This window comes from Rosa chinensis, chromosome 1 (assembly GCF_002994745.2).
Source record: "Rosa chinensis cultivar Old Blush chromosome 1, RchiOBHm-V2, whole genome shotgun sequence".
In the NCBI taxonomy this organism is placed as follows: domain Eukaryota; kingdom Viridiplantae; phylum Streptophyta; class Magnoliopsida; order Rosales; family Rosaceae; genus Rosa; species Rosa chinensis.
Window position 1 is genome coordinate 38,110,920 of NC_037088.1, and position 102,447 is coordinate 38,213,366.

General features: G+C 38.5%; 6 protein-coding genes and 4 pseudogenes across 6 annotated transcripts; 6 read left to right on the top strand and 4 right to left on the bottom strand.

The window, feature by feature from the left end:
• Window positions 1-6,601: 6,601 nt before the first annotated feature.
• Window positions 6,602-8,075, top strand: LOC112197482 (annotated as a pseudogene).
• Window positions 8,076-9,057: 982 nt separating this feature from the next.
• On the top strand, window positions 9,058-10,271 carry LOC112166336 (DNA-directed RNA polymerases II and IV subunit 5A). The gene is made up of 4 exons (XM_024303161.1): window positions 9,058-9,204; window positions 9,281-9,379; window positions 9,884-9,969; window positions 10,118-10,271. Exons 1-4 carry the CDS (start codon window positions 9,058-9,060, stop codon window positions 10,269-10,271), a joined length of 486 nt encoding a protein of 161 aa, XP_024158929.1.
• An 11,123-nt stretch (window positions 10,272-21,394) lies between these two features.
• On the top strand, window positions 21,395-24,921 carry LOC112197563 (putative disease resistance protein At1g50180). The gene is made up of 3 exons (XM_040506496.1): window positions 21,395-22,454; window positions 22,892-24,751; window positions 24,872-24,921. Exons 1-3 carry the CDS (start codon window positions 21,395-21,397, stop codon window positions 24,919-24,921), a joined length of 2,970 nt encoding a protein of 989 aa, XP_040362430.1.
• On the top strand, window positions 24,810-32,536 carry LOC112197571 (annotated as a pseudogene).
• Window positions 32,537-42,164: 9,628 nt separating this feature from the next.
• Window positions 42,165-42,704, top strand: LOC112166343. Its single transcript, XM_024303169.1, has one exon. It carries the CDS (start codon window positions 42,165-42,167, stop codon window positions 42,702-42,704), a length of 540 nt encoding a protein of 179 aa, XP_024158937.1.
• A 2,089-nt stretch (window positions 42,705-44,793) lies between these two features.
• On the bottom strand, window positions 44,794-45,052 carry LOC112166352 (annotated as a pseudogene).
• A 2,788-nt stretch (window positions 45,053-47,840) lies between these two features.
• Window positions 47,841-49,377, bottom strand: LOC112181612 (cyclin-U4-1). Its single transcript, XM_024319987.2, has 2 exons — window positions 48,978-49,377; window positions 47,841-48,309 (listed from the first exon to the last, which is right to left on the bottom strand). Exons 1-2 carry the CDS (start codon window positions 49,310-49,312, stop codon window positions 48,033-48,035), a joined length of 612 nt encoding a protein of 203 aa, XP_024175755.1. The 5' UTR covers window positions 49,313-49,377; the 3' UTR covers window positions 47,841-48,032.
• An 11,906-nt stretch (window positions 49,378-61,283) lies between these two features.
• LOC112197598 (pentatricopeptide repeat-containing protein At1g02150) lies at window positions 61,284-64,642 on the bottom strand. Its single transcript, XM_024338335.2, has 2 exons — window positions 64,156-64,642; window positions 61,284-62,912 (listed from the first exon to the last, which is right to left on the bottom strand). Exons 1-2 carry the CDS (start codon window positions 64,522-64,524, stop codon window positions 61,653-61,655), a joined length of 1,629 nt encoding a protein of 542 aa, XP_024194103.1. The 5' UTR covers window positions 64,525-64,642; the 3' UTR covers window positions 61,284-61,652.
• A 1,261-nt stretch (window positions 64,643-65,903) lies between these two features.
• On the bottom strand, window positions 65,904-66,497 carry LOC112166361 (PRA1 family protein F2). Its single transcript, XM_024303191.1, has one exon. The coding sequence runs from the start codon at window positions 66,495-66,497 to the stop codon at window positions 65,904-65,906; it is 594 nt and encodes a 197-aa protein (XP_024158959.1).
• Window positions 66,498-85,904: 19,407 nt separating this feature from the next.
• Window positions 85,905-86,486, top strand: LOC121049389 (annotated as a pseudogene).
• The last annotated feature ends 15,961 nt before the right edge of the window (window positions 86,487-102,447 follow it).

Sequence of the window (102,447 nt, forward strand, 5' to 3'; positions counted from 1 at the left end):
TCTGGTTAATTAGCTTGACCCTTCATATTGGAATTTTGCACCGATAATAATAGAATTATGAGGATCTATCATCCTCATCTCAAATTTGTTATCCTTTTAACTTTAAAAAATCAGAAAAGTATAGTACAGAGGACCAAGTATTTTATTTTTTTTCTTTTCTTTTTTCTTTTACGTGTTGTAGTCAATCATGTAGAGAAGCAACTTTTGGTATTGATATGTGGATTTTGCTGTCATGTTTGCAACAATTTTTGTTCTTGTAATCCCAAAGAACCTCACTAACTAATGAAAATATGGGTTTTAGAATCTTTCAGCTAAGGGATGGATTTAACTGAAGATTGAAGAAATTACGAGGCTTTAAAGAGCTCGAAAAACAGTGATGCAAATGTCGAAAGATCGGGACTACGTAATTTCATATTGTGATATAAACATTACATTGCCACAATTGAAGAACAAATATGGAGAGAACATTAAAAGAGTAGATGGGCCACATGTATTAAATTTAAATGTTGAAACTATAATAACTTAAAACTAGGGCTGGGCTCGGGTCGGGCTGGGCCCGAAAATTGGTGAGACCGAGACCGAACCCGAAACTATCGGTTCGGGCCGGTTCGGGCTTTTTGTAAACTGAAAACCGACAGAAACCGAAACCATTCGGGCCGGTTCGGTTTTCGGGCTTTTTCGGGCCCAAAATGACAGTTTTGCTAGTTTTGGTACCTGGAAGACTGGAATGCATATCAAATTATAATGCTGTGAAATAAACTCATTAACATAACTATAATCAATTTGCAATAATCAAGTTTAGCCACAGTTTACAACACAAACTCAAGAGTCCAGAATACATTGTCCAACAGAAATTAAACAATCCAAATTGTCCAACAGAAACATAAACACAATTTGCAGTTTTGCACAAATGGTCAAACTGTCCAACTAAGAAATAACTGAAGCTGCACTGCTCTAGGCCTTTAGGCTATAGTTGCTCGGCCTGCTGCCTTGCAAACCATTTGTATTACCGAATAGTTCTAGGGTCTAATAGTAGCGACCCCCACCATATGATTGATGGCGCCCATAATAAGATGAATGTGGACCATAATGAGACTGCAAAATGAGATTAAATAATAAATCATCATCATGATAACATACGATGAAAATCAGCAACACATAGGCATTAACTACTTACTTCAAGAGTTCAGGACCATAATATTCATGAGGGTAGAGACTGCTACCAGCTCCATAAGTATCTAAAAGATGAAGCCACTTAAGTGAGTAACTAGCAAAAACAGTGAATATGAACACAGAATATTAGTGAATATGAACACAGAATATTAGTGAATATGAATACAAACAAAGAAAAACACAAGCGAAATAGACATTCACTGATAAGAACTCCTAGATACATGAGACAACACAGCAAACAAAGAGGAAAGAAACACCAAGCATAACAACAACAACAACAACAATAAACTGCAACATTCCAGTCTAACTGAATAGCGAAAAAAAAAAAAGCTATTTCTCAAAACCGAAGTAATTGAAGCAGACTCTTCCCCACAAGATATCAACCTCATCCCCACTCACATTCTCTTTTGTTCATCATTTCCAAATGCCCCAAAACACTTCCACTGTAGCTCGATCATCTCCCCAAAATCAACCCCTTCTTTATCTCTCTCTCGAAAAAGAAAAGAAAAACTATATCTTTCAGACAACAAAGTCACACAATTGTTAGTGACTAATAAAACCAATGTGCAGTTCAAGAAATGGAATCTGATTCCATCAAAAAGGTTATAACTTTATGATCTAATTGGATGTTGCTGCTTCAGTAAGCTAAGTATTCACAAATTTAAAGCACGTTACTTTACCAACCATGGATAAAGCTTTAAAATTGATACTAACAGAAACATGAGAAGCCAATCACTCTTTTTTTTCAGCTTGTAGTGAATATGAACACAGAATATCTCAAAACAAAAAACCCATTTCACATGTAAAAAACAGTATCTATATCTGAAACTACTGAACTAAAACAGGGGTGAGTAGAAAGAAAGAGCTTCCATATTCAAGAAACTCATATTAAAAAAAGAAAAAGATCCCAACTTTGGTAAGACTATTCTACCAAATGAACTGCAGAACACAGAAACAAAACACTCCAAATGAATCAGTAAAATGGATAACATAGAAGAAACATACTTGGGTATTGCAGAGAAGAAGAGGCTTTGATCACAGAGAGAGAGAGAGAGAGACGTTGAGAAAAAGTAACGGTCAAGCCTTGACCTTCAGTTTTGATTCCGTGACGGAGAGAGAGGAGGAGGATTTCGATATTCGGAGATCGAGACCGGAGCAGGAGCTGGTAATGGAAGGAGAGAGAGATAGACAACTCAGATTTCTGGTGAGGGAGGGACTGAGAGAGCGAGAGGGAGATTTCATCAGATCTGAAATTTGGGGCTGAGGTCGATACAAGCAAAGTCGCAAAGAGAGGGAGGCTGAGGTTGAGTTAGTGGATTGGAGGACACCGAGGCCTTAAGCGCTGTGTATTTTTTTTTTTTTAATATTTAACTTATTATTATAACACCCAATCATGGACTGACATGTGGCATGTGCTACAGTATTCGGGTCGGTTCGGGCTTTCGGGCCCTGAAAAAATGAAACCCGAGACCAAACCGATTACATGAATTCGGGTCGGGCTTTAGACCGAACCTAAAATTTCTATTCTAAAACTGAACCGATTCGGTTTTTTTTCCTCGGTTCGGGTCGGGTCCTCGGTCTTTCGGGTCCGAAGGCCCACCCCTACTTAAAACTGTGCATTTATCTTCGGCCGTCAGATACACTCTTACACTCATTTCTTTAAGTGAGCAACTCTGTAAAAATATTATTACAGCCAGTAGGTCCGGATGATGACGTGGCAATGGGTCCTGGATGCTGACGTGGCAGTGGGTCCCTGTGCTGACATGGCATTGGGCCATGTCAGTGGGCCTATGGGCCTCTGGGCTTGGGCTGCCTTATTATTATTTTTTTTCTTCTTTCTTCTGCCGGTTTTTTTGCAGGTCGGTTCAGCAACTTTTAGACCGGTTTTTAGAGTTATGTTTCCGGTTCCTGGATCCTGGAATCGAGACGTTGCTAGTGGCAAAATTTGATAGCAATCGGAGGTCTGGAAGGTGGTGAACCGGTGTAGGGATCCCTTTTTTCTTCTTGGAGGGTTGGTTCGATACTTCCGGTGGCCGGTTCGATGGTTTTCCATCCGGTTCTGGTGGCTCTGTTGCCGGTTTTGGAATCCTAGGAGTGAGGGCTTCAATATATGTGGCGGTGGTGGCTAGGGTTTGAAGGCAACGAATATAGGGTTTCAGGGTTAGGGCTTCATGCTGATAACATGTTTTAGAGAAACGGGAATTGAGAGAAAATTGTTGTGTATTCTCATTGATAATAGGGGCCTCTTTATATAGAGGATTACAATGCATAGAATCTGAATCGTATAAGGAAAGATAATCATACATTGAATGGATATCTCTAAGATTCTCCAAGATTATCTCTAGTTAATAACTCTATAACCACTAGGTCAAGTAACCTAGAGTTAATTTGGGTCAGACACAATTTGACCATCTTCTTCTTTTCTATTTTCTTTTGTTGCCACTTCCTTTCCTTTCCTCTCCCCTTGTTGCTTCATCAGAATCTTACAAAACTGGTTGACTGGTTCAGTAGAGCCTACACGGATAGAATCAAGGGATGATTGGTGAAGTGATCTTCCCATAAAAGAATAAAAAAGAAAATGACCGGTGAAGCAAGTATTTGGTGACATTCCGCCAGGCCGTGGCCTGAGGGGTGGCGTTTGGCAAGACAATGACAACGATCACATTGCAGGAAAAGCAATTTACACATCTTACAAGACGCAGTTATGTGTTCTTGATATTGAACACCTTGGCTCTTTCGAGTTCAATCTTCATAATCATATTGCTTACTCATAATAGTAATTAAAGATCCTCAAATTTCTAGAACAGGCCTTTAGGTGTTGTGTTTAGCTGTTACCTGCTAGGACACACGAGATTCTACCCAATAATGTAATAAAGAACTTCTAACCATTTGGTTTTTGTCTCTTTGATTCTTTTATGGATATGCTCAATTGTCTTTTTCTTCATTACTTCATGTTTCCTATGGTGGTTCTCTAATATAGTTGTGATCCGCAATTTGGACACTCGTGTTATAAATCTGGAAGGAGGTTTTGTGTCTTTGTTTGAAACATTGTCATCGTTTTCCAAGCTACTTTGTTTGGTTGATTTGCTGTGGTGTCTCTCTTACGGCTGCAATCATGTCAAGGGGATGCAAGTGATGGCGTTTAGAGCTGCGTTTTCAATTTGCTACATTGATTCTTACGCACAAGATATTATTTATGTTCAAAATTATTTGTTTAGATTGTCAAGATCTTTAGTAGGTTCATCTTGCAACTTCAGAGCAAATCTTTTGTTGAATAGATTGACACTATCTCGTTGAAATGTTGGAAAAAACAAAAAAAATTAAATGCTATCACTCTTTCACATAGAAATCATTGTGAGTTATGTTCCACATAGAAATGAATGTGAGTTCGGATTTAGGGCTTCCGCACAGAAATCAGTCTGAGTTATAATTTTCTACTCACACGGATTGAACTAAAATTAATTACGGATAAACAGTGTGGTCCATGACAAAGATTCACACTAACTTCTGAAAATCATGTGAGATGAGCATTAGCCCCCATTCGGGAGAGCACGGAAAAGCAATCCGTGTGTATCAAAGCCTCATTAGTAAACGCTTTCACACATTGAAAATCGTGTGAGAATGAAGACTCTGAACCAACAATAGTTGTACACGAAGTTTTGTTGGTATGGAAACATAACATTTGTTTATATATGACTTCTCTTTAGTATGCATTGACATTTTATGAAACAGTAGTTATTCTGAATCTGTTCTTAGTTAACTATATTGGTTCAGGAGGCAGAATTGTTGGTTCAAGAGCATAAGAATCTTAAAAATGAGAAAAAAGAAGACATTGTTGGAGAGGTAAACTGTGGAAGAAACACTGTTAGTCCTGAACAATGCTAAGATATTTAAATACTACCCATGTTGGCCTCAAGTTAGATGTATATATGCGCCCTATAACAATGTCCTACTCGCCTATTTACTTCATTTATCAAATTGTTTCAGGGGTGAACAGACAATCTCTGCTAAAAAAGTTTCAACAAGCTTGATTAGAGCACTCAAAATGTCACGACTATTCAACCACTATGAGGAGGCCTATTACTTCTTATCAAACTCAAGCGAGTGACTCTAATGATGAAATGAACTAAGAGTTTATACAAGTTGGACTAATAACATTATACATGCAAGAATTATTGCACTTATATTTTGGATTCAAGTGTGTTGATTTCTATATATACTAATGTATAAAGGCTCACTTACTAGCAATTGTTCCCATTACTTTTAACAGAACTCCCCCTATTATATCATAAACCGGCACACATTAATACAACACCAATATTATTTTATCTAAATTCAGAACAATGCTTGTCGTCCCTTCTTCAAATTCCACTAATTTACCTGCTATTATTACATTAAGACCATAAATATGAGCAATGCCATCTCTCACTTGAAGTACAAATACTGATATTTGAAATCTTTACCTCTCAGTTATATTGTTCAATATGTTTGCGAATAATATTACTAATTTCATCCTTTGCTGTGGTTAACCTGCACCAACTTAGGGCAACTAGGGTCTGTCAATCCTGCCAACTATTACAAACTGGACCGAGTTCAAACCGAACTAATGAGGTCGGTGTCGACAAAGCCTGTAATTGCAATAATTTCTTTATATCTTCAACCACCATTCTCTCCTCCGCCCAACAATGATCGATCTACCCTAGCAGCATCAGCAATGCTAAAAATTGTTGGTGTGTTCCATGCTAAAAATTTCGTTTCTACCACCCCAATTCTCCGAACATCCATAACAAATAGCCTAAGCGCTGAACACTCTTCCTTCCACAGGTATTAACAAACCCCAAATTGTTATCAACACACATTTTTGCATTTTCTAATTTATTTTTATTATATAAATTATCCATAACACCTTCAAATTCATTAAAGCGTAAACAGTTTTACATTTGCTCTCATCAAATTTGGGCTCATGGAAAGAGTCTCTTGGATTTTCACCTAGTATCCCAGTTACATTCTTTGGGCTTTTGTAGCCAGCCCATCTCACACCCCCTTTAAATTCTTCATCCGCACGGACAAATTTCTTCCGCGGCAGCTGCTGTGACTTGACTACTTGAGAGAAGAGCTCTCTTCTCCTGTCCGACTTCCCTCACCTCTTCCCGCTCAGCCAGGTTCTTCTCTTTTACGTTTTGGTTTAGAGGGTGTTATGTTTACATTGTAATTTGTGGTTAGTTGACTTTTCATACTGGAATTGAAAGTTTTCGGACTTTTTCTCACTCTAGAAAAGAAGGAAAACATGCATATTGTCGTTGATCATGTAAAATGGTTTTCATTGTTATGGAGAAGCAACTTTTAGTGTCAACATGCTTGCGACAATTTTTGTTCCTTTGTAATTCCGAAGAAATCTCACTAAGGTGCGGTTTGTAAATTATCAACAAAGATGGTTTTGACGGAAGAAGAAATTACGAGGCTCTATAGAGTTCAAAAGACAGTGATGCAAATGCTGATAGATCGGGACTATCTAATTGTGGATCACGATCTCAACATGACAATGTCGCAGTTTAAAAACAAACATGGAGAGAACATGAAAAGGGAGGACCTTACTATCAATAGAAGGAAGGGAGGTGACGAGTCTGATCAGGTATTTTATGGTATTTAGTGTTCTTGAAGTAGTATTGTTTGGGGTTCTAACCGATGGTTGTTGTGTACCAGATTTATGTGTTTTTCCCTGACGAACCAAAGGTTGGGGTCAAGACAATGAAGAGTTACATATCACATGCATGAATCAGGAGAATGTGATTAGAGCAATCTTAGTTGCTCAACAAAATCTGACTCCTTTTGCAAAGACCTCCATTAGTGAGATGGGTTCAAAGTACCACTTCGAGATTTCCAGGTGAAGTTTAATTGTTTAAATTTTTTGTTAGAATGAAGTTTTGTTCTTGAAATATTGTGATTGTCATGATAGTCTATTCACTTACATATTGGAAACTTAAGGTACCAGAAACTTAGTATCAGAAATATGAAAACCTATAGATAGGTCTATGCTGAATAATTAGTGTTAATTCCCAACCATTTATGTGTGGAAAGCTTAGTTTATCTCTATTCTAATGCAGTTTTTGATTCACAAGTAATGTGATCGAATGCGCTTAATAGTTTGTCATTCTGACACTTACATGACAATTTGGATGCATAGGGTTATTTGATAACACTAGTTGATAGAGATGCCCAACTAACAAAAGCACTGTGTGGTTTTTTATTTTGTTGGCAGAACATCTTCTACTAATGCTGGCGCAATCACATTATTTTTGTTATATATTAATTTTACCTTAATAGGTATTGGCTTTTCTGTGTGCTGTTCACCAAATTAGAAGATTTTGCACAAAACATGTTTTCTGAGCCAAGTCTATTTTGTTCAGGAGGCAGAATAGTTGGTGAATATTAAAGAGCATGTTCTAGTTCCTGAGCATCGGGTTCTTACAAATGAGGAAAAGAAGACTTTGCTGGAGAGGTACATTGTGAAAGAAACAAAGGTCAGTCCTGAACAATGCTATATTTGAATAATAACAAATGCCTGAAGTTAGATGAATTACACAGTAGTAAATTCTTTTTATTGTTTTGGGGTGGCATATTTTGTTGGTAGTGGTGCTTAATCTATCTTTGCACCCTCCAAATAATTTTAACAAACTGTTGATCTTTTTCTAGATTGGAATATTTAAGACGCATATTTGTTTTCTTTTCCGTGGTTATCAAACTGATATGGATACCTAATTCATTTTCATGGTGTTCAGCTTCCTATTCAGCTGATTGATCCAATTGCAAGATATTACAGACCTAAGAGTGGATAAGTTGTTAAGATAATCAGGCCGAGTTAGATTGCAGGACGATATGTCACCTACTGTTACGTTATCTAAGTACTTTTATTGTAAGCTGAAACCTGGATTGCATTTATCTTATTTATAATTGTCGTAATGGAAGGTTGGCTCAGAAGTGAACATTGCACTTGGGATTTTGCGAAGACCTCCATTACTGAAATGGGTTCAAAATACCACTTGGAGATTTGAAGGAGCGGAGGGTGGAGAAAGAAGCCATGTGTAGTCTTCAGGGATTGCGCATTGAATGGTGCGAACAATTGCGGGCAGTTCCAGGTGGGATTCAGGAGATTACTACCCTCGAGGAATTAACAATCAACTTGATGCCCAGTAGATTCTGCAGTAGGGTTGGGGAAGGAGGAGAGGATTTCTACAAAATCAAACATGTGCCTTCTCTTGTAATCACAAATATCGATTAGACGATTGAGCCAGAACTTTTTCCAGGTGCGTCTCAAGTAGTTGCGGTTCCAGCTGGTGACTTATCACGAATCGACTGTGGACAGTATGTGACAAATTGACTAATCAACTGTGCGTCTTATTTTACCTCTGACTTTGATTTTTTTGGTATTAATTAGTACTTCAGGTTTTGTTTTACGATTAGTTATGCTTACATTGTAATTTCTGGTTAGCTTGACTCTTCATATATACTAAAATTTTGTATTGATAATAGAACTATGATAACTTTTATTTATCCATCATCCTCATCTCACAAAAGTTGTAGGGTTGTTTGTTGTCCTTTTAACTGTTGACAAGAAGAATACAGTACAGAGGACCAAGTATATGATAACTTTTCTATACATATTGTTGTTGATCATGTAGATCTCTAATGATATGGAGAAGCAACTTTAGGTACCCACATGTGTAAATATGAATTTTTCGCAGTCATGTTTAATTTGTGACAATTTTTGTTCTTGTAATTCCAAAGAACCTCACTAACAAAAAGATAGGTTTTATAACCTTTCAGCTAAATGATGGATTGAACTGAAGAAGAATTATGAGGCTTTATAGAGCTCGAAAAACAGTGATGCAAATGTTGAAAGATCGGGACTACATAATTTCAGATTGGGATATCAACATTACATTGCCACAGTTTAAGAACAAATATGGAGAGAAAATGAAAAGGGAAGACCTTACTATGAATAGAAAGAAGCGAGGTCACGATTCTGATCAGGTATTTGCTGATGCTATTTAATGTGGTAGAAGTAGTATTGTTCAGCTTCTAACTGTTGTTTGTACTTGTGTACCAGATGTATGTGTTTTTCCCTGACGAACCAAAAGTTGGGGTCAAGACAATCAAGAATTACATCAAACGGTTGGTTCAGGAGGATACGGACAAAGGCATCGTGGTTATTCAACAAAATCTTACTCCTTTTGCAAAACTCGTCATGAGATCAAAGTGCTAGTTGAAGGTTTTCCAGATGAAGTTTAAAATTGCATAAATTATTGTTTGAATCGACTGTTCTTGATATCCCGTGAATGTCATTATAGTGATTATACTCTGTTAACTCTACGTACGGGCACATAAAATACCAGAAACATGCGGACTGGACGTAGTCTATGGTAAATGGCTTGCGTAGTTTATTTGTATTCCAACGCCTCTTGAGGTTGACAATGGCGATCAATTGCTTAATAGTATTGTTGTTCTGATGAAAAGGACTCACCCTGTATTAAGAGTTACAAATTGGATGTATAGATTCTATATAGAGTTGCCCAACCAACAATGATTGTATTCGAACTTGTGCTGGTGCCAAAACATCATGTTTGTTTGTATATGACCTCTATTTAGTATGCATCAACACTAATTGAAACATTAGTTATTCTGAAAAGTGTTCTTAACTGTATTGGTTCAGGAGGCAGAATTGTTGGTTCAAAAGCATGCTCGGGTTGCAGAGTATCGGGAGGTTAAAAATGAGGTAAAGAAGACTATGCTGGAGAGGTAAACCGTGGAAGAAACACAGGTCAGTCCTGAACAATGCTAAAATACTTGAATACTTCCCAACACATGCCATGGTCTCAAATTAGATGTATGCATACACTAGCAATGTCATACTTGTCTATTTACTTCATTTATCTAATTGTTTTAGGGGTGAGCATAAGACTGTCTTTGCTAGAAAAGTTTCAACAAGCTTGACTGAAATGCTCAAAATGTCACGAAGTTTGAGGCTTACTAAGATTAGTACAACACATGTCATAACTGCCATTTTACCTAAAACTCCAACAGAAATGAGTAATGTTTAATTTGTTATCTTGATATCTTGATGGCATTTTCTGATCCAATATAAAAGCTCTGGCTGCTAATGAAATTGAGTGCAGCCCTTACATTTGAAGTCAAATGGAGGGTAATCAAATGGGATCTTGGAAGAAGTCGCAGTATTTGTGCCATATCATACAAGTTATACTCATTCTTTAATGTACAAATGGAATCCCAAGATTTTATCGGATGCTTATATATTTTTGATTTGAGTGTATTTATTTCTTATATTGATGCATTTTACGTGATAAATAATACATTTGACTAATCATTTGGCATATTGTCATAAGATTTTGTGATTCAACTTTCATGAAAGAATTATATTTTAACAGTTCACTGTAAAGAATCTCTTTTAGTTTTTTTTTTCTTTTTCATCCTCAACGATATTAAATCTCCATTACATATGTCATGGCAGCAGCTTACAATAAGGTCTCGTTTGGTTCGCGGAAAGGAAAGTAGTTCCTTTGTCTTTCCCATGAGAAGGGAAATGAACTTTCCGAAGAACTTTCCATTCCGATGTTTGGTAATGTAAGGAAAGTTATCAGGAAAGTTGTTAAAAAGTATGTAATTAATGGAATAAAATAATATGTTGTAAGTAATAAATGCAAGGAAAGAATGAGAGAAAGTGATTCCTTTGGAGTATGGAAGGAACCATTTTCCCCCCTATTTTCCTTTGCTTCAGGAAAGTATTTCCTCTCCTTTTGCATCCCAAACACAGGAAAGGAACAACTTTCCTTTCCTGATGCTTACTTTCCGCGAACCAAACGAGGCCTAAAGGTAAACATGGCTTTTCTAAAGGGAATGTTATCAGGGGCTTATTCTCAGGTGACTGAAAAAGAAAAGTGCGGTCCAATTAGAATTTGAGATTAAATACACCAGCCCATTCTCATGACAAACCAGGCCTTTGTGCTCCAAGCCCACAACCTAGAATGCCCAGTGAAATGAAATTAAAGGCAAATGGACGCGCGCAGTGATATGGTGCGTGTTGGTGATGGCAATGCATGGCTAGGTTCCGGTAGGTTTCAGGGCACGTCACCGGCATCGAATGGAGGCGGAGGGTATGTACCAATGAGGCCAACTATGCAAATATTCGAGAGGACACCGGAGAAATTTCTTTTCCAGGCTCAAAGGCCAGTTAGGATTGTACTTTTATTCCAACAAGAATAGCTTGTTATGACCTTCATAACAAGTTCTTGAGTGGAGTCAGCTATCAAGTTGAGCTTGCAAAAGTTGAACTTCACTTGATTTGGGCCTTCCTCAGAGATATCAAATCAAACTCTATTAGATTATCAGCAAAAACATGAAAAAATATGTCTGATATACTTTGATTGGAACATAACATCCATTCAAAATTCAAAATCTCAGATACACTTCAATTGAAACAAGAGCTAGTACAGAACATCAATTCAATTTCAAGAGAGGAGTTGAGAAACATATTCTTTTGCTACAATGGAGGCAAATGCCATAAAACACAAAGAAACTAATTAAGGATATGAGCCAAACTAATTGACACATCTTCTAGGCCAAGAAACTCCTACAATGTCATCAAGAAGAGTTGAAGAAACAAGAGCAGGGGCCTTATGAATAATACAAATCCCCTCTGAAACAGATTTTGAAGTAGAGATAAAATTGATGAACTTCTGAGGAAAAAAAAAAAAATCGTGCGAGTACGCCTTCTTCAAGTTTTTTGCACTTTCAGAGCCTTGTATCTGTGCTTTTCCAGCCTTGCCGCCTAGCCATTAAAACTGACGCAGTACAACATGAGCTTGGGCTTTTCACGCCTTGAGGTGCGCCTTTTAAAACATTGGTTCATAGTTGAATAGGCTTGCTTTAAATAAGTAAGCAAGACATGTTTAATGAATAGCCCTATCCTATGTACCACCGTGATTGTATCACAATTTCTTGTCTGTCTATAGATGACAGCGGAAGGATATGTAATAACTATTCTGACATGATATTTTATTAATGAAAAATCTCTATGATGATGTTTATTACAAAAAAAAAAATCTAAGATTGATGCATACAATTACGTCATATGTTAATATATTGTAAAAAAAATTTGAAAAAAAAAAAAAAAAAACAATGAGAGATTGAAATTTTTTTTTCAATGAACAGATTAAAAAGTATTCATTGATAAAAAAAGGAAAAAACAAAAAAAAGAAGAGATTAAAAAGTATAAGACAAATGGTCAAATGTTATGAAACGTACTTTAAAATAAAGAATCACACACTAGACCCCTAGCTAATAATTTTCAGTAACATATTAAGATGAATTGTTAAAACAGTATAAAAGCATGGGCTGGAGGCCGGCCGGTTCCAACGAGGAATATGACCTTTTGGCTCTTATAGTTGGAGTTAGGGCTAGGATTTGGAATCGTAAAACTGGAGGAACCTCACCGAAAGTCTCTGTTCGGTTCTACGACATTTTTGTTCGCATTTTTCTTGGTTCGGTTCCTGGGGTTGTCTATTCGGTTTAGTTCCGGTGCTTGGTTTTAAAACCTCTTTGGAACCGAAATACATATGTCAGTGTATAATTGGATAATAATGCCGAGCTTATTTCTGTAAAATAGACCCTTTCTCATGTGATCAGGTCTTCCAAATGCGATTAGAACCTTCCATCTTATATCATAATCTCCTATCCATTCGATCAAAACCCTAAAAATTATCTCTTCCCTCAAACTCTCAGTCTCTCACTCTATCAGTCTCCATCCTAGATCAGATTCAGAGACGACTCTGACTCTTTCACTCTCTCACTCTCTCAGCCTTAATTCAGCAATCCTATGATCAAAATCCAGACGAGCTAGACGAACCCAGAAACATCGCGTCTTCGATTTGTGTTGGCCATCTGCGATTTGGTTGATGCAGCCCCGTTTGGGATTTGGTTGATGATCCGTCTTTGATTTGGGCCATGGCTCAATGTAAGCTTTCAATCCTTTCATGTTTCTCACTATAGTCTCATCGCTCTGCAATTTCCCGTGAAATCTGACCACTTTTTCAGTTTTTCCTTTTCGTTTGAACCCAGTCTTGCAGTGAGTGCAGTCCAGCGACCATAGCCTGTGATTTCGAGTGAAATTGTTAAGCTCCATAGTCCATAGCCTGTGATGCCCGTGAGCACTTTGAGTGAAATTGGTAAGCTCCAGAGTCCCTTGAAAGTTGTGGTCCTTAAAGTGGGTTTATCGAATCCCTAGTGAAATTTGAGATTTGATGCCCTAGAGTTAATTCTGCTACTTTAATTTGTGTTTAGTTCTTGTTATGTGCCAATTGGGTCTCTGGTTTATATAAATATATGTTCTTGGAATTGTGATGATTATAACTGAATGTGGTTTGAACCACTGTGGTGGTTGATTTTGTTGATTGCATATTTGCATTGCTTATACTAGTATTAAACTCTTACTGCTGATGCCGAGTTTTAACTAGTTGAGTGGGCACAGTTAGGAAAATGGATACAGTTATTGTTATCCTCATTTTTGTGATTTGTGGGTTGTTGAATCTCTCACAGATCTGAGCTGAAGTACCAATCGCACATTCTCACCTATACTTGACAGTTGCGGGATGATCATGACTTGCAGATCAAGGGATAGTTTTCTTGTAGAAGCCTTCATTAATTTGGTTTCTATTCGTCCAGTAGGAGGCTCCCTTTGGTAGAGGTTATCAAAGTCAAATACCTTAATTGCCACAGAATCTGGGTTTCATCCAGTAATAATGGTGGGAATAACAAATGTATTCATTATATTGCATAAAATAGGTTCTTTTGAATAATTAATTGTCGTAGTGCTGTTGAACCACAAGTGTTGTCTAATATGATTTTACTTCTTTTGCTGTTATTCTAGCTGAGAAATAGTGATGGAATTCACTAGGAATCTATCACAGATACTTCCGTAAGATGCTCCAAGGCTTATGACCAATATTATCAAATTGGTGTTGTCTTTTGTACCAAATATTTGAGTGATTCAAGGGTATTTTGTCAGCTTCATGTCTATCTGTTTGCAGGGAGGAGATTGAAAAACAAAAGGCTCATGAGCGATACATAAGGTTGCAGGAGCAGGGAAAAACTGAACAAGCAAAGAAAGATTTAGGTAATACGCAAAATTGACAAATTATAGCTTCATTTTTAACACTTCATTGGAATTCTGTTAAGGCAGGCTATAATATGCGAACTGAATTTTTTCAATTAGCATTCAGGTCAAGTTTGATGTTTACTGTTTAGGTTGAGTCAGTTTTGTCTATAACAGAAAACTAAGTAAAGATGGTTTAATATGATTTTAAGAAGATGACTGTTGTTCCCAGTTTTGTCTATAAGAGAACTGTTTGGATTTTTCTTACAGATTGCTTCTTGCTTATTGCCTTGGAGATCTACTACCATGTCAGAAGCATCTGCTAGCTCCTATGACCCTACTGCTTCCAATTCTGAACCATCCGCTTGCAATGAAATTGTGGTTGCAAGCAGCAACCCTGAAACATCTCAACAAGCAGCCAACAACATTGTTCCAAAATTGAGTCAACCAAGGAAAGCTTCTATGGCTCGGAGCTCTGCTGCCAAGAGAAAAAGAGGAGAGAAGAAGAAAGGCAAGCAGACGTCTAATGTATGGGATCACTTCACGAAGGAGGATCATCTTTTAATTGAGACTGTTGATGGAGTAGAGAAAGTGGTTGGCCATACTAAGAGAGCTCAATGTAAGTATTGTACGACTCATTTAGCATGCAATTCATATGAAAATGGTACATCATCTCTTAGGAAACACATTGAGATAGTATGTAAGAAATACCCTGGTAGAGTTAATGTAGAGTCCGGCCAACAGGTTTTGATTGGTGATGGAAGAAGAGGTCAGAGTAGTTTGGTTAGTGTCAATTGGTCACAAGACAATTTTGTGGAAGCTGCAACTCATATGATAGTTGTCGATGAGCTACCATTTAGTTTCGTTGAAAAACCGGGGTTTAATTATTTTTGCAGTGTTGCTGTACCATTGTTTAAAGTCTCATGTAGGAAAGTCATAGTCAAAACCTTTCTAGGCATGTATGATGCTAAGAAGGAGGAGTTGAGGAGGGAATTGAAGTCTCATTGTGTTTGTTTGACAACAGACACTTGGACTTCTTGTCAGAATATAAACTACATGGTGGTTACTGCCCATTTTATTGATCGGGGATGGCAGATGCACAAAAGAGTGCTTGCTTTTTGTGTGGTTCCAAACCACCAAGGTGTAATCATAGGAAAAATCTTAGAGAAGTGTTTGATTGATTGGTCAGTAGAAAAGGTTTTAACAATTTCTGTTGACAATGCCTCTGCCAACAAGCATGCCATTGATTATCTTAGGAAGATGATGTGCAATTGGGACATAAAATCGATCTGTGGCGGTAAGTTTACGCATGTGAGATGTTTGGCTCACATTGTAAACCTAATTTTGAGGAGTGGACTGAATATGATGGAGAGGTCAGTGGCTAGCATAAGGAATGCTGTGAGATATGTTAGAAGTTCGGGTGCAAGGTTAGATGAATTTAAAAGCTGTGTAGAGCAGGAGAAACTGAACTAGGAACCGAAAAACTGAAGAACTGAACTAGGAACCGAAAACCGACCTGAACATAGTCGGTTCGGTTCTTCATCCCAAAAACAGCAAATCCGAACCGATAAGCAATAGTCGGTTTCGGTTCTGGGTTGAGTACTACAAACTGCAGAACCGACCCGAGGCCAGCCCTAATTGGAGTTACATGCCTGCATGTATATTATAATTTGTGGGCGCTACTAATCTGACTTTGTTTTTCTAATTCAAGTATTAAAATCTGCTCATCTTGTTTTCTGAAATCTTCTATCATCAAATTAATTAATGATATCGATTAGATTCTAGAACCGCTCCTAATTAATTCGAGCACCTCTTAACGACTTAACTCATATGTTCTCTCACTTAACTCTCTCTTGCAAGTCACGGGATGACGGGCACTTCTATTATTTAACACTATTAAGATAATTGGTTTTTTTTTTTAAAAAAAAAAAGAAGATAATTTCATTACTTATCCATGGCCAAAAGACACGTACATCATATGCTGTCTTACACCAAATAAAACCTAGATGGCCTAAGCTACCAAGAAAATGACACGTAACTCTCATTGTCAACAAAATGAGCACAATTTTTAGACCTAGCCATATGAACAAAAATCCAACACTACCTAAATCATTGCTAGAGCAACCCTAATCGCCTAGAGACCTCAATTGGTGTACAATTAGATAATCTAAACTTAACTAGCAAAAGACTATAATCCAAATGCTAGGTACCGAGAACTAGAAAGCTTAGAGCTTCCCTTTGACCTTATCTTTAGGGTTAACTTCCTGAACAGTAGCATCAGTAGGGTAAGTGAGACACAATGGAGCCATACCCACCTTCTTTTATAAGCAAGGATTCTTGTTCTTGCTCCCAAGTGGTCTTCCCACCATCCAAGTGCGGTGAAAGTGAGCTTTGAATGTCGTAGGATCAACTGGCTTGCAGGTCAGAGGTTTTCCAATCAGGAAGGATTGGGAGGACCTGCGAACAAGACCATCACCAATCTTCCCTAGGTCAGGAGTGCTGCCTCCTTTAGCGAGTACAAGGGAAGCAGCGAAGCTTGCGGTGACAACATCAATGGAGGCCATTGGTGTTGAGAATTGGTCAATGTGAAGTCGAAAACACAAATAAACACAGCACACCAAGAGAAACAACCACAGAGATACGAGCACAAGAACACAGATTTAAGATGGTTCAGCAAAACTTTTGCCTACGTCCACCGAGCAGAAAAATGATCTTCCACTATATTTATAATGGGTACAACTAGAAAGAATAAGAAAACAAGGACTCTCTCTTCTCTTCCTATCTCTCCCTTCTTTGGCCTCTCTCACTCTAACTCCGAGAATGGAATACACTTTGCTCTCTGTCTTTGTGATAAAAAAAACCTAGAGCAGAACCCCTCCTTATATAGCCATAAGGATATCAGCTTTCTTCACCGATTAGGAAACATATTCCTATTGGTGGTAGGCAATTATGCCTTCTCCTTCTCTGTAATCAACAAGGATTACAGGTAATCCTACATCAATAAGGATTTTCCTTCCTTATTGGAACTCCATTCATCAGTAGGAATCCAAAACCTATTGGGTAAACAATTCTCATACTCTAAGACAATTGTCTTAGGAAAGACTCATGGGCTGGAAACCCAACAATTGCGTGGAAAGAAGTCAAGAAAAGAGCGATAGAAGGAAGCTCGGGGGTGGAAGCTAGGGCGCCGTTGAGAGGCTAGGTTGAGAGAAAAACTGTCCTAGGGTTTTAATTCCATTAAGATAATTAGTTAACCAACAACCTTTCAAATATATATAGACACACACACACACATATACACGGAGCCGTTCGAGAGCGGACGTCCGCAACCCAAAAAAAGTGCTGACGTCGCTGCTCTGGGCTCGATCAAGCGGCAACAACAGGGAGGCCAGGGGTCGTGCGAAGGTGTCTGCGGTCGGGTGGAGTCGCCGGCGACGGGTTTTGCTGCGCTGCACCAGAACTTGTAGTTGCAGGTGAGGTGGCTGCCCAGAAACTGGCAAGCTCGACCTCCTCCGACCTCGTACGGTGCCCAGAACTGTCCGGGACGCCTCCGGCCTCCGTCTTGCAAGCCCCGCTCCGCCGTCGCCGCCTGGAAGCAGCCTGTTGCGTCGACATCCGACAGTGCGGACATCCGCCCTTAATCGGGCCTGTATGTGTGTGTGTGTGTGTGAAATTCATGTTTGAATCAACCAAACTTTGTTTTCTCTTTGTAGAAAATCCCTCGTTATGGTTTCTTCTTCTTCTTCAATGCTATAACGTAACTCTATGTTGGTAATTTATTTATTTTTATTACATATCAACCACTAGTACTTGAGTTGAATTAATGATTTCTCACATACAAATGGGAGACTAATGATACTACACCAAATGATACTGGTATAAGGCATATGTTGTCAAAGTTGATTGATAATGCTACTCAACTAAATAGTATTGGGCATAAGGCATATGTCGACAAAGTTGATAAGTTACTTTGTTATTACTACATAACGACTGACAATATAAAAACAACTACTCATGAGTCGTCAAATTCACGACTCCTCCCATAATTTACAGAACAGATATTGATGTCACTAGATGAAATAGTATTGCACACTGCCAAAATTTTCTTTTGATTAGTTTCTTGTATCAATGTGACCAACAATTGGACGCCACATATTAATTTTACTAGTGATGGGGTAAATTGACGAGCTGGGACTTTGGACCTGAGGAGCTGGCCCGAACCAAACTGACAACCAAAGGTTTGACACGGTTCCTCTTAGGGATGGCATTTGTACCCATTGGGTATTACCCACCCAATAAAAATTCGCGGGTAATACCCATCAAATAATTAGCGAGTGTGGGTATTTACCCACCCATTTCTAAATGGGTAAAACCCAAACCCACCCATTTACCCATTTTTAATATGGGCATTTTTTTTTTTAATACTTGCTACTATTTTTTTTTTTTGACCAATACTTATTACTACTTTATTGTTTTTCTTTAATCTTAATATTTCTAATTTTCTACCACTAAAAACATTCACCCGTTTTCAATATGGGTAATTTTTTTTATTTATTTATAATTTTTTTCTTTATACTTGCTACAAACATCTACCACTACATTATTGTTTTTTTTTTTTTATCTGAATATTTCTACTTTAGTGTTAAGTTAGTAAATAAAATTAAATTTATTTTTCAACACCGACTCAGATAATAAAAATGAATAAGTATCTTCTAAATATAACTTCAATGATTAGAAGAAAAAAAATTACAAAATGAGAATTCTAATATCTAAATCCTATATACTAAAATAAGGGTGAAGAGTGTGCTCTTCCTTTGGGTGTATCAATGTCGCCCTGCATCCTCTGAAGTAGAGTAAGATCATCATCAATATCATGGCAAGACTCCTCATCAACATCAACATCATCCTCTAATGTGCTAGGAGCATCTCGTATCTCACTCCATATCCAATCATGAGCACACATTAAAGCCTCCACTGTGTTTGAGTGAATTCGGTTCCTATGCGGGCTCACAATCCGTCCACCAGTACTAAATGCTGGCTCTGAGGCTACAGTAGATACAAGAATACCTAGAATGTCATGATTAAATGTAAAATAATAAAATTCGGATCGTAAATGAACCACCCTCATGGATCGCCTTTTGAATCGTCTTTTCACAATTATATGATGATCCAACGATCGGATTATCACCGATTGCCTTTTGGAATCGTCTTTTCACAATTATACGATGATCCAACGGCCGGATTCTCACGGATCGCCTTTTGGAATTGTCTTTTCATAATTATACTATAATCCAACGGTTGGATTCTCACGGAACGCCTTTTGGAATCGTCTTTTCACAATTATACGATGATCGAATGGTCGGATTCTCACGGATCGCTTTTTGGAATTGTCTTTTCACAATTATACGATGATCCAACGGTCGGATTCTCACGGATCGCCTTTTGAAATCGTCTTTTCACAATTATACAATGATCCAACGGTCGGATTCTCACGGATCGCCTTTTGGAATTGTCTTTTCACAATTATACGATGATCCAACGGTCGGATTCTCACGGATCGCCTTTTGGAATCGTCTTTTCACAATTATACGATGATCCAATGGTCGGATTTTCACGGATCGCCTTTTGGAATAGGCTTTTCACAATTATACGTTGATCCAATGGTCGGATTCTCACTGATCGTCCTTAAGATCATCCTCCCAAAATTATATGAAGATCCAATGGTTGGATCCTCACGGATAGCCTTTTGAATCATCTTTTCACAATTATACCATGATCCAACGGTCAGATCCTCACGGATGGCCTTTAGGATCATCCTCTCAAAATTATACGATGATCCAACAGTCGGATCCTGATAGATCGCCTTTTGAACAAACTTTTCACAATTATACGATGATCCAGCAGTTAGATTCTCATCCGAGACCACACAAAATCATCGCAACACCCCGTATAGGTTTTCTGTTTTTTATTTTTTTTTTAGAATAAGAAAATTATAAAAATGTCTCATATGTTGGTTGAAAAATAATAGTTCTCAAATAAATAAATAAAATTGGGTGTGGTCTACAATTTTATATGGGTATTTGGGTACCCACGGGTATACCTATACCCCACCCATTTTTATACGGATATTTTGTAATTATCCATACCCATAAACTATGGGTATTACCCATTAACAAATACCCAAAAGGAATAATTACCCGCGGGTACCCGTACCCGTGGGTTTTAATGCCATCCCTAGTTCCCCTTGCCAAATGTCTTGGTTCTTTGTAAAATGAAACTGAATAGAATATTTTCTGTTTAGTCTCAGTTCTACTGTCAAGGATTGCCAAAAATCCAAACCGAACCGAACCATATGCCAATTTATATGTGTCATGATATTACTAGCTGTTTTTGTTTTTTTGTTTTTGTTTTATTGATATTACTAGTTGTTTGGTAAAATAAACATGGATTTGACCACAGTTTCGTCAATTAGAAATTTAGATGAAAATTGAAAAATTTATACCAAATTCAGCGGCATTATTTAAGCACAAAATGAAAAACATATTCAGAAATATAAATTATAACTTATACAACTTGCAATTTCAGTGGACTTGCATAATGCCAGTGCATGGGCACTCCTAATCTGACTTTTTGGTCTCAAATTGAAATCTTATAATTGGTTAATAGTTAGGCTCATCTTGAGTAGTTGGTGTGCCCAATAATGTTTAACAAAAAAATGTGATACCGGACAAGGTTCTCTGGTTTTGCAAAGACTTGTCAACTGGATATAATCAAATATACTCGATGCATATGAACCCATTAATTTACCTGCGAAAAAATAAAAAACTTGATAATATCAATCATTGAGACATTGACTACAAAGCAGTAGAGCTCTAGTCTGGCGGCTCCACGTGAAGTTTCTTTGATAGTTCCTCATGGACCTTTAACCTTCATGCACATTGCTCAGTGTATAAAAACAAAGGAAAGAAAGTTTAATTCCTCCCACTGCTAAAACTAAAAAGATTAGCTGCATCAATCTTATAGAGAGAGAAAAAAAGAGAAGAAAATTTCAGAGATATGGCTGAGGCTGTTGTGTCAATTGTTATTGAAGGAATCAAGCCCCTCGGAGACTTGATCGTTCGGGAGGCAAAATTGTTGAGTGGAGTGGGCTATCAAGTTGAGCTTGCACAAGTCGAGCTACACTTGATGAGTGCCTTCCTGAAAGATGCAGATTCAAGAACTGGAGACGATGAAGTGGTACGCATTTGGGTGAAACTGATCAGAGATGTTGCTTATGATTTGGAGGATGTTATTGAATCTTTTGCATTGAAAGTGGCTTCCAGGAGGAGAGGAGGTACCATGAAGATTGCTCTGAAAAGGTTTGCCTGCGTCTTCAATGAAGGAATTGATCGTCACAAGATTGGGTCAGAAATTGAGGATATTATGACCACACTTTCTCATTTGAGGTCAAGTTTGCAAAGTTATAATATAAGACAAAGTGATCCTCCTCAACGTGTCGCTTCTTTCAAGTTTCAAAAGCAACGAGATCTGAGGCGAACCTACGCTCATGAAATTGAAAGTCATCTTGTTGGGTTAGAGGAAAGCACAGACATATTGGTGAAGGAGCTAGTGAGAGAAGGAAAGCGCCACCGTGTTGTTTCTATTTGGGGGATGGGCGGCTCTGGAAAAACAACTCTTGCAAAACAGGTCCATCTTCAAAATGAAGTTAAGCGTCATTTTGATGGTTTTGCTTGGGTGTGTATATCTCAACAATGTATCGGAAGAGATGTGTTGGAAGATATTTTAGTCAAACTCACTTCCCCACCAGAAGAGCGAAGGAAACAGATAGCAAAGATGGAAAAAGATGAAATAGCAAAGACTCTCTGTGGAATCCAAACAGAAAAGAGATGTCTAGTGATCCTTGATGATATATGGACTCACGAGGCATGGCATTCTTTAAAACCTGGATTTCCGGTCAATGAGGAAACAGAGAGCCGGATATTACTCACCACTCGCAAGAAGGAAGTTGCCTTGCTTGCATCCAGAAATGATTTTCTCCACCAACCTCGACCTCTAGATGAAAAGCAAAGCTGGGAACTGTTTCAGAAAATAGCCATAAGTGGAAGCGACAGTACAAGTAATTTTTTCACCTAACTAAACTTTTATATGTTTTGCACCCCAAACATATTTTGCATCTTGGAAATGTCACAAATCATATGCAGCATCAATGTTTTTATGTTAAAAGCACATGACATTCTATCTTCTTACAAATGAATTATATTTGAAAGAACATGAAAAAGGGCCTCATTTGCATGACATCAAACGAAGATGGTTTGGGATCTGTGAAAGTTTCTTGACTGCAGGAATCTTTACCCTGATAAATAATTTTATCACTTGTTAAACAATCAGTGATGAATAAATCTCTCCAACATACTGATTAATCTCTCCAACATACTGATTAGTATTGTCTCTGGATACTTATTTTACGCTGAATTATTTCTAATCAATCTGGAAAAAGAAGAAAAATTAATTTTGTTCTGTTTTGTTTAATGTTTTATTTTTCCGATATGCAAGTTTGTGCAAAGAAGACAGAATTAGGAAAGAAGATGTTGGTACATTGCTCAGGTCTCCCATTAGCCATCAGAATGCTCGCTGGTCTTCTAAGTAGACGAGAGACAGATGATGAGTGGGAAACAGTACTTAGAAATGTTAATGTATACATAATGAGAGGCACAAATGTCCTTGATAGACAAAATACAGGTCAAGACTATGGTGTATTGAGTGTCTTGGCATTGAGTTATGATGATTTACCATCTCACTTAAAACTCTGCTTTCTATACTTGGCACAATATCCTGAGGATCATGAGATACCGGTAAAAAGATTGACTCAATTATGGATTGCAGAAGGGTTTATTACTTCAACATCAGAAATACAAGGTTCGGTGGAAATAATGGAAGATGTATCATATGGTTGCCTAACTGAACTGGTGGAAAGATCTATGGTTCAAGTTGTAAACTATGGTTTAAGTGGGAAGGTGAAAACTTGTCGTCTCCATGATCTTATGCAGGACTTGTGCTTGCAAAAGGCAAAAGAGGAGAACTTTCTCGGTGTTGGTAACTTTTCTGTTGGTCCGGTATCTAATGCAACACTGATTGGTAAGGTTCGAAGACTTGCCCTCCATTTGGACGAAAATGTTAAATATGAGTTCAGTGGTAAGGATGGAAGAGATGGCCATATCAGATCTCTATTATACTTTGCCCCAAAATACTTCAATCGAAAGTGGAACAAAAGAATAATACGATCAATATTCAATGACTTCAAATTGCTTAGAGTCTTGAAGTTTGAAAATATAGATAGAGAGTTTGAGTTACCAAAGACGATTGGGAATCTAGTCCACTTGAGGTTTCTGAGTCTGAAGGATAGTGCATTTCGTGCCTTGCCATCATCTGTATCTAATCTGGTACTTTTGCAGACTCTAGATCTGCGTGGTTGTCTTTTATCCTATTGTTTTTTTTGGATGACCAAAATCAGATATGTGTTTTCGAATATGGAGCAACTGAGGCATTTATATTTACCTTCTCAGCACTCTGTAAGTGGTAAGAAACTGTCATTTGCAAGGCTGCGCAATTTGCAGACGTTGCTCAATGTTTCAATCGAGAAATGTGATTTGAATGATCTTGTTCAGTTAACCAATCTCAAAAAACTAGGCATAATTGCATCACAGCCTAGTCACTTGAAAAGGTTGAAGAATGTGTTGATATTAAGAAGTATAACATATGAGCATCTTCGGTCGCTAACTTTGACCGTGTATCGTGGTTGTGATGATTTACGAAGAGATATTGTATTAAGGTGTCCCCATTTATACAAGCTGCAACTGAACGGGAAAATTACAGCATTACCAGAAGAGCTCCTGGGCTATCCAAATCTCACCAAGATAAAGCTGAGAGGAACAAGACTGAAGGGTGACCAGATTGAAATACTGGAGAAGCTGCCCAATTTAAGGGTGCTTTACCTCGATGTGTTTTCTTTCGAATCAGAAACAATGGTTTTCTCCCAAGGAGGCTTTCCTCATCTGGAATTTCTTACCCTTCATTACTTGCGTGATTTGAAGGAGTGGAGGGTGGAGAAAGAAGCCATGCCTAGTCTTCAGAGATTGCGCATTAAATATTGCAAAGAATTGCTGGCAGTTCCAGATGGGCTTCAGGATATTACTACCCTCAAGGAATTAACAATTGACCGGATGCCCAGTAGATTCTGCAGTAGGTTTGGGGAAGGAGGAGAGGATTTCTACAAAATCAAACATGTGCCTTCTCTTATAATCACAAATATTCTTCATTTGGACGAGGAGCCAGAAATGGAGGAAGCAGCAGGGGCGTCCCGAGTAGTAGTTACGGGTCCAGTCAGCGACTCTCATCAGGAATTAACTGTGGATGGTATGTGTGACTAATTGACTCAATCCCGTATTAATTATTGTGTGATCAAATTAAAGATTTTATTTACCGATTAGTGATCACTCCTCTAAATTTTATTAATATATTCTTGATTATGACCAGCTTCTCCTCCTGCTCCTCCTGATGAGGAAACAGAGGACATCCCCTCCTAACCTCCACAGTTAAATCCACAAGCTGCTGTTTTATCAATATTTGGGCTAGCCCGTTCTATGTTCTTTGGGCTTTATCCTATATGGCCGGCTCATAATTCTTTTCCACCTAATTCTTCCTTCGACGCCCTTTCCCTCTCTTCCTCATTCCTTTCCTCCCCGCTTTACACAGACCAGTGGAATTTAGCTTAGACTTGGACTCTGTTGTGTGCTAGCTTTCATTGGTAGCTAAAGGTACGTCTCTTTTCTTCTTCTTCAGATTAGCTTTCAATACGTTTCTTGTTTATCCATCAAATTTGATTTTTACGGCATAATTACTACTTTAGGTTTTATTTAAGGGGGTGTATTGTATATGGAATTAGTGGAACTTTTAAATAAATCTATGGAATTTAAAAGTCTGGGTGTATTCAATATAGACTTTTAACAGAAAGTCTTGAGGTATTCAATTAGGATTTTTAAAGACTTCATGAATTCCACTAAAATCTAGTGGTATTCAATTAGGACTTTTAAAAATGAATAAAAGTACAGAGGTATTCAAAATATTATTCATACTTATGGAATTAGAAAATCATAGATAATCATGGACTTTGTAGTGTTAACTATACATACCAAACTCCAATAATTTTCCAGCCTCCAGACCAAAGATTATCAAAGTTTCCTCTTAAAAAAAAAAAACAAAAAAAACAAGGTCTATCAAAGTTCTTCTCTCTACACACGAAGAATTTTGTCCTTCATCATCTCTCTTTCTTAATTTTTTGTCTTTTCTCTAATCTTTTATGATATCAACCTTTTTTGATACCCAACATGTTCATTATAGTTGTTGAATGTGATTTTTTTTTTTTTTTTTCAATTGTGATTCTTTGAACCCTAATAGCAATAAAAATGATTTATGAAACCTAAAACTCAAATATTGTGGTCTAACCCTAAGACCTTGAACCATACTAAATTTTATTTTATTAATTAATTATTCTCATTAATTTGAATTTATATTATGGTTCAAAAAAAGGTTGAACAATTGAATTTCAATTGATTAATTATAGCCTAAAACATTGACCGATATTGCTACAATATATGTTAATCGGCGAAAACAAAATTGATTAGAATAATTAACTATAAACATCAAGTGATCTATATTGTATATTTATGTTGTTGGGAGATTAGGAATGAGAACAAACTCGCTAGACAGACTAACAATAATTTATTTGAGTCAATTTCTATTAGAAGATACTGGAGCATTGAAGAGACAACAAGTTATTATTTTGTTTTGTGTTTGGGCTACATTTGTTTTTTGTTATTTTATATTTTGTACATCATAGGAAATCTGTAGAAGTCATTCATAATAAAGTATATAGATTTTCATGAATCAATAAAAGTTTGTTGCTAAAATCAATGGTTTTAAGAAATCCATAACAGTCTATCAACTTTTTAAAGAGTCTGTGGACTTTTCAAAAAGTCTGTCATTTAAAAAAAGTCTGCACAAATCCAAATATAATACACCCCCCTAAGAGTGAGTATTTATTTCTGGTTAGCTTGACTCTTCATAGTTCATTCTGGAATTTTGTACTGAGAGTAATACAACTATGACTATCCACCATCATCATCTCACAAAAGTTCTCAAAATTGTTTTTTGTCCTTTCAAAAAAAGAAAAAACAAGAAGATTACATTATAGAGGACCAAGTAGTTGATCATCTAGAATGATCTTTAATGATATGGAGAAGCAACCTTTCGTACCCACATGTTCAAATATGGATTTTGCAGTCATGTTTGCCACAATTTTTCTTCTTGTAATTCCGAAGAACCTCACTAACAAAAAGATGGGTTTGTATAATCTTTCAGCTAAAGGATGGATATAACTGCAGAGGAAATTACGAGGCTTTATCAAGTTCAAAAAACAGTGATGCATATGCTGAAAGATCTGGACTACATAGTTCCAACATTACATTGACACGGCTTAAGAAGAAATATAGAGAGAACATGAATAGGAATGACTTTACTATCAATAGAAGGAAGTGAATTCACTACTCTGATAAGGTATTTGAAGATGGTATTTAATGTTGTAGAAGTAGTATTGTTCAGCTTCTTACTGTTGGTTCTTGTGCGCCAGATTTGTGTTTTCCCTTGACGAACCAAAATAGGGGTCAAGACGATCAAGAATTACATCAAACGTTTGGTTCAGGATGATACGGACAAAGCCATCATGCTTATTCAACAAAATCTGACTCTGTTTTTAAAGCACTTCATAAGTGAGATGAGATCAAAGTACTACTTGGAGGTTTTCCAGGTGAGAGTTTTAAATTGCATAATTTATTCTTTGAATTGACTGTTCTTGATATCTCTTGAATGTCATTATGCTCTTTTAACTTATGGGAATGTTAGGTACCAGAAACTTGGTATCAGAAACATATGTACTATACGTGGATATGTCTGTAGCCTGCCTAGTTTATTTGATTTCCAAGGCCTCTTAAGGTCAACAATCAATTAATGTGATCCATTGCATAATAGTATTGCTGTTCTGATGAAAATGTTTCACCGTAAATTAAGAAGCATGGGCACGTAAGGTACCAGAAACTAAAATGGTATCAGAAACATGCGGACTATACGTAGACAGGTCTATGTTGAATAGCCTGCTTCAAGGCCTATTAAGGTTGGCAATCAATGTGATCAATTGCTTGATGTTGTTTGAGACCAAGGTTTCTCCCTAAATTAAGAATTAAAAATTGGACGCATAGATTCTATTCATCTGAAGATGTCAATTAATAAAGAGACAAGTAGCTGAATATTCAAACTTGTGCTAGTGCGAAAGCAGGACATTTATTCATATATTACCTTGGTTAGCATGCATCGACACTAACTGAAACATTTGTTATTCTGAATGTATTCTTGGTATTGATTCAGGAGGCATAATTGTTGGTTCAAGAGTGTATTTGAGTTCCTGAGGATAGGAGCTTTAAAATGAGGGGGGAAAGACTTTCTTGTAGAGGTAGACTGTGAAAGAAGGTCCTGAACAATGCTAAGATATTTGAATACTGCCCAACACATGCCATGGCCTCAAGTGACTAACAATGTCTTACTAGATTTAACTAATTGTTTCAGGGGTGAACACACTAACTTGGAGTAGTATTAAGTGCATCTTTGGTAGAAAAGTTTCAACAAGCTTGACTGGAGCACTCAAAACCTCAGGAAGATTCAACCATTATGAGTAGACCTCTGATGATGCAGATCTAACATCAACCACTCTGAAGGCGGTGTTTATTGCGATATTGGTGATGTAAGCACATATACTTACCATGTTTATGCTTAAGTTGCCAAGGAGATAAAACGGGAGCCTAGAATTCGCAATTTCTGTTACAAGAATATATGCTGTATATACTATATTTTCTGATACACTATAGTCATTTTCTAGCAAAATCTGCCGATTTTCATCAGTCCAGAGTTGGTGTGATCCTTGCACCAATAATAACTGCATGCCCACCTTTTGTGCCAAAGTTTTCAGCATCAGGACCATTCTCTGCTGCTGGCCCCTTAAATTTGCAGCACTGATCGAATTCTTCCAAAGTCTAATGGTGCCACTTTTCTTGCCCACAGGTAGGTTAACAGTTCGAATTGTTGACTATATTTCACATGAGTAGAACTCTTCATAAGCAAGATTATGATCTTGTTTGGAACACATTTAAATTGCGCCACATGAAAAGACCTTCTCTCACCCAAGGTAGCTCACTTTATGTTTTTTGGGCTCTCTTTCTTCTTCCCCCGCAACAGCAACTCAGTCTTTCTCCCCCAGTCCCTCGCCACTTTACACGGACCAGTCACACAGGTATGTCTCTTTCTTCTAAATTATGCTTTCTTTCCTGACCTAGGCTTTCAAATTAGGTTGGAATGCGTTTCTTATTTATCCTCTAAATTTGATTTTTACGGTATAATTACTGAGTTATGTTTACACTGTAATTTCTGGTTAGCTTGACTCTCCATACTGGAACTTTCAACTGATAATAATACAACTATGACTATCCATCATCCTCATCTCAAAAAGTTTCAGGATTGTTTGTTGTCCTTTTAACTGTAGAAAATAAGAAGTGTACAGAATAGAGGACCAAGTATATGGTTTTTTTTTCTATACATATTGTCGTTGATCATGTAGAATAATCTTTAATGATATGGAGAAGCAACTTTTGGTGCCCACAGGCCACGTGCAAATATGGATTTTGCAGTCATGTTTGCAACAATTTTTGTTCTTGTAATTCCAAAGAACTTACTAACAAAACATTTTTTAAGCTAAAGGATGGATCTAACTGAAGGAGAAATTACTAGGCTCTATAGAGTTCGAAAGACACTGATGCAAATGGTGAAAGATTGGGACTATATAATTGTAGATCATGATCTCAACATGACAATGTCGCAGTTCAAAAACAAATATGGAGAGAACATGAAAAGAGATGATCTATGAATAGAAGGAAGCGAGGTCACGACTCTGATAAGTTCTTTGATAATGCAATTTAATGTGGTAGACGTAGTCTTGTTCAGCTTCTAACTGTCGGTTCTTGTGTACCAGATTTATGTGTTCTTCCCTGACAAACCAAAAATAGGGGTCAAGACGATCAAGAATTACATCAAACGCTTGGTTCAGGATGATACGGACAAAGTCATCATGCTTATTCAACAAAATCTGACTCCGTTTGCAAAGCGCTTCATAAGTGAGATGAGATCAAAGTACAACTTGGAGGTTTTCCAGGTGAAGATTAATGTTGCTTAATTTATTGTTTGAATTGACTGTTCTTGATACCTCGTGAATGCCATTATCCTCTTTTAACTTTATATATGGGCTTGTAAGGTACCAGAAACATGCAGACTATAAGATACAGGTCTATGGTGGATAGTGTGCTCAGTTTATTTGTATTCCTAGGCCTCTTAGGGTTGACAATTAATTTCATCACTTGCTTAATAGTATGGTTGTTTTGTTGAGAAGGTTTTACTAACTTAAGAATTACAAACTGGATGTGTATATTCTATAGAGTCCCAACAAACAATAGTTGTACCCGAAGTTTTGCTGGTGTAGAAATATGACATTTGTTTATATATGACTTCTCTTTAGCATGCATCAGCTCTAAATGAAACATTAATTATTCCGAATCTGTTTTTAGTTAACTGTATTGGTTCAGGAGGCAGAATTGTCGGTTCAAGTGCATGTTCTAGTTCCTGAGCATAAGGATCTTAAAAATGAGGAAAACAGGATCTTAAAAATGAGGAAAACAGGATCTTAAAAATGAGCATGTTCTTAGTTGACTGTATTCGGTACCGACAAAGTGGGTAATTGCAAAACTAGTTTACAACCAATACTCTCCTCCGCCCATCAGTGACTGCTCAAATTAACTAGCAACCTCAGCATTGTTCACCCTCATAACTGTTGGTGGTCTTCCATGCTTAAAATTTCGTTTCCATCACCCCAAACATCCACAACAAATAGCCCGAAGTGCTGAACACTCATCTATATACAAATGTGTGTTGTTTCTTCTGTTCATATTGTAGTTGATTTTTATTGGTATGGAGAAGCAACTTTTGGTGTCAACATGTTTGCAACAATTTTTGTTCTTTGTAATGCCGAAGAAATCTCACTAAGGTGGGTTTTGTAAATTATCAGGAAATATGGTTTTGACAGAAGAAGAAATTATGAGGCTCTATAGAGTTCGAAAGACAGTGATGCAAATGCTGAAAGATCGGGACTATCTAATTGTTGATCATGATCTCAACATGACAATGTTGCAGTTTAAAAACAAACATGGAGAGAACATGAAGAGGGAGGACCGTACTATCAATAGAAGGAAGAGAGATGACAAGTCTGATCAGGTATTTGATGCTATTTACTGTTGTTCTCCAAGTAGTATTGTTTTGGGTTCTAACTGATGGTTGTTGTGTACCAGATTTATGTGTTTTTCCCTGACGAACCAAAAGTTGGGGCCAAGACAATGAAGAGTTGCATCACACGCATGAATCAGGAGAATCTAATTAGAGCAATCTTAGCTGTTCAACAAAATCTGAGTCCTTTTGCAGAGACCTCCATTAGTGAGATGGGTTCAAAGTACCACTTGGAGATTTTCCAGGTGAAGTTTAATTGTTTAAATTTTTTAAAAATGAATTTTTGTTCTTGAAATTGTCATGATAGTCTATTACCTTGCATATTGGAAACTTAAGGTACCAGAAACTTTAGTATTAGAAATATGAAAATATACGCAGATAGGTCTATGCTGAAGAATTACAATGTTACTTCCCAACCATTTGTTGGAGAGCTTAGTCTATCTTTACTCTAATGCTGTATTTGATTCACAAGTAATGTTATTGAACGCGCTTAATAGTATTGTCAATATGACACTTCAAAGTGACAATTTGGATGCATAGGGTTATCTGATAACTCGAGTTAATAGAGATGCCCAACAAAAGTATCAAACTTTAACTAGGCCTGTCTTGGGTTCCAAGCGAAGCCGAGAAAGATGTTCTCATTGCTATCTAAGGCAGCATATCTGTGTGGTGTTTGCACATTGGGAGAACAAAATAACAATCGGTTTAATACGACAGTCTCCTCTGAGAGAAAAAACAAAGGGTATCTTGAGGATTAGATTGCACTGTGTGATAGTTTGTTGGCGGAACATCTTCAACTAATGCTGGCGATCACGTTACTTTTGTTATATATTCATCTCACCTTAATATGCATGTATTGGCTATTCTGTGTGGTTTCACAATGTTAAAATATTTTGTTTTCTGAGTAAGTCTATTGGTTCAGGAGACAGAATTGTTGGTGAATATTAAAGAGCATGTTCTAGTTCCTGAGCATCGGTTTCTTACAAATGAGGAGAAGAAGACTTGCTGGAGAGGTACACTGTGAAAGAAACACAGGTTAGTCCTGAACAATGCTATATTTGAATAATAACAAATGCCTGAAGTTAGATGCATTTACACACTAACAATGTGTTACAAGTCTCTTTAGTAAATTCTCTTTATTGTTTCAGTGTGGGCATATTTTGTTGGTAGTGGTGCTTAATCTATCTTTGCACCCTCCAAACAATTTTAACAAACTGTTGATCTTTTTCTAGATTGGAATGTTTAAAACACATCTTAGATTCTTAGTTTTCTTTTCCGTGGTTATCAAACTGATTTGGATACCTAATTCATTTTCGTATTGTGTGGATGGTGTTCAGCTACCTCTTATTCAGCTGATTGATCCAATTGCAAGATATTACGGGCTTAAGCGTGGACAAGTTGTGAAGATAATCCGGCCAAGTGAGACTGCAGGGCGATATGTCACCTACCGTTACGTTATCCAAGTACAGCAGCAGAAACCTGGATTGCATTAGTCTTATTTATAATTTTCGTAATGCAAGGTTAGCTCTGAAGTGAACATTGCAGTTGGGATTTTGCGCATATATGATGATGTTGTCAACTCATTCTGTGCATTCCTCCTTAGTGCCTGCAATGTGAGCTTGTGTAATGCCGAACTTCTGTGATCTATATGCTGTTGTTGTTCTTGTAGTTGTTAAATCCATCCTTTTCAGACTGAGTTATCCTGATTTGTTTATCCATTTTTGTTTTGGTGGTGGTGAGAGATGAGCCATACCAATTTTTGAGGCAGTCTATGAAGTTTGTAGATATTCGATGCCCAACCAAACAGAGAAACAAAATATATAATGCGTCAAATCTTTCTAATTTGCTATTCTCTCTTTCACTAAGCTGCAAAATGTTCCTTAAAATTTGTTCAAAATGCAGGTCATGAATAAATCTCTCTTTTTTATGCATTAACGATGAAGTATGGACTTATCCATCATTTCTCATTTCTCATTTCTGGAAGGGTCGGTAGACTAAAATTCACGTAAGTCTTTGTTTCATATGAAAGACTGAGTAAATTAATGATGAAGCCGCTCTCTGTTTCTCACTTTTAAGGCAAGTTGCTAGTCTCACTTTGGTTCATTTTTTAAGGCACGTAATGGTCAGCTATGGCAAGGTCGTCAAGAACTTTTATTCGGTTGACAAGTTTGGATAGATATATAATCACTTGAGAGCCAAAACTCATGTTCCCAAACTGTGCCACATCACTCGCATGCGCTCAACTTGGAAGAAGCCTCCACCTGGTTGGTTAAGTGTTTGCTTACATGGAGCTTTTGATCCTAACACAAGGTCAGGTGGTGTAGGGGGTAGTTAGATATTGGCATGGTAATTTTCATTCGGGGACAGCCTGTAGTATTGCTCATGTTTCTCCTCTAGCGCACATCGAAGCCATTGCTGGGCTTATAGCTTGTCCCCTTGTCCTTGATCATGGTCTCTCCCAGGGGCTTAGCCACTCACAGGGCTACTTGGGCTATAGCCCAAGGGAGAATTTCGCCCAAAATGTGTCAAGTATGGCTATAGCCCAAATAAAAAAATTAAAAAAATACTAATGCTTTGAAGAGTTGTTGGGTTGCTGTTGTCGGTCAGTCGGTCCCAAGACCAGTCTGTCCCGACTCTCAAACACCAACCCCATCTCCCCGTTCAGAACTTCAGATTGGTTCCGCTTTCCACTCTTCCAGAGTTCCAGCTTCCAGGCTCCAGCAGCCACGGAGCCACCTCCAAGGCTCCAATCTCTGCGAGCCACCTCCAATCTCCGAGTTTCAGTCCACTGAGCCACCTCTTACTCTCACTCTCCTTGTCTCCCCGTTCAGAACTTCAGATCAATTTTGATTCCACCTTCCAAAGTTCTAGGCTCCCCCCCCCCTCTTTTCAGAGTTTCAGTCCGCCTGAGATTCATTGATAATTGGGAATGGGTTGAATCAGTTGATGAGATTCATTGATATTATGTAGGTCACAAAAAAAAAATTTGGCCTTCGCCCAAAAAATTGCCACAATAAATTTAGCCCACCCCATTGTCGAATCCTAGCTACGCCCCTGGTCTCTCCCCTGTCAAGTTCGTGACATATTTACTTCAGCTGGTGCAGGCAGTCTCATCTCCGTCCTCGTCTCATTTGCAACAAAGCCCCATTTATGAAGATGTGGTTGACTTGTTTATACAATTACCAGGTTGTTCCTTCACTCACACCTTTCGTGAAGGTAATGAAGCTGCTCATAAGTTAGCTCGTTGGGCGTTAGCGACTCAACCTTGTGATATTTACTTTTCTTCCACTCCACCTCTTCTTGAGGAAGTTATCTCTGCAGTTCGATTGTAACTAATTAATTTCGTTTGTTTATCGTTTGTCTTGGAAAATAAAAAATAAAAAATATTATCATGTATTTGACCATCTTCTTCTTTTCTATTTTCTTTTGTTGCTACTTCATTTCCTTTCCTCTCCCCTTGTTGCTTCATCAGAATCTTACGAAACTGGTTGACTGGTTCAGTAGAGCCTACACGGATAGAATCAAAGGGATGATTGGCGAAGTGATCTTCCCATAAAAGAATAAAAAAGGAAATGACCGGTGAAGCAAGTATTTGGTGACATTCCGCCCGGCCGGGGCCAACTCTCAGGGTGGCGTTTGGCAAGACAATGACAACGATCACACTGCAGGAAAAGCAATTTACACATCTCACAAGACGCAGTTATGTGGTCTTGATATCGAACATCTTGGCTCTAGTTCAATCTTCATACTCGTATTGCTTACTCATGATATATAGTAACGATCCTCAAATTTTAAAAGTACGGAGGTTTTCTCTTGAACGAGCCTCTAGGTGTTGTGTTAAGCAGTTACCTGCTAGGACACACGGGATTCTACCTAGTAATGTAATAAAGAACTTCTAGCCATTTGGTTTTTGTCTCCTTGATTCTTTTATAAATATGCTCAATTTTCTTTTTCTTCATGATTTGATGTTTCCTAGGGTGGTTCTCTGATATAGCTGTGATCTGCAATTTGGGCACTCGTGTTATAAATCTAGAAGGAGGTTTTGTGGGTGCCCTTTGTTTGAAACATTGTCATCGTCTTCCAGGCTACTTTGGCTCTTTGTTTGAAACATTGTCATCGTCTTCCAGGATATTTTGTTTCATTGATTTGCTGTGGTGTCTCTCTTGCGGCTGCAATCATGTCAATTTGCGACATTGATTCTTATTCAGAAGATATTATTTATGTTGATCAAACTTATTTGTTTAAATTGTCAGTATCTTTAGTAGGTTCATCTCGCAATTTCATAGCAAATTTGTTGTTCAATAGATTGACACTATCTCATTGAAAAAAAAAAAACATTGGTTGCATGTAGATGTATTTGTTAATTAATTTGCAAAAAAAAATTTTGAATGCTATCACTCTTTCACATAGAAATGAGTGTGAGTTAGTGTTTAACAGTGGCGGAACTGTGTAAGGGTCTGGGGGGGGTCCAGACCCCTGCCAATTTAATCACTTCCTTAATTAGCTGACTCTTGCCGATTTGAATACCTTAATTATTAGAGCTATACTATATTTGAACCCCCCACCACCACTATATATATTTTTTTATTATTATTAAATGAGTGCATTCATACGAAAGATGTTACAAGCGGTATGAACGATACAATCTGGAGCCACTAATGGGTCACTTATAACAAGAGTCAAACCAAAAGGCCTGAACATAACTTCCTAATAGAGCTACCAAATCTCCAGTACACCATGAGACAAGAAAATGGTCATATCGACCAAGAAGACTCATAATCCGACAAACTGACAAATGAAGTTGGTAAGAAGACGTCGGCATTCCAACTGGGTAGCAGCTCTAAGCCCATGAAGGATTGACAAATGCTCAGTCAACTCCGCCTCCTGAGAAGTGAATACACGTGATAGTTGCAGGTGTAATAACATCATCACTCGATCAGCGGTGCATTGAATTCAGCCACAGCACTACCACAAAGGATCAAAGAAAAGTAAAACATAAAAACAAACAACAGAACAACAACAAGCAACGAAAAACGAAAAGAGATGCAGCACTTCTCCTGGGCCAACACAACCAGGCCCAAAACTGGGTAGGCCCTCGGGACAAGGCCAGGGCCCAAAACAAGACAGCCCCGCTCGACCCCAGTAACCCATCCCAATCCCCGGAGCTCTCCAGCCTCTGCTACCATCGAAACCACCTTATGTCGCCCCTCAGAACCTCCACCAACACTACCATCAGTTGTAGATCAAGGCCAACCGCCCCAGCCATCGAAGCCTCCCTTTCCAGATCCATAGCCCACCACACCTTACATCACCCAACCCCTGGAACAGCTCACTGAAAACCTGACTGAGAATCCAATCTGACATCAGATCATCAGAGACCCTCAATACAAACAGCTACGCGCCCAGACAAGTTCGATCTGAAACAAGAGGACACCAGATCGAGACACAGAACCCCCAAAACCCTCCTCAAACCCACCGCTGCATTCAGATCTCCCTTCCTTCACGGCCGACGGCGGATCTGCAACTGACACACACACACTCCTCCTAACCACACCAAACACCAACCGGAGATGGTAGACAAAGTGTGATGCCCCGGAAATTCGTATTTATTTTCTGAGGATTTTCCGGAATCTAAATTATGGTTATTGGATGGTTTCGTGGCTCGTGGATGGAGCGGAAGTGTTTCGGGCGAATAATTAATTGAAGAATATGGTTTTAAGGGGGTTGCCTAAGGTTGATTTTTTTACGTTGGGATTCTCCGAAAACTTCCTTCACGAAAGTTGTAGAGCGCGTCGATACGAGTTCGTGGACATGTGGAACGCGAGAATCGGAGTTCGTATGAAGAAGTTATGGCCATTGGAAGAAGTTTCCATTTTGGTATAAATAGGGAATTTCCGAAAATAATTTCATAATTTTCATATTTCCTTTTTCGGAAACCCTTTTCTCTCCGTTCTCTCTCCTCAGCCTCCGTGCGACCCGACCCAAACCCGGTGACCCGACCCGACTTTTCCGGCCGTTCCCGACGTCCACCGGCGACGAAACCAACGCAGACGTGATCGCCACCATCTCGCCGACCTCCCTCTGGTGCTTGACGGCGACGGAGACCATCGGAAAGTGGAGATCGGAGGAGCTACAGTAGACGTAGTCGGATCCTGTCGGATTTTCTCAGTTTCCGGCGACTCCTCGGCCGATCGTTCTCAGTTTCGGAATCTCCTCCTCCTTCTGATCATCCTCATAACCACCTTGTAGGACGATTTTGCGTGTGGAGTGGAAGATCTAGGTTTGAAATCTACGGTGCACAACGAATCTGGGTTTGATCAGACGGCTGCGATTGGCCGATCTTGCAAGCTTGATCTAGGACGATCTAGGCCGAACCAGGCTTAGCTCCAGGTATGAAAGTTGCTCTACTCATCATGATGAACATTTCTGGTTGGCTTGATTGTTGTGGTGTTGAGTTTTGGCCGGTGGTAGTTGTGGTGGTTGCACCGCCGACTGTGGCGGCATTATGGTGGCCTTCCGGCCATGTAATGGTTAGTTTCTGGTATTGTATATTATCCACTTGTCGATACGAGCGTTTTGATATATAATACGCAATTTTTGGAGATCGTATGAATATATTGTGATTTTTACGGTTTCGGACCGTTTGATGCTTCGATCCGTGAGGATCCGAGCGTCCGATCGACTTGTGGTTTGGACATATCGATCGTAGAAGTGTTCCGGAGACATTGGGTGGTCTCGGATGTGGTTTTGCCTCGATTGGCGCCACTTTGGGGGATTTTAGTTCAAAACAGGGGTTTCGGACTTAAAATTGGTTATGAATCGTTACTGATTTGAGATCATTGGTGAATAGGTGCTTCTAGAAGGTGAATTGGACGAGTTGTTGGTGATAGTGTACTAGTTCGGTTCTGTATAGAAGACGCAGCGGGATTCTGAGGTGAGTAATCTCACGAAGTTCATATCACGAACGGGTTCACCATACTGTTTTGAGAGTTATTTAGTTAACTGCAAACTATAGATGGTATTAGTGGCACTTTTGAGTAGATGATTACGTGTGTATATATGTATATTATGGGATGTATATATATACATACGTATTCATGTATTAGTAGATATATGTTTACGTGAAATATATATGTTTTGGGTGGTTTGTGGATTTATGAGAACAATATGCATGAAATGATGCTTTTTATTGTTTTGGGGTGTGGCTTTTGGAAAACAAATGATTTGTGGAAATGATTGATTTCGATTTGTTTTGAAAAGCGTTGAGATTTGAGAAAAGTGTTGAGATTTGGGTATGAAAACAATGGGCATGAATTGATGCTTTTTATTGTTTTGTGTTATGGCTTTTTCGGAAAACAATGATTATGGAAATGTTGATTTCGATTGTTTTCAAAAGCGTTGCGATTTGTGTAACATTTTGGGTCAGATGCGACTCCTTTAATGTTTTGCTCCAAGGGACATTGCGGCCCGAGGATCGAAGGTCTGAGACCTTGGGCAGAATACCAGGTGACCACGTCTTTGGCCGGACGAGTGGTTACGTTTTTCAGTTAGAGCTCTAATCTGTCTGCCATATAGGTAATTCATGGGGTAACGGGAATTGGTTATTTACAACTCATGACATTACGTATTTTTAGGGAACAAGGTGTGAGTTGCTTCCTTATTAATGGTTTTTAAGGGGACAAGGTGTGAGTTGTTTTCCTTATTAACGTTTTGATAGAAATCAAGGTGTGAGTTGCTTTCTATGGTATGCTTATGGTACAACTGATAGAATTCAAAGTGTGCGTTGTTTTCTATGTTTTATTGATAGAATTCAAGTGTGGGTTGTTTTCTATGTTTCGTTTTAAAAGGAAACAAGGTGTGAGTTGCTTTCTTTTATTTCGATTTGAAAGGAAATTAAAGTGTGAGTTATTCTCCTTTATTTCGTGTTTTAAGGAATCAAAGCGTGAGTTGTTTTCCTTATTTTTGGCGTGAGTTGTGTGTGGTTTGAGTTACTCATACGGGCTTGCAAAAGCTTACCGGGTTTGTTGTGTGACAACCCGGTACACTATTCAAACGGTGTAGGGGTTAATTCTGCAGGTTAGGATAATCAAGGTTGAGGCAGCGAGCTAGCAGCTTTACGGTACGAAACCATCTTTGTGACTTTACCGTTATTTGGACTTCCGTTGTAGTGAGCTCTGAGGAGCAATTACGTTTTATCTTGTTGTTGACAATTTAATTCGTAAGCTTGTGTAATATATAACTCTATGGAGCGAGTGTATATTAACTTTGAGGGTTCAGGGCATCAATATCTGTGTAAGTTAAAGGGAAAAAGATTCCAGGTATTTTGTATTGATGACTGGACGTTCACGCATATATAATTATGGGGTTATATATATCGATTTTCATGTGTGTAAAATCAGGGGCGTGACACAAAGGCTAGAGCCAAGCAAAAATGGCCGCCCCCCGACAAATCCTCTCCCGGCCGAGACGCAGCGGCATAAGATGCCGGCAGCGTTTGACAGGGAGAGAACCCCACACTCTCACTGTTTTTCCTTTTTTTCAAGGCGCGTGTGTAAGAAGTTGTTTAATAACCTTCCCACCACCACTATATAATCTATCCTTTCTCTATTAATACCATACCTCAATGAATGAATTCCTTGAATCTTACTTTTTATATTTGATTGATATTTAATTTTGTAAGATATATATCAAACATTGAATTTTGATCCTGCAAAAACTTCAATATGGTTATAAAAAGACATTAATTACCATTAATTATTTGTTCTTTTTCTACTTCAATTTTATGTTTAAGATGACAAAAAAAGTGCTTTTACATTTAGACTCCCCCCCCCCCCCCAAAAAAAACTCTTAATCCTGGTTCCGCCCCTGGTGTTTAAGGCTTCCGCACAGAAATCAGTCTGGGTTATAATTTTCTACTCACATGGATTGAACCAAAATTAATTATGGCTAATTTCTCAAAAAAAAAAAAAATTATGGATAAACAGTGGGGGCCATGACAAAGATTCACACTAACTTCTAAAATCATGTGAGATGAGCATTAACCCCCATATGGGAGAGCACGGAAAAACAATCCGTGTGTATAATAGGTAAAAACTTTCACGCATTGAAAACCATGTGAGAAAGACGTATTTCGTACATATTTAAATCAGTGGATAGTTGTTATTTTGCTAGTAGTGGTCTAAGGCCATCTCCAGTTGTTGGAGGCTAAAATAACTCCCGGGCTAAATTTTAGTCCCCGATAATCACTATTCATTCCAATAGTAAGGGCTATAATTTCTACCATCTCCAACTCTTAGGGTTATAAGTTTAAATGTCATGTTATTTTATTATTTTTCAAATATATAGTAATTTATACTTATGCTACTATTTCTATTCTTATATAATTATTTTTCTAGTCATATATTATTAATTTTGTCCAGTACCATCTGGTTAAATGGGAGGTTGTGAATTTAACTCACGAAAGAATAGTTGTAGCATTTGAGTTGTATATCTGATAAAAAAAATATCTTATTCATATTTTTATATGATTTTATAGTACCACGTGTCAACTATGGGAGTGAGGAGGTAGAACAAAAATATGAAAGAAGGTGAGATACGAAAATGAGGTGCTATAGTTATTTATAGGATTTTGTCTTTTTTATTAATTTTTTTAAAAACTATCATTACATTTTCAAAATGAAATAAAAAAATAAAAAGATAAAAACAGATACTTTTTCTATAACAGCTTGCTAGCTGATGTCAGCTAACTGCATATTTGCTTCAATCATAGCCATTGATCTGTTCAGCCATATTCATTTCATTTATTTGGGCCACCAATGTGGACCCCACAAAAAAATAGCCTAAGGGCTATATAAAGAGCCACTTTTAGCCCATCCTTTAGTGCTATAACCCCTCAAATAGCATTTTTGGTTTAGTTTAGCCTCCAACTGGAGATGAAAATCTTCATTTTTAGGCTATATCCACCCCTTAGTCCATGGTTGAAGATGGCCTAAGCTGCTATTTGGGTATTTTGGATGGTCTTGCCTGGTTTGAGCCCTTGTTGTCTCTAGTTAGTTTTGTTTTGTTAGTCCTTCAGTTGAGTCTTGTTGTATTGTAATGTTCTTTTCGGTTTTTCCTTTGGAGTTGCTACTCGCCTAATAGTGGATAGGACACAATGCCCTATGGTCCAAGCGGCGTGCACACACAACCATTACCCAACTCGACTATGGAAGAAAAAAGGGTAAATTACTTCTATGGTACGTATCTGAGGTATGGCCAATTGACACTTTGATACCTATTCTTCGAAAGAGGACAATCTAATACCTGAACTTAGGTTCCGCTTCATAGTTTGGGACTTCTGTTAATTCTTCAGTTAAATATAAGAATAAAATTGACATTTAGAATATAAGTATATAAAAAAAAAATATAAAACATGAGTTTTGTGGGTTGATGACCATCTCTAGGTCTTCATCATCTTTTGGGTCATTTGGGAGAAAATGAACATGAATTAATGCTTTTGTATTATGTTAAAGATGATATAATTGAATTTTATATTTAAAAAATTTAGTCGTCGTGATTTGAATACTCAAGAAACTACTTTCAGTGAGTTAGATATAGCTCAGTGAATTAGTCTCGTGCGTGGGTGTTCAAATCATGATTACAATATTTTTTAAACATAAAATTCGATTATTTCACCTTTAGTATATACTAAAGGTGAAATAATGGTGATGTATGTTCCCTATTAATAAAGGTGGAAAAAGAAAACTTTAGTTGTTAACTTGCAATAAAGATAAAGATAAATGGAAGAAAGAAAAGAAAAAAGTTGATGGGGACAACGAACAAATACTAGCTAGCTAGCTGATAGGGCCAGCTGAGATTTTCAGCTCTCTTTCTATATATATGGACTTCAGCTTTTGGTCCAAACACTCGGTAATGTAGAACAACCCTGCAAATGTAATATAGCTAACGGAAAAGACGGTAGCCAGTAACATCAATGCGTTGCATATTTCAGCCCATTGTAGGTGAGGTGTTTAGATTCCTGGAAGGTGATCCGTAGACTTGGACATATTGTTGAGCAGGTCAAAGTCCTCTCAACTCTTTTTTTTTTTTTTTTTGGAATCAGTCCACTCAACTCTTTGTTTCAGATCAAAGACCGACTAAATTATTGATCACGCTTTTGGACATCTTCTTTTCTAATCTCTTTTGGTGCTATTTCCTCTGCTCTCCCTTGTTGCTTCTTCAGAATCTCCACGAAACTGCTGGTTGACTGGGTTCAGTAGAGCCTACGCGGATAGATTGGTGAAGTTAATAAGATAAGAAAATAGAAAAACGAACGACTGGGGAAGCAACTCTTTGGTCCATATTATTTATTTAGAAACCAACTCTTCATTGCTCGATAGCTTCAAAGGAAATAGCAATGGCTAGCCCACCAGAAAAACCAGTAGAGAACCCTCCAAAAAAATCTGGGTGGAGCTGGTTCACGAGCTTTGAGTATGACAAGGAGATCGACAAACCAGGCGATGCACGTAACGTTCTGCTAGTAGTTGCAGCGCTGATCACTGCCGTGACCTTCCAAGCCGGGGTCAATCCTCCGGGAGGCGTTTGGCAAGACAATGATAATGGACACACTGCAGGAAGAGCCATTTATGCAACTCACAAGGCGCCGTTTTATGTGTTCTTGATATCGAACACCTTGGCTCTTTCGAGTTCGATCTTCATAATTGTTTTGCTTACTCACAGGTTCCCTTTCCATTTTGAGGTAATGATTGCCACGCTTTCTATGATTGTGACTTATGGCTCTGCTGTGTTTGCTGTGACCCCGAACGAGTCTGTGAAGTTTCGTTACATATTGTTCACTGCTGCTCTGCCTTATGTGCTGAGGTTCTTGTTTCAGTTGTTCAAGAAGTATAAACATTCTGTTCGTTTTAGGTGTCAAAACCCATGTTCCGATTGCTAATCTTCTCAATGTTATCAGAATTTGTGGTATGCTGGTAGGGATGGAATTGCTATAGATTTAATGTGTGTAATCTGAAATCGATAGAGTTTTAAAGAGTAAGATGAGGTAGGACGTACTAGTATGTATTATCCTCAGCTCAGTGTCTATGATTCTCAAAGTAATCTTATGTTATTCGATTTTAGATCTGTATTTTGATCAAATGAATGAGTTATCGGGTGAATGTCTGGTCTAGATTACGTTGGTTAGCATGTCAAGTTTCACTAACAAGAAAACAGTCTTAACTAGCCACATCTAAGGCTTCAGATTTATAAGACCAGGAAAAGAATTGAAATTACGTGAAGTTTGAAGTATGTCAGCTGACACCTAAAACCCACGTGTTCAGGCTAATTGTGAAACCAATTAAGAATGGATATGAATTGGCAGTTGGTATATAAGTTAATTTGTTAGCTACATACTTGGTTATATAGAAAAAACTAACTGAATGTTCATCGATGAGCAACTCATTTGCATCCTTCTTATTAAAGGGGGACAGAAGGGTTGTTGGAAAGACTGGGAAAGAAAGGGCTAGAGCCCGTGGCCCACCATTGTACCGATATTGTTCCAACTTAACCACCCGATAGGTGTTGAGTTTTAATCACAAAAGGTCTCGGTATAATTGGGTGAGATCCACCCACTTATAAGTTATATTTTATTTGTCACTTTTCCAATGTGGAATCTTTCCTCTCCAACACGCCCCCTCACGTTCACACGTGGAATTAATTGACAAACCCGATTCCACATTGGAAATCGGGTCACAAGTCCCACATTAGAGACTTGACCAATCACATAACAATCCAAGGTCCACATCAGACATTTGGCAATAATCCAATCGGAAACTTCCGATGGCCAATTTAACACCAATCAATTAATGAATGAACCCATATCCGGGTCCATGATGACGACGTATTAAAGAGCGATCCTCTCTGATATCATGTTAAACAGCGACAAGCGTGACCCGTGGCCCACCATTGTACCGATATTGTCTCAACTTAACCACCCGATAGGTGTTGGTTTTAATCACAAAAGGCCTCGGTACAATTAGGTGAGATCCACCCACTTATAAGTTATATTTTATTTGTCACTTTTCCAATGTGGGATCTTTCCTCTCCAACATTTTCATCCATACTTCTCCTCATTAATAAAATTAGCACTCACCCGTGAAAACATGTGATATTTAGAAACTTTCCGGTGAATTCCAACATCACTCCTCAAGTCATCAGTGGTGTTTTGTGATTGAAGCATAACAAAAACCGAGCACACATTGTCGTACACTAATTCTACAACAACAAAAAAACAAACACAGGGTAGCATCCAATCCCAATCCTAAAATCTAAATTAGGCCCAGATGGCCAGATCCACGCCATATTCCGTCAAAGTAATAAACAACTATTTTATTATTTAATGCAAAAGACAATTTCATTGACAACCAATACAGACCGCACATGGAAAATATGAACATAATTTTGTTCATGCATCATACTCCATGTTTACTACCCACACAAAAATTAATGTTTATCTTTTAATTTCACCGAATACAATGAAAAACAAGAGCACATATTAGTGACACAGAACATAATAACTCGAACTCCAGAAAGATTTATGATGCGTTATATTTCCGTATTAACTTCATTCTATTCATTGATCATATTGACCTCATTATTGTTATTAAATTAAGTTAAAGCCAGTTGCACTTTCAGTTACTTTTTTCTTTTTTTTTAATAACTTTGCATGTCTTAAATTGCTTTATTTACTAATGATGCTTTCAAATAGTACTGAAACCCTAAAGATGATTAATTCAAATATAAATTATTCTGAAAGAAAAAGATCGAACAAGCACTTGAACAGATCCATATAATACTATAGACAGAACATTACTCACTCAATTACGCACAAAAAAGAAAAAGATGGAACAAGCACTTAAACAGATCCATATAATACTATAGACAGAACATTACTCACTCAATTACGCACAAAAAAGAAAAATATGCAACAACAAATACGGGAGATATAATACTGATTAATGCAGTGCAAATCCCACATCTCAGTCCTGTTACTGAGCATCTACAATTTCTTCGTCTCCTGACATCCTGCGAAGATAGAGAACATGTTGCATCTGATCAAAATCTATCCAAGATTTCCAGTGAATTGTTCATCAATAAACTCTTCAGTGTTGGCTAGCTGCAAGTTCATATAGGAATCCACCGCAACAAGAAAGCCTTTGTACTCCATTCCCCATTTAAGCTTCACAAGCACAGACTTTCCAGTTAGATTGTTCAAGAAAGGTTTGGGTTAACTGGTATTGTAGCCATTGGTTCAGAATCAACATATAAGAGCTTAGAATGTAACACTCTTATATATACAGACACTCAAACCCTACTCGTTGAAGGTGACCGCCAAAGGTTCTCATATCCTGAATTTGAGCCCAAATTAATGACCTTAAAAAAGGTCCTTGACCAAAAGCCCCAAAATGAGAAAAAAATATCTCACTTACCCCAACAACTGATTTTTATTCTCTCTCTCTCTCTCTCTCTCTCTCTCTCTCTCTGATCTACTCTCTCTCACTGCCGCTATCATTTCAAATTCTGCCGCCGGTCTCACCAGGCTCGCCACGTTGCCCGAATGGTTTGGGTCGTCGCGGAGGCCAGGAGATTTCGTCGGAGCCAGTTTTGGAGATCGTCTCTGAGCACCGGTTATGGACAGAGGCGATGCTGATTATGGACATCGTCTCCAATCGCCTCCGCCGCTACTTCATCGCCTGCGACACCGTCAACTGCACCGGCTCCCGCTCCGACAATCTCAATGCCGGCCAGGGAGCCGAGGACCACAAGAAGGACCACCACCGTAAAATCATCACCAGCAACTCTTATACTGGATACGACGGTACCGACCAGACCTGATCAGGGCTTCGCCTTGTTGGAATTCGGATCTCCATGGTTGGTTCCTTATATTCGAGTCCAGTTTGGCGGGGTTTGGCACAGTCACGAGTCCTGCAATTTTGGTTTGATTTGATTATTATTAGTCTTACATGCAAACAAAGGTGAAAAGCAAACCTCGGCTTTTGGGTTTTTTATTTTTATTTTTATTTTTTTATGACAAACATCAGCTTTTGGTCGAATGCTTTGGTTGAATACTATTTTGGATGTTTTGGACTACAAAGAGAGAAAAAATGGGGGTAGAAGGTCCAAAAAGAAAAAAAAAAGATTATATTGGGGGGCATTAGACGTTTTGAATTGATGTAATCTCCTCTCTTTTTTCTTTAATCAAAGTTATATTTGTGTAATTTTAGAAAAATTAGTTCTCATTTCGGTAATCGAAACGTCTATTGGGAGGCAATAGACGTTTTAAAATTGATATCATTTCTTCATTTTTTTCTTTAATCAAAGTTTTATCTGTCTAATTTTAAAAAGATTAGTTCCTATTTCAGCTACCTAAAGTTCTATTAGGGGGCAATAGACGTCTATTGGGGGGCAATACATGGTTGATAGTTGTCGATTGGGGGCAATACATGGCTGATAGTAGACGTCTATTAGAGGGCAATAGATATCTATTGGGTGCAAAGAAACTTTCCAGTGATATTTTCAGCAAATTCTGGTGGGCGGTAGTCAGTGACTTGACTCTGATGGCCGGTGGTCGGAATCCTGCAAACGTTGACCGGAATCCAGCGAAAGTTGACAGGATTCCGGTGACCGGTGACCGGACTCTGGCGAAGTCTCTCATGGTTTCTCTCTCTCTCTTTAAGTAACAAAAGGGTAAGGGTAAAATGGTATTAAAAAAATAAAAAACAAAAAAAAAATCTTAATGGAGGTATTAGGGAAGACCTCTTTTAGAGTGTTTTGGGTAAGAGAGAATTAAAAAAACTTAATGGGGTAAAGTGAGAAAAAATTCTCTAAAAATAGGGTAAATAAACAAAAACCGTTAAAAATATTAGGCCCAAAGCATGAAGAAGCAGCCCAGTAGCTTAGGAATAACAAACCATTGTCAGTAAACAGTAGTGAAAACAATTTATAGTGGGTCATTTGGAAAACTTTCAGACCGAGAAAAAAAAAAAAAAAACAAGTTAGAATACGTATGATGTATAATTTGGACAAGTTTTCTAGATTTGATGTGGGTAATTTGAAATCAATGAAATGGGTCTTCTAGGAATATTTACAGAAGTAGGATTCACTATATATCCAGCTCAGGTTTTCTATGGAGTTACTAAATCTAAAATAGCGTCGTGCTGAACTATCTGTATAACCAGTTGGCAGAAGGGCAACACTATGCATCTCTCACTGTCTGTCCAGGCAAGAACTAAGAAACTAATTCATGCCATGTTTGTTTCATGTTATCAGTTGAAATTTCTATGCACTTTCGGCGCAAGTGCAGATCAAAATATCTAACATTGTATGACGAAACTATTTCTTGTCTAGATATTATAATATTACCATGAACCAAATGATTTATTGTTTAAATCTGTAGTAAAAATTATAGTCATTATATAACAAATTCTTACGACGAACTCAAAATTACTCTGATTACTCGAATACTATCGAATAAGTTATTAAATATACTATTCGACTACATTTTAAACATTTATTAAATCCATGTAGTTTACGAACTTACACTAGTTTGAGCAACAATGGTGTTTGAATTTAAATTTCAGAAACTGAAAGATTAAAATTGGGGCTATGTTTACTAAAGGCTTCTCTAATGTTCCAACTATTTCTGTAGTTCAAAAACTTTATTCTAAAGAGTTCTCTCTCTTTTCTCCATCTATCTGTCCAACTAAGAGTTGCCCCATGATTGCACATGTTCCTTGTTCCCTCTCTAGGTCAGTACAACTGTCTAACCAAACCAACTGTCAATACCAAATATGCCTCCAGTAAAATAGCCCTTTATTGCACTCTAGCATTCTTTTGGTTCAGTCTGACCTAGCTATCCACCCATTCCACCAAACAAGCTAGCTTTTTGCACTCACCACTCATTTTCCTTCCAGATTGTGATCTAGTATTTAAGCACATTGGCATGCCTAGCCACCAATCTATGCACTTGTGCCAACCAAAAAGTTAACAGAATCCAAACATTTATGTATAACAACAAAGTATCATTAGGGCTTTGTTTTCCAGACTGGAATTGTCAACACCCATCTTTATATACATGCCAAATAGCTCAATTACAAAACCCCAAATAGCAAAACGAACAAAGAAAAGTGCACAAAAGCCTAATTGTTCATTTTGCCAACCCAAGAATATAGGAAAAGTACAAACTCACTACATCAACTACTTTTATGGTAGAGTTCTCCCTGTAAAGCTAAACAGCAAGTTGCCGTTGCTTATGTGAGGGGTCATCTTCATCAAAGCACAAATGGAGCTTTAGTGATTTTCCCAAACTGAGAGAAGAATCTATGGAATCTAGAGGAGGTTGCAACAGAAGCATTTCCCTTTGAAGGTAGGAACAGTAGGTGGTGAAGGTTGTGGGAGTCACATTCAAGTTGAAGCTCAAACCAAATAGGAAATCCACTTCAAGAAAATTCATCTCTGCTGTGCTGATCCCTCCAACTTTTGCATAATAAGCATTATTGTAGTACCTGAATGTAAAACATCCCATGAATAAAATTAGAAATGAATGGAATTTACACAAACCTATTTTGGGGATCAACAAAAAATGATATACTTTAATTTTTGACTTCATAGAGTTGATCAAATTTTATTAAGTTTTGTCAACATGTGCATCTTGGTGGACTCTCCATAACTAGGAAAGCCAGATTAGCACATGGCTGGAGTTAGTTGGATTTTCTGATAAAACATATTGTTGGAGACTCAACAGCCACTTATTATAATCAAACATTATTTAAATAAGTACGTATTTTTGTTCTGAAATTTAAAGTAGTAAGCAAGGAATCAAATTCAACATCTGAGGCAAAGAAGGTTTCCAATATTTGAAACTATGCAAGAACCTAAAAACCCAGATCACAAAACAGAGAATAAATCCATGGAATTCATATGTTCTAATCTACACTTATGCATAAAACAACAATCTAGCTAAAACTAAACTGTATGAGCACAATGCATGTAATAAGTTCAAGTTCAGATATTTGAAACTATGCAAGAACCTAAAAACCCAGATCACAAACCAGAGAATAAATCCATGGAATTCACATGTTCCAATCTACACTTATGCATAAAAAAAAAAATCTAGCTAAAACTAAACTGTATGAACACAATGCATGTAATAAGTTCAAGTTCAGATACTTACATATCATCCATGAATTTTGCAGCCACCATGACACTAGTAATCAGCAACCGATGAACGTTGAACGAATTGATAGGCAAGGAGGGCTGCTTCTGAGTAAACCGATCGAGATAAACATATGCGACGATTAAGCAAGAAGGGCTGCAATTTGCATACTTGAAGATCCTCTCTAGGTAGCTCTGAATTGAAATCGTAGGTCTAGTTAGACCATGGAAGACTGAGACTGTCTGGATTTGGAACTGAGAATTGAGATCATTTGATTCAGCTACTCTCTGAACCAAAGAAGAGAGGAATGTGATGATCTTGTTCATCACAATTGGATTCTCTAGCTCTGCCATTGAGATGATGGCAAGTTTTGTCGTAGTGCTTCGAGGTGTATGGGTTTTTGTTGGTGCTCAAGTGTTTTGCAGGTGCTATAATTAAGGCTGGTGTTGGGTTATATATAAGGGTAGTTATCAGTAACTTTTCAAATTTTGTTTTGTTTGTTTCTATAGTTGAAGAAAATGAGAGAAGGTCAGAAATGGTAGAGGAGGTCAAACAAGAGAGAAAGGAAGAGCACACATAAAGCTAAGTAAAAACTGTTTTTAGTTTTTACTTTGTAAACCGTTTAGGTGTTTTCTCATTTAATCTTTGTCTGTCCAACATTTTTTTTCTTTTCATTTGATTTTGAACTTTTTATTCTAACTAAAATAACCAAAAACAGACACCAAAACTATAAAGGGCAGAGTTTATCTCATGTGACTTAACAGAAAAAATTGATTTTCTCCGCTTGAGTATGTAGTGCAAATAAGAAAATGTACTTGATAGTATGTACTTGATTTTCTCCTCTTGCAATTAGTTAACTTGTTTTTTCTTTTGACGAAAAAGCTTGATTGTCATTGAAGTAAAAAAGAATATGATGTCTAACCATCGGTGTCACACTTATTTTAAAAGCATAATAAAAATTATCTATAACATGTATAAGATATCATGTTGTATGGTACAATATTTGGGATATGTAACACTATTTTTTCTTTAAACACAGACCAAAAATGTACCATTGAAGAGTAGGAGTTTGGAATACCCTCCTCATCAATTAAATTATGACTTGTAGATCCCCATTTGTTTAGTGGGTTTGTGACTTTTTCTCATTTTCATGTCACATGTACTTGAATTTTGAGCTGGGCAATGATTTTGTTTATCTCTTTTTTTTCCTTTCTATTTCAAACCTCACAAAGAGGGAAGAAAGGTGGATTAATTAGTGCTGCACTAATCACCAATCAATAATGTCCTTTTCTTTGAAATGAATGTGGGGGGTTTTATGGTGATTTGCTGTGATAATGGTGATGGCATGCCATACCCATCATGTGGTTACATGTGAGAAATTGTGATTGTAAATATGTGGGGTGTCCCTTTTTCCAAAGGAGATCTTGCATCTTTGCATGTGTTGGGATTCCCATACAATTGGGTAGGCATAACATGGATATGCACTCTTGGTCTACTAGCATTCATAATCTTTCATAATGTATATGCTGCTTTTGTTCCAGGCAGTATAAAGCATTTCTACTTAAATTTTGCAAATTTAGGGGGATAGTGAGTTGGGTTTCTTAAGATTGGTTACCTTTTTTTATACAAAAAAAAAAAAAAGATTGGGTCATGTGATCCAGATCTTAAGGCAATGTTAGGTTTTTGTGGGCAAAATTAAAAAACCAGCTTTATGTGTTCAGAGAACCAGAAGTTAGATACCTCAATAAGTTGCTTGTGACTAAAAAAATTCACGAGGTTTGCGGGGATTAATGTCTGTCAATCAAGTAGCTACCATCGAACAAAATGTCAAAGTCTGTAGAGCGAGCATGATTTGGAGTTTTGGACACATTCATCCGTCCATATCGCTCAAGCAATGTGGGTGTGAATTACTTCGGGTTCAAAAAGTTTTATTTATTGTTAAAAGAAAATTGTATTCATTGTATCTAGTCATCTAGAGTATATTCCATATTAGAAAACTTAAGAAAACGGGAGTTGATTAATGTAGGAAAATTGTTGAGGTAAGTACTTTAGTACAGGGTGGAAAGATTAGAATTGGGAATCCCCGGAGGCAAGATCCATCAACTAGAAGTCTGGTGCAGTTTTGGAAAGTCTGGAGGATCGAGTATAGAGTACGCTCCAAAGTACTGATAACCGGATTAAGTTTCCAGTGTTTTTTTTTTCCTAATAAGTATATAGAGAATTAGGCAATATTATCTGTAATAGCCAATTTGAAGCATCAAGCGTCTACCTATAATTCTTAAAGAAAAAAAGTCATCACAATCACAAATCCACCGCTCGTTTCTCTATAATGTCACTATACGTAGCTTAAGGATATCTTGTGTTTATTAGTTATAGGGTTCTTCTTATCCATATAAGCTTATTCCTAAAATCCAAATACTTTCTTTTGAATCCATCATTCCAATATTCCACTTGTACCCAAAACCAAAGGGCACCCTCGACCTCTACTAACTAGCTAGCAAGCTAGATAATATCTCAAAGTGGCACTTAGGGTCAGATCAAATTCAAAAACAAGGAAATGAAGAAAAGACAACGCAGGCCATCCAGGAATCTAACCTTCTGGTAATATAGGACAAAAAAGAAGAGAGGTTTTAACAAGAGGTGCTTTTACAGTATAGATTTCATTTTTATTATCATAAAGTTTGTTATTTTCTATCTGGTTTGAGGCTAAACTACATGCCTTCTGCATATAAAATCCAAGCCAGCTACAGAAAATATTATCCGTGGGTAGACAATCTAAACTTCTCATGTTCTGGCCGGCATATTATAGGTTCATCACCATATACTCCTCTGTCCTAATTAAGTCGGTGTGATACATTTTCTCTTATCACTAATATAAAACAATATACTAAGATAATTATTGGGGAGTTCGTCTATACATCAAGTAAACTAATTCAATTTAGAAGTAAATTGGCTATGCAGGAGTAGATTAATTTGAGATTACTCTGTTTTTATATAAGACTAATCTACCTTGATATCGAACTAAATTTGGTTCATGTATTGACACACTGATGTACCATATAACTTCTCTTTGTTGAGACATCTGCAAACATTTTGTTGGTCGAATTGCTTCAAGTTGACCCCAAGGAAGGTTCCATTCTCAAATTTGTATCTCTATGTTACTCAACCAATCACGAGAATATCTTCCTATATAGTCATACTTATAATAGTTGACATGATTTGATTGGGAAATAGCTTTTGCTCTACATCAATTGGAAATCTAGGCGTGAAAGCATGAGAAACATGCATGTTTGAGTGAGAGCAACAAATCGGCATTTGAATTGTGATCAAGATTCAGAGGCTTGTCTCTGTTGCATGTGCTGTTCATGTGATCCCCCTTCATCCTCTCCCGCCTTCGACAATATAAGAAAACAAAACAAAAACCAAAACCTAAAGTACGTACCTTGTGGATTTGCATGATTTGCTACCACGAAAATGTAAGAAAGAGTTTTGCAATTCGAATATGAAAATGGGAGAAATAATGGACCACATGTTCTTCAATTTTTTGTTCATACTAGTGGGGCATCCTCCGAGTTTTAATTGAATAAGACACCCCTCCATGTTTTTTTTTCGGTCTGAACCCCTCCATGTTTTTATTGAAAATAAAATAAAAGAGAAAAATAATTGAAAATCAATTAAAACCTTCACCTTTTCTTGTTGTAAAGCCAAATGTTTTAGACATCCCAGGATTGGTTGATTAAATTATGCCAAATCGTTTCACTGAGATACCAATTATTTGAGTTAGTGACGTGGGAGTTATGTTCTTATGAATGTCTAACCTTTCTTTTCCTTCTGTTCTTTCTATTTTATTTTTATTTTTTAATACATCTATCAATCAGTATTTAGTGAAGATGAAAGAGTCATCTAAAAAAAAAATTGAAGATGAAAGAGAGCAGGGTAAACGGTTGAACTCTTTTGTTGTTTCAAATCTTTATTAATAATTAAGTCGAGGTTACTCATAATGCTCAATTTTAACTAAAACTCGAAATAGTAGATAATGTCATCAATTAAGCTTATGTGCTAATTCTGAACTCTTTTGTACTAAAGCAAGCTTTGCAAGCTTGAGAGCTACAAAACATATATAGCAAGTTCAATAGAAGGAGTCAGAGAGGAGCTGTAAATAGGAGATAATGCCATCAACTATATGACCTAACAGAGATGTATTTCCTTCGTAGTGGTTGTAAGCTTAACAACCTCATGGTCGTACATTTGGTAATTATATTGGGTTGCAATTCCAGTGGTTGAATTAAATTAAAGATTAATTGCAATAAGTATATGGACTTAATCATCAATAGATTGATGTTGTAATTCCTTGCTAATTGTGCTTCTTTTTTATGCCAAGGGGAAGGTCTTAGTCTTCGTATAGGACAATACACCTGGATAAGGAATGATTTGCTCCTCATAACAATCAATTGCATTGGGCATGCATATTAGAGTGAGTCTAGAGAAGTGAAAATAAAATATACGATTAACCATAGCTAGGTACGTACAGTGGTGGATCTAGGATTGAAACTTTGGACGGGCTGGATTTCTTAAACAAAAAAAAAATTATATATATATATATATGGAGAATCTTGACGGTGCGAGAGAATTTTATTAATTTTAAAACAAGGTATACCTAGTCAGGGGGGGACGTAGTGAGCCTTACCCCTCAAATGCATATCTATACAAAACTAAGAAAATAAAATCAACAACAAAATAAACGTCCAATGCAATACAAGAACCTAAACTAACTAAATCTAACTCTACGAGTTCCACATGCTTCAAACTCTTTGATCACCGATTCATTTTTAATAGATTCAGCATATTCCTTCTCAATGTGAAGGACCATACAATCATAATAACTAATTTAACAAAAACAGAAATTAACTTTGAATTAACTACTTTTCATAATAACTAATTTAACAAAAACAAAAAACCACAATATAAGCCATAATTTTATATACACTAATGCACAATGAAAAGAAAAGACAAAAGTGCCTCAGAAAGCAGTAGACTCAAGTTCTGCCATTCACTTAATCGGTTAATCCCTTTGTGTTCCAGACTTCCAGTTCTTAATTCCAATTCACAATTAAACAAACAAGCAGAAAGAAGCCTCCTGTTTAAAGTACAAAGTTGATTAGCCCACATCAATTAAACATTTAAACCAACATCACATTTAACCCACATCAAATCATCAATTAAACAATAAATTGCAGATTTGCAGAACAAGGAGACGGAGAGAATGCTGCATGCTGCATACCAGATTTCCAAAGCAAGATAATTTGACCAAGGTTTCATTCTTCAATCCACGAAATCTTCAATCCACTACAACCTACGAAATTGAATTTCACATCAATCCTTAACCAGTTAACCCTATAAATTTCCCCAAATTGGATTGATTCAATTAAACAAAATTGAACTTACATTGAATTCATTGCCCCAAATTGAAGAGGAAGAGTAACAGAAGTGGAGAAGGGTAGAGCTGGAGTCGGGAAGAGGAGGAGAGACCGAAGAGGCGGAGACGAACTGGAGATCGATTGATCGAATAAGGGCGTGGTCGACAAGTCGAGTGAATAAGGGTGTCGGGAGGGCTAGTGGGCTTGAATGGTGGATAATACCTTATTAAAAAAATAAAAATAAAAGGTATACATCTAATTTTTTTTTTAGGCCCAAAATTCTGGGACGGGCTGGAGCCCGCCCCAGTTACTACTTGGATCCGCCAGTGGGTACGTAGTTACAGTTTAGCTGTCTAGCTAGTTATCTATAATCCCAACTATAAAGGCCAACATATATATGATCCACCATTGCTAGTTTCTCTCTGTTTTTTGTTTGTTTTTTTCCCTAGTATCAAACAAAGCAAATAAATAAATAAAGTGTTATTGAACGATGGTTCAAATTTCCACATGCGAAGACTTTAATTTTTGGGCATGTATTAGAAAAGGAAAATCGTTCAAACAGTACCTGAATTTTTCCAGACAATTAACTTTCATACCTATGTTTTGTGAAATATGAAAATGGTACATGAAAATTTAAGCCCAACCCAATATTATTCATACCTATGAACAATAAAAATGTTAACCCCGTTAACTTTTTAGGGGTAAAACTGGTACTTCATGTATTCCGGCCGCCTCAGTTTGGTTTCAAGGACCCAACTTCTGCAAGAAAAGTGCAGAAAGCTGACTATGAAATCCAACAACCCTCTTCTCCACCTAGCCAGACCATTATACCCCTCCACAACCTTCCCAAAGGCAGCTTCACCATCAGCCAAGTCTATTGCTTTCTTATCCTTTCGAAACTGCCGCAACTTAACAATACTTGGCAACAAAAATCGCTCCCTCAACCTATCGATAGCCCAGAACAACATGGTTGAGCGAGCCTTGTCCACCCCAACACTATCGCTAAGCGTCCAAGAGAAGTCCGCATAATGGGAGCTCTACCCTTCTTCAACAATGTCGTTGCCCTCATCACTTTGAGCAGAAATACCGACACTCCCTCACTAGTCTCATGTTCCACCTCCTCTTTTTGGCGGGCAATCTCATGTTCTATGTTTTGCCGCGAAGCCATACGTGGTGGTGAAATTAGTTGAAGCAGAACTACGTCTAGCGGCTCTTCAAACCCAACACCTGCAAAAGCAGAACGATGCAACGAGTCAATAAACACCCTCTTCGGAGTATTAAGTGGCAACAAATCAGACTTTGATTCTTCACTGCTTGAGATATCAATAACGGCCGGCATCTCCAACAAACGCTCTAATCTAGAAGTTAGCAGTCAAGTTAGATCTAACCAAACCCTATTCTACCTCTATTCTCAAGAACAAAAGCACCCAGAAACCCCGAAATTCACCAAAACCCAGAACCCGGTACAGCGTTATACCCAAAATAAAGCACAAAACACCACCAAAAAAAAAAAACCGAAGTACCACATTGGATCCTCACCCTACCAACACAAAAAAGCAAGACAAATGTAGGAGAAACCAAAACAGCATAAGAAGAATTCAAGGGCTCAACACTAACCTGAAGCAAACCAAGAGTCTGATCATAGTCGCAAATGACCAAACGCCGAGGAATGAAGTTCAATTTCACACCCCTTGTCGTTTTTCTTCTCCCTGATCTTTCACTCTCAACCTTCTGCTATGATTCTCTTCCTCTGCTCTCGTTTGGCTTTCTCGTTCAAGATGGGTGAAACACTTTCAAATGGAAGCAAATAGTGAAAACCTACTCTATTTCCCTCCCTTAAATAAAGACCCCCCGACAAATCTCCGTTGTATAAGCAAAAGTAACCGCTTCCCAGATCACGCCACGTGCCCCACTACCCCATTATTACTCGACTTAACTGAGGTGATGCCTCAGTTACCTAGACAATAATGACTTCTCATTTATGAAGAAACGACAATTGCAATGAAGCGACGTACTGACGCGCGCCAACCCAATCAAAGACAACCATATGTCGCCCAACTCTGTCAAAAGATAACTTTGAATCTTTAGATTTTCAAAATTCATAACTGCTCCTCCGTATGGTTTTGTCTCCCAGCAACAAACCTTATTCTCCAATAACAAACACTGACACCCGTTAACAAGCCTAGTTCTCCGTCAACAAACTCGGTATTCCTCCAAAACACTATTTCAAATTAATGCCTACACCCCCACTAACAAGCTCCACTCCCTAGCAAACAAACCCACTTCTCTGCCAGGTAGAGCTATTCTCCACCACGAAGATCCTTTCTCCATCAATAGAGCTTCTCCACTGATAACAGACTAAGATATCTCGCCAGCAGAACTTCTCTTGCTAAGTCCCTACACATCGCAGCTCATTCCGCTAAAACCAAAACTTCGCCTTTCTCCCGTCAAGCTCATGTTTAGCGGAAAAAGGCACACCAGCAGACATTCCTTCCCATGAATAGTAACACTGACCTCCACAAGGCATTGAGTCAAGTTTTCTCCTCCAGGGAAGAGTAAGGGACAAGTTCATATAGCCCAAGGCAGCCATTGATCAGGAGTTAACTCCCGACACTGAGGCACCGAAAGAGTAAGCTCGCTATGTATTGCCTAAAGCTGTCAAGCAGCTCCTCTCACCAAACAATTATCCGACCAAAGGAGGTCTTTCTTAGCCAGGGAGTGAGGGACTCCCAAGAAGGCCTAGCAGGGGCCCACCTGAAAGGGCAAAAGTGCTCGCTCGGATGAAATCCATGGTTGACAGCACACTCGCATTGATTATGCCCAACATGTTGCCTAGGACTTCGCTTTAGCAACAGTAACTCCCCAACCAAGAAATCCCTCCTTGACTGGGGACTTGAGGGACTTGTATATGCACAATACTGCCAACCATAATCAGCACTCGCGGGAGCTTACCACCCATTATCAGAATGACCACGCAAGAGTGACCCCTATAAACACTGCAAGCCAATCTCCACCGACAAATTGAGCTTAGGCCAAAGTGCCACGCGCCGCTCAAAGTCATCTCATTAGGAATGACTAAAACTAGCAAACTGAAGCATATCAGTCCTACATCGAAAACAAGACTGAGGTTGATCCTCATTTCACCTATAAAAGGTCAACTTCTCTCTCTTCATTCATTACGCATTTAATATCTATCCACCGCTACTCTGTCAACATAAATACATTGTCTGACTTTACCATTGGAGGAGCGAATACAGCAAACCGCGGTTCCCCCCTCTTGACGCCGTTGTATTTCTCTTGATAGGTAGCGCTCCGATGCTAAAGTCAGCCAAACGCAATCTCCCCTCTTGATGCATTTGTATTTCTATTGACAAGCAGTGGCTTCTCGCAACTTTACAAACATATCAGAAGATTGGGACCCTTGTCCACGTTATCAGAAGCAGACATCAGCTGGCAGTATTTTGAGCATAACAAACTTAGTTAAAGTCTATATGGAATTAGTATATATAATCCATGTATTATGCAAAATCTTTGAAAATCCATGGGCTTGGTCCAAGTTTATTCCCCATATGTGTTTGGCTTTTCATAGTGAGGCCAAGACATGTAGAGGGGGGTTTCTGTTGGCTATTCACCATGGCTGGACAGAGAATGAGCTAGAAAGTGATTCCTCAACATACATTTGTTGCTGCCTTGAACCAACAATGTGAGAATAAACTTAGACGGTAGTCGAAATTCTTGATGACCGCAAAGGATATTTGCAAGCTTTTGATTTTATTAGAATTCAACATATCCATCGTCAAGCAAATAGTGTAGCAAATAGATTGGCATATTTTGCTAGTTTAGATCATGCTATTGATCTGTCTTTAGATGAGACTTCTGCTGTCTTACAAGATGTTCTCTATGAGAATAAGTATAATACTTCTATGAACCCTCGAGGTTTAGGTATCATGCAAGGGTGACCCTAGGAATGTATAAGTGGTGCCACCGCACAAGGCCTTCCAAAATCGAAGGCTTCCTAGTCTCTATAGTCCAGTTGGTAAGCTGAAAATCTGCTCGAGTTTTCTTCTTCTTTGTCACGGGTTCGAGTCACATAGTCTCCGTATTTTATATCCCTTTCAATTTTTTTTCCTCCCTTTCCCTTCCCTGGTTTTTTTTTTTTATCTTTCTTTTCATCTTTTTTTACCTTTTTCTTTGTCTCGTGTTTAACATTATTTGAAACTTTCTTAGTTATCTTGATTAGCAGATTGAAGATAATTTTTACATTGTTGAATGATCTTGTCATAGCATTTATTTTACCTTCCTTCATAAGAAGGAAGAGACTTACTATCTTTGGGATCTGATGCTACACCGCTACTCAATACCTTAGGGGATCAACTTTATTACATAAGTTGATTCCTAACTTTATTCACACTCTATGTTTCCTCTTTTAATAGCTTAACATCACATGTTATACAATCCACACTACAAAAAGACAAAACTTAATATACTAAAAAAGAAAACACGAAGCGTAGATTGTAAAATGGGGAGTTGAATTTCACTCTCCTTATTTTATTATATCCATTCAATTTAAAAAAAAAATTCATTATGCAATGAACATAAGGTCTCGGTCAAATTTTCACACTAAGTCTCTGAATTCTCAGGACTGGCCCTAGTATTACATCCCCCAATGCGACAAGTTAATAATATGGGCGTGAAATGAGTCTCTCAACTTGACTAGGTTCCAAACCTCATTATTCAAAATAATAATAATAAAATAAATAAAAACACTCAAACAGAATCTTAAAAAATATATATTGAATACACTCTTAAGTGATGTAATTCAAGTACGAAAAACTTAGAATTCTTTCAAAATATTCAATTATCAATAAATTAATAAATTATTTATTTATCGATAAAATAATAACCATTCTAAAATATTAATTTTCTACCGTCTCAAAAATATCAGCTCTAATCTCTTAATTTTGTTTTGTTTTTTTTTTTTAAGTATAAAACCCACCTTAACTAATCAAATTTTCCAAATAAAGGATGGTTTTGGTGTGGGGCAAGGAATTGTTATGTGCGGGGATCCGGCGGAGAATTGGATGGAGAAATGACAAGAATTTGGGAGGATAAGTGGCTGCCCTCGCCACTGACCTTCCGGGTAATTACGTCACGATTCTTGAATGGGAATACCACAGTCAATCAGCTTATGGCAAGGCCAGGTATGTGGAACATTGAATTTATTAAAGAGCACTTTCTTTCGGTGGACATTGACAAGATCCTCTCAATTCCTCTTTGTGAACGTGGGGGGGGGGGGGGGGGGGATGTGGCTATTTGGCATTATACAGAGGATGGATACTATACGGTGAAGTCGGGGTATTGGCTTGGGATGGAGTTGAAGCAGGTGGGTGTGAGAACTGAGTATAGTGGGGGAATAGTGATTTAAACTCCAAAAATATCTGGAGTATTATTTGGGGGCCAGGGGTCCCTAACAAAGTCAAGCTCTTTCTTTGGAGAGCTTGCCATTCATTCCTTCCTTGTGTTGAGAGCCTGTTTAAGCGCAAAATTTGTTCTCATGACGGTTGTGGTAGGTGTGGTAAGTCAGTTGAAACGGTGCTGCATAGTCTTTGGGAGTGTTCTAAAGCCCAAAAGGTGTGGAAATGTACGTGGTTGAGAGGTTTTGTCAAACACTGGAAGGAACTTTCTTTTATTGATCTTGTGCTTCATGTTGCTGCTGTAGGTAATCAAAGTGAGTAAGAGTTGTTTGGGTTGATTAGTTGGTGGATTTGGAAGAGTAGAAATGAGGAGCTGCATGAGAAGGTGGCATTAAAGGCTGACCAGATTGTTCAAAGAAGTGTGGAGTGGCAATCTGAGCTTGCTAGGGTGAAGGCAGGTCATAATAATTTGCAGGATGGACAACATGTAGGGGGTTCTGCTACTGTTCAGGAGGTTGGTGTTGCAAGTAGGGCAGAAACCAAGTTGTTCTTTGATGGTGCTGTTGATGTGGTTAAGGAGTGTGTTGGGATGGGTGCAGTGATTGTGAGTGATGTAGGACGGTTGATGGGTGCTTTATCTATTCCTCTGCCGGCTTCCATTAAACCTGCTGCAATTGAGGCATTAGCTTTGTGGCATGGGTTAAAGTACTGTAGAGAATTGGGATTGAGAAACGTGGCAGTTTATGGTGATGCTCTCAATGTGCTTAATGGATTGAATGTCTCTGGATGGGATCTTAGTGATATTGGAGGAGTACTAGATGCAGTTAGATTGATGATGAGAGAGTTTGACATGGTCTCTTGGAAGAATGTGAAGAAACGCTCTAACTTGGTGGCGCACAAATTGGCAAGATCTGCTTTGTCTTTGGTGCAAGCTATGTTTTGCAAAGATGAAGGACCTCCTTGGCTCCATGATTTAATTGATGCTTTGTAGTCTACTAGCTCTGTGGGGGGTTCTAAGTTAGAGAACAATTTGTCCCCATATTGATGCATTCTTTGGAGTTAATAAATTTCTCTTTGATCAAAAAAAAAAAAAACTAATCAAATTTTCGGCACCGCATCGGCAAAAAAAAATCAAATTTTCAGCAAGAAAAACCATTATTGGTGGAAAGATTGTATTTTGAGCCGTTAATTTCCATTTTTTCTGGGGTTGGTTTTCTCGTGGAGGGATGGAGCAGATAATCTTTCATTCCCCTAATCTAATGTTCTTATCTCCTTCTCTAAGCAAATACTCAGTCTTTAGGTACAGACTCAGCGATTTTTCCACCCACTAACAACCGGCAGAAATATCAAAATGATGTTCCATTCTTACTATCTAAATAACTTTGACTGCATAACAGAAAACAATGAATTGTCTAAATTTAAAAGAGTTCTAATTTTGGCATATATAAATAAAATAAGCCATTCATAGATCAGAATTCACAACAAGTTACACAAACTGGAAAGGAGAATGTTAAATTGATGAAATTATTATGCTTTTATATATGTTCCCATCACTCATGTTTCGTTCTTTTAAGTTAGGTCAACATAAACAACTGAAAATTGTGATCCTTTAAGCTAATCAAAATTACATAAAGATTTTCATACAATCCCACAAATTACCAGGATGTTACCCGGCAATGCGGAGCAAAGCAGAGCCATGAATGCCATTCTGATATCCAGCTACTAGCGCTTGGCAATATATTCAGCTACTACAGGCAGTTCGTGGATATGGCACTCATCACTACCATGCAAGGTAGGGAGCCTTCTGAAACCTGAAAGGAGCCATTTCTGCAAAAATCTTTCCCTGCACCTTGAAAAAAGTATCACAGGGTACTCTGCAATTGGTTCAAAAGCATATCAGACCCATCATCTGATTTCTCGTCACTGTCCTGGTTATCGTCGGTTCTATCTTTCTCTAATGATAGCTCATTATCACTAGAATCTTCATCAGATAAGCCAAGAAGTAGTGCATATGACTTATTTTTTAGATGTCCTGACTGCCTCAACAATCCCAAAAATACCTCTTTGCTTCTCAAATCACCTTCTTGCTCACAGAATTCAAGGAAGGTAGTCACATTAATGGGCTTTGGTCTCCAACTCTTTGATCCCTCAGCAGAAAAAGCTTCTTTCCAGCAGGGTAATGCCTCAGAAATTCTCTCCTCTTTTATATGCCCTTCAGCAAGGGCCTCCCATGTACTAGAATTAGGTTTTCCTCCTGCTTCAACCATGTTGTCAAAGAAACTCTGGGCTCTATCAAAATCCCCTTCTTCTATGTAAGAAACAATGAAAAGATTGGCAATTCTAGGGTCATAAGTTGGCTTAACAGTCAGCCATTCCTCAAACATCTTTTCTGCCCCTTCGACATCACCTACTCTGATTAGAGAAGCGATAATAGCATGGTAGCCCAAATTCGGAATACTGGGAAAACTTGATTTGTACACATTCCATACCCGATAAATTTCATCTTTGTTACCAACACTGCCATAAAGGCTTAAAAGATAATGGTAAGGAATCCGATCCCGACCTGTGATTCTACTCTCAACCTTCTTCAGGCAAGCTTCAGCCTTTTCAAACAGCCCCATCTTGATGTACATTGTAGACATTGTGCTGAATGTGGTCCAGTTGGGATTAACGGTTCTGTCCAACTTCATCTGTTCAAATACCTGTTCCATTCGTTCTGCAGATCCCTGAGATCCACGAGATGATAACCAGATATTGTACGAGTATATATCTAGCTGAATGTTTTTCTCCATCATTTCAGAAATAATGGATTCCACTTTCTCATACTCCTTGAGGTTCATATAGAGTGTCATCATGACATTAAATGGGAGCGAGTGCAATGCATGACCTTTACTTCTCATTTTATCAAGCAAAGATTCTGCCTTTTCTTGCATTTTTGCCCGCACGTAGGCATTGAGCAGAGCCCCATATATTCTCCTGTCCTTCAAAGTATCTGGCAGACTCAGGAAGTAATTTTCCGCACTAGAAACTCCCCTAACTTTAGCAACTAGATCTAATTGAATTGCAGCATCACTACTGGAAAATCTAAACCTCTCTGCTCTGTTGATCATCCAATCATACACCTGTGAAATGCATGGAAAGGTCAAATATAACACATGCTGTGATAAAGGGATGAAAGGTATGATGGATACCTGTCATACCAAAACGGAAAGATGACCTTGAAATTGAAACCCATTTAAAGAGCATTACACCAGTAGGCACATATTAAAACAAGGGAACACATAATCATGAAGCTCAGACCTTCATGGAGCCTTAGTGTTGGCTTTACAAGCGATTTTAATTTTTAGCCTTATGTAATGATGTTTGTTTCCATTCCACATAACTTCTAAATCAAACTCGCTTAAAAAGTCTACTACGCCCAACCCATGTTGAAACTGCATTGAGTTATCTACACTAGAGGTTAATCATAACATCAGCATCTATAACAGCTGACAAGCTGCATTGCCTTCTCATTGTTCCTCTAGTTCAACAATGAAAATTATGCACATCATGAAAATGTTATTTCCCTTCTACGATACTTTAAAACATATTTAGACAATCACATTTCACGGTTTTGATAATTTTTGCCAACCCTGCCAGTCAATTAATATCCATGAAGTAGGTCAACCTCATAGGATTAGAATTAGATTACAAAGCATCCAACATGGTAAGCAGGTTGCCAGGTTATAGTATCATTCTGAACTAGTAGCTTCAAATCAGGTATTAGAAAAGCTGAGGGCTTGACATGTGAAGCTAAAAATCATGGTGGAAAAAAATAATAAATACAATCACAAAAGTGTTCAGATTATGTTCACTGCTGTAAGAATCAGTCATTAATGAAAACAAATTTCATAAATTCTTACAAATTTGCAAGTTTGTACGCTAAGACAGCTGCATTCTAGTATAAGTTGATCCAAAAATTCTTAAGCAAATCTGCAGTAGGAGCACCTAAACTGAATTCATATTCTTCCCAATTCTTACTTAGGCCTTCGAATAGCAGCTCATGGTTACAGGCCAAGAGATACTGATACACTAACCTACAAAGGCATTCCAAGTGTACTAAACATACCGAACCCAAACCCGAAACCCATAATACTCTTTAGCTAACTCTGCCAAAACAACCAGAACAAGAGAAACAAAAGCTTCATACAACTCAAACACACTGTAGCAGCACATACCCATCAAACAAGGCACACTCAGAAACACAAATTAAAACCCAACGTGATCAAAGTCCCACAACACCAAAACCATTCCAACCAAAGCAATTGAAGCAAAAAACATGACACACCCACTATTCAAAACCCACAAAATACTTGATTTAATTACCTCAAGAGCTCTAGCATAGCGCTTGTACTTCCTCAACTCCTTAACAACCCGACAAAGCTCCCACTTGCTAAGCTTCTTGCCCTCCTTCTCCCACTGATTCAAAACACTCGAAGAGCTCGATTCCGGGTCGTCAGCCAGCAGCGATATCTTGCGGTATATGGCGTTCCATTTGACGATGGGCCTCCTCTCGTAGTCGACAGTGCCATAGTTGTGGGCTTGGGATATGGAGGAGGAGGAGATGGTGAGCCGGTGGTAATTTACGGAACGAGGGAGGGTCAAAGATGGAATTTTGGAGGGGAGGGGACGAGAGTAGGAGAGGGAGGAAGAGAGAGAGGCGGTGAGGTGGTGAGGTGAGGTTTGGAGAAGCATTTTTCAACGGCCGGGGAGGGGTTTAAGGGAGAGTTTAGCCTGACTTGAATGTCACAATGGAAAATGGGAAATGGCTTTACTGAAAACCCCCCGGAGAGATTGGTTGCGTTGGAGGATAAAGCTGTTGCAAAATTACATCAACAACCTTTTTTTTTTTCTTCCTATTGTGACGCTTGTGAGAAAGAAACTACAGATAGAAATACCGAATTTGAATTCATTGATACTTTTTTTTTTTTTTTTGAGTAGATAAATCTTTCTTTTATATCTAGGAGGTTGTAAGCTTACTTTATGAAAAATTAGTTATTGTTGATGTAATAAAAAGTTCATATTTTTAATAGAAGTAAAAAAAAAAAAAAAAATTTACCGAAATTCAAGCCTGAAATTTGCTGAAGAATTAATCATGAATGGGCATATGAGAAGATGTAAGTAGAATATACGTTTTGTGGTAAGATTGCTAAATAAGTGAATCTTCAGTAAGATTTTGATGTATAACAAATTTCATTGGCATCAGAAATAAGTGGGTGAGAATAAGTAATGGTGAGCATTGAAAAATTAAAAATAAAATAACAAGCTCTTAACCCTACCCTAAGAAGAAATATAAAATATAAAATAATACATAGCATTGAACCCTACATATTCACCATGGATAATGCTTTCCTTCCGAAGTTGCTTAAAAAATGACACACAGACTGAGGTACTTAATTTGATAGTGATCATCTCTATAATGTACTTTCTTAACCATGCGCACCCGTTTTCTATGATTCCAATGTGACTGTAAGAGATTATTTTGTTAGAGCATCTTTAATCAGGCCTATTCTTTAGGCAAAATGATTGTATTATCAACTAAAAAATCATATTCGTTTTTCTTAAAAAAAAAAAAAAAGGGAAATTTATTTGCTCTATTTATCTTCACTTGGTCATCAGTCATCCTCAAGAAAAATAAAAAATAAAAATAAAAAATCATTTGGGGCTTTTCAGTGTCATTATTGTTCAGGAGTTCAAAGCTCTGTCTCTTGGTAACGACCCCATGGATGGTAATCACATTCCACCGGAATGTAAAGGTGTTGCACATATTATATCTCATCATGCATTGCTCACTGGTTAAAATTGAAAGCCACCAACTTGTACTAACTAATATCCTTTTGAGATCAAACAAAAAAGAAAAAACATACAAAGGTTCCCGGTAGATCAAAGTCCTTGACATTCCAAAATTGACCGAGGTTTGTAATCATATTTTTTATTAGCTTGTAATTAAGATTGACTTCTCAAAGCAACCAAAACAAGAAAATTTCATTCAACTAGCTTTATAATTGTAAGATCGAGCAAATTATCCATCATTCACGTCTATGGAAATTGGATCTCAACCTAAAAACCGAAAATCACACGGAATCTGATAACTTGGGTTCAGTGTTTTTTATGAGTGGAACCAATTCACCAGCAGCAGAAGCCTTCTCTTCAACACAAAGATCATCTCTAACCCTGAAAACTGCATGCACCAAAATCACTGGAGTCGCACAAGCCAAAGTCACAAAGAGATGTATGGCCGCACGTGTGACTATGAGCTCAACCATGGTCGCAATTACCAGCAAAGCCAGGACCAGTCTCCTATCAATGATCTTGTATTGCAGGACAACAGAATCAGCAGGTACTAACCTCATCACCGCAAGGAACGAGCAGGTCAGAGCAGTCATTGCTATCAAGAAAAGCAACGAGAGCTTACGCTTCGGCAAGAGGGTTATGAAGAGTATGATCCATATGAAAAGTGTGTAGTACAATCTGTAGTAACTCAAGTTTCTGATGATTCGGGCCGCGGCTGCTTCTGGGGTCTTGGGGATGTTGAAGGGAAAACAGAGGCTGAATTCGAGTCTCACTCTTGGTGTTGAGTCTTTCGGTTCATGGGGATGAGTTGTTGGGAGAGTTGGGGATGTTGAGGTGGTGGTGGATGGTCTTTGCACGGTGCCATGGCTAGCCATATTGGTGTCTTGAATTGGAAGCTATGAAGGCTGAGAAGAATTTTGTTTATGTTGAAGCTCAGGCCATATGTTTGTAGAATTGTGTTGAAATTGTTTGTTCATATAACAACAAATTGGAGTTATGCTTCGAGGAAGTAGAGAAGATCAGTACCATGTATAATTTGACTTTTAGAGCAATGTGACGGCTTACATCTTGACATTTCTTTTCAGGTAATTGTGACTAGAAAAATGACCCCTAAGAAGCAAAAAAGAGTCGGTAGGCTAGACTCAAGAATAGAACTAATAATTGAAAATTTTAGAATATCACATGCTTTAAAGTAGGGGAAAAATTATCATTACATTTTTGTTCGAAATAAATGATCGTTGAATTTAGAGCGAAATAAACTGTTTACATTTCGAAAATTCATTTGGTATTTCGATCAAGAATAAAATTAAAAGTTAAAACTATAATTTATCAAGAATTTGGCTCACAAACATTTATAGTTTTAGATGACCTTTAAACTGAGTGAAAAGTCAGATTCTTTGTCCGTATCCCACGTCAGACAATACCATATGGGAGCATTTGTGGGTTGTGGCAAAGACTTCAAGTCAAGCTTCTGACCAATTCCAATTTGTAAAAATAAAGTTTGAAAGGACCTCCATGACAATTGACAGCCTTCTTGTGGTGATTTCTGGCCAATTCCATCTGGGGCCAAAAATGCAACGGTTTTTTGAGACTGAGAGAGGTTGGGGTTTTTAATCTGGGGGTTTCATGTTTGAATTTGAGATGAAGAAATGATCAATATACGATAGGTGAGTTTGTGGATTTTGATTGAGATATGAGTTCGAGTCTTTGAGACTTTTTCAGGATTTGTTTTTTTGTATAGCTATCTTGGAGCGGATAAGGCTGAGTGGAAATGACCAAAAAAAAAAAGTCTGAGGGGATGAGGCAGGGTATTGAGTGGTGTATAATCAGATCTACCTATTATAAATTTTTAGGTTTTTGTCTATGAAAAGTCTGTATATATGGGTGATACATGCCTTGATTTCCTAGTTAATATATTGGATGAACAGTTTTGGTGGCTGCAACAGCCTTTGATGCTTCCTCAGAGTATATTTTGGTTGCAGAGAAGAAGGACTCGATGCATGGAAAAGATTTGAAGAATATCAGACCCCCTCCTAAACCAAAATGGTCACTACCTCGGCCACACCACATCAAGATTAATTGTGATGCATCTTGGACCTCTTTGGATGTGGGTGTGGCGGTCGTTGCTCGTAATTATAAGGGACAAGTTGTCGGAGGTACTCACTTCTCTACGACAGCCCCTTCCCCCCTATATGCAGAAGCTTTGGCCCTTTGCTCCGGTGTTTTTCTTGCTCACAAGCTTCTTCCTCAACATTGTCTGGCGGGTTCCTTCGAGTTCGAATCCGATTCTCTTCAACTTGTTCATCTTATTAAGAATTCTTTGCCATCATCAGACTGGACAGTGGTGCCTCTGATAGAACACATTCGAGATAGAACGGTTGCTCTCCCTTCTTATAGCTGGAGTTGGTCCAGCAGGAAGGCTAACCAGGTTGCAGACTATTTGGCCTGTTTAGCACGCAGAAGGATGTGTCCAGCTGACTGGGTTTCACACCCACCTTCCTTCTTATCTATGTTACTTTGTAAGGATGCTGTTTCTGACTCACCTTAGTTTTGGTGGTCCGTTGTTTTTCTCTGTTTGCTAACACTGCTTGTACTTCTTTTGGTTGTTTAATGCATTTTCTTTGTTCAAAAAAAAAAAAAAAATATATTGGATGAAATAAAAGACATGGATTTCTTGAATTGTATAATGTCTTTCTTTTACTTGGATCACCATCCAAACCTTGCATTTCCTTGCGAGAAGAAGCAAAGCAATTCCAAGAGCTAGGCTTCCACCAGGACCAAAGCCATTTTCATTCATTGGGAATCTGTTTGAGATCGGAGACAAACACCATCTCTCCCTCACTAAGCTTTCCCAGCGCTATTGTAGAATCGCTGTAAATCTGTATGTAATTAGGATTTTATTTAATTAGAATATCCTGTAATTATGGAAAGATTGTTTCCTATTAGAGTTAGACTACTCCTTTGTATTTGTATATATATATATATCCCCATTGTGGGATGAATAGATTTATCGAATTAACCCTGAATTGAAGTATTCTTTTCTACTTGGTATCAAAGCCTAGTTCAATCCTTTGAACTTGCGCTGCATCCTTTGAATCCTGAACCCTGAATCCCGAAGAATACCACAAACCGCTGCGTACCACCACCGTTGAAATCAAACCATCCTGAATTTCAAACCACCATCACCCTACCTTTTTTTTCCAAAACATTCATATCCATCTTGAAACCCTTGAAAATCCAATCCTGCGAAAATCATGAATTTCTCAATGATGCAATCAGAGAAATAGGCTATGGGGCATTCGGTAACTACCGAATTTTCTGTTATGGCCCAACGCAAACAGGGTCCTCCTCCAGGCTTCTCAGGACCTTCTCCACACCGTCCTCTAGGTAAACCAAATCCATATGCAAACAAAAGGTGCATTATCTGTGGGGAATTAGGTCATAGCAAGGAGCGGTGCTATGAAGTGATTGGTTACCCTGATTGGTGGGACTTCACCAAGAAACCGCAAAAGAATATGGGCAAGGCCGCTGTTGCTACTAAAGAGGAAGTTTACCTAGACAATGCCTCCGCTAATGTAGCGCAGTCAGGTATGAAGGGTAAGGTTACTTTTAATAGTACATGGATAATTGATACAGGTGCATCTGACCATATGACCAATGACCCAAGTCTTGTGAAAAACCTTAGACTTTCCCCTCAAGACGTTGTCTCTACTGCTGATGGTACTCCAACTCCGGTCACCGGAGAAGGTTCTATTGCTTTATCTGATACCTTAACCCTTGAATCTGTCTTAGTTTTTCCATCACTAGCTTATAATCTCCTGTCTGTTTGTCAAGTTATTTTAGCTCTTGCATGTATTGTGACCTTCTATCCATCTTTCTGTGTGTTTCAGAACATTCTGACTCGACGGATTCTTGGTTATGGTGTTAGAAGGGGGAAATTATACTATCTGGATCTGATAGAGACTGGAAAGAAACAGAAGCATCTTTTGGGACAAGCTAATCAGATCAACGGGGTAGAGAATGCGAAGGAAGCTGTATGGTTATGGCATCGCCGTTTAGGTCATCTATCCTTTCGTTATCTTAAGAAGCTGCAACCTCAATTGTTTTCATTTGTTAGTGATTTGGATTTCCACTGTGACATCTGTGAACTGGCCAAGAGTCACCGTATTTCATATTCACCAAGTCTTAATAAAAGTCCTGTCCCTTTTATGAAGATTCACTCCGATGTCTGGGGTCCAGCGAAAATTCCTTCTCTTTCTGGAGCTCGGTATTTTGTAACATTTATTGATGATTTCACTCGCATGACATGGGTGTCATTACTGAAGAATAAGAGTGATGTATTTGGAATGTTTACCGAATTTCACAAAATGGTGGCAACTCAGTATCAACAATCCATCAGAGTGTTTCAGTCTGACAATGGTGGAGAGTTTGTGAATGGCCCTATGATTGAGTTTTGCCGGTCACATGGAATTCGTCATCAAACCTCCAATTCTTATACTCCTCAACAGAATGGTTTAGCAGAACGGAAGAACAGGCAGTTGATGGAAGTTGTTCGTGCTTCCTTGTTTGGCATGAATGTACCTCGGTCCTATTGGGGCGAAGCAGTGAAATCAGCAGCATATCTTATCAACCGTACTCCTTCCCGGGTGATTGAGTTTCAGAATCCTCATCAGAAGCTTCATACACTTTTGACCATCCCTTCTATGCCTAATTTGGAGCCCCGGGTGTTTGGGTGCACAACTTATGTTCATATTCCCAAGCCTCAACGTAGCAAGCTTGATCCCCGTGCCCGTAAGTGTATATTTGTTGGTTATGCTGACTTCCAGAAGGGTTATCGATGTTATGATCCTCTTACTGGCACTATACATATATCTCTTAATGTCTCATTCCGTGAATCAGAGCCATATTACTCAGGAGGAACTTCTCAGTCTTCCCTTCAGGGGGAGAGAGGTCAGGGGGAGAGAGGTTATGAAGGGAATCCTTGTTCTATTATTGATTTTGATGTCTTTGAAGACTTGGAAGATTTGGAGGAACGATTTGAAGGTAGAAATTCTGAAACAGAAAATGCGACTGCCGAACGGAGTAATGCGACTACCGAACGGAGTGTTGTGAATTCCGAAACAAGGAATGCGACTACCGAACAGAGTGTTGTAAATTCCGAAACAGAAAATGCGACTGCCGAACGGAGTGTTGTGAATTCTGAAACAAGGAATGCGACTGCCAAACAGAGTGTTGTGAATTCCGAAACAGAGAATGCAACTGCTGAAACTGCCGAACAGAGCGTTGTGAATTCCGAGACAGAAGAGACGACTTTTCTGGATAATTTGAAACAAAATCAAGACGTATCTGAAGCTCACACACAAGATATTCCCCCTTCTGCCTCACCAACTGAAGATCCCAGTCAGAATGATCCACCTCAGGTACCCCTAAACTTTAATGAGTCTTCTAGGTTAGAAAGTGTCGAACCTAGGAAATCACAAAGGGTTACCAAGGGAATTCCTAAGAAACAATATGAACTAGATATCAAAGCCAAAGCTAAATACCCTATAGCTAATTTTATGTCTAACCATAGGATTTCTGGGTCACATGCACTTGTTGTTGATCAATTATCTACTGTATCTATTCCTAGTAACGTGCAGGATGCATTGACGAATCCAAAATGGACCAAGGCGATGAATGAAGAATTGGAAGCTCTTCAGAAAAATGCAACATGGGAGCTAGTACCTATGCCAGTTGGAAAGAAGACTGTAGGATGTCGTTGGGTATTTACTGTGAAGCTTAATGCAGATGGAACTATTAATAGATACAAAGCGAGGTTGGTTGCCAAAGGATATACACAACGCTATGGGATTGATTATGAGGAGACTTTTGCACCTGTGGCAAAGATTAATACTGTCCGGATTCTAATCTCACTTGCAGCAAACAAAGATTGGCCCTTGCACCAGTTTGATGTGAAGAATGTGTTTCTTAATGGGAATTTGGAGGAAGAAGTGTACATGGATATGCCCCCAGGTGTTAATAATTACCCAAGTGATGTTGGCAAGGTGTGTAAATTGAAGAAGTCTTTGTATGGCCTAAAGCAGTCTCCAAGAGTTTGGTTTGGAAGATTTTCAAAGTCCATGAAAGCCTTTGGATATAGACAGAGCAATTCTGACCATACCTTGTTCATCAAGCGCAAGAATGGTAAGATTACAGCTCTTATTGTGTATGTTGATGACATGATTGTTACAGGAGATTATCCGAAGGAGATAAATGAATTGCAAAAGTATTTGTCAAAGGAGTTTGAAATGAAGGATCTGGGACAACTAAAGTATTTTTTGGGTATTGAAGTTGCAAGGTCTAAGAAGGGGATTTCACTTTCACAGAGGAAATATGTTCTTGATTTACTTGCTGAAACGGGGATGCTGGACTGCCGACCCATCGAGACACCCATTGAGATGAATCACGGACTTGCTATCTATCCCGATCAATTGCCAACTGATAAAGGGAGGTATCAACGTCTTGTAGGAAGGTTGATTTATCTTTCACATACTAGACCTGATATTGCTTATGCTATGAGTGTTGTTAGTCAATTTATGCGTTGTCCTAGTGAAGAGCATATGGATGCAGTCTTTCGTATTTTGAGGTACTTGAAGAGGGCGCTAGGTAAAGGGTTACTGTTTCAGAAAAAAGATGAATTGGAAGTTGTTGGGTACACAGATGCAGATTGGGCTGGTGATAAAACGGACAGACGTTCTACATCTGGGTACTTCACTTTTGTTGGAGGGAACCTTGTCACTTGGCGTAGCAAAAAGCAAAAAGTCGTTGCCAGATTAAGTGCAGAAGCTGAGTTCCGAGGTATGGCACATAGAGTATGTGAAATATTGTGGATTCGTAATGTCTTGAAGGACCTGGGTTACAAGCTTAAAAAGCCTATGGATTTGCATTGTAATAATACAGCTGCCATTGAGATTGCACATAATCCAGTTCAGCATGATAGAACAAAGCATGTGGAGGTTGACTGTCATTTTATTAAAGAAAATCCTGACAGAAAGGTTATTCGCTTTCCATTTGTAAACTCAGAGGAGCAATTAGCTGATGTTCTTACTAAAGGAGTGTCCAGGAAGGTATTTGACAGCTCGGTTGACAAGTTGGGCATGATAGACATCTATGCACCAACTTGAGGGGGAGTGTAGAATCGCTGTAAATCTGTATGTAATTAGGATTTTATTTAATTAGAATATCCTGTAATTATGGAAAGATTGTTTCCTATTAGAGTTAGACTACTCCTTTGTATTTGTATATATATATATATCCCCATTGTGGGATGAATAGATTTATCGAATTAACCCTGAATTGAAGTATTATTTTCTATTGCTATGGCCCTATAATAAGTTTACAACTCGGCCAATTAACCACAGTTGTAGTTACTTCAATGACTTCGGCCAAAGAAATCCTCTGAACCCATGACCAAGTGTTCTGCAACTGAACCCTCCCAGAGGCAATCCATGCCAGCAAACACAGTGAGTACAGCTTGGCTTGGCTTCCTGTATCAGCAAGATGGAGAAATCTTCTCACAATATGCAACTTGCAATTGTTTGCCCACAAAGTTCTTGATGCTAACCAAGCCAAACGATGCATCAAGGTGCAAAAACTCGTAGATGATGTCAATGAAAGCATGAGGGCCGATGAGGCAGTAGATATCGGAAGGGCTGCTTTCTCAACCACGCTCAATCTATTGTCGCAGACTATTTTCTCTATGGATTTAGCTGACCAGAGTAGCGAGACAACTAGGGAGTTCAAGGAAACTGTTTGGGGTATGATGGAAGAGATAGGGAAACCAAACTTGGGGGATTATTTTCCTTTTCTTAGCAAGCTTGATCCACAAGGCATAAGGTAGCGCTTATAATAGATATGTTTGATCAGATGATTCATCAAGGGTCAGAATCAAGAAAATGGGATGAATATATCTCAGCTAGTGATATGTTGGATACACTTGTGAACATCAGTGAAGAGAAAAGGGAGGATATGAACATGCTCGAAACTCAACATTTATTTTTGGTTAGTCAATAATAATCTTTGGTTTTTTATTTTTTTTATGGTACTTAAATGTCATTATTGTTACTAAATCTGATCACAAAATAAAGCATATCACTACTAGTATTTATTTGATACATATAAAGATCATAGATAGAACCTCCATAAACTTGAAATTTGAGGGTGTTTTTATTTTTAGCATATAGTTTAATCATCTAAATTACCACTCATTCTTTAGATATATATACACACATGTATCACTGCCATCATAGGGCTAAAAAGATACGAATATGTATTTGTGCCGTTCTGGCATTTGCTAATGAAATTCTTATTTGATGATTCAAATACACACACACACACACACACATATAAATCTATAAAAAAATTAACCATGCCAAATCGGTAAAAGTTTAACAATTTGATGAGCACTATATTCATTTTCATTTTATCTAATGGACGTACTATATATGTTTACATATTTTCGATGACCAAATGATTATGTATTAGTTTGGTTTTCTGTAGACACAATTTTTATATATGAAAATACAAGGACATAAAGTATTTTTCTGGAAAATGGGGATTGCAGTGCATGGATCAATCCTTACTGGGCAACAGAAACTAAAATTAACAAACAGAACACCAGATTTTAGTTACGCAGTGAAAACCTCAAATATGAGATTAAAAATACTGCAGGGCTCTTACTCTTGAGAACCCAAAGTAAGAATCATCTCATTATGAAGGATATGTTCTTTACAACCTTGAATAGCACTAGCTCGGCTACAAAGATTAACACAAAGTTTGTCTTCCTTCTTGAACTCCTTCACTTGAACGATCACCAAATATCGCTCTCCTTCTTCACAGCTCCTCTACTAATCTCAAGAGAAGTTATGCATATGAAACAATGATCAAAAACACTTAAACATGGACTAAGTGCTTTAACTCTTGTGAAAACTCAATTACAAGCAAGCATGCAAGACACCTAACAATATTCTTGCGTTTTCCAAGAGACCCACTGCTATGGCTGGATATATTCTCTACTACCATGCAACACCTAATAAAAACATATTTGTAACGTAATTCCACTTCTACAAGGAAACCTTCTTTTGTGTTAAAGATACTTAACAAATAAGAACACCAAAACCTAAAATACTTAGGCAATCAATAATCCAATTTGACACACAGAAAAATATCTTTAAATAAATAAAAGATATTAAACCCATTAAACCCCCAAAGATACTTTCCTAGACCAACACCCAATTTATGCATGGATGCATTTACCTGAGATTCTCTTGAGATCAATTTGAAAGATACTTCACCTTTTTGTATGGGAATGCCAATATATCAAGTTGGTCAAAACTTGTACCTACAATATAAGAATCTAAATGATCGATCAACTGTCACACCCCGAATTTTAAATAAAATAAATTCAAATCCGAAACGCGAAAACTCAACAAACACAAGAAGACACTTAGAAAATTTTTCAATTAAACTATGCAACAAACAAACTGAACTCACAATGTCAATACCGACTCGTTCTTTAAAGTCACATATTACATTATAAATAGTTTACAAATTAAACTGAATGACAATTCAATAAGTAAACACACCCACCACAACTCACTACACAGCGGAAGACTTAAAACTACGAGTACCCTTCGACGTCCACGCTACCGAACGTACACCTCAGCTTTGATGACGATTAATCAATATTCTAACCTGCACAATAACCCCTACACCATAGAATAGTGCACCGGGAATGAACAAAACAAACCCGGTAAGCTTTTCAGCCTGTATGAGTAAACTCAAATAAAGTGACTCACGTCACGCATGCTTTCTCAATTCGTGAGATGAATTAAAGCAACATTAATTAATTTCACAAAACTCAACCAAACATCAAGTTCATATCATATCATCTCAACGACAAATCACACTCACTTCCCCTCAACATAAAGCATTTGTAAAACAAATAATTTGTTTCGAAAATGATTTAACAATTAAACATGTATTTCCGAGTAATAAATAAATCCGTTCGTAAATGAACCACGTGAGATTTACTCACCTCAATCCAGTTGCGTCTTCAATACAACCCAAAATCACAATCACAACCGTCCGCCCAACCAAAACCGTCAGTCCAACCAAAACCGTCAGTCACCTAATCAAAATACGATCCTAACTTAGCAATTGATTCATAACACACTTAAACGACAATCCAACGGTCAGATTCTCACAGCTTGCCCTTGGGATCATCCTATCAAAATTATTCGAAGATCCAACGGTCAGATCTTCGCGGATTGCAAACCGAAGATAATGCGTAAAACCAAAACCCTAGCATGCATCAACTTTCTCCAAATTAACCATATAATATATCAAAACGATCGTATCGATGCGTAGATGCATAAACTGAAAACAAAACACAAAAATAAGGTCAGACGTGCCGCTACAAGCGGTGGTTCAGATTGTGGTCAACCACGGCGGTCAACGCCGGATCAACCACCTCTGATGCCAAAGTCACTAACTACAAACATGTTCAAAATGAAGAGGTGAGCCACTTTCATACTTGGAGCTAAGTGAGATTCGGTCTAGATCGTCCTAGATCAAGCTTGGAAGTTGGATCAATCTTGGTCGTCTGATCATGTTTCCAGATTCAACCAGAGCCGTCGAAAGCTTCACACCTTGATCTTTTTCTCCACACACCAAATCGTGATGCAAGGACTATATGGGGATGATCAGCAGGAAAAGGACATTCCAAACCTGTGAAGAAATCGGCCGGGAAGTGTCGGAGATCGGAAAACCGGTCGGATCCCGAAAGCATAAACTTTGGGCGCTCTGATCCGCTGTTTCCGGCGAACCACGGCGCAAACCATCACCACAAGGTGGCTCATGATGCTGGTCTGAATGTTCCTTGCCTTGTCCCGTCGTCGGAGGTGGCCGGAGGAGAGAGAATGAGTCGGGTCGGGAACCAGGTTTCGTCTCGGGTCGGGTCGCACGGAGGAGAGAGAACAGAGAGAATTCTGGGGGAGAAAATGAGATTTTTGGAACTTTTGGGATTTAATGAAAAATCCGGAATTTTCTCCTATTTATAGAAATTTCCCCAAATTTCAATCACTCATAACTTCCTCATACGAACTCCGTTCCGCGTTCCACATGTCCATGAACTCGTATCGACGCGCTCTACTACTTTTTTGAAGGAAGTTTTCGGAGAAACCCAACGTATAAAAAGTCAACCTTTACGCCCCCCCTAAAGTCATACTTTCCGAATAAAAATTCGTCCGAAACACTTCCGCTCCACCCTCGAATCACGAACTCGTACAAACGAACACTTTATTAATCCCAAGAAATATTTAGGAATTAATAACAAATTTCCGGGGTCTTACATCAACTGTTGAAATTGTTGAACTAGATCATATACGAGTGAAAAATAGTAAAAATCCTCAATTTTCAAAAGTAATTAAGTCATCTCTAGAACAGGCCTCTATATAGATAATGTTTGTGTGTATTTTATAAATTAATTTTTTTATAGAAAAATTATTTATGTTGATATTTTATGTGTAATAATTGTTAAGTTTAAATGAAAGATTTCTTCTTCGAAGTCCTTGTTTTTTTTTTTTTTGAACAGAAAGTCTTCAGTTAATTACATTGCTCCCATGTTTACGCTTTACATTGTTCAAAAAATAAAACGATTCAAAAGAGTTGTTCAATTTTTCAGGACAGTTACATCCTGTATCAATTAAGGATAATTTAATTTCTGGATCTTTAAAAATTTAACCGTAGGGATTGTTTGCTTAACTAATACTAGTCTTTATTGACACATGCATCAGTTTTATTCTTATTTTTATTTTTTGGAGGAAAAAAAGAGAAATTTTAAATATACACCCCTAATCACTTAATACACATCCCTATTATTTTATATTTCAAATTAAATTTTGTAGGTAGGTTAAATGACAAAAATAGACATCTATGCATTAGAAGACAAAAAAATAGTCATATTTTCCTTATATATATATATATATATATATTATTCTATTTATGTATAAATAGTTAGATAAACACAACAAATTTCTATGCATGGCCTCCTAATTTAATACAAGAATAAAGTTAGAAACTATCTAATTTAATTTTCCTTAAATAAATTGTAATTAATTGATGTTAGAGACCATAATAATTAGAATTTCAAAATCAATCGCATTAAATGTTTTTAAAACGGATCACTTTACTCCCATTTTTTAGTTAATTTCCTTTTTTTTCTTAAGAGATAGGATTAATCCATTTATTTTCTAATATAAAACATCACAGGTGAAAAAAACTTTGTAATTGTAAATTTGTTTGGCCCCTCTAATGACAACTTTGTAGTTCCGCCATTGTGGAGAAACTACTGATATAGTTTTGGTTAAATGTTCAACTCAGAATTTTATACTTGATCAACATGGTGTTTGGTGGATGAGAACTCAAATAATACAAAACCTATTTATATGCATCTATTTGAAGGGAACAACAATAAATCTTTATGGATTCCTCAATAACTAACACAAGTAATCAATATGGTTTTTTTTTTTTTTTGAGTAAAATCAAGCTTCCATTAATCAAGTTAAGCAATATGGGTAAAATCATGTTGCAGTACATCAAGAATAATGCTAGGAGGTCGCTGATGCCAAACCTCATTACAATTATCAGACTCAAAAGCGAAAGCAGCAAGCCGATGCGCAACTTTGTTTCTAGTTCTCAAAACATGCTGTATATGTACTTCCAGCATACTCCCCATAGTCACCAAAATGTCATCAACTAGAGCTCCTAGTTCATCCAAGTCATGGTCTTTGTTAAGGATTAGCCGCACAGCATCAAGGCAGTCACTCTCAATGGTGACATGTTGCAGCTCTAACTCCTTAACCAAGTCCACACCCCGTTTGATAGCTAGCAATTCCGCTTGCTTGGTAGAGGCCGTATACTGCTCCGTGCTCTCAAATGCAGCCATAAAATGCCCCCTGCTAGTTTCGGAATATCCCTCCAACTCCACTCTTTGTTAAGTGCAGCACAAAAGCCCCGTACACATTTAACTTCACTTTAATGTTTATTTCCGGCTGCCAGCATGGATTTGATTCCTTCAGAGGACCATGACTACTAGACCGAGCTTTCTAGAAATCCGCTAACCATGCAAGCATATGAAGGCTCATGTTTTGGGGAGTTTGAGAACTATTGTCCCATAACATGGTATTTCGATTTTTCCAAATCGCCCAAATCATCATCATTAGCTTCTCAAAAGAATCTCTTCCAAGTCTCAAGGCACACTCAAGTAGCCACTCCTTGAAGTTCATGGAGGATAAGAGGGTATGTTGGACCTGTAGAGAGGGGTTAGATAGAAGTTCCACAGCAACAGGGCACTTACAGAAAAGGTGAAAGGTGTCCTCCAGCCTATGCATGCACAGAAGGCAGTGGGTGTTGCCAGAGTAGCCTTTCGTGCATAACCGGTCTCTTGTAGGTAGTAAATCATTGGCAGCTCTCCAAACACAGATTTGAACCTTTCCCGGGACCTTAGCGTTCCATATTTGTTTCCATAAAGGTTGGAAGGGGTTTCCATTCGAAGAAGACGCCAAAGCATTTCCCAGAACAGATTGTCAAGCTATCCAGTAAGCTTATTTCACAGAGAATTTTTCCCTCCGTTCCGGACTCCTTGTCAGGAGCATATTGTCTGCTCAAAGGGATAGCCAGAATCTTGTTACTGATGTTGGGGTTAAAAAGTGATTACACCACCTCACTGTTTCAGGAACGTTGGGCCGAGTTGATAAGGCTAGAGACTAGCTCAAGGCCAGTGTTGCTCGGGCGGTTGATGAGATAAGTAGGGCAGTGTGGTATCCATTGATGTTGCCAAATATTTATCTAAGATCCATCTCCAACCTTCCATCTAATGCTTGCTTTAAGCGTAGGTCTGCCATTGAGAATACTACGCCAAGACCCCTAACTCAGCCTCCCAAAAGGTTCCATTCGGAAAATACTTGGCTTTGTAAACCCGAGCAACGAGAGATTCAGGATTAGTCACCAGTCTCCAACCTTGCTTGGCTAACATAGCAAGGTTGTAGGCATGAATATTTTTGAAGCCCATGCCTCCTTCTTGCTTGGTATGACAGAGCCGCTCCCAGCTCCTCCAATGAATCTTCTTTTTATTGTCAATATCACCCCAAAAGAAAGATGCACAAAGCTGGTGGATGTCATCACAGAGACTCTTTGGTAAGAGGTAGCAATTCATGGCATACAGGGGCATGGACTGAGCAACAGCTTTGATCATGACTTCTTTCCCTGCACAAATCAGAATTTTTGATTTCCAGCCCACAAGCTTCTTTGTGATCTTCTCCTTGATGTACAAGAATTTGGCTGTTTTGGATTTACCAACATGAAGCGGTAAACCTAAATATTTGTCATGCTCATCGGGGTACGTTCCTACTAAACACCACACTACTTTTCTGAAAATTTATTCGCTGCCTTAAGGCTCTTGCATAGGTATCCAGTATGCGCCTAACATTAGTGCATTCTCTTTCATTGGTAGACCCAAAAAAGAACTGTCATCCGCAAAAAATAGGTGATGCATAATAGGGGCCTGTGGGGACATACGTAGCCCCTGTATATTGCCATTCTGGACAGCCTTAGTGATTAATGCAGAAAGTCCTTCAGCACAAAGAATAAATAGATATGGTGATAAGGGATCACCTTGTCTAATACCCCTTGTCGGAATAATATCCGAAGAGGATTGCCCATTTATTAAGATAGCGTACCTGACAGACATAACACAATTCATGATCATCTCTATCCACTTTGTGGCAAAGCCAAGTCTCAACAACATAGCTCTCAAAAATCCCCATTCCAGGCGATCATATGCCTTGCTGATATCAAGCTTCAACGAAAAGAAACCCTCTTCTTGGTGTCGCAGTTTATGCATGAAGTGAGTAACCTCATTGACCACCAGAGAGTTATCAGAAATAAGACGTCCAGGTACATAGGCACTTTGTAGAGGGGAGATAATATTTGGCAGCCATACCTTAAGTCTATTAGCCACCACTTTCGAACATATCTTGTAAATCACATTACAAAGTGCAATAGGGCGAAAATGAGTAGCATCAAGAGGTTCCAGTACCTTTGGTACTAAACAAAGATGTGGGAAGTTTGACTCCTCCCAAGCTTTCTCTAAAAAGTTTCGAATAGCTAGACAGACATCCATGCCAACAATGTGCCAGTACTTCTGAAAAAAGAATGGTGACATCCCATCTAGTCCTGGACTCTTCATGGGTGCATTTGAAAGAGAGCTTTCTTTATTTCCTCATCCGTATAGGGCTGCAAAAGAGCTAAATTCATCTCGTTTGTTACTTTCGGGGGTGTGGCTTCTACAATCTCCTTAACTGCCTCTGATGCCATTCCCTCAGTTGCAAAGACATGGCTATAATAATCGACTAGCAGATTATGAATATGCTCAGGCTCAGTTATCCAAACACTCTGAGCATCATTTAGGCCTTTGATCAAGTTACGGCTCCTTCTATTGGTGGCGTGTCGATGAAAAAATGCAGAGTTCCGGTCACCGTCTTGCAACCATAAAGAGCAAGATCGCTGTCGCCAATATTTTTCCTGTTGTGCCAACATCTGACTATATTTGACATGCAACAGACGTTGCTCCTCATACTGCCCAGGGGAGTATGGTGCTTTCATGAGATCATTCAGTTTTTCCTGCAGAACACGCATTTCTAGCTTTTGTTTATCAAACTCGACGCTGTGCCATTGAAGTAGTTCCACCCCAGTTTCATGGATTTTTGTGCTCAACTGTTGTAAAGCATTACCCATAAGTGGTTTCGACCAATTTTGTTGGATGATGGCTCGACACCTCTCATTGCCATGCCACATCTCCTCAAAGCGAAAGCTCTTGGGAGACCTAGGCTGCCTAGCATTGTCCTGCCTCATCTCAACAAGAAGGGGGACATGGTCCGAATCAGATGGGTTCAACATAATCACCCTGCTAAAAGGGAAGCAAGCCCTCCCTAGCATGTTATGAAAACCCCAATCAAGCCGCTCCTTTGTATGTTTGTTCGACCATGTGAATCTACTACCAACGTAACCCATATCATGCAGGCCACTGTTCATCATTGTTTGCCGGAAGCAGAGCATCGGTGCCGCAGCACGCGAAGCACCCCCTGACTTGTCAGCATTACTCATGATTTCGTTGAAATTACCCGCCATAATCCAAGGCAAGGAACACGCCTCTGCTGCCAAGGATTCAATCAGATCCCAGGTGTGGCGTCTCTCAGTCCTGGAAGCAACCCTGTATATTCCAGTAAAACGCCACAAGACTGGCCCTCCCTGTTCTGTACTGATGTCGACATCAATGTGATTTGGAGAGTGGGAACGCAAATTGGCATGCAGGTCCGAGTTCCATAGCAGTGCCACTCCTTGAGACTGGGCTTCATGATCTTGAGCGAAACAGATGTTTCCCTTAAACCCTAAACGCTCAGTGAGGGAATCAATGATATTTGGTTGCGCTAGGGTTTCTGCCAAAAAAATAAGACTTGGCCTCTTTGCTTTGACAAGATCCACCAAGGCATGCTGTGTCTCTCTATTCACAATACCTCTACAATTCCACACTAGGATGTTGACCGGCTGTATAAAAGCAGGATAGCAATCGCAGAATAGCGAACTTGGGCGGCGACGCACAAGACAATGGCGACGCTTTTTAGTAATCAATATGGTTATTTACAAAACATAGATTAATATACTAGAATATACTAATCATAATAAATAGTAGCCTTAATATAGTCAAATAATAGGATATTTCATGATTTTTGAGATTAAGGATATTTTAGGTACTTTGGGTTATGTATTTTTTTTTTTTTGAATAAAACATCATCAGAGAGATTTTCATTAATAAAAGGTCAGGCCAGAGTTAATTACTTTGGCTACTTTGGGTTATGTATTTAGTAAAATATTAGAATGAAAAATTAAATGGGTGGTGTATTCAATATAGAGTGTGTATTAAGTAATTTGGGGTGTGTATTTAAAACTTCTCAACAAAAAAAAGTGGGAAGTTGTAACTATAAGATGTGGGAAGTTATATATGTAGAAAGTGGAATGAATTTCCTTTTCTTTTCTTTTTTGGAATGAATTTCCTTTCTTTTTTTCTGAATTTTTATTTATATTTATATTTTGCTATTTACCATAACACCTCTTATATACTAAAAAGTATTTTAAATTAGCCTATAGTCTAAGGATATTTACTTAAATTCGTACCCACTTTGGCTAACAAAGTGGGTTCTCTTTTTTTTAGTAGAAGAGGTCATCCATTGTGCAGCTCAGCAAGCAGTACAAAAATGATCCCCCCTATGGGGGCGACAGAAAGAACCGTTCTCTAGAAACTACTACAAATTCAACCCTAACTAAATTAGCAAACCAAACTAGTAATCTCCTAGTACACCCACCTTCTAAGATTAAGCCCGAACAAAGAAGAGTAGAACCCTGAGGAAATAAAAATAACACTCCGAAAAACGAGGCTCAACAGGGTCTCTCTTTTCTTTGCGATCTTTCCCACTCAAAGCAAGAAATAAACAGGCCAATCATCTTTCAGAACAAAAAGATGAAGGCCCAAACTGAAAATGAAAATGGGAAACAGTACAGCTGTCCAAGCCCAAAGCAAAGCTCTCTCAGCCCAATTCCAATGCCAAGCCCAGTCAACCCACCTAGGGCAAACTCGAAGTGAGAAGACAGCCCTGCCCCCACTACCCACCACCACTCGCCGGAAGACGTCACTCACTCTGCCACCTTCACTAGTGGGGCCCTATTTCAGGCGACGAGCAAAACACCAGAGACCCGAGCTCATCCCCATCCTACCATCGAGCTTTGTCGCAATTTGCGCAGCCATTGATGTCAGAGCTTGCAGCCAACATCCCGGCCACCGGGTTACCACCAGCAAAAGCAGCTTAGGGCTGTCAATGAGTCGTGTCGGGTTGGGTTCGTGTCTGGTCAAGGTGTTTGTCGTGTCGCAAGATACAAACTCAAACCCAACCCATTTAATAATCGTGTCAAACATTTAAACCCAAACCCAACCTATTTATTAAAAGGGTTACCCGTTTCCAACCCGCTTAACCCATTTAACAAATATGTCATGTCGGGTTAGACAAAATAACTCATTTAAGGGTTAACAATGTGACCCATTTAACTAAAAAATACATAAATTGATTAAATTCACTAAAAACTCTACAAAACGAAGAATATAAATAATTATATATATATATATATTCATAAATAATTAAATCCAATAATTATAAAGAAAAATATTTCAAATTGTCTAATCTTATGATCAAATACTCCCAACGTCCAAAATTTCAAGAAGAAGTATAGTATAATCGGATTATACAGGTTAATTTCGTGTTGGCGGGTTGACCCGTGGCCGACCCATTTATTAAATGGGTCATAGTGGGTTGACCCATGGCTGACCCGCTTTTTAATCGTGCGGGTTCAACCGGCTTTATTTCGTGCGGGTTTCGAGTCGTGTTATCCGGTCGTGTCAGAATTGACAGCCCTAAAGCAGCTTCCTCTGATGAGTAGAAAGAAGACATCCGCCCCACCAACAAAGTGGGTTCTCTTAATAATAGTATAGATATACTAGTTTTCTGCTCACATGTTCTGCATGTGTAAAATTGTTATAATTATTATATTGAAGTTTTTTTTTTTTTTTTTTTTTTGGAAAAAGAAAATTCTATTAATAACCAAACAGATTACAAAGCTTTGGATCCAAAGTTATGGGACCGTCAACATGAGTGACTTTCATTAGCCAAAAAGGCTCAACCCCTAACCAAATTATACGCCCATACCCGCGAGATACAATCAGTAACAACCAAACCTGTACCGATACAACCCAACCACCAATATTAAGATGAACTATTTTCACCCGTTCGGACATCACGTCCCAAAACAGTCAGACCATGTGTAAGGGTGATTCGCCATCACGTTGATAACCAGAAAGCACCGACAAAAGACCAAACCATGACACAGTAGAATGACCATGACACCATAACAATGGCATCGACACTATACAGAAACACTCAGACCCAAACCCTCGCTCACAAGAGGAATGACTTATTTTCAACAAGACAACAACTAAAAACAAACAAAGAAAAACTAAGCAACCGGAAACAAAAGACCACTAGAGAGACCCAAAAACAATAGCCCGGCCAAAACACCACCTCCCCTAGCAAAAAGAAAGCGCAGCAAGCAACTAATCCCGCCGCCAGCGAGCCCCTTCGCCACCACGCCGCCGCCGCGTCAAATCCCTCCTCCACTGCACCGCCTTGTCACGCCATAGCCAGCCCCTACACCAGGAAAACGACCACAAAACGATCCCAGACCAAAGCAGAGGCAGATCCCTTTCGAGATCTCCACTGCCTTGATCCGATCTGAATCGCCATAGCCACAACCTATGCAGAATCGATGACGCCAGAAACCACCACCGGAAAGCCGAAATCCGTCGCTGCTGCACCACTACCTCCACCCCTGATCTGAGAAGGACAGATCGAGATTGATCGGAGCCGCCGAAACCGGAGAAACATCCACCCTCCCTAGACCACACCGCCGCCCTGAAAGCCCCCTACATCTCGAAATCATCAATCCTCTCCCGGGCCGAAACGCAGTAGCAGGAACTCCTGCCGTGTTCGGCTGGGAGAGAACACACACCGTCGGTTTTTTCTTTTTTCCTAGGCGCGTTCTCCTTTACGGTTTTTTTTTTAACGGCATATTGAAGTTAATTGAGAAAAAAGAAAGTGGGAATCTGAATTGTGGGTGGTTATTGCAGACATGGATATTTAACTATATGAAAATTATTTATTTTATTTTTATATGATTTTTAATTTAGCTATTGACCATACTACCACTCAATTATTAAAAATTATTTAAAATTAATATATGATCTAATGGTTTTATTGTCTCTTCACACCCACTTTGGCTAACAAAACCTCTTCTCTTAATAATGGAGTGTGTGTGTGTGGCACTTATACAGTTATACAGAGTTCAAAATATCGGTAGATTTGAATAAATGATAAAAGACAAATTATCTAGAGAAAACAATTGGATTAAAATTTAGTTATTGAAGCATACACTTGCTTTAAGTTTATTATTATTACAATAATTGGGTTTGTTTATGTCTTGTTCATCATAATTCATTCCATTGATTTTATCTAACAAAACATTAGTAATCATGAAATATATAGGATCTATTTGCTGCAGGCACAGACACAAGTTCAGCCACAATGGAATGGGCAATGGCTGAGCTGCTACGCAACCCAAAAATACTTTCAAAAGCTCAAGCAGAACTCAGTCAAGTGATTGGAAAAGGAAAACTAGTTGAGGAATCATACATTGCACAGCTCCCTTACTTACAAGCAATAATAAAAGAAACATTTCAGTTACACACTTACACCCAACAGTTCCATTGCTACTTCCCCGGAAAGCAGAAACAAACATAGAAATTGGCGGGTATATAATCCCAAAGGGTGCTCAAGTTTTAATCAATGTTTGGGCCATAGGCAGAGACCCCATCACTTGGGAAAACCCAAACTTGTTTATGCCTGAGAGGTTCCTGGGATTAGACAACCAAATTGATGTTATGGGGAAAAACTTTGAGCTTATATATTCCGTTTGGTGGTGGAAGGAGAATATGCCCCAAACTTCCATTGGCAGTAAGAATGTTGCACTTGATAAATTCACTAATTAACTGCTTTGATTGGAAGCTTGAAGATGGAGTTGTACCCGAAACTATGAACATGGGAGATAAGTTTGGCCTTACCTTACAAATGGCTCAGCCTCTGAGAGCTATACCCAAGAAGTCATAGGAGGAGGATTATGTATAGATTCGGCTTGGTTTTGTATTTTCTCTTGGCATTTGGAACCTTTTTCTTGTGTCCATGTACTTGATTTTTTTTTTTTTAAATTTTTTCTGTGTATGTGTCTGCGCACGCTTTCTTTTTGTTTTTTTCTTTTATGAAGGAATGTTATGATCCATTAATTGTAACTCAGACAATCTTCACACTCATATTAATATATATATATATATATATATATATATTATTATTTTGAAGCGAGACATGAAAAGAGAAGGATTCAAGAACCCCAAGTAACAAAGAAAACCAATTAATTATCCTGTTAAAGTAGAATTTAAATAACAATCTTCTATCAAAATTTTGCCTCCCAAAGCAAGTACGTAGTACTAGCTAGCTAAATGTGCAAGTGTATGAGCCAAACATTTGACAATCTTCCACAATACGACCACACTAGATTTAATTTGTCCCGACCAGATCGAGACATAGCAGTGATCAACAATGAACATAAGCCACTCTTAAGGAAGATGTATGTAGATTAACAAAAGGAGCCAGGTCAAGTAGTAAGGGTGGGTATAATGTGAATATTGCTTCCTTCGTTTTGCTCTTTCTCAGTTCTTCTGCAAATTTTAAAGTTAATCTATTCAAAGATTGAAGATGTAGCTGAGGAGAAAGAAGTTAATTACTTCTTTTTTTCCTCTCATCCCTCCGCCCGCTCTTCCCTACCTGACCCGTGTTCGTGGTCGATCTCCTCTCTAGCAGTGGCAGGTATGATTTCCTTTCTTTTTCCTTCCATTCTCTCATCAACCAAATCTTTCTAATCATTCGATCTCAGCTTTGTTTTCCCTCTCTTTGGGGTTTCCTCCCTTAATGGGTTGTTGTTGGGCTTTTTATTTTTTCTTTTAATTTTGTACTCTTAGGCCAAAGTTGTTTGTTTGGGTCTTTGTTTGTAAATCTTTTGTTTGTTTGATTAAAAAAGAAAAAAGAAAAAAGAAAAAAAAAAGTATAGTGTATAAAAGAGAGACTTAATTTCGTATGTTGGTATTGTATTACTTAATTCCTGGATAAGGTCAGTTCATATCAAGAAGTCCCATGGCCAAAGTTAGTGAGTTCCATTAATTGCACTTTTAAGTTCTTCGAATTCCCTTCTTCTTCGTAGAGTCTGCATCATGATTTTTTCTGCTGATCGATCGAAATCTTCAAGATTCCCAGTCTCACCACCACCGGAACCATAGTTCAAATAGTAATTCTATTGTTATAGACATTGCTATTAATTTGTTTGGGTGTCTATGCTGGGACTATCCGATCAAGAGCTGTAGATAGATTTTTGATATGTCTCATTAATATAGAGCCTTTTGAGAACACTTCTTGTGAAATTTCTGTTCTACACTATATTGTTGATGTTTCAAAAATAGCTATTTGATCAGGTCATTAATTACAACTAACGGTAAATTTTGATGACCATCAACAAAAGCCAGAGGTTTCTAATGTACGCACGAACACATACCAAAAACAGGACATACAATTATTTGAATCACCAGCTAGAAATGGAATCATATGTTTTGTTAATGTTGGTATATGTTTTTTTTATTGGCATTCCTGTACAAACTAATATGTTGTTTTAAAGATGCTGTTAAGGGAAATTATCTTTTGGTTTCAATATTTATTTAGAAAAGGTATTCCCGTGGCTTTTAAGGTGATGTAGTGTAATCCTAAGTTTTCTAGGACTTGATATTTTATTTGGTCAATATTCAATCACCAAGATCCTTTCCTATTAGGAGTCTATTAGGGTTGGCGTTGCTTCTACACATATTAGAGGATGCAAACTGCACAGGCAGGGGATGAGGAATGCAAGAATAATTGAGAGTCTTGCTTGATATTGTGTCATGATAAAAATCCTAAACACTTGTTCCTTGGTTAAGTGTTATAGGTCAGTTGCTCATGCGTATGGAGTTACTTGTGATCTGAAGAGTTGCTGTGAAGCAAGAAATTAAAGGAGAAATCGAAGAACAATCAAGTGAAGAAGGAGTTCGAGATTGAAGACAAACTGCATATTAGTTTTGTCTATTCATTGTAGCCGCGCTAGTACTATTTGAAGTTGTAAAGAACATATCCTTCATCATAATTCAATTGTTCTTATTTTTGGGTTCTCAAGAGTAAGAGCCCCAGTGTTTTTAATCTCATATTTGAGATTTTCACTGCGTAACCAAAAATCTGGAGTTTGGTTCGTTATCTCTGATTTCTGCCCAGTAGGGATTGATCCGTATACTGCAATCCTCATTTTCCAGAAAACGTATTTTGTCCTTGTATTTTCAGTTAATGATGATTTTCCATACACATGTAGACCTACCGCTGTCCTTGTTGTTGTCCTATTATAATAGGTAACCATTTGTGACATCATTCACTTAAATGCTTAGACTATGTTTAGCATACTAGTCATTTTATAGTCTACATGTTGGGAGAAAAAAAAAAAAAGGTAAATTTCTTCTATGGTACTTGAGCTATAACCAATTGGAAAATTTGGTACCAACTCTTCAAAAGAGGACAATTTGATGCCTGAACTTAGGCTTCGTTTGACACTTTGGTACTTCTATTAATTTTCCAGTTAAATGTAAGGATAAAATTGACATTTAGAATTTATGTATAAAAACCAAATAAAAAACATGAGTTTTGTGGATTGATGGCTGTTCTTCATCATTTTATGGGTATGAATTATTGTTTATGGGTTATGTTGAAAGTGAAATAGTGGAATTTTATGTTTAAGAAATAAAATAATCGTGATTTGAACACCCATCGAACTATGTCTAATCCACCGAAAGTAATCTTGTGAGTGTTCAAATCACAACAATTAAATTTTTTAAATATAAAATTCAATTATGTAATCTTCAACATAATCCGAAAGCATTCATTCATGTTCATTTTCTCCCAAATGATCCAAACAATGATGAAGAACTAAGGAACTGTAGTTGTGAAAAAAAGTAAGATAATAAATAATAAACCCAAATTAACATCATGGAAGTTAAAGAGTTCAAATTTTATTGACATCAAGGACAAGTGGGCTTAGTTTGTTAGTGCAAAAAGTAGGAATGACATTTCCTAGCTCAACAACCAAGCTAGAGTCATTATAATGTACTAGAATTACTATACAACTCTTGGGACTTCAAAAGTCTGGACAACTTCAAAGCTTCATGTGTATTCACCTCAACACATTGCCATTAAGTGATCCCATTGTTCTCTCCTAATTCAGGATTAAGCATACCTTTCAATCCTATATATCGTGCTAAACTCGCATTGTTTTAAGCATGTTGAGCTAACGACTTATATTATCTTAGAGTGTTTCTATAGGCCTTTCTATTGTCATTTATTCTTATCCACCTTAGATGGAATTCAACACTCTTTCTTGTTCAATAAATACACGGTGTTTGGGTAGTTTTATGGTTAAGGGCGAACCCATCATAATACTGTTGTTGCCACTTTTACAGAGCTTTCTGCCCATATTATTTGCATAAACCATGAGCCATAATTTCTTCTAAGAATCTTTCATGAGCTCTTCCTTGCTTAGCTCTTGAAGGATTGTTAAAGTTTCAATCGCTTGCTGTTGGATCTTATTGGTCGGTGAGTGTATGCCTTCTTGTGTGTTACATATGCCTTTGTGTTTTGAGATGATTGACGACTATGTGAAGAGTTGTGTCATCTGAAGATTGAAGAAGATGAGTTATGTCCGTCATTCAAAATCAGAAGCAAAGTGAGGACATAGATGCCCTAGATTGGGTCGAGGAAGAGTGAGTGTTTATAAATTCTTCATGTACTGATTACTTTAGTGGTTTTGTTACTGGCATAGTGTAGCCAATTGTTTCTGTTTTCTAAGAGTTTTACTACATCAACAATTCTTGTGTTATGGTTAGCTGATTTATTTTATGATTGAGTAATAAATTGACAAACTTAATTTCATTAAGGACTTTGTCACACTATAAATTGAGTTAAGACTGAAGTTGTTGACCTAGTTAGGACTAAAAGCACTTTGCAATCCTATCCAAACTTTGAATTTGTTGGCCTAGTTAGAAATAACCTTTGATTAAAAAAAAAATAATAATAATAATAATAACAACAACAACAACAACAACAACATATCCATTTTGTACTTTTAGGGATAAAGTGGGTAAAGGTGGGGATTAAAATATAAAAAATGAATAGCAAGCCCTTAACCCTACCCAAAAAATAATTTAAAATAAAGAAGTAAAACTTGGGATTGAAAAAGTCCCATTGTGGATCAATCGAAAAAAAAGACACATTGTGGAGGAATTCGAAGCTCTATCTCTTGGTAATGGGTAATTACATGCCATGGGAATGAAGTGGTATTTCGCGTGTTATATATGTATTCTAACAAGATAAAATTGTAAGTCACCGACTTGTTACTAAATACTATTTATCGTTTTGATACTAGATCAATCAAACTTAAAAAAAGTCATAAATTCAAACTCTCAAACTTCTCTCTATTCGAGAAACCCTAAAAGGCCGACGGTGGAAAGACCAACTGTAAATTACTCTTGTCCGGCTGCAGCTTGATGTTTGGGTTGGCCCCGGCCTCTCTGACGTTTCCAAGCAGCTGCCGGGGAAGTACTGAAGCTATGGCCGAGGAAGCTGTTGGTTGGGGTTCTCCTTAAGGTTTTGCAGGTCGTCTTTTCGTCATCTGGTCTTGGTGGATATCTCTGAGGCGCATTGTCGTGCTGAACAGAACAAGAGGGCCTCGTCAATGGTGGCTTGATTCGACGTCGGCATCGATCGTGGGACGCTGGTCGTTGTGGTACTATTCTGTGACCACTGGTATTGAGGCAATGTCGATCGCGATGGCACAGGTTAGGGCGGAGCTCTACTGGAGCTATGATGTGCGGTGGTGAGGATGCAGATGAAGACTGGGCCTGGGCCAGGCCGGGCTGAGGGAACATTTGAGTGGAACCCTCCCTTAGGCTACCTGTTGGGCCCAAAAGTTGGGCTGGGGTTTTTTACCTTTAGGCCTATCCTATGTTTTCAGTTTAGTCTATTTACAATAATTTCCTTTATTAGGAAGCTATGCAGTGTACATGACATGCCTAATGAGTGGGTCTATTTCTATGTACCATTGTGAGCACTACCATATGTTTATTGATGGCAACAGAAGGATATGTAATGACCTATTTTAACTTTAGATGAATATATTGGCACTCGCCCTATGGGTCTGGGTTTTGATTAAAAAAAAATCAAATAGAAAAGAAAAAACATACAAACAAAGGATCCAGTAGATCAAAATTCTTGACATCCTAACTCAACCAAGGTTAATACTCATATTTTCATTTAACTTGTAATTAAAATTAACTTCACGTACTTCTCAATGCAACCAAAACAAGAAAATGGCCATCGCTCACTTTTCAGGGAAATTGGATCTTAACCGAAAAACCGAAAATCACACGGAATCTGATAACTTGGGTTCAGTGTTTTTTGTGAGTGGAACCAATTCACCAGCAGCAGAAGCCTCCTCTTCAACACAAAGATAATCTCTAACCCTGAAAAATGCATGCACCAAAATCACTGGAGTCGCACAAGCCAAAGTCACATACAGATGCATGGCCGCATGTGTGCCTATGAGCTCAACCATGGTCGCAATTACCAGCAAAGCCAGAAGCAGTCTCCTATCAATGATCTTGTATTGCAGGAGAACAGAATCAGCAGGAACGACTGATCTCATCACTGCAAGTAACGAGCAGGTCAAAGAAGTCATTGATATCAAGAAGATCAAGGAGAGCTTGCGCTCCGGCAAGAGGGTTGTGAAGAGTATGATCCATATGAAAAGTGTGTAGTACAATCTGTAGTAACTCAAGTTTCTGATGATGCGGGCGGCTGCTGCTTCTGGAGTCTTGGGGATGTTGAATGGAAAACAGAGGCTGAATTCGAGTTTCAATCTTGGTGTTGAGTCTTTCGGTTCGTGGGGATGAGCTATTGGGAGAGTTGGGGATGTTGACGTGGTGGATGGTCTTTGCACGGTGCCATGGCTAGCCATATATATTGGTGTCTTGAATTGGAAGCTATGGAGGCTGGGAAGAATTTTGTTTATGTTTTCAGCTCAAGCCATATATTTGTAGTACTGTATTGAAATTGTCGGATCATATAACAACAATGGAGATGTGCTTCGAGGAAGTAGAGAAGATCAGTACCATGTATAATTTTTTGGCTTTTAGAGCAATGCGACGGCTTACATCTTGGCATTTATTTTCAGGTAATTTCGAGGAAAGTGACCCCTAAGAAACAAAACAAGTCTACCGGCTAGACTCTTTTATTTGAAAATTGTACCATACTTCAAAACATGCAATGGTTTGAATTTTGCAACCGTTATATCTTGTAAATAAAATAGATATAACAATTGAAAAATCTAAAATGTCACATGTTTTAAAATAGAGTAAAGGTTATAATTGCACTTTTTTTTGAAATAGATGATCACTGAATTTAGAGTAAAATGAACTGTTTACATTTCGAGAGTTCATTTCGTATTTCCACCAAGAATAAAATTAAAAGTGTTCAAGGAAAACCTAATTTGTGTTTAGCTCAAACTCTAGGTTACTTGACCTAGTGGTAATAGGATTTAATTAGAAGGATCTAGAATCCTATTCAATGTAGAATTACTTTCCTTGTATGATTGAGATTCTATGCATTGTAATCCTCTATATAAAGAGGCCCCTATTATCAATGAGAATACACAGCAAATTCCTCTCAAATTCAGTTTCTCTAAAACACGTTATCAGCACGAGCCCTAACCCTGAAACCCTAAATTCGTAGCCTTCAAATCCCAGAAACCTCAGCCGCCCAACTTAAAGATCTCAACTCCAGGAGTCCAGAACCGGCGGCCCCATCCCCAGAACCGGCCGGAAAACCACCGAACCGGCCACCGTAAGTGACGGAAGTTTCCCTGCCCGGTTCAAGATTTTTCTCCCATCCTCCTGCAGCCATACTCTACCAGAAGCTGCAATCTGACCCCTAATTACCGGAACCGGAAATCTTTCCCCCGGAACCGGTCAAAAAGCCCTCAAACAGGTAACCAGAACCTGTTCCGTCTTGAACCGCCGGCTGCCCTTCCAGGTCATCAAAGCTCTTCAGTCAACCTGCGCAGCCCAGCCCAGAAGAAGACCTGTCTCGGCCCAGAAGCAAAGGAGATGTTCGGCCCAGTAGCAGAAGGAGCAAGCCCGGCCCAGTGACGCAGCCCAGTGACGCAGCCCAGTGACGTCAGCCCGGAACCAATCCACGTCAGCACCACGCAGGACCCAGTCAGCATACACGTCAGCGCGCCACGTCAGCACTAGTGCCACGTCATCAGGTCGGTCAACGACCGCCGGCGACTTTTTCGGCAAACTTCCGGCTATTTTTCCGCACTTTTCCGATCGGCTACAGTAACTCCGGCAGCTACAGTAACTTTCCGACGACCACTTTTCCGGCCATCTTTTAAGGTAAACTTTTCTAAAAGTTCCTGTTTTTGAAGTTTTTTTTTATTTCTTCTTCTTTTCTCGGGGACTTCCAAAATCCCTTCTCCTACCCCCCTTTCTCTACATAGGGGAGACCAAAAGCCGAACTGTGGGGGTTCGTGCTCACTCCAAGCTTGGAGCTTGTAGAGTCCTCCAAACTTAGAGTTTGTTGAGAAGAAAACGATAGACCACATACATCGTTGTTTCGATCTAATCCAAAACCCCTCTTGGAATAGGATTTTCTTGGAAGCGACTACGCTCAGAAAATTCCTAATTTCTTGGAAGTGACTATGCTCAGAAATTTAATAGTTTTTCGTGGTAGCCTTTTTTCGCTCCGAAACTAACCCTAATCTTGTGTTGTTTTTCAGGATGAGTTACCTGAACAAGTTGAACTTTGTTCCACTTGAGACAACTAGCGCAGGATACCATAGGTGGGTCCGAGATGTGCGCCAACATCTTAAGGCTGATGGAATTCTGGAAACCATCCAAGAGCCTAGTCAGAACGTGCTCTCCATTGAGCAAGCTACTGCTTTTGAAGCAAAACAAGCTCAAGCCATAATTCTCATGACAAGACACATGAATGACGCGCTCCAAAATGAATACCTCAATGAGGAAGACCCAAGAAAGCTATGGGTAGAACTTGAGCAGCGATTTGGCAACGTTCGTGACTCCCTGCTTCCTGATTTAGAAGTGCGATGGCATAGCCTCCGCTTTTGTGATTTCAAGTCTGTGCTTGATTATAACTCAGAAGCTCTCCGTATCAAGTCTCTAATGGAGTATTGTGGCCAAGCCATAACTGATACGATGTTGATCGAGAAGACTCTCTCTACCTTCCCCGTCTCTGCACTGATGATTTCAAAGAATTATCGGATTAATGTAAATGCAGGACGTATCACAAGGTTTCATGAGCTCATTGGCGCCATGAACGTAGCTGAAAAGCACGATAATATCCTTGTGAAGAACTATAATGCTAGACCCGTGGGAACTAAGCCTATTCCGGAGTCTAACTATAGTTGCGCCCCCAATGGAGGAAGCAAGGAGCGAAACCCTAAGGATAGGGACAATTCTGGACATTTTGGTCCATATGTTCGCCCTAAAGAGGAAGGAAATCGCCAAGAGAGGCGTGTACGGAACCGTGGAGGTCAACGTGTGAAGAGAGAGAGAGGCGGAGCCTCCGACCATGGTGGTAACGCCACCAAGAAGATAGGTCGTCCAAATCGCGCCCCAATGGCGCCTCGGTCAAGGGAGCCTGACCATAATGATGTTTGTTTTCGATGTGGATCAACTGAACATTGGGCCAAAACATGTACCGCACCCCAGAATGTTACAAACGCATACAAGACGTATCGTGAAGCAAGGGAAGCAAATTACATGGCACAAGAAGATCAAGATGGTGATCTAGATCTAAGGGTGGAAGACTACAAGCATCAAGACCCAGAAATTGGCGATTTTGATTAAGTCTTTTTATTTTCCAAGAGATGTAGGCGATCGCCATAGTACTTTTATTGGATTAGATTTTCATTAGTCATAGAAACAATGATGTACTCCGTTGGCTTATGAATAAAATTTCGAGTGCTTTTCATTATGACTCAATTTTGATTCTGAGCATATGACTTTGTGACTACGATGGCTGGGCCATCAGTATTAATTCAAGGACATGGAATAGCCCAAGTTCCACTTGCCAAATGGCACCTTGATTACAGTTGTCACAGAAACTCTCTACACTCTTAGGGCACATAGTACCCTATGAATAGCCAACGAATTCCATGCGAAAATGCATGTAGAGAATGGAAATGAGTTCCTTTGCATTACCTCTAATGATTGCGAACAAAGACGCATCTTAGAGAAGTTTATGTGTCTCTCTAGTGGACTCTATGTCACTATTCGAGCTATTAATCCAATAAAAGTTATGAGAGAAGATCTCTTGGATTTAGACACATATTGGCTTTGTCACGACAGGATAGGTCATCCTGGTCATGATATGATGATCCGTCTACTAAAGACTTCACATGGACATCTTTTGTCTCGAGCGAAATGAAGCATGAATCAAAAGTTGATTCCTGGACTAAGTGTGACCGACGCTGCTTCCTAGGGCTGGCGTAGTCCCTATCCATGATGCCATGGATGGCGTTCCATGGCGTCCATCATGGTAATGGCGCCGCAGGTGATGCTGCAATCACCAACTTGCTTCAAATAGCGTTTTAGACGTTCAGGCCCAACCAAAATCCTCATTGGTTGCTTATAAAGCCTCTCGCTCGTTTTTACAAAGCCCGTTCCTTAGAGAACTTAGGACTGAGACTGTCCTCTACAAAGGTTATGAAAATACTCATTATGTTCTTACATAGAATCCTTAGGGATTCTGTGGACTAGTTCAACCAACTTGCGGACGTTTAAATATCTCATGATGTTGGTTGACACGCAAACACGCTGGTCACGTGTTGTGTCATTGTCCACTTGAAATGCTGCTTATACTATACTCCTAGCACATATCATATGACAACGGGCTCACTCCCCAGATCATCATATTCAGTCAATTGGATTTGACTACGCTAGAGAGTTTACATCGAAAGACTTTCGATGGATATTGCAATGGGCTTGATGTTGGACATCACATTCCCATGTACACACCCAATTGGTCTCGCGGAAACGACTACGATGGTAGTCCGAACATTGGTAATGCGCACCAATCTTCTTACATCCGCTTGGGGTGATGCGATATCGCATTCAGCCATGCTAATTCGTCTACGACCTACCGCCACTCAATGTACCTCTGCGTTACAGCTAGTGACTGGGTACACGTCTTTTGTACTTCCGCACATTTGAGTGAGCCATTTATGTGCCAATTGCGCCGCCACAGCGCTCTATGATGGGTCCTTACAGACGAATGGGCAACTATGTTGGATTTGAGCTTCCAACAATCGTCCGCCACTTAATGCCCTTGCAAGGCGATCTCTTTACCGCTAGATTTGCGGGTTGTCACTTTGATGAGACAGTCTTCCCGTCGTTCGGGGGAGATAAGAACACAGATGTTCAACAGGAACGACAGGAATTGTCGTAGTCTGCCCCCACTATGTCTCATCTTGATCCCTATTACAGTGACGAGATCACACAAATATGTTGCAAACATGCCTGCAAGGAAGGACGTCCCTATGAGAGGACGTAGCGCCACCCTACACGGAGGTAGGCATGGCGCCAATGCCAAAGAGAGTGGCACTCTGGCGTTACAGGCCATGGCCCCAGCTAGGATGCGTGGGAGGCCCGTGGGTTCGAAGGATACATTGGCACAAACCAATCCTTGAATCATCGACACTCGAAATCCGCCTCATGAGAATCTTCTAGGTTATGGTTATCGTTGGGGGACGCCTCAACGTCAGAACCTATTCCTGAGAATATAGAGCTCTATGAAACTTACACTAGTGTACATGAGACGTGGCATAGAAACTCCATCATAATTGATGATGTAGTTGCGTATTTCGTTGCGCATGAGTTCGTTGAGTCAGATGATATCGAACCACGCTCCGTTGATGAATGAATGCCAACGTAGAGAGTTTTGGCCTAAATGGAAAGATGCGATCCAGGTTAAGATGGATTCTCTAACGAAGAGGAAGGTTTTCGAGCTAGAGATGCCAACACCTCCTAACATAAAACTTGTTGACTAATGGGTCTTCGTTAGAAAGCGTGATGAGAAAAAGAGATGAAAATCTCGCCTTATGGCACAAGGCTTCTCATAAAACGCCCTGGAATCGACTACGATGAGACATATTCTCCAGTAATGGATGTCATTGCACTCCACTACCCTGTCAGTTTGGTAGTTTCCGAATAACTGAACATGCAGCTTACAAATATGGTCACTACGTATCTCTATAGGGATCTAGATACGGAATATACATGAAGGTTCATGGCGAACTTCATTTATCCAAGTCAAGTGGCTCTAGACCATGGAGCGCGTTTACAAAGAGGTTGAAACGCTCACTAAAGTGACTACTTGATTGGGAAGGGATATGCCCATGCGTTTCTATAACAAGTTTCAGATTCTATCGCGGTTCATGTTGGACATGATCTTCATTAGAATCCCTTAAAGAGTTAAGGGAAATCGCTGAACACTTGAAATCCGAGTTTGAGATGAAGGATTTTGGGAAAACACGAATATGTCTCGGTTTGGAACTTGAGCATCGTGTCGATAGATGCTTAGGCATTTTGACAAGGTCAAGCCTTCAAGCACCCCATGATCGTCCGTAGTCTTGATCCTGAAAAAGATCCTCTTCATCGAAAGGATGATGACGAAGATGTGCTAGAGGCAGAAGTGCCTTACTTAGTACAATAGGCGCATTATTGTACTTATCCCAATGCACAAGACCGGACATCTTATATGTTGTGAACTTGTTAGCTAGATATAGCTCTGCGCCAACGCGACGCCATTGGATTGGTGTAAAAGATATCTTTCGATACTTGAGATGTATGAGTGATATGGGCTTGTTCTATCCTTACGAAGAGATGATGGATTCGAACCCATCACACACCAGGAACGCCGCCAACACTGGCCTGCGTCCACTATCCCCATCCCAAAATGACATGTGTTTTGGAAGGTTTTGCCGATGTTGGGTATCTCTCTGACCCACACAATGGTCATTCCCAAACTGGTTAAGTGTTCACCATGGGAAACGACCGTGATATCTTGGAGGTCTACATAACAGACCGTAGTCGCTATATCTTCGAACAATGCAGAGATCATTGCTCTTCACGAAGTGGTTCGTGAATGTATATGGATTGGATCCATAATTACGCATGTTCGAACAATTGTGGTTTGAAGTCTACCACAGATGAGCCTACGAGCATTTAGGATAATGCTACTTGTTTTGAACAAATGAGGCAAGGCTACATCAAAAGCGATAACACCAAGCATAATCAGCAACAACAGACACTCCTTGAGATCAAAGTGAACTAGGTTCGATCTGAGGACAGTGAGGCAGACTTGTTTACTAAGTCATTGCCCAAATCCACGTTCCAGAAACATATGGCAAGAATTGGCTTGCGGAAATTATCTGAACTCCCATGATCGTAGTCATCAGGGGGAGGCACAGACATCAGGGGGAGATGTCTACATGTTCACCTCGAAATGTGAAGGGTGTGTTGTGCTCTTTTTCCCCTTCGACCGAGGTTATTTTTGTCCCACTGGGTTTTTGTTACTCGGCAAGGTTTTTAAAGAGGCATCGAGAGAAACACCGCATTTGGGCAACACAAGGGGGAGTGTTCAAGGAAAACCTAATTTGTGTTTAGCCCAAACTCTAGGTTACTTGACCTAGTGGTAATAGGATTTAATTAGAAGGATCTAGAATCCTATTCAATGTAGAATTACTTTCCTTGTATGATTGAGATTCTATGCATTGTAATCCTCTATATAAAGAGTCCCCTATTATCAATGAGAATATCAAATTCCTCTCAAATTCAGTTTCTCTAAAACAAAAAGTTAAAAACTATAATTTACCTACCAAGAGTTTGGCTCAAACACAAGAAGCATTTTGATGACTTCTGACCTGGGTGAAAAGCCACATTCTTTGCCCGTATCCTACGTTGGACAATAGAACTACCATATGGGAGCATTTGAGGGTATGTTGTGGCAAAGACTGCAAGTCAAGCTTCTCACTAATTCCAATTTGGAAAAATATAGTTTGAGAGGCGATTGTATTCTTACCAATTTTATGATGTAATGAGGACCTCCATGACAATTGACAGCCTTCTTATGGTGGTTTCTGGCCAATTCCATCTGGGGCCAAAAATGCAGATGGGTATGAAAACAAAATTGGGAGCAAGGTGTAAAACTACTTGTCCCTTGAATATTCTAGTGGAAGGACTCAACTTTCTTGCGCTCTATTTTCTCCTCTAATTCTCTCACATAAACTTCCATCTCATGGGGAGAGATGCATCCTAGCTAGTGTGTGGTATTGATTCATCATTATGTGCAACATTGTAATAAGACAAACTTCACACTTTTTTTTTTTTTATCGAGACAAACTTAATTCACACTTGAAACATAGTCTAATGAAGGAGTCCTTTTACTGCCCATAGAGCCTATTACTAACACATCAAATATCACAATTCAGACACTAATATGACAAATTGTAATCCAATAATGAGTAGAATTTTTTGTCTTTCTTGTTTTACAGTTGATTAAAAACAATGGAGAAATTTTTTTTTTTTTCCTGATTGAATCAAAAAAGTTTTTATTTTTTAATCTAAACATGTGTAGTGGAAAAAAGAAGAAGAAAAAAGAAACACAAAATAGTTTAACAGCCATCAGATTTTAGATAGATAAGATGTTTTTTTTTTTTTCAAGAATTACATAGGCAGGATTTGTCATTACGCCTGCTTGACATGACATGCCAGATCAGATTGAGACCATAAATTTTAGACCTCATTTGAGACCAATAATTATTTTCCTTTTAAGATATGTTTGTCTATTTAGGCCCTGTTTGTTAGCTAGGAAATCAAATCTGGAATGTGAAATAGTTTCTCATTCCATTAAATTGTCGTGTTTGGTTAAATCATAAGTCTGGAAAGGAAAGTAAAATAAATGAGTTGATTGGAGTTCAATTCCATAAAAGAGGCGGAATAGAAATACCATCTAGGGTGTGGTATTTCAATTCCTTCACACAATGGAATTGAAAATTTAGTTGTTTAGCCCTTCATAAAATTTGGTCAATTAATAATTCTTATCTCCACTCATTCATTTTTAGTCTTCCATATTTAATTCGATTGGGCATTATTAGAAAATCATTAACAAATCAATTCTCTCAAACCATTTTCTAATCTCAACTCTTGAATCCTTCCAAACACCACAAATGGAAATGCTAAATCAATTCCATTCCATCCTTGAAAGGAAAATTAGTTCAGCCCCAATTTGATGACATGAAGCGCAGCCTCTACCATTTCGAAATCTCCGACAATTTTTTTTCTCACTGTTATATTCCGGTCAACCAAACGGGGCATTAGTGCATTGCAAGTGCAAATTGAGGATTCATCCCTCCTTATTTTAGACTTAATAACTATTTTTCATTAAATAGTAGACTACGTTACTGCCTAATTTCTTTCATCCTAAATTAGTAGATTAAAGTTCGGGTTTTACCTTATTCCTTGTGTTAATTCTCTTTTTAGAAAAACTAACATCGACGTTTTCCCCCAATAGCTTAAAAAACCTGGCCCTTTTTTATTTTTGGGGTCAATCCACTTTGGCAAAAAAAAAAAACTGTCCTTTCCCTCCAAGCCTCATTTTTTGTGTCATTACCAGCTTGGCAATTGACATTGTCTTTTTTTCAGTCGTATAAATATGTAATTCCCTTATGACGGTTCCCAGCAGCTCAAGCCTCAGGGAGCATCAAACCTCCCTCCCCAAGAGGAAGAAGCCACCTAAACTTCAGAATTTGAGCTGCCCTTCTGCCTCGTAAATAGAAACATTGCTCAAGAACAGCGTTGTTGAAAATGCTGGCGTCGAAACGGAGTTTGGCCGTCGTAGGCGTCTCTTCATTACTATTGGTAGCAACGGTGGTAGCCCTGACCGTTGATGTTGGGGTGAGTAAGAAGTTTTCTATTGCAGGCCCAGGTCGTCGCCTCCTTGCAGAAGACAACTTGCATATCGATGGTCATGGGGACGATGACGACGAAGAACCTTATGTTAACCAAAACATTGTAGGCTCAAGTCGTCACCTCCTTGCAGAGGACAACTTACACATTGATGGTCATGGGGACGACGACGACGACGAACCTTATGTTAACCAAAACATTGTAGGCTCAAGTCGTCACCTCCTTGCAGATGACAACTTCCATATTGATGGTCATGGGAACGATTACGAAGAAGAACCCGGGTCATATGTTGACCAAAACATTGTAGGCTCAAGTCGTCACCTCCTTGCAGACCACACCCTGCCTGTTGATGGTCACGATGATTATAGTGAAGAAGTTCCTTAGAGCAAACGCAACCATGGAGTGATATGGGTGGCAATTGCCAATTTTGTGTGAAAATATCAATATACCAATTGGTAGTTGCATGACTAATTTGTAAAACCCACCGGATATAATCAATTTGCTTGTTAAGAATTGGTCTAACCAATTCATGATCCCTACTACCACATGGAGCCACAACACCTACTTAATTTATCTTTCAAAACAAATTTAGCCAGTTATTCGTATTTGTTTAAATTTCAACGGTTGGAATTAAAGACAAATGTTCACTGAATTTTTTTATATTCTTTTACTACTTTTCACAGTCTATTCAGAAAGCTAAAAACAAAATGAAAAATTATTTTAAAAACTAACTTTTCTTCATTTCTCACACCAAAAATAAATTCTATAAATACACAACCTAATTCATAAATTTATTGATATTATCATATTTTAACTTTAAATAGTGTATTGGCAACAAAATCGCCTTTGATTGCTGTACTGACAAAATGAAGGCACTTGTCAATTTAGGTAAACAGTGGATTGACAAAGTT

Coding starts and splice junctions, on each gene's coding strand:
- LOC112166336 (XM_024303161.1), top strand. CDS start 9,058: ATGCAAATGTTGAAAGATCGGGACTACATAATTTCAGATTGGGATATC. Junction 9,205..9,280: donor GAGGTCACGATTCTGATCAG/GTATTTGCTGAT, acceptor CTTGTGTACCAG/ATGTATGTGTTTTTCCCTGA. Junction 9,970..10,117: donor AAGAAGACTATGCTGGAGAG/GTAAACCGTGGA, acceptor TAATTGTTTTAG/GGGTGAGCATAAGACTGTCT.
- LOC112197563 (XM_040506496.1), top strand. CDS start 21,395: ATGGCTGAGGCTGTTGTGTCAATTGTTATTGAAGGAATCAAGCCCCTC. Junction 22,455..22,891: donor AAGTGGAAGCGACAGTACAA/GTAATTTTTTCA, acceptor CCGATATGCAAG/TTTGTGCAAAGAAGACAGAA. Junction 24,752..24,871: donor TCAGGAATTAACTGTGGATG/GTATGTGTGACT, acceptor GATTATGACCAG/CTTCTCCTCCTGCTCCTCCT.
- LOC112166343 (XM_024303169.1), top strand. CDS start 42,165: ATGGCTAGCCCACCAGAAAAACCAGTAGAGAACCCTCCAAAAAAATCT.
- LOC112181612 (XM_024319987.2), bottom strand. CDS start 49,312: ATGGCAGAGCTAGAGAATCCAATTGTGATGAACAAGATCATCACATTC. Junction 48,310..48,977: donor GCAAAATTCATGGATGATAT/GTAAGTATCTGA, acceptor TTTTACATTCAG/GTACTACAATAATGCTTATT.
- LOC112197598 (XM_024338335.2), bottom strand. CDS start 64,524: ATGCTTCTCCAAACCTCACCTCACCACCTCACCGCCTCTCTCTCTTCC. Junction 62,913..64,155: donor GCTATGCTAGAGCTCTTGAG/GTAATTAAATCA, acceptor TGCATTTCACAG/GTGTATGATTGGATGATCAA.
- LOC112166361 (XM_024303191.1), bottom strand. CDS start 66,497: ATGGCTAGCCATGGCACCGTGCAAAGACCATCCACCACCACCTCAACA.